General features: G+C 36.0%; 17 protein-coding genes across 34 annotated transcripts; 10 read left to right on the top strand and 7 right to left on the bottom strand.

The window, feature by feature from the left end:
• Positions 1 to 9,578: 9,578 nt before the first annotated feature.
• Positions 9,579 to 15,761, bottom strand: LOC113780892. Its single transcript, XM_027326673.1, has 4 exons — positions 14,707 to 15,761; positions 13,603 to 14,418; positions 9,998 to 10,199; positions 9,579 to 9,695 (listed from the first exon to the last, which is right to left on the bottom strand). Exons 1-4 carry the CDS (start codon positions 15,759 to 15,761, stop codon positions 9,579 to 9,581), a joined length of 2,190 nt encoding a protein of 729 aa, XP_027182474.1.
• A 3,598-nt stretch (positions 15,762 to 19,359) lies between these two features.
• Positions 19,360 to 20,751, top strand: LOC113780891 (LIM domain-containing protein WLIM2b-like). Its single transcript, XM_027326671.1, has 5 exons — positions 19,360 to 19,497; positions 19,663 to 19,768; positions 19,913 to 19,932; positions 20,072 to 20,161; positions 20,482 to 20,751. Exons 1-5 carry the CDS (start codon positions 19,360 to 19,362, stop codon positions 20,749 to 20,751), a joined length of 624 nt encoding a protein of 207 aa, XP_027182472.1.
• Positions 20,752 to 38,808: 18,057 nt separating this feature from the next.
• On the top strand, positions 38,809 to 62,441 carry LOC113781505. Of its 3 annotated transcripts, XM_027327453.1 has the most exons (15): positions 38,882 to 39,103; positions 39,661 to 39,711; positions 58,039 to 58,741; positions 58,859 to 58,985; positions 59,067 to 59,184; positions 59,279 to 59,377; positions 59,469 to 59,768; positions 59,847 to 59,954; positions 60,141 to 60,212; positions 60,411 to 60,497; positions 60,655 to 60,726; positions 60,818 to 60,907; positions 61,319 to 61,426; positions 61,953 to 62,021; positions 62,124 to 62,441. In XM_027327453.1, the coding sequence occupies exons 1-15, from the start codon at positions 38,963 to 38,965 to the stop codon at positions 62,196 to 62,198; spliced, it is 2,220 nt and encodes a 739-aa protein (XP_027183254.1). In that variant the 5' UTR covers positions 38,882 to 38,962; the 3' UTR covers positions 62,199 to 62,441. The 3 variants fall into 3 exon arrangements, with proteins under 3 accessions (XP_027183256.1, XP_027183254.1, XP_027183255.1); XM_027327454.1 differs by lacking the exons at positions 38,882 to 39,103; positions 39,661 to 39,711 and adding an exon at positions 56,984 to 57,430 and having other exon boundaries at positions 57,988 to 58,741; XM_027327455.1 differs by lacking the exons at positions 59,279 to 59,377; positions 59,469 to 59,768 and having other exon boundaries at positions 38,809 to 39,103.
• Positions 46,839 to 51,503, top strand: LOC113781506 (putative F-box protein At5g55150). 4 transcript variants are annotated; one of them, XM_027327458.1, is made up of 4 exons: positions 46,839 to 47,432; positions 47,756 to 47,967; positions 49,801 to 49,972; positions 50,217 to 51,503. In XM_027327458.1, exon 4 carries the CDS (start codon positions 50,246 to 50,248, stop codon positions 51,293 to 51,295), a length of 1,050 nt encoding a protein of 349 aa, XP_027183259.1. In that variant the 5' UTR covers positions 46,839 to 47,432; positions 47,756 to 47,967; positions 49,801 to 49,972; positions 50,217 to 50,245; the 3' UTR covers positions 51,296 to 51,503. The 4 variants fall into 4 exon arrangements, with proteins under 4 accessions (XP_027183259.1, XP_027183260.1, XP_027183258.1 ...); XM_027327459.1 differs by having other exon boundaries at positions 50,212 to 51,503; XM_027327457.1 differs by having other exon boundaries at positions 50,123 to 51,503.
• Positions 62,442 to 63,171: 730 nt separating the features above from the next.
• Positions 63,172 to 67,430, top strand: LOC113779144 (tetraspanin-10). Of its 2 annotated transcripts, none has more exons than XM_027324606.1 (11): positions 63,172 to 63,564; positions 64,049 to 64,161; positions 64,262 to 64,316; positions 64,424 to 64,479; positions 65,680 to 65,727; positions 65,969 to 66,017; positions 66,136 to 66,219; positions 66,300 to 66,367; positions 66,557 to 66,682; positions 66,799 to 66,874; positions 67,083 to 67,430. In XM_027324606.1, exons 1-11 carry the CDS (start codon positions 63,511 to 63,513, stop codon positions 67,146 to 67,148), a joined length of 795 nt encoding a protein of 264 aa, XP_027180407.1. In that variant the 5' UTR covers positions 63,172 to 63,510; the 3' UTR covers positions 67,149 to 67,430. The 2 variants fall into 2 exon arrangements, with proteins under 2 accessions (XP_027180407.1, XP_027180408.1); XM_027324607.1 differs by having other exon boundaries at positions 63,519 to 63,564; positions 64,007 to 64,161.
• Positions 67,431 to 73,597: 6,167 nt separating this feature from the next.
• On the top strand, positions 73,598 to 74,469 carry LOC113779670 (selenoprotein H-like). The gene has a single exon (XM_027325346.1). The coding sequence runs from the start codon at positions 73,677 to 73,679 to the stop codon at positions 74,163 to 74,165; it is 489 nt and encodes a 162-aa protein (XP_027181147.1). The 5' UTR covers positions 73,598 to 73,676; the 3' UTR covers positions 74,166 to 74,469.
• A 2,578-nt stretch (positions 74,470 to 77,047) lies between these two features.
• On the top strand, positions 77,048 to 82,147 carry LOC113779187 (probable DEAD-box ATP-dependent RNA helicase 48). The gene is made up of 10 exons (XM_027324684.1): positions 77,048 to 78,289; positions 78,413 to 78,519; positions 78,886 to 78,941; positions 79,035 to 79,259; positions 79,532 to 79,738; positions 79,949 to 80,032; positions 80,278 to 80,373; positions 80,564 to 80,779; positions 81,486 to 81,668; positions 81,795 to 82,147. Exons 1-10 carry the CDS (start codon positions 77,070 to 77,072, stop codon positions 82,023 to 82,025), a joined length of 2,625 nt encoding a protein of 874 aa, XP_027180485.1. The 5' UTR covers positions 77,048 to 77,069; the 3' UTR covers positions 82,026 to 82,147.
• Positions 82,148 to 84,390: 2,243 nt separating this feature from the next.
• LOC113780890 (F-box/LRR-repeat protein At3g48880-like) lies at positions 84,391 to 85,415 on the top strand. The gene is made up of 2 exons (XM_027326670.1): positions 84,391 to 84,740; positions 84,899 to 85,415. The coding sequence occupies exons 1-2, from the start codon at positions 84,391 to 84,393 to the stop codon at positions 85,413 to 85,415; spliced, it is 867 nt and encodes a 288-aa protein (XP_027182471.1).
• Positions 85,416 to 86,078: 663 nt separating this feature from the next.
• LOC113781463 lies at positions 86,079 to 89,285 on the top strand. Of its 5 annotated transcripts, none has more exons than XR_003469612.1 (6): positions 86,079 to 86,354; positions 87,968 to 88,080; positions 88,292 to 88,505; positions 88,582 to 88,663; positions 88,767 to 88,879; positions 88,971 to 89,285. XR_003469612.1 is itself a non-coding variant. In XM_027327404.1 (5 exons), exons 1-5 carry the CDS (start codon positions 86,334 to 86,336, stop codon positions 88,796 to 88,798), a joined length of 462 nt encoding a protein of 153 aa, XP_027183205.1. In that variant the 5' UTR covers positions 86,079 to 86,333; the 3' UTR covers positions 88,799 to 89,285. The 5 variants fall into 5 exon arrangements, 2 of the variants coding, with proteins under 2 accessions (XP_027183205.1, XP_027183206.1); XR_003469613.1 differs by having other exon boundaries at positions 87,968 to 88,084; XR_003469614.1 differs by lacking the exon at positions 88,582 to 88,663 and having other exon boundaries at positions 87,968 to 88,084.
• A 9,187-nt stretch (positions 89,286 to 98,472) lies between these two features.
• Positions 98,473 to 100,627, top strand: LOC113781333 (F-box/LRR-repeat protein At3g48880-like). Its single transcript, XM_027327249.1, has 3 exons — positions 98,473 to 98,621; positions 99,484 to 99,848; positions 100,000 to 100,627. The coding sequence occupies exons 2-3, from the start codon at positions 99,505 to 99,507 to the stop codon at positions 100,511 to 100,513; spliced, it is 858 nt and encodes a 285-aa protein (XP_027183050.1). The 5' UTR covers positions 98,473 to 98,621; positions 99,484 to 99,504; the 3' UTR covers positions 100,514 to 100,627.
• A 3,887-nt stretch (positions 100,628 to 104,514) lies between these two features.
• LOC113779985 lies at positions 104,515 to 108,845 on the bottom strand. 3 transcript variants are annotated; one of them, XM_027325809.1, is made up of 10 exons: positions 108,646 to 108,845; positions 108,409 to 108,526; positions 107,270 to 107,397; positions 106,605 to 106,744; positions 106,405 to 106,473; positions 105,950 to 106,088; positions 105,594 to 105,656; positions 105,464 to 105,507; positions 104,872 to 104,973; positions 104,515 to 104,776 (listed from the first exon to the last, which is right to left on the bottom strand). In XM_027325809.1, exons 1-9 carry the CDS (start codon positions 108,803 to 108,805, stop codon positions 104,884 to 104,886), a joined length of 951 nt encoding a protein of 316 aa, XP_027181610.1. In that variant the 5' UTR covers positions 108,806 to 108,845; the 3' UTR covers positions 104,515 to 104,776; positions 104,872 to 104,883. The 3 variants fall into 3 exon arrangements, with proteins under 3 accessions (XP_027181610.1, XP_027181611.1, XP_027181612.1); XM_027325810.1 differs by having other exon boundaries at positions 104,872 to 104,970; XM_027325811.1 differs by lacking the exons at positions 104,515 to 104,776; positions 104,872 to 104,973 and adding an exon at positions 104,981 to 105,238.
• A 498-nt stretch (positions 108,846 to 109,343) lies between these two features.
• On the bottom strand, positions 109,344 to 114,415 carry LOC113781126. The gene is made up of 5 exons (XM_027326981.1): positions 114,226 to 114,415; positions 112,956 to 113,201; positions 110,663 to 110,794; positions 110,398 to 110,514; positions 109,344 to 110,091 (listed from the first exon to the last, which is right to left on the bottom strand). The coding sequence occupies exons 2-5, from the start codon at positions 113,199 to 113,201 to the stop codon at positions 109,744 to 109,746; spliced, it is 843 nt and encodes a 280-aa protein (XP_027182782.1). The 5' UTR covers positions 114,226 to 114,415; the 3' UTR covers positions 109,344 to 109,743.
• Positions 114,416 to 115,705: 1,290 nt separating this feature from the next.
• LOC113779044 lies at positions 115,706 to 123,451 on the top strand. Of its 6 annotated transcripts, XM_027324452.1 has the most exons (12): positions 115,707 to 115,867; positions 115,970 to 116,060; positions 117,882 to 118,031; positions 118,112 to 118,219; positions 118,941 to 119,045; positions 119,796 to 119,921; positions 120,042 to 120,170; positions 120,273 to 120,413; positions 120,495 to 120,584; positions 120,842 to 120,988; positions 121,680 to 121,752; positions 121,854 to 123,451. In XM_027324452.1, the coding sequence occupies exons 2-12, from the start codon at positions 115,980 to 115,982 to the stop codon at positions 123,182 to 123,184; spliced, it is 2,481 nt and encodes an 826-aa protein (XP_027180253.1). In that variant the 5' UTR covers positions 115,707 to 115,867; positions 115,970 to 115,979; the 3' UTR covers positions 123,185 to 123,451. The 6 variants fall into 6 exon arrangements, with proteins under 6 accessions (XP_027180255.1, XP_027180253.1, XP_027180257.1 ...); XM_027324454.1 differs by having other exon boundaries at positions 115,706 to 116,060; positions 119,796 to 119,912; XM_027324456.1 differs by having other exon boundaries at positions 115,707 to 116,060; positions 117,948 to 118,031.
• A 371-nt stretch (positions 123,452 to 123,822) lies between these two features.
• On the bottom strand, positions 123,823 to 131,605 carry LOC113779046 (elicitor-responsive protein 3-like). The gene is made up of 5 exons (XM_027324457.1): positions 131,437 to 131,605; positions 131,094 to 131,159; positions 124,784 to 124,910; positions 124,321 to 124,435; positions 123,823 to 124,147 (listed from the first exon to the last, which is right to left on the bottom strand). The coding sequence occupies exons 1-5, from the start codon at positions 131,501 to 131,503 to the stop codon at positions 124,139 to 124,141; spliced, it is 384 nt and encodes a 127-aa protein (XP_027180258.1). The 5' UTR covers positions 131,504 to 131,605; the 3' UTR covers positions 123,823 to 124,138.
• Positions 131,606 to 133,183: 1,578 nt separating this feature from the next.
• On the bottom strand, positions 133,184 to 134,181 carry LOC113779740 (protein P21-like). The gene has a single exon (XM_027325443.1). The coding sequence runs from the start codon at positions 134,052 to 134,054 to the stop codon at positions 133,374 to 133,376; it is 681 nt and encodes a 226-aa protein (XP_027181244.1). The 5' UTR covers positions 134,055 to 134,181; the 3' UTR covers positions 133,184 to 133,373.
• A 617-nt stretch (positions 134,182 to 134,798) lies between these two features.
• On the bottom strand, positions 134,799 to 135,858 carry LOC113779739 (protein P21-like). The gene has a single exon (XM_027325442.1). It carries the CDS (start codon positions 135,645 to 135,647, stop codon positions 134,955 to 134,957), a length of 693 nt encoding a protein of 230 aa, XP_027181243.1. The 5' UTR covers positions 135,648 to 135,858; the 3' UTR covers positions 134,799 to 134,954.
• An 838-nt stretch (positions 135,859 to 136,696) lies between these two features.
• Positions 136,697 to 137,652, bottom strand: LOC113779741 (thaumatin-like protein). The gene has a single exon (XM_027325444.1). It carries the CDS (start codon positions 137,610 to 137,612, stop codon positions 136,935 to 136,937), a length of 678 nt encoding a protein of 225 aa, XP_027181245.1. The 5' UTR covers positions 137,613 to 137,652; the 3' UTR covers positions 136,697 to 136,934.
• Positions 137,653 to 138,671: the final 1,019 nt, after the last annotated feature.

The raw sequence follows: 138,671 nt of genomic DNA, 5'->3' as shown, positions 1-138,671 counted from the left end.
AGTCTGTCCTTCACAATGCTTCTTCTAGTTCTTTAGATTTATAGCTTCGTCAAGAGGAAGAATCAGTTCAAGTTTCTTCATCAAGGTACATAATAAGTTTCCATTTTCATGGCGCTAATTTGTAATACTTTTTTTTTGGGATAATTTTGGAGACCTTCTATGAGGTTTCTAACAGTTGCAGATGCCTCACTTGAGGGTTCTATCAGTTTTTCTTTCACGCTCATTAAAAGCTTAACTCTTATCCTAAAAAACTTCATTTTCATCCTAATTTATACAACTTTTACCATCATTTACTAATTGTAATTTCATGATTTATTTTTCCTTTTGAATGAGTCCCAAATTTTCTACCTTATTCTTGTACCTTGAAAAAGTAGCTTCCTCTACTACTTGATTCATATCCCTACTCTTCCTCTGCCCTTTTTCATTGAACAATAAAAAGATAGAGGCAAAAGTTGCATGACAGCTGTGGAAAAAATAAGAAAAAAATTGATGATACAAATATCAAGCATTTCACCCATATATATTTGATATTGAGACCATTAATCACATAAACAAAATATAAGAAGCACTTTTGGAGCAACATATTTTTTGATATTAATAGCAACATCACATAAACAAAATTAATCACAAACAATATCAATATCACATATTTGATATTGTTTGGCTTGAAACCTATATTTGGCAATTTAAGAAGAACTTTTGGAGCAACATATTTTTTTCCTTTAGATTAAGAGGAGGGTATTATAGAATACTCAAAGGTAAATTTGTCATGCATCAGCATCTTGGGCTTATTTTGTTCCTTAACCATTAAGAGAAGGGAGGTTTGTGTAATTTTTATAATCTCAAGAAAGCTTCTTCTTGACCATCTCCACAACCACTGTCATCTAGTCACGACTCTTCTTTCTTTAGCCTATTTATCCACGTTTCCAAATTCTCCCTTGCTCCTTCCTCTTCCTTTCTCATTTCCTCAAATTGCCCATTTTTATTCTTGAGTCTTTCCCCTGCCATGATCATCAAGCCTTAATTCTTATTAGTATCAAGTCAGTAGTCATTGCTCCTTGTTAAATTCATTAGCCATCTACCACTATCGACATCGTTAGCAGTAGCACCATGGGCTATCACCAAAAAATTTTAGTGAATTAACATTTACTGATCTCATTTTTTACAGAATCAATCCCGTTTGACTATACAAGAATATATGGAGTTCAGCATGTTTGGAAGCATAGGAGAATGTTCTTTTGCTGATATTATTACCATTATTCGATACTGGTTCAATTGTAGCATTACACTACCTTTCCTATTCATTGCTAGTTGGCCATTTGTCGGCACTTGTTTAGTTTATGATGGGTTTGAAAGCCCTCAACCAGGTGAGTATTTCATAGAAAGTTAGTAGGGAATTCCATTGAGTGTGTTTGGATTAAGAATTATTACACCTTATTTACACACATTGACTTACTTGTATCATTAACATATTTTTCAATCACCCTTTTATCTCACATACATCATATCAACAAAGTGTTACAGTACATTTTTCACAAAATTATTTTAAATAATTTACAATTCAAACACACTCATTAATAACTAGTTGTTTTGATCCTTTCTAACAACTTGATGAATTTAGTATATCCTTTTAGGAGGCTTTAATGACTATATATCGAACCTATTCAGTTTTTACGGTACGATGGTTGGCTATTCGCGGCCTAGTTGTGCCTACCATCTTTTTTTTTTGGATCAATTTTAGCTATGCAATTCATCTAATTATAAAACTACATCCGAATTATAGAGTCACGAAACAATCAAAACCTAAATGAACAAAACGTTGATCTGAATCGTACCAGTCTATACTGGGGGTTATTACTCATTTTTGTACTTGCTATTTTATTTTTCAATTATTTCTTCAATTAAGAAAATGAAAGAGAAGAAATAATCATTCTAGGCATTCTCTTAACACATCGGAAGGATCTTATCTTATAATTACCCATGATTGTTTATGTTCTTAGCATGAACACTTTAAAAAAAAAAATAAGTGGGAGGCCTTGAAACATGCACGATGACATGATGAATATTACCGTTAGAATCTGATGGCAATTGATTATGGATGGCAATGGGGGCGGGGGTTGGGGCGGGGGGGAATTTTTTCCCCCCGTTTAGAAACGGGGCCGGGGGCAGGGGTATAATCCCCCACTCCATCCCCCGCCCCGCCACCCGCAAAAAAAAGTATATATAAATAAATATATATAATATGTAATTTAATTAGTTATAAACTTATGATAATGATATTATTAGTTAGATGTATTATATAATGTATATTAATGTATGTAATATAATTGATATTATCAATTATATGAATAATTAGACATGTCTACTAATAGAATTTATTAATTAGTTATATTAAATTTACTAATACATTTATACTAAATTTCAAATTACACTTAATAGAATAACACTTTTTTCTCAAAAAAAAACACAAACACAATAATGAATTAGTGATTATATTTGTACCAAAAGTGAAAACTTGACTATTTTAGTTGTATTTATTTCATAATGTTGGATTGTATTCAAATAACTTTTGTTTGATTGTTTTTATGAGTTTCAATTGTAAAATTACAATGAATAATAACTTCATGATGTGTTGATATTTTAGTACTTGATTATTTATTAAAATTTAACTATAATAAAATTTTATTAATCCTGCGAGTAGGCCTGTCAACGGGTCGGGTCTAGACCCGGATCTGGACAGAATCCGTGAAATTATTGCGGGTATGGGTAGGGATTTAATTCCATTTTTCGGATCCGGATTCGGATCCGTTTTGTCAAACAAAAAAACGGGTCGGATACGGAATATAGTATTCCGACCCGTATTAGATCCGGATCCGGATATAAATGAATTAATAATTTAAAATATATATATTTATCAATATAATTTGATTAGGGTGACGTAATTGAATAAAGTCAATTTATTTTCTTTTCTTATTTGATTTTTTCTTTGCATTAGTTAGAAATTAGTTTACAAATATATTTTTTTCTCATTTTTATTAGAAATTATAAATTTTGCTAAATTTGTTCGGGTAGACTCGACCCGAATCCGGGACCCGCCGGATCCGGATCCGGAACATAGAATAAAAGACCCGTCGGATAAACGGGTCGGATCCGGGCCCGGTATAGTAATTCAGGTCCGGATCCGGAATAATGAATTCCGGCCCGGACCCGACCCGTTGACAGCCCTACCTGCGAGAACAATTTTATTAACCCCGCGGGGGCACCAGCAGAGAAGCTGGGCGGGGCGGGGGGAGTGGGAGGCAGGGGACGGGGCCGGGGTCTGGGGAAATTAATAGGCAACGGGGCGGGAGGTGGGGGAGGGGTCCCCCGCCCCAACTCCGCCCCGTTGCCATCCCTACAATTGATGTGTAATCTTGAAAATAAAATTAAAAAAGAGAAAATAAATGAAATGGAAAAATGAAAATAAAATTTAAAAAGGTCCAGCGGAACTTATGTTTAAGAATTATCTTGACCCTACCTATTTTATCCGGTACAAATACAAGAGAAAAGAAATAGAAAAAAGAAAATAAAATTAAAAAAAGGTTAGGTGCAACTCACGATGATAAAGGACCATGAACTACCATACTTTTTCAAATTTCAATTCCCTACTAGTAATTGGGTAAATGGAGAAATTAGAAACAAGAAAGAAATAATAACATGTTCATGCAAGGTGTACACTTTTAGAGACTTGATACTCAACTAGTTCCAGATCACTTGTGTTTCTTTTCTTTGTTGTGACAGCGGAGCGACCAACGTCTCCAAACACTAGATAGAGCAAAGCATTCTTCTTGGAGCAAAACTCATATCCAATCACAGGATCTATATAGTACTGCAAAAGAACGCAAAGAAAAAAAATAGATTCATAATTCAATACCTTTCCATAATTAGAAAACAATACTCATAATTGCATTGCATGCTGATGCAAGATGAGGAACAATATTAACAACCACTCTAATTTATAGTTATGCAAATGTCTACTTCAGTGACAAATATCATCACAATTGCAAAAAAATAGATGCAAAAACATACGCCCGGAGAGAGAGAGAGAGAGAGAGAGAGAGAGAGAGAAAGAGATAGGAAGCTGTAAAGAGAAGAAATCAAATTACTCGATCCTCAGCTGTGTTTTGTTTTCTGGCCCTAATTCCTTTTATCCATCCTCGTGGAAGCTCATCCAGGACCTCGCTCTCATCCACAACCTAGATATCACACTTCAGATATCATAGCTTCAATTATATTGAAAAACAATAGCATCCATCACAAATACACAGGGTCATTACAGAATAAACAATCTCCTAATAGGTCTTGCCCATTCCAGATATGTAACTTCTGCCTTCTGTGGATTCACAATGTCAAACTGCATCTAGCTTTAGAGAATTGTCCCTGCTACCTTCTTGAAAGTGGAAATCCTTGTAAGACAATAAAGGGTTATCCTACAAATTCAAAAAATTTCTATATAACGGGAAATGAAAGAGCAAATATATCTATTAGAAATACACTAGCACACTACATAATAGACAATCTCCAAAGAAGGCTTGCCTATGCCATTCCCTTGCTTTCTTGATATGTGTCTCCTACCCTTCAAGAATTTGCAATGTTGAGGCGAATCTTACTTGGAAGAGTTTTCCCTACCAACTTCTTGAAGGTGTAAAAATTTGTAAGAGATGGACAATATGAATTTCTAAGAAACTTCGGTAATTCTTTATTTGCCATAATAAGTCATTAAGTAAAATCTATTCAAAATACACCGGTTCATTACACGACACATTTTCCAAAGAGAGCTTGCTCATGCCGTTTTCTTCCTGTCCAAACATTAAACTCTTACTTATGGATTTGCAGTACTGAGGAGCATCTTACTTTGAAGAGTCGTCCCCTCTGACTTCTTGAAAGGTGAAAATACTTCTAAGTAAAGAAATGTGGCAGTTCTAAAAATTTCCAAAAAGTCATCCCAATTATAAGGCCTTAACCATGATCTGGCAGCTACTGAAACTTGCACAATAGAATATCTACATAGAAATCACCATAAAATCAAATGCCTGACGAACAGTGTCAATTTTCACACTGTGGAACACTTATAAAAATAACTGCAGAATATATGAACTTGTATTGCTCTTGAAACTGGAAATAGCATAAACTACCTTCATAGCTGCATAACCTCCTCCTACTCCTCCCTCTCCCTCCCATAAGCCCCTCTTTCAAGGGTTACATTGTTGGAGGAGTAAGCAAGATAGATAAAACACAATATTCAGATAAAGATATTCAAGTAACTAGTATCATAAGCAGATGAAGAAATAATAGACCCCATAAAAAGACTAGAAAGACATTGAGGAATTATCGTTGAATAAACATCGGTATCGAGCAATATTATCAAAAAACTTCTTTCTTCCATCCCTGTAACAGAAGGGAAAGAATCAAGAAGTAAATGAATTGGGGTAGCAGGAAGAGACTAAAGTGAAAAAAGGGTAAGCTCACTTTTTGTTGTTTTTTTTATTGTTGCATTGCAATTTACTTTTTACATATTTTTTATTACCTAGGGTTTTGAATAGAAATTGCATCCAGTTAATGAGCCAATGTCCATCTGTAGTTTCAAAAAGAAGGAATCAGCATATTGAAGGAGATTTGATCCACAGAATCAGTATGCAATAACAGATGTAGATTTTTACTAACAACAAATCAAGTTACAAAAGTTTCTTTAATCCATCAATATAAATTTAGAAACATGACCACATTTCTTAAATCAAATGTAGATAGAACTATGCAAATGGTATTTCCAGTTACAAATAACATAATATCGTGCAAAATACCAGTGATCAACCTATAATAGCAATACTAAAGCATTCCAATATTGTGCGTGTTTGTGGCGCCCCCACTTTTCCTAAGGGCGAACTCGAGGGTATCGGCGGGACGCTTGCCTAACTCGCGCCAGGACTCGAAAACGCAAAACAATAAAAGCTAAATAAGCCAAAAGAGTACTATTCACTATCTATAGATATAAACCAAAAAAAAAATTCTATTTACATCCACAAAAGTAGATATTCAAACTACTACATCACCCTATGATAACAACCAAAAACAAAAAGTAGACCCTAAGGAGGGTTCTTATACAAGTCACCAAAACAATAAGAAACATTTTAATTGCCCAACTATGGTAATCGAAAACTCTCTATACTAGTGATAGTGCCAAAAGGGTTCCTTGCGTCGTCCCCTATTAAGGAAAACAAAGGAAAAAGGGTAAACTATATGCTTATTAAGTAAACAGGAATAAAAGCGTAAATTTCACATTAAAACAAATAATTTCGTCACAAAGCTATCAAATCGTAAGTATAAAAGTAACAACACAAATTAAGGATACAAGTTGGCTCCAAAGCCAAATCATGTGCCACGTGTAACCTCCTGTCGACACTCCGTCGACCACAAATAATGGTCCGTAGAACTCCACTTGTACTCCCACCTAACACCTTATCACCCTCACTGGCCAGTCACCTCACAAAATAGCTCGAGCAAACGAAACGAAATTGAACTTGATTCACAAGCTCAGTTCACAAACTTGGTTCACAAACTTAGTTCACAAACTTGATGACCTCAAGACTAGGTTGGACTGGTTTCGACCAAACCCCGGCCGACTCGAATAGTCCATTTAGGTCTTGAGATTGGGCCCACAAACATCACCCCGAACTACAAGTTCAAGGGGTTCAACATCCAAATAATTCATATATATACATCTCATAGATAAACACAAGTGCAAATTAGGGTTTAGGTCGAGTGTGATCAAGTACACCCTCGCCTAAGTACCCTCTCATTCACATCAAAGCACATAAGCAAGTTATACACAAAACGGCCTGAATACTTACACAAAACACAAAGATAGCACAAGGGCGAAAATCACTTCGCGTGTGATAGCTAGTAGGCCCCACCGGCTCCGTCTAACTCACCACCGTCTGAAATAGAAGATTGTACTATATTATTCCATAAACGGCTACTAGAATGCATAAATCAAGCAAAACGGCAAAATTGGCACATGCATGCGCGGAAATGGCAGACGAAAATGGAAACGGCCGGCAAACGGAAAAGAGCAGATTTGGCACCTAGAACTATTTTGATCAATTTTCAGGCTACGATTATCAGATCGAAGTGCATAAGGTACCGTTGTTAATCTAAGAAGAAAGGCTACAACTTTCCTGAAGATACCTCAAGCCAGATCTCAATAGAACTAGGACAAATATGCACAAGACAATCCCAGCCGTTTCACTTTAGGTTACCAAGCAGGCCCTGTTTGAACGACTATAACTCATGACTCAGAGATCGAAATCGAGAAATTCTAGAGGTGTTCGAAAGCTCATTTATAAGGCTATAAATTTTGTGTTTTGACCAAAAGCTGAATCAGTACAGAGCATAAGGAAAAATGGGTCCAAACTTCCTGTCAGAACTGTCCAACTTCAAAGGCAGTTCTAACACTCGATTTTGTTTTGGGTATAACTAGAGTTACGGAACTCGGATTTGGATATACTTTATACCGTTTTGAAGCTGAAACAAAGATCTACAAGTCTTATGAAGACCTCAATACCCAGTTCCTTTGTTATCAATATGAATTGAGTACGGTCAGAAGCAAAATCAAGAAACGTAGCACACGTCAGAGTTTAGAACAAAAGTGAGAGTTTTGGCCATAACTCAGGTTACACAGATCCGTTTGTCCTGAAATTTTGCAGACACAACAAGCACTTAAGAAGCTACAACTTTCATGTTTTGGGAAAATCTTGAATCAGTACGTAGCACAAAGAAAAACATAGCCAAAATTCAGATTCTGGCTGCCTTGTTTTCCAGTTTAACCGTTTTTACACGTCGCAAACGCATGGTCCGTTGTTATAGTTCTCATGCAAGCTTCCTAACCAATTGCACACATATACTAACTTCTAAATGACCTACAAATGGTCTGAAACTTTCCCTCTAAGTCATCATAAAATTACCAAACACTAACCATAATTCCTAACCTCACTTTATTTGCACCAATGAACTTAATCTAACAACCTATTAACCAAACCCTAACCAACTAAATTCTAGCCAAGCTAAACTAACTTAATGGAGATTAGGGTTTCATGGTCTAAATCAGATTTTGTCAACAACCAACCCATCAAATAAAACCAACCATCCAACATACCGTATGCAAGCTAAATCAACAAGAACAACCTACTAATTAACATTTAAGCATGAAACCATAATTATCCATCACGATGGCCAAATCTCATACTTCCACAATCCACCAAAATAAACCATAAAATTCCTTCACAAGCATCTCATAAGCAACAATACATTAAAACAACTCCATGAAACATCATTTTAATCCATCAAAGATCAACCCTAACTTTACAAAGTTTTCAAGTAAGATTCTTACCTTCTAGTTACAAGTTTCTTAGGTTAATCTTCCAAAACTCAAGCTCCAAGTTATTCCTCCAAGATCCAAACTCAAGATTAATGGAAAACAAATGCAAGAAACAAAACCTTTTCTCTCCCTTTCGGCTCTTTCTCTCTTAGTTTTTGGTTTGCTTATTTCTTATGATTATCTAACAACTCTTATGATATAAACTTAGTCAAAGCGTAAGAAGATATTTTCCCTAACAACTGATCACATAAAAGCTTCAATTTTTCTCTTTAGCCCTTACATTCCAACTTTGCATGTGATTGACTCTTGCCCATAAACATTTATTTCTTTTCAAATTAGTCCATAGATCATTAACTTAATCTAATCCAAAATACATAATTGTACTTAGTTCCTTCACTAATCATCCTCCTATAGTAATTACCTATACTTAGTCATATCTTAACCCACATAAAAGCAACTAAACAACAATATTTTTGTCGTAAGCAAAATTAGGGTTTTAAACCTAACTTAGGGTTTCCAATGGATTATAATACTAGAGGTTTTGCTAGTTTAGGGTTTTCTAACCTTGTAAAACCTACTTATCCTTTATAAAACAATTCAAATCCTATACTTACCTGCTCTAAAACACATACTAGAATAACTAACTTTAACTACAACTCGAACTTATGATTAATACAAAACTAGGGTTTCATAAATAATCCAAATTAGGGTTTTCTCACTAGCCTTAAAACCCAATTTTACCGCGCAATTAAGTCACCTCACCTACTATCAAACTTAAGGACTTACCGGGGTCTCACAGTGTCTATATCCTACTATTCCATAATTCTAAGTATGTTGAAGTTTGATGGCTCAGGGGCATAATTTGCACACCAATAAAGGGTCAAAAGTCATGATCTCTTTGGCCTCTGGAGGCCTTAGTAGAATGCATCAAACCAAAATGTTTGTCCTGTGAAAATAAGAGGGCTAATGAAGCTATTCAATTTTATCTATGATGTCCAAAAGATGACTTAGTATACAAACAACTAATCTTGACAGGTGCTTGCATTCAGTAACAATAGAATCAAACAATAAAAAAAAGTAGTCAATAAACATAAATAAACACGAAGCTCAATTTTTTAATAACCAAACACCTTCCACCTAAAATGCAATAAAGGATTATAGAGTTTCACTGAACAGCCCCTACATCTATATCTCTTTCACACAGCACATATAAATCTTCCAAAAATGCTACTAAAAGAGTTACTATTTCTATTGCTGCTTCCGTAGCCCCTACCTGATTATTCTATCACATGTAAAATTCACAAGTTAAAAAAAATTCCAGAGCCACTAGTTCAAAAGGTCGAGCAAATTCAATATGCCAAATCAATATTTTTTATACAAAAGAATTCCCCTGTTTTGAGATCTTGATCACGAAGTCAAAATACTCAAACCACCAGATTCTGGTGGGGACATTGTTGATCTACAATAATCACATTATAACGTGCCCATGCGTATGTGTGCTTGTGCATATGCGTGTGGGTGTGAGAGATAGAGAACATAAGGCTAAACACAGTTTTACATGTCTAAAGGTAAGAAAGCTTTTACCTCTTCTTCAACATAAATCGTTAGATATCCGAACATTAGAGCAATCTCAAGTCTCACTCTTTTAATTCCGTTATACTCTTCGCTGCCATATTCAGAAATGTGTCTGCTTGACTTCATTATTTTCTTTAGCATACCAAGATCTATAAAATCAAAAAATGCCTTAGTTTCCATTGCATGCTTAGTATCCTGCTCAGTAGGTTCCCTGTAACAGACAAACAATCAGCAATAGGAGAAAAATAGAAATGCAATTCAAGAGTCACATCATGTGAATAATTATATACATGTGAATGTACTATACAATGAAAATCCAAATACACTTACCTCTAACTATTGTTGTCAAATATAAGTTGATCTCTTCTTGTCTATTCTAACATGTGAATGTAAACTATTATGTACATATGAATGTACTATGCCGTATGTTTATCATTGTTGTGGTTTTGAAAAATTTTCTCTTTTTTAAACTCCTTTATCGTACTTGTAACACTTCCATAGCATGATGAATGTTGCTGCTTGAGCATTTTCCATAAATGTAAGAGAAGAATTTGTAAAGAAAAACTCAGAAAATGATACAATGGAAACTCTGATTACAATTACACACACTTTCCTTCTTCTTATTCTTCCGTATCCGTAACTGACTAACTAACTATTGATTCTTGCACTAACTACTTGCCAGCTTAGCCTTCCAACTCAGTAGTTGGTTACAAGAATGGGTAGAATTGGAAAATTGCTGCAAGAATGAAATTTGCATATCAAATGCACCCTCTTGAAAATATCCTTGCCCTCAAGAACTGAAGTGAAAAAATTTTTGCCGGATGCAAACGAATATTCCCACGTAGCATCTTTAGGAAATGAATTGGTCCATTGTATTAACCACTGGGGGACAGCCTTATTACCCTTTTTAACAATCCTGCGATGCAATATTGCTAGAGGTTCGGCGAGTAACTGACATATATACAATTCACCTCATCGGGAAGAGTTGCATAGATCGGCCAATTGCCAACATTCTTCTTCAGAATTGAAATGTGAAAGGTAGGATGAAGTTTTTAGAGTTGTTATTATGACATTGTATTTGAAAATTTTATTTTTGAAAAACACTTAAATCCAAACAAAATTTAGGTTTAAAAAGTGAACATTGAGAAAACTCCCTAAATAGTAAAATTACTTGTATGAGGATAGGAACAAAACCAAGGCCCTATTTGGATTGTAGCATTTAGTTAAAAAATTTATATATTTTATGTGAATGTTCTATTTACACATTATCTAATTACCATTTTTACTTCATATATTTTACATTTTAAAAAAATGTTACAGTAACTTTTTTCTCCCACACATTCTTGAAAAATTACAATCCAAAGAAATTGTAAAATTTTGGTTTCAAGGTGAACATTCAGATATGAATAAAAATAATGGAAAAATAACAACCATTACAAAATTTTAATTCACAAAAAGAGGAAAAAAACAACAGACAAAAAAATGATGCTTCAATAAGTTAAATAATCAATAAGTTAAAATAGAAGAAACAAAGAATAGTTTAAATAATCAATAAGTAATAAGTTAAATAATCAATAGTTTAAATAATCAATAAGTTATAATAGAAGAAACAAAGAAAATGAAAGAAAAAAACTTGCTTGAAACAATTGATTTGGAGAATAGTCAATGCTTGAGACAAGTTCAAAACTGATTCTTGCAGCAATCCATTCAAGGCCTAAGAAAGTATAAGATCATTAAACAAAGATCGAGATCGACCATCTACTACTAGAGAAGAGATGCCCCGAAACAATCTAGAATAGTTACCTTCAACATATTTTGTATGAGTGAATGCTTACGGAAGTACGACTTAATTATAATTTTATCGCTTTATCTTTCTTCACTTTCACCAACTTCAACTATTGGGATTCTTCTTTCTACTACCACCGTCCATCTATGGTAAATAGGAAAATCCTATTTTGAACAGCATATGGTCATATGTAAATTAAATGATAGTCCATCTCTGTAATTTTAGAAATTATTATACTTTGTATCTATTCCTCAAATATGTCATGATTTTTGCAGTAAACATCACTCTTATGGAACCAGTATTTGTTTATTTATACGAGTGTCTCACTAGACCTTAATAGATGATTCGAGGGATTTAATCTTATTGCCATATCCAACTGTTTGGATTAACTATTACCCATACCCATTAACTAATTTTATTGAATTCTTCATCAAACTAAAGTAACTCCATTTAAAATAATTAAAAAATCTCGCAGGTAATTCTTCTAAAATTGAAAATGTAGGATATCAAATTAAAAACGTTCGTTCATAATAAGAACATCAATTACAATCAATGGGTCAACAATTCTCATATTAAAAAAGTTACCTGCAATGTGTAATATAGACAAAGCTACAAATTAGTTGACCACACATATAAATTTTAGTACAATGTCATAATAAAAAAAAGTATACTCAAACCAAATGTCTATGTACTAAATTAATTGGTCTTCTGTATTTTAATCAAAGCAAATGTAGACTTTAAAATTTTGATTTTAGGCATATTTAATATAACTAACAAAAACATTACTATATCTAATGGTTAAAAATAAATTAAAATTAATCAAAAATTTTCATTTGCACTTTTTGATTTGGGTCTTCCAGTGCCCAACCTGTCTTACGAAATTCAAGGAAGCTTTTCAGCTTGAGGAGCACCTCCTGATATGGTTACGGTTGATTTCTTTTGGTTTGGTTCTTGATTTAGCAGTTAAGTTTATGGCTGATCCATTTTTATGATCGATGTTGCAGGGATAATCTGGGAGAAGTTCGTTTTTTTTCTTTTCCTTCTTCTTCTTCTTTTTTTTCTTGCGTTCTTGCTTCTGTCTCTTCGTCGTAGTTTTGTAGGGTTTAAGGACCAGTAGGCTTTCTTGAGGTCCCTGCGAATTTTGCTTCTTCTTTCCGTCTCTTGGAACACCCATTTCTTCTTTCTTTACAATTTCTTTGGAATTTCTATCGCTGCTTAGAACTCAGTGTTTTTGTTTTTTGTGATAGTTGTGATGACAAAACATGCAGCTTCGGATTATTTTTCCTTTTCTTTTGCTATTATTTTGATTTTATTTTTTTAATTTCTAATTTGTCGTTCTTATACGTTTCTTTTTTAGGTTTAAATATGCCAAAAAAAGAATAAGAACCCTGAGCTCCGCCACCCGGAGTTCAATGGTGGTGTTACCATTCCGACTGTGAATGCACATTTCGAGTCGTGATACAGTGTTGAAGCACAATATTTCTGTTCATGGTCACCTGAAGTTCAGTTGCGATATATGTGATAACAAGTTTAAAAGTATAGGGGATCTTGTTGCCCATCAACATTGGGCAAAGGAGAACTAAACCTTTTACATTTTTTTCCAAACAAAGGTATGTCTCGGAATTGAAGATCAAGTTCTTTCCTTAGATTTTTTATTTTTCCATCGTTCCTCTTATCGAATTTATGGGTTAATGAAGGGTGAGGTGAAGAAAACAAGATGCCATGACAACTTAAAGCAATATGAAGGCAGGTTTTGCATAGCAGATGTTCCATTGTTTACTCTTTTTTTTTCCAAACGATAACAGATTTATTGCTATGTAGAAATTACATTGTTGGAGCAACTGCTCCTACATCATTTTTGGCTAAACAATTAAGCCAAATTGGAAAGGAATCCTTCCAACTAATTTCATCATACAAGTTTATGGCAAATTTTGCCAGCTTATGAGCCACACAATTGCCCCATCTTTTAACAAAAGAGAACTGACACGTAACAAAACCTTGGCTTAAAATCAGAACATCATGTAAAATAGTCCCCGTGACTGGATCATCCATATCCCTCCCCCTGAGCTTGTCCACCAGCAATTTACAATCAGATTGTATCTCTACTTTGTTCCAGCCACATAGTTTAGCCTTTATCACAGCTTTTCTGATAGCTAAGGCCTCCTCAACTGCTGGGATACCATTTCTGCTCTCCCCCCCTGCCCAAGCCCCTACAATCTCCCCATCCTCCCTTCTAGCCACTACTCCCCACCCAATCCTCCTATCCTTCAACACCAAGGCTGCATCAGTGTTTAGTTTTATAAAGCCCTGAGGGGGTGGATACCATCTGCTAATCCCTGCCCCCTGTTCTTTCTCCATTACCTCCTTATTATCAGCCCCATTCCTCACCTCATTATATTCAGCCCACTCCTGCACAGCTTTACCTGCTGTTCTCCCTGGGCAGTTGCTCATCTCATTGAACTGTACTTGGTTCCTTGATTTCCATATCTGCCAAAGTATATTCACAGTCAAAGCAATGTGGTTCCTCCTTTCTATTCTGTCTTGTGCATCCATCAAGCTATTCCACCAATGCCAAAAACTATGCCTAAACTCTTTAAGCCCATCCCAATCAATTGGAGCTGCCTTCCATATATTTTCAGCATGCCTACAAAAGAAGAACATATGCTTCAAGGTTTCTGTCCCCTCCCCATAGCACCTGCATTTATCCTCCCCACTACCTATTCTCCTTTTGATCACCTCATTGACTGGTAATACACCATGTAAACATCTCCATATAAAATGTTTTAGTTTATGTTTAATACCTAAACCCCACAGCACCTTCCAGGCTTTAGAATTAGGTTCATTCCTGCTATTACTAGCCTCATATTATTCCTTCCTTCTCCATTCCCCTCTCATTTCTCTGGCCAGTATATATCCTGTTTTGACAGAATACTGCCCAGATTTTGTAAATGGCCACACCAACTTATCCTTCCCTGCACATAAGCTAATTGGAATTTCTTCTATCTTTCTGCAGTCTTTCTCACTAAGTAGAGTTTCCATCATTGCTTTGTTCCACTTTCCGTTCTGAATTAGTTCATGTACCTTTAGGATATTACAGCCTGCAGGCATTGGAGTGGCCACCATACCCGTACCTTCACCTGGAATCCACCTATCTTTCCAGATATCCACAGTTGTGCCATCTCCAACTCTCTTCCTAATACCTCTTTCCATCATCTCCCTTGCACTCATAATGCTCTTCCATATCCAAGAGTCCCCTGCCTTTATCTGTGTCTTCCAAATTGCTTCCCCTTTGAAGTATTTCCCCTTTAACACCTTGCTTAATAACAGATTGGGTTGTGTCAGAATTCTCCATAACATCTTAGCCAGCATGGCATTATTAAAATCCAGCAAGTCCCTAAAGCCTAAGCCTCCTTTCCCTTTTATTTCAGCCAACTTTCCCCACCCCACCCAATGAGTCTTTCTCTTCCCCTCACTCTCCCCCCACCAAAAGCGAGCCATTTCTCCACTTATGTCCTGACATAAGGTCTTAGGCAGCCTGCAACAACTCATAGCATAGGCAGGCATTGCTAGTATCACAGACTTTAGCAGCACTTCCTTCCCAGCTTGGCTCAACAGCTTTTCTTTCCACCCTTTGATCTTCTCCATCACTCTTTCCTTGATATAATTGAAGACTTGTCTTTTAGATCTGCCAATCACCATTGGTAGCCCAAGATACTTACTCTGGTCCACCTGCTTCATTCCCCCCAATATTCTGAGGATCTCTGCCTTATTGCTTTCCTCAGTGTTTTTGCTGAAGAACACAGATGACTTATCTGTGTTAATCTGTTGTCCTGATGCTGCTTCATACAACTCCAAGATCCTCTTCACTTGTTCAGACTCCTTAATGCTGGCTCTACAGAAGATAAGGGTGTCATCTGCAAAAAACAAGTGGAAAATAGCAGGACTGGCTTTGGCAATCTTTAATCCAGTCAGACAATGGTTGCCCATTGTTTACTTAAAAGTGGAAATTCTTCTTTAACTGGGATGACTTCATGGCCTATGCCTAGTGGTTACTGGGAAAAAAAGAGGATCCAAAAAGGCAAAGACAATGTATGGTCCAAAATTATCTTTAAGACAACAGCCGCATTAAAATAGGTTATTTGAACAATCAGAATACAGAAGTTGAGAAAATGAACTCACATGATTCTTCAAAATCCTGATCAAACAATCAGAGCATGCTCTTGTACATCGAATCTCCCTCCATTCTAGGCTTAACGTGCAACAAGTATCGTGTGCCTGCAAGTATCTACAAGTGTTTCTAAATGCTTTGACTAGCCAAGAAGAAAGTTGATGATGATTTCAACTATTTCATAAATAAGTAACCTCTTTTCACAGAATATTTTCAAGAGCAATATTGAGTAACCCACAGTAAAATATCTATGCCATCATGTCTAGACAAAATGTCAAATTTGAGTTGTTACCTTGGCAAGATTTTGTCGAGTTTCATTAAAACGCTTTCACCTAGAGAAGGCTGACACCATTCAAGAAGCTACCTGCAATTCAAGAGGAATTATTTGTATGACATTAAAATGACCAAATTCACAATAGTATTAGATTTGAAGAAAGTTCTTGAATAAACCTGAGGGTTCAATTTGTCAAGCTGCACTACAATTTCTCCCAGGAATTTGTAGCCTGATCCATCTTTTGTATGAAAGTTGACATGCGATCCACAGAATCCTTCAATTAATGAATAAGCCTGCAGAATATATCAAGACTAAGCACTAAAATGATGGGAATCTACCAACTGAAACTAGACATAAAGTGTAATGAACCTTGTTTGGATTGCGTAAATCAAAGGCAGGATGTTTTAGAAGCTTCTTAACATTTGCAACATTCCCAGGAATATCTGATGCAGCTTGAAGTGCAAACCACTTGTTTACAACCTGGAGAAAAATATATAACAACAAACTCTAAAAGAATCTGAAAGGGTTTTTGTCTCCCTATTCTTCTTAGAGAGTAGTAATACTCAAACTCAATTAATCACATAGCAAGTGTCGAGTGATTAAATAACACAGATGCTCAATTATCACTCCCAAAACGAAGTGTCCATTGAAGGATAGGCTTAAAGTAAAAGCAAACCAGAACCCCAGGAATGTGCACCAGTACAGATAGGCAACACCATAAGAAATCAAAATCTAAAATCCAAATTACATGGAACTAACAAGAATCAAGAAGCTGAAATGTGAACTCCACCTTACCTGCTCTAAAGTCAGAAACATGATCATGTTCCCCCATCCCAGCCATCCAAAATTGGGGATGAGGCCTTCAGCAGAAGAGAGGGTTCCCTGCAATCAAGTTCAAAGCTTATTGTGCATCAAGCACAAAGGAATAAACATATCGGAATACGGAGTGAGGTGAAGAAAACAAGATGCCACGACAACTTAAAAAAAATATGAAGACAGGCTTTGCATAGCAGATGTTCCATTGTTTACTTAGAAGTGGAAATTCTTCTTTAACTGGGATGACTTCATGGCCTGTGCCTAGTGGTTAGTGGAGAAAAAGAAGATCCAAAAAGGCAAAGACAATGTATGGTCCAAAATTATCTTTAAGACAACAGCTGCATTAAAATAGGTTCTTTGAACAATCAGAATACAGAAGTCAATAAAATGGACTCACATCATTCTTCAAAATCCTGATCAAATGATCAAAGCATGCTCTTGTACATGTAATCTCCCTTCATTCTCGGCTTAACCTACAACAAGTAACCTGTGCCTGCAAGTATCCACAAGTGTTTCTCAATGCTTTGACTAGCCAAGAAGAAAGCTGATGATGATTTCAACTATTTCATTAAAAAATAACCTCTTTTCACTGAATATTTTCAACAGCAATATTGAGTAACTCACAGTAAAATATATATGCCATCATGTCCAGACAATATGTCAAATTTGAGTTGTACCTTGGCAAGATTTTGTCGAGCTATTCTCGAGCAGCATGAAGGAAAGAAATGTAGAGCAGATATCTTGTACAAATAATAACTTTCTGTACTCAAATAATCATCTGAGAATATTCAATTTGTACACAAAATTCTGCTCTTTCCTCTCTCTACTATCTCTCTCTTGTTTCTGTTCTCTCTTATTGCCCCTCCTATCAACTCAGATCTAGCGTGATAAATAGGCAAATTTATTGTTGTAATGTCTAAATTTTGATTTAGTTTAGACCATTAAAATTTTTGCCAATTTTGAATGAGTTATTTTGTCTGCTTTTCAATAATGTTTATATTTGAATAAGGTTTTTTTTTTTTGTATTTTTGAAGCAAGACCCTACTAAACCAAAGTAAAACTATCTAAATTTTAATTCAGTGATATATATTATCTGAGATAAAGAGGTGGTTAAAAAAATATATTAAAGAATATTCTCATAAGTTTTACACGAAACTCACAGTCCAAAAGGATCCTAAAGATGCCGGCGAGCTTGCTCAATCAACTTCTTGTTATTTGTATTTTGAAGTCTAATATTTGTGCTGGTTTGCACATTTGGACCTAATAGTACGTTTGGCTGGTTTTACGATCCTCCCTTTCGTAGAAGTAAAAAGGCATGCACCGAAATTTCACCCTTTGTGTAAATATTTTAAGTTTCATCACGATTATAAAAATTTTCTCATCAATTTAATCATTACACGTACGTGTTGGATTATCTTGTCTAAGACTCTGGAGACAAATAATTGTTCGAGAAAACTCTAAAAGTTGGATGAAATCTATATGTACGAAAGTACCAAATTCAATTAATTAGTTTTTCTCCCATGCAGAATCCATAGTCTTATTTGAATATTTGGGATTTATCTATTTTCGTATCAAAATTTTTCCTAATCACTTTTTTCCTGTCTTTTCTTACGACTTTTATCTTTCTTAACAAAATTGTATTATTCTTCTATTGTACGTAAAGAGTAACTTTTCTTAGTTTAATTAAAGTTGTTATATAAACAAAATTCGTTATTAGAAACGGAAACTTTGTTCATGCGGAAATGGATTGTTGCACGCATTCTATGGAATTGAATATTTTTTCATTTCTGCTTTAAAACTCGGGCATATAGATGTGAGAAGTATAATGTTCATGAACATGCGTAGATATATATATGCGTTATGCACTCCAAAACTGGTTAGAAAAAAAAAAATTCTCTAAACTCACCAGCTGGAAAGGTGGTGCATCCAAGCCTCATAGGCGGTAAACCTTCTTCATCCATTCAGTTAGATTTTTGCCATTATTAGGACACAACATTTCCAGCTGTTCCGAGCGCAATGAAAATTGGCACTTCCTTCGCTGGTCCAGTGCCCCTCATCCCTCATTTTAAGGGTCGTGATAACTTTCACCACTGATTCTGAACATGTCAACTTCCATTTTGTCCATTAACTTAAACACATTTTCCAATTTTCTCGTTTTTTAATTTCCTTTCACATATTCAAGAATATACAATAAAGAGGTTGTTCCTCTTCTTTTCTTTTCTTCATCATCATCATCTTTCAAGCAGATCATTTTCTTTTACACCAAGAGCCCCAGGTTCCTCATATGTTGCTGAGTGCCGAATTAAAGTGAATTTCAGGTAAACAAAATGTCGTCTTTCAGCGGCACGCAGCAGAAATGTAAGGCCTGTGACAAAACTGTTCATTTTGCGGAGATGATGTCAGCTGATGGAGTTCCTTATCATAATACTTGCTTTAGATGCACCCATTGCAATGGACGACTCACGGTAGCATATTGTTCAATATGAAAATTTTTGGCTTTCAATTTATTTATCAGGGATTTGAAAGATCTCGTATAATGATCAACTATTGCAAATAATTACTATTGCATCATTTGCATGAGAATTGACTAGATTTATTGATCAAGCTAGCTATCATGATCTGATATGCAGATGAGCAACTATTCTAAATCCCCACTGGATGGATCCTTGTATTGCAAGCCTCATTTCGAGCAGCTCCTTCGGGAGAACGGAGGGTTTGCTAACAAACTTGCTACCTGTGGGTTCTTTTCTATTTCTTTTTTCGTCCTTTATTCTTACTTCTATACATCTAATGGTTGGGACTTTCCAGGGGAATTGTCATTTATTTAGTTTTCTAATCTCTCTACTTTTCCTAATTGGTTGTTTTATTATGCATGGTTAGCGGGGAAGCCAAATGGACTGGTAACTAATCCTAGCCATGCTTTTCATTTCCTTCTTATGTTTCTTTCTTTTTGTTTTTGGTTTACTTTTTCCTCCGTGGAAATCGATGGTGCTAGGTATCTTTGTAATCATATCTTATGCCTAATTTTGTGATCTGTAGAGCAGGGCTCCAAGTAAAGTATCAACTTTGTTCTCTGGTACCCAAGAAAAATGCAACGTCTGCAAGAAAACAGTTTATCCTTTGGAAAAGGTACATAGATGTTCACAGACTGAGAAATTGTGAATTGCTTAGGCTACTTCCAAACTGCAATTGCACGACCTTAAGCTCCGTAATACTAATGTTTTATTCCCACTAACAGGTTTAAATGCATGCCAACATCTTGTAGTAAGCTCTAAAAATATATTTATGTAATGCACCTAGCAAAAATCTAAATCAACTTGTATAAAATGAAATTTTATAACTATTCACCTAAAAATTGAAATATAAGCTGATGGGAAAAATTAACAATTAATTGCGACCCTTAATTTAAAATTCTGAATGACCTTAGAAAAGGAAGAAAATTGTTACAGGTGACGGTGGAAGGAGAATTTTACCACAAATCATGCTTCAGGTGCGCTCACGGAGGCTGCTTTCTTAACCCCTCATCTTATGCTGCTCTAGATGGGATTCTCTATTGCAAGCCCCACTTCTCTCAATTGTTTAAGCAGAAGGGTTGCTACAATCATCTCACCAAGACAACTTCGTTGAAGAAAAGTGGTTCAGAAGAAGGAGCTGCGCTAGCAAAGGAACAAGAATCCAGCGCTGAACCAAAAGAAGAAGAAGCAGAAAACGCCCAATAAGAAAAAATATGAAGTGGAATCCGCACCCAGCCGCATGATTTCTAACGCTATGATCATTTCTAGGGCAGGTTTTCTGTGGCATTTTTGGCATGTTATCCGCTTTTGATTGTTTGGTTGCATTCATGAATATGGTTAAGTTGCTCTTTCTTTTTCTCGTTTATGATCAAAATAAAGAAACTTGTCTATCATTTGCTTTTAAGAGGTTTTTAACAGTCAGTCATTACAAGTTGAGATTTTATCAAAGAAACTGCTATCTGCATGTTACGATTAATTGACTTCCATTGCCCGACTTAAGAATCATCATGTGAAATACAGGCCCGGCCCCCCAAAAGAAAGTATCATATGACATTGGAAATACAGTAGTAATTTTACCTCAGAAAAAATTCTGTATACAGGTCAGGATTGGTGAGTCAATATCCGTGTAGGTATAGACAGGCAGTTAATTGGCTATAGAGTGATGTCTTATGGAATCAGCAGCAGGTAAATTATAATGGCGAATGAGATGAGCCTAAGTTTAATAACAATGAGAAAATTTATGGTGCTATTAATTTTCAAGTCGTCCAGTTGAATTTAATAAAAGAGATTAGTGATTTTTTTTTTTGTTAGGTATGCAAATTGTCAATTTATGCCACTAGCTTTTTGAGCATATGTGGTCAAGCCAAGTTCCTTCTAGTCACCGATGCTTCAATATAAGCACAGCTCAGTTAGGATTATCAATGTGCTGGGGCCAGCTCGCTCGAACTTAGTCCGATTGGTCCAAAATAGCTGGCTAGGATCGAGTGTGTATCGATCGAGAGACAGTTTAGAGTTTGGGGGTGGCAGACCTTGAAGAAGAAGAAGAAAGAAATTAATCGTGGAGAACAAAGAATCGTCAAACTTTTCTAAGAGTGCTCGAGACACTTAAATGGAGAAAATTTATTGACTAAACCGCCAACCCTTTGCGTATTCACAACTAAAAATCATAGCACCTGTGTTTCACAAAGGATTTCCAAACAAGATTTACAAATTAAAATATTGATAATGTTATGTAACAAAAGAAAAATTGTTCAATTAATTCCCTAAAATTCCTTTTATGGATTTATTTCTTAGCAGCCTTTCATGACACTTTAATAAGGACCGTGTAAGCAATATCAATAATTGACGAAGTGTCTGGGAAAAAAACACATTATTAACCCAAAAAAGAAAGAAAGAAAGGAATAAAATAAAGGAGAGAGGAAATATTCACCACAAGGGAACAAATTTTGCAAATTTAGTCACGTTTTGGATTCCATATACAAATCTAATTGGGAGCTCCATGGAGATTGTGCTTGTATGCTTTTACGAAATAGAGGAAAGGAAGGCAAGGAAGGTGCTGGACAAATGTTAAGACTCTAACCAACTTAAGCTGAATAGAGAATTGGTTGGCGGATTCTAGCTTTTAAGCAACTTAAGCTGGGCAGAGAATGGTCGAAAAGGGAGGTGCCGGATGAATATAAGCTTCAAAGCAAATTAAGCTGGATAAGGAGTGGTTGTCTTCCTCTTGGATTATAAATTTATAATTAAGATGTGTCGCTTAAATTATAATTAAGTTGCAGTTCCGGCTGCATTCACTCATACAAAACATGTTGAAAGTAACTTTTCTAGATTGTTCCAGTGTGTCTCTAGAAGTAGATGGTCGATCTCGATCTTTGTTTAACGATCCTATACTTCCCTAGGCCTTGAATGGACCGCTGCAAGCATCAGTTTTTAACTGGTCTCCAACATTGATAGCTATTTTATATTAACTGGTCTCCAACACTAACTGGTCTCTAACACACTCACTTCTTAAGTTTCTTGGAAACACATCATAAAATAAAATAATATTTTATATTACTTGTATTGCGAATTTTAGATAATAAATTGTACACTTAAATAAATTAGCTAAAAAAAATTGTTTACTTTATACTTTTTAACACTATTAATTGATTAAAACTTGTTTTTGTCACAACCTATTTAACACTTTTACTATTCAAATATGCTTTATTGTAAGTTGTAACATTCTATGCATCTAAATTATTGATTGCTAGATTGTATTATACATGAAAATGTAATTAAAAGATATATAATTTGTTGCATTATAATATTGATGAGAAATTATTAACAATAAAGTAAAACAAGTTAGAGAGAAGTAAAAGAATGTAATTAGAACAAATTTAAAACTTTATTCTGGGTACGCGAAATATTAACAAACAGAAGCAAGTAACGATCGGAGAACAACAACCAAAAAAAGAAAAGAAAAAAATGGAGGAAAACAATATACTCTTAAAAGGCATAATAAATTATCATTATAGGTGTTGCGCAAGTTTACCTATTGTTGTAAAAGTAAAATAAGTATTAGTTTTTATTTCAAGGTTCTTTTTTCTTTTAAATAAAATTTTCAAAAATTAATTAAAAACATATATATATATATATATATATATATATATATGAAAATTTTGAATACAAATTGGTCAATGAATTATTAACACATGCCCAAATGCAAGTGGTTTGACATATGTGTATTGAATCTTATATTTATTGTTTTGAATTATTTTTAAACAAGTTAGGTATTGGGCGCCCAAATAAAAAATCCAATCCGTCCAATAAATAAGTTGGATTGTTCTTACCCAACCCAACAAAACTCATAATCCAACTGACCCAACCCATCTTTTAAAATTAATGAGCGGATTGTTGGGTTTTGGGCTTTTTTACCAGCTCTAATGACAATGGTTGCAGAGGCAGTTAAAAATTACACAAGCCTCAATTCTTTAATGGTTTAGGAAAAAAATAGGCCCAAAATGCTGATGCATGCCAAATTTATCTTTCAGAATCCTATAATACTCTCCTCTTAATCTAAAGGAAAAAAATATGTTGCTCCAAAAGTTCTTCTTCAATTGCCAATTACAGGTTTCAGGCCAAACAATTTTGTTTATGTGATTAATGGTCTCAATATCAAATTTATATGGGTGAAATGCTTGAAATTTGTATCATCGTTTTTTTCTTATTTTTCCCATAGCTGTCATGCAGCTTTTGCCTCTGCTTTTTTATTCAATGAAAAAGGGAAAAGGAAGAGTAGGGATATGAATCAAATAGTAGAGGAAGCTACTTTTTCAAGGTACAAGAATAAGGTAGAAAATTTGGGATTCATTCAAGAGGAAAGTAAATCATGAAATTACAATTAGTGAATGATGGTAAAAGTTGTATAAATTAGTTTTAAATCATGTACAATTTGTTTTAAGTTATTTACTCCTTTTTTGCTGTCACAATTGCAGCGAACTTATCCATACTGATATTTGTTTTCTGCTCAAGGTTATGTGCCATGTTGTATTAAATTTTTGTTGAGACTGCTTTGATACATTGGAAAATGTTGCAAATGTGTTTTCACCTTGCTGCTCTTTTCAGCAAGTCATTACAGACACATATGGTGCATTTGAATATTATCTTTTACTAATCAAGAATATCATGAAGTTCTAAGTGTATATGTTGATAACGAGCAATTCAAAACCAAATATAGCAGATAAGAAAGGAAAAGTTCGCTCTAGTCTTACTAAGCAGCCTGATAAAATTAACATTTCAATCTGGGCAATGAACCATATAAAGTCCATACAAGCAAGGCCAGGAGCATCTAGCCACCACTTTGAGTTTCAATTTACCATAACGTCCATCACTATTAACTAGACCAAGAAGCCAAATCTTGATTGACATCAGATTTTTAATGTATACTCTAATTTGTGTAATCTTTGACTTTTCTGATCAAAATCAAATTTATTATTCCAAAAGCCCGCCAATGTATCCAAACTAAACTAAAAGTTATCCTACTGAAATTTCCAGATTCCTAAGAGGGAACAACAAGAAAATTTGAAACCACCAAGCGTTTGGTGGTTTCAAGTAATGTCCAGTAGAGAGAGGAGTGAAAGAGTGAGAAAGACAAGGAGCGAGAGAGAGAGAGAGATACCTTCTCATACACCTGCAAAATGAACAGATGAAAAATCAGTCGCAGAAGTTCACACACTGCCAAGAAGAGAAATCAAACGATGCAAATGCTATGCCTTACCGTTACTGCAAGTTGAAAATCAACCATTATATCCCCGTACCAGGAGATGTGATAGCCAAAACATTGTATATTCAAGTCAGAGGCAAGTTTCAACATTCAAATTGCTAAGACATTTATGAAGGTATTATTCACTAATTCAATGAAACAGGAGCTTGGAATTTGGTTAGTTGGAATTTGGTTCTGTGAATTAGGAATTTGACTGGGTTACACTGGAAATTAGACTAGGTGGTCTTCACCAAAATTCTAGCCCTTTACCTTAGCTTTGAAACGGTATAAGTTGCACCTCAATCTGATGAGCATAGCCTCAGTTGTGTCCGTTACGCAAAAACACGTCAAATCTATCTTTTGCTAAACTTCATTTCCGCACATGTCGTTAGCTTGATTTTGTATCTGTATGACCTTGAGCCTATTGAACGGCTATTGAAATGAGATTATTTTGTATGTAACTTTGGGTTTGTTTGAGGAAAAGATTGAAGCCATAAATGGCTGTAAAATGGGTAAACACAAGGGGCATGCCGCCAAATTTTCACGAGAAAGATAAACTAGCCTTTGGAGTTCTAGTTCTATATTTTGCAAATTTAACTTGGATGCACTGAAAAATGGGTTGAGGTATCTTCATGGAAGTTGTAACCTTTTGTCTAAGGTTCGAGACACCATCTAGTATATTTTGATCCGATAACCACAGCTCCAGTTATGGGCAAAATCGTGTAACCCGTTTTGTACCATTTTCATTTTCACGGACGCGCACGTGCATTTCTCAACCGTTTTTGCCGTTTTGGACCGTTTAGGTCTACTTTTGGTATTTTGTTACCATTCCGGCCGTTTCGACCAATTTCAACATTCTTTTGGTCTTAACGTCATTTTTGACCGTTTTCGACCGTATTCGATCGTTTAAGTTATAAACTGCTATTGTGTGGCTGTTTCACTTATGTGTGTATATAATCTGTCAATACAGATTGTGAGACTTTTGACGGTGACGGTCAAGCTCAGTGAATTGTATCATTTTTCGTGCCAAGGTTTATCAAGTGAGTAATTGGGTTGTTATTGATGTGAAATTGTTAAAGTGCTTTGTCCATCTGTCATGGAGGAAAAAAGAAATCTAAGCAAATATAGAAGAAACTATAGATGCAAAAGCCTTGAACAAACTCTATACACGCAAGTGACTATCAGAAGAAAGAGGAGAATCAAGACCTTGATATAAGAGTGAGGTCGAACAGGGTGAGCCATGGGACCAGCATCCTAGATGATTATGACAAAGAATAATTAGTCACAACAAGCTGAACCATGATCTATTTGGAATAACATGATTTTTTCCTATCCAATTAATGGTTCATGATGAACTAAGCCCAAGTTTTAGATAATTAAGATGAACGATGGAAAAGTAAACAATCTAAGGAAAGAACTTGATCTTCAATTCTGAGACATACCTTTGTTTGGGAAGAAGTCCCAAGCAGCAAATGTAAGCAACAGCACCAGAGGAAATATGTTTTAATACATCATGTAGTTTAAGTTGTATTGAAAAATAAAATAATCTTTTTCATATGTGTGGTTTGTAATATAAGTCCTACTTATAAGAAAATACTTTATAAACATGTTAGAATTAAAAAAATAATCAAAAAAATATCTAATGACCAAATATATATCTAGGAATATCCTTTTCTTTTGTTTAAACATCATGCATTATATTAGGTAATAGTTGTTGTCTATCTACAAAATTACTCGTTATTGTATTTATAGCCGCTCATATTTTAATCTTTTTACTTTTTAACCTTACTTTATTTTTTTATTGTTGTTGTAGGATTCATAAATAGGGTAACATACGGGTAGTATTAGAACAAAAGCTTTATCTTTCTTGCATTTCCTCCAAAGGGGTTAAAATGTTACCAAAAATGTAATCTAAGATAAGTAAGTGAGATTTTAAAAAATCTAAGGGACACTGAGTGATATTATGAAAAATATAAGGGGAGGTTTCTGCAATTATCCCAACCAGGAGAATGAAAGAGGACGAGAGTAGCGGTTGTAATAATCAATTCAGTACCGAAAAAAAAAAAAGGGCCAATTCAGCCTCAAGTGCAAATCCAGTGAAAAGCCCGTAGCATCGGTTGAAGGCACCACAAGGCTCAAAACCATTCGGACACTGAGCCGATGAATTACAGCAAGACTGGTCACGTTGGGCTAAAAGCCCGACTTGAAAATCTAAAGACAAAGGCCTTGACCCAAAATACAAGAACCCAAATCACATGGGAAACGGCAACAACAATTGGGTAGAAATGGACACACACGTTATAAGCCCGCAGAAAGGGTAGTACACCGTGCACCGACTGCTGTAACCGTCACGACTGAAATTACATAAATGCCCGACGAGAGGGGCGTAGTCACAACAAGCTGAACCATGATCTATTTGGAATAACATGATTTTTTCCTATCCAATTGATGGTTCATGATGAACTAAGCCCAAGTTTTAGATAATTAAGAGGAACGATGGAAAAGTAAACAATCTAAGGAAAGAACTTGATCTTCAATTCTGAGACATACCTTTGTTTGGGAAGAAGTCCCAAGCAGCAAATGTAAGCAACAGCACCAGAGAAATAGCAAAAAGTCTCATATTCTGTAAATTTCTCGAGGAAAGAAATGATCACTGGTTCAAGAAATTCCAAAGAAATTGTAAAGAAAGAAGAAACGGGTGTTCCAAGAGACGGAAGGAAGAAGCAAAATTCGCAGGGACCCCAGGAAAGCCTACTAGCCCTTAAACCCTACAAAACTACGACGAAGAGACAGAAGCAAGAACGCAAGAAAAAAAAAAGAAGAAGATAAAGAAGGAAAAGAAAAAGAAAAAGAAAAAAACGAACTCCTCCCAGATTATCCTTGCAACATCAATCATAAAAATGGATCAGCCATAAACTTAACTGCTAAATCAAGAACAAAACCAAAAGAAATCAACCGTACCCATATCAGGAGATACTCCTCGAGTTGAAAAACTTCCTTGAATTTCGTAAGACAGGTTAGGCACTGGAAGACCCAAATCAAAAAGTGCAAATGAAAATTTTTGATTAATTTTAATTTGTTTTTAACTATTAGATATAGTAATATTTTTGTTAGTTATATAAAATATGCCTAAAATCAGAAATTTTAAAATCTACATTTGCTTTGATTAAAATACAAAAGACCAATTAATTCAGTACATAGACATTTGCTTTGAGTATACTTTTTTTTTATTATGACATTGTACTAAAATTTATATGTGTGGTCAGCTAATTTGTAGTTTTGTCTATATTACACGTTGCAGGTAACTTTTTTAATATGAGAATTGTTGACCCATTGATTGTAATTGATATTCTTACTCTGAACGAACGTTTTTAATTTGATATCCTACATTTTCAATTTTAGAAGAATTAGCTGCGAGATTTTTTAATTATTTTAAATGGAGTTACTTTAGTTTGATGAAGAATTCAATAAAAATTAGTTAATAGGTATGGGTAATAGTTAATCCAAACAGCTGGATGTGGCAATAAGATTAAATCCCTCAAATCATCTATTAAGGTCTAGTGAGACACTCGTATAAATAAACAAATATCAGTTCCATAAGAGTGATGTTTGCCTGCAAAAATCATGACATATTTGAGGGATAGATACAAAGTATAATAATTTCTAAAATTACAGAGATGGACTATCATTTAATTTACATATGACCATATGCTGTTCAAAATAGGATTTTCCTATTTACCATAGATGGACGGTGGTAGTAGAAAGTGAAGAAAGATGAAGCGATAAAATTATAATTAAGTCGTACTTCCGTATACATTCACTCATACAAAATATGTTGAAGGTAACTATTCTAGATTGTTTCGGGGCATCTCTTCTCTAGTAGTAGATGGTCGATCTTGATCTTTATTTAATGATCCTATACTTCCTTAGGCCTTGAATAGACTGCTGCAAGCATCAGTTTTGAACTTGTCTCAAGCATTGACTATTCTCCAAATCAATTGTTTCAAGCAAGTTTTTTTCTTTTATTTTCTTTGTTTCTTCTATTACAACTTATTGATTATTTAAACTACTAGTGGCTCCGTTTGAATTAGCTGTTTTTGGGGTATTTTTGAAAAAATTTGCTGTAACAGAGTTTTTAAATTATATTTTGGGATATTTAAGAGTAGAAGAGTTTCTACAATATATTTTGAGATATTTTTTAAAATTTTAAAAAAATTTAAACTAATTTTTAGATTACCTTTTAGAGTATTTTTTAAAAATTTTTATTGTATTTGAAAAATTAGTTTTTGAAAAACACTCCCATCCAAACAGAGTAAATATTCAAACATTTGATAGTTAAAATTTTGTAATGGTTGTTATTTGTCCATTATTTTTATTCATATCTGAATGTTCACCTTTAAACCAAAATTTTGCAGTTTCTTTGAATTGTAATTTTTTAAGAATGTGTGGGAGAAAAAAATTACTGCAACATTTTTTTTAAAATGTAAAATATATGAAGCAAAAATGGTAATTAGATAATGTGTAAATAAAATATTCACATAAAATATATAAATTTTTTAACTAAATGCTACAATCCAAATAGGGCCTTGGTTTTGTTCCTATCCTCATACAAGTAATTTGACTATTTAGGGAGTTTTCTCAATGTTCACTTTTTAAACCTAAATTTTGTTTGGATTTGAGTGTTTTTCAAAAATAAAATTTTCAAATACAATGTCATAATAACAACTCTAAAAACTTCATCCTACCTTTCACATTTCAGTCCTCAAGAAAAATGTTGGCAACTAGCCGATCTATGCAACTCTCCCCAATGAGCTGAATTGTATATATGTCAGTTACTCGCCGAACCTCTAGCAATATTGGATCGTAGGATTGTTAAAAAGGGTAATAAGGTTGTCCCCCAATGGTTAATACAATGGACCAATTCATTTCCTAAAGATGCTACCTGGGAATATTCGTTTGCATCCGGCAAAAATTTTCTCACTTCAGTTCTTGAGGGCAAGGACATTTTCATGGGGGTGCATTTGATATGCAAATTTCATTCTTGCAGTAATTTTCCAATTCTACCTATTCTTGTAACCAACTACTGAGTTGGAAAGCTGAGCTAGCAAGTAGTTAGTGCAAGAATCAATAGTTAGTTAGTCAGTTATGGATACGGAAGAATAAGGAGAAGGAAAGTGTGTGTAATTGTAATCAGAGTTTCCATTATATCATTTTCTGAGTTTTTCTTTACAGATTCTTCTTTTACATTCATGGAAAATGCTCAAGCAGCAACATTCATCATGCCATGGAAGTGTTACAAGTGTGATAAGGAGTTTAAAGATGAGAAAAGTTTTCAAAACCACAACAACGATAAACATACGGCATAGTACATTCATATGTACATAATAGTTTACATTCACATGTTAGAATAGACAAGAAGAGATCAACTTGTATTTGACAACAATAGTTAGAGGTAAGTGTATTTGGATTTTCGTTACATAGTATATTCAGATGTATATAATTATTTACATGATGTGACTCTTCAATTGCATTTCTATTTTTCTCCTATTGCTAATTGTTTGTATGTTACAGGGAACCTACTAAGCAGGATACTAAGCATGCCATGGAAACTGAGGCATTTTTTGATTTTATAGATATTGGTATGCTGAAGAAAATAATGAAGTCAAGTAGACACATTTCTGAATATGGCAGCGAAGAGTATAACGGAATTAAAAGAGTGAGACTTGAGATTGCTCTAATGTTCGGATATCTAAGGTTTATGTTAAAGAAGAGGTAAAAGCTTTTCGTGCCTTTAGACATATAAAACTGTGTTTAGCCTTATTTTCTCTATCTCTCACACCCATACACACATGCACAAGCACACATACGCATGGACACGTTATAACGTGATTATTGTAGATCAACAATGTACCCACCAGAATCTGGTGTTTGAGTGTTTTGACTTCGTGGTCAAGATCTCAAAACAGTGGAATTCTTTTGTATAAAAAATATTGATTTGGCATATTGAATTTGCTCAACCTTTTAAACTAGTGGCTCTGGAATTTTTTTTAACTTGTGACTTTTACATGTGATAGAATAATCAGGCAGGGGCTACGGAAGCAGCAATAGAAATAGTAACTCTTTTAGCAGCACTTTTGGAAGATTTGTATGTACTGTGTGAAAGAGATATAGATGTAGGGGCTCTCTGCTGTTCAGTGAAACTCTGTAATCCTTTATTGCATTTCAGGTGGAAGGTGTTTGGTTATTAAAAGATTGAGCTTCGTACTTATTTATGTTTATTGACTTCTTTTTTTATGGTCTGATTCTATTGTTACTGAATGCAAGCACCTGTCAAGATTAGTTGTTTGTATACTAAGTCATCTTTTGGACACCATAGATAAAATTGAATATCTTCATTGGCCCTCTTATTTTCACAGGACAAACATTTTGGTTTGATGCATTCTACCAAGGCCTCTAGAGGCCAAAGAGAGCATGACTGTTGACCCTTTATTGGTGTGTAAATTATGCCCCTGAGCCGTCAAACTTCAACATACTTAGAATTATGGAATAATAGGATATAGACACGCACAATATTGGAATGCTTTAGTATTGCTATTATATCTTGATCAATGGTTTTTTGCACGATGTTATGTTGTTTGTAACTGGAAACACCATTTGCATGGTTCCATCTACATTTGATTTGAGAAATGTGGTCATGTTTCTAAATTTATATTGATGGATTAAAGAAACTTTTGTAACTTGATTTGCTATCAGTAAAAATCTGCATCTGTTATTGCATACTGATTCTGTGGATCAAATCTCCTTTAATGTGCTGATTCCTTCTTTTTGAAACTACAAATGGACATTGGCTCATTAACTGGATGCAATTTCTATTCAAAACCCTAGGTAATAAAAAATATGTAAAAAGTAAATTGCAATGCAACAATAAAAAAAAACAACAGAAAGTGAGCTTACCCTTTTTTTCACTTTAGTCTCTTCCTGCTTCCCCAATTCATTTACTTCTTGATTCTTTCCCTTCTGTTACAGGGATGGAAGAAATAAGTGTTTTGATAATATTTCTCGATACCGATGTTTATTCAACGATAATTCCTCAATGTCTTTCTAGTCTTTTTATGGGATCTATTATTTCTTCATCTGCTTATGATACTAGTTACTTGAATATCTTTATCTGAATATTGTGTTTTATCTATCTTACTTACCCCTCCAACAATGTAACCCTTGAAAGAGGGACTTATGGGAGGGAGAAGGAGGAGTAGGAAGAGGTTATGCAGCTATGAAGGTAGTTTATGCTATTTCCACTTTGAGGAGCAATACAAGTTCATATATTCTGCAGTTATTTTTATAAGTGTTCCACAGTGTGAAAATTGACACTGACCGTCAGGCATTTGATTTTATGGTGATTTCTGTCTAGATATTCTATTGTGCAAGTTTCAGTAGTTGCCAGATCATGGTTAAGGCCTTATAATTGGGATGACTTTTTGGAAATTTTTAGAACTGCCACATTTCTTTACTTAGAAGTATTTTCACCTTTCAAGAAGTCAAAGGGGACAACTCTTCAAAGCAAGATGCTCCGAGAAATTTCTAAAATTATGATGATTTTTAAAAAAATTCTACAAATGGGGCATTTTATGTATGGTTTTCTATCCTTGGGGTCTTCGCATTTAGCAAATGCGAGTTCTTTGAGCTCGCATTTGCTGAATGCGAAGTCTCCCTAAATTTTTCCACCACCGAAATTCAAAAAAAAAAACAAAACAAAAGCAGACCTCGCATTTGTGAAATGCGAGGTATATGAGCTCGCATTTTACAAATGCGAGGTCATATATACAAATGCGAGGTAAGTAACCGCCCAGGCAACAATAAAGAAGGTTCATTGTCCAGTGAGCGTGAGCAAGCTGCAATTTTACATAAAAAGGTTGCTCAAACAATAATCATAAGTTACAAGCCGTGGGTGCTTCATCATGTGAGTGCAATGCCTGGAGCCAATATTCACTATTTACTATCTGAAGGTTCTTTCCAACAACAGGAATCTAGATTTTGCCTAAAAAAATTTTCTTTTTGCTTCAGTTGTAATGCCATTTTTCCTTACTTTATGATTTCACTGCAAATTATAAAATGATTTACAATTTGCAATGCAAATTTCTACAAATTTTACTACTTAAGGCTCTAAATTCATCACAACTGGAAAAAAAAAAAGATCCCATAATATTGCCATCAATACTTGATAATAATTTGGGGTAATAAATCTTAACAGAACTAGTAGGCTTTCGGCTTTACTATGTCTTGCATCCGATAACGGCGAATTCCTAAAAAATTATATTCAAAATTTGGTTTTTTTTTAATTAGGAGCACGCAATCATTTTTGTTTTTGCATTGACATTTAGCATAGAGGAATAAAGCTTTTTATTTTAAAACTCACACGAGTTAGAAGTTAGCAAATGTGAACTCTCAGTATAAAATTTTATGTACTAGTAATTCTTTGTATATAAATAACAAAAAAGTTATATTTCTTATAGATTAAAAGATTTGATAATTATACGGTTGGAAACACCTAATTATATTATTAAAAAATTTTGTAAAGAAATAACCATACATGTATAGTTCTTTATACGGTTGGAAACAAACTCTGGCTGTGTGTTCAGATTGAGTACCTCGCATTTGCGAAATGATTATTATGTGATTATTTATCTTATAGATTATAAGATATACTTTCCTATAAATGCAAAAATTATAATCACATAATAATCATTTTCAAATTAAATGAGAAAAGATGAGAGCAAACCACATATATTTATTTCACCAAGATATTTGACAAAAATTTTATTTGTTTATTGTAATTTATTATGATTAATATTTTTTTTTTCTTTTGAAAAAATTTTGACAGAGTCTCCCTTTAAAAGTGGACTAAACACCTTGCCAGCAAACCCAAAATAGACAACATTTAATCCACCAGCTCTATTGCCAATAACTTGTCGTAATATTAAACATAAAACTACTAAAAGTAGCACACATTTCCTTCCCCACATTTACAATGCACATTGTCCTCAATATGTATTCTAAGAAAGAAAAGAAACAAAAGAAAGAAGGAAGTACTCCCTAGTGCAATGCCGGGATCCAGATCAACCAAAAATCACAAACCACTGCCAAAGGTCAAGTGTTTATGGAATTTAAAGCAAAATAAAGTAAAATAAAGTTAAACCTCCAACATTCAACAGTTTAAAAACAAAATGCAAGAACATCCATGCACAAATAAGATAGTGATCCTAATGGTGTAGCTTCAATCGTCATCTTCATCTGCAGCACCACCTTGAGGTGGACGAATGCCTAAATGATCCTCTATACGTTCCAAGCGAGTGTCCATCCTCTGCAACTGGAACTGAACATCTTCCAAGGTAGTGAAAAGCAGTTGCCAGTTGGGTTGAGGATGATGCACTGGAGGAGGTGGTGGAGGTGCAGCACCACATCTTCCAAGGTCAATCGTCATCTTTATCTGCAGCACCACCTTGATAGAGTACAAGATATACTTTGCTATGAATGCAAAAATAAAGATCCAACATAATAATCATTTCCAAATTTTATTTATTTATTGTAATTTGTTATGATTAATAAATATATATATATTTAATTATTTTTTGAAAACATTTTGACAGAATCTCCCCTTAAAAGTGGACTAAATTCCCTGCCAGCAAATCCAAAATACACAACATTTGATGTAAACAATATTTCCAACAAAATGTGGCTCTAAAAAGCATCGAACACCTAATTTGATTAAAAACAAAATGCAAGCAAATTCATGCACAAATAAGATAGTGATCCTAATGGAGCAGCTTCAATCGCCATCTTCATCTGCACCACCACCTTGAGGTGTAGGAATGCCTAAATGATTCTCTATACGTGCCAAGCGAGTGTCCATCCTCTGCAAATCAAACTGAATATCTTCCAAGGTATTGAGAAGCCGTGGCCAGTCGGGGTGACAATGATGCACCGGGAGAGGTGGTAGAGGTGCAGAGGTGGATGGACCAGCATCATCTCCACCATGCCTTGCTTTAGAACACCGCTCGATAAGTGGATGAAGGAAAGCAGCCACGTCGATGCCCATGTTCCGTAGCAAGGTAAAAGATAACTGGGTACTGCGGCGGGAATCACATTGTGCCCTATCATCTTCATGATGAGGCGATGTCTGGCATACGTTATGCGTGATTAATTTGAACTGCTAATATTCGGCAAAGTAATGAATATAAAAAAAAGTAATGAATATAAAAGTATATAATACAGAGTTATAATATTCATAACACGAGCACACAATTAGAGTTTTGAATATCAATGATGTCCAAGTTTTCCATGAGTGCCACATTTTCTGGGTTTGTGTACTCTTTGTGTTCGACGTGGTCGCGTATTATTATTTGTGTGTGAATTCCCATGTCTACTTGTGTCACCCACTGAATCGCCAAACAAATAATTACATGGTCCAAATTTACCACTTAATTACCCACAAAAATGCAAAAAAATAGCACAACCCACATGATTTTTACATCCAAATTTCAGATCAAATCTAAACTTTACATCACATTCAACTTTTAACTAAATAGAAAATGCATAAGATGTAGACTTTGCGAAAGTAACTCATACCTTTTATGCTGTTTCTGATGGGTTCGGAACAAATAATGGAAGCTCCGAAATCTGCTCGAAACTCTACAATGGCGGCCTCCAATTCCGATGAGGAAACTGCGCCTCTATGGATTTTGGTCTGTCGATCTTTGCAATGAGGGATTTGTTCAGATGAACAACCTCGTTCCCGTAGATCTTGCTTGTTCCGATATACCTTTTTGGATCTGTTCCCCCAATTTCAAAGAAAATATGCGTTGGTAAACTAAATAACATAGGTATAGAAAACATACATATAGAAAATAAAAAAAAGTTCCACAAAGAGGGTTACTTTGGTGTCCTATTCCGACAAGGGAGGTGTTCGCATTCTATAAATGCGATCTGTGCTAAGTTCGCATTTCTCATATGCGAGTCTAACAGTTTATGCTCTTTACCAATTCCTTCACACATATTAACAACTTAAGAGTTTATATTTATCTCATTATTTGTTCATCCTTTGTAAAACTATAATGGTCCTTTCTCTTGATGCCAAGGAGTAAATCGTGATGATTTCCTTTTCTTATTTTTATCTTTTTTCAATAATTCTATAAAATGCAGATGTAAAAACAAAAACAACCAACCATAATGTTTTCACAAAAATAAAATAACAAACAAAAAAAAAAGAAAGGTGAGACCTCACATTCACATTTTTTGTTTTTTAAAAAGAATTGTACATGAGTTGTTCTCTTAACAAAATGGAGTTTGTTTTTAAGAACAATAAAGGTAAAAAAAATAATATCCTCCATGAAGAAAAATTTGAATGCTAAAATTTCTTATATGAAAGCTTGGTATGATAGAAGAAGAGCTATTGAGCTTGTTTATGGCATTTCGGGTACCAATTTTGTTGAATTACTCAAGTATGTGGAAGCATTTGTCCAATTAAGTAATATTAGTCTATACTTAAAACACCCTTGTTGCAGAAATTTTTTTAAATTCGTCATCAAATTGGAAATTTCTCAAACACAACTTTAAATAATTACAAAAATATTAATAGAAGATTCTGAAATTTATAAAATTTATAAGAGGTTCATCCTCATAAAATTTATAATTAATGGTATCTTACAATTGGAAGCAACATAAAATATCTCAGGGTCAATACCAGAATGATTTGAAGGGCCTGATATTTGACAACCAGACCCCGGACATGCCCGTGCAGGATCCATTATGCAAAAATCCACTAACAAATCATATTGCCAACATGGAATTATTTTGGTGGTCAGTTCTGTATAATTTCTCAGGTCAACTTCATAGACTCAAAGGGCTGACTTCATTGATGTTTAATGAATTGAAGACTAAATGCAGATTTACAAGAAGACACCATCATAGAAGACTAAGCATGGCAACCAAATAAGAGACCAACCGAAACAACAACAATGTCCAATAAATTGCCAAATCAGAAAAGCCACTTCAATTCGGAAAACAAAAAATCCCAAAAAAAATTTAAACTCAGAAAAAAAAATTTAATGCATACCTCTTATGCTGTTTCTGAGCAAAGAGCAGATGAAGAAAGCCAGATGCCAAGAGAAAATAAAATGTGCAGTGCAAATGGGACTCAAAAGTGAGGGGGTATCCTGTTGAGGTTGTAAAAATGGCAAATTGGGAGGAGGGAGAGAGGGGCAGCTAGCTAGCAGAGATGGGTTCCCAAAGGGGAAGCTCTGCAATGGGCGAGAGCTTCCGATGCTTCCGATGAGAGCTTCGGACGAGAAAGTGCCGCCGCCAGATTTCGCTTGAGGAGAAATGCTGCAGCTCTACAAAATAGAAGAGCTTCCGACGAGAAGGCCGAGAGATTCCGACGACAAAGCTGTGACCAAGATTTCCGATGAGAAAGCGGCGACCAAGAGGAGAGAGTGAGGAGTGAGCTGGACGGAGAGAGTGAAGGGAGAGTGAGACAGACTTGAATGCCGAAATTGGGAACTTTGTTTGTGTTCAGATTGAGTACCTCGCATTCTCCAAATGCGAGCTTATTTTTCTTTTTTTCTGGAAACACTTACCTCGCATTTCACAAATGCGAGATATCTGAACTCGCATTTCACAAATGCGAAGATCACATTTGTGGAACCAACTTCACAAATTACCCCTCCCTTCTCTTAATGGTTAAGGAAACAAATAAGCCCAAATAAGCCCAAAATGCTGATGCATGACAAATTTACCTTTGAGTATTCTATAATACCCTCCTCTTAATCTAAAGGAAAAAAATATGTTGCTCCAAAAGTTCTTCTTAAATTGCCAAATATAGGTTTCAAGCCAAACAATGTCAAATATGTGATATTGATATTGTTTGTGATTAATTTTGTTTATGTGATATTGATACTAACATCAAAAAATATGTTGCTCCAAAAGTTCTTCTTATATTTTGTTTATGTGATTAATGGTCTCAATATCAAATATACATGGGTGAAATGCTTGATATTTGTATCGTCATTTTTTTCTTATTTTTTCCACAGCTGTCATGCAACTTTTGCCTCTATCTTTTTATTATTCAATGAAAAAGGGCAGAGGAAGAGTAGGGATATGAATCAAGTAGTAGAGGAAGCTACTTTTTCAAGGTACAAGAATAGGGTAGGAAGTTTGGGACTCATTCAAAAGGAAAAATAAATCATGAAATTACAATTAGTAAATGATGGTAAAAGTTGTATAAATTAGGATGAAAATGAAGTTTTTTAGGATAAGAGTTAAGCTTTTAATGAGCGTGAAAGAAAAACTGATAGAACCCTCAAGTGAGGCATCTGCAATCGTTAGAAACCTCATAGAAGGTCTCCAAAATTATCCCAAAAAAAAAAGTATTACAAATTATCGCCATGAAAATGGAAACTTATTATGTACCTTGATGAAGAAACTTGAACCGATTCTTCCTCTTGACGAAGCTATAAATCTAAAGAATTAGAAGAAGCATTGTGAAGGACACACTCAAACTATGTGTAATTTAAAAAAATTTAAAATGAATTAATTTTATATCAATTTTATTTTTTATATAAATCAAATTCATAATTTTTTTATTAAAGGACATTGATTTATAATATTACAGTAATTTGATAGTTAGATTAGGGTGATTTTGACTTATGAGTAATTATAATGGTAAAATGTGATTAGGCGATAATGGTAACAATTAATTTGTTGTAAGGAAAAAGTTAAAAGTTCAAAAAATCACAAAAATTATTTACACCAAATGTCACATCTCTAACTTTATACATTGTAAAGATATAGATATTTATCCTACACGGCTTCCAAACCTTTAAATCCCTGCCAGGCTAATTAGGAACCCAAAAAAAAAAAAGTTTATAGAAAAGGGCAAAAAGAAAAGAAAAGGAAAAAAAAAAAAAAGAAGGAAAAGGCCATAATGATGGGTAGACGGACCGGAGACCCATTAATCTTTAAAGCTTGTGAATCTTATCTCTGATGAGTTTTGCTCTAATTCCACAAGAATGGACTCCATTCCTCTTTAATCCACAACTGCCACTACTTCGGGTGCAACTGTCAACTCTATTACTGCTCAATTCTGCTTGCCTTCCTCTTTGCACCCTAGAAAATCAAGAAATGTTTTCTTTGAGAAAAAACCCAGAAAAGTTTCAGTCTTGGCAGCTAAAGACGAGCCCCCCTAAGCTTGACCCTCTGGACCAAATGGAACTCAAGTTCGGCAGAATGCTTGGTGAAGACCCCAAATTAACATTGGCCAAGGTCTCTTTTACGCTCTTTTACACGGATATCATACACTTATCCTGATTGCATTCTACCCTTTTGCTGTCATCATATCTTAAAATGGAATTTTGCCACTTTTGTTGTGGAATAAGTTCCTAGTACTCATGAACTTGTGCCTGTGCTTTTCTACTTTTTATGCGTTAATTTGGACTGCTCGTTTGGTAGTTGACAAGTATAGTCAACAGGGTATAACAAAAATGTAAAAGTATTGTAGATGTGATTGGAACTTTATCCTCATGATCATGAGTATCTGTGATCCAGGGAAAAGATTAATCCAAGTTTGCCCCTTTAGATAGTATAGTAATTTGTTTTAAGTTATTTACCCCTTTTTTGCTGTCACGATTGCAGCGAACTTATCCATACTGATATTTGTTTTCTGCTCGAGGTTATATGCCATTTAGTATTAAATTTTTTGTTGAGACTGCTTTGATACATTGGAAAGTGCTGTCAATGTGTTTTCAGCTTGCTGCTCTAGTGTCTAGTATCTGTTTCCCAAGTCTTTCTAGAGTGTAATTGAAGTTCTGTACCTTATCCAGATAATGGCTCGGAAGTCTCATCCAGATGCGACTCATCTAGAAATTGAAAAGGCATTCGAGAAGAAGAAGAGAAAATCATCGGAGGTTCCATTTGACGTGGAAGAGGAAAAAAGGTCAGTCAGTTCAGTGGGTGGATTAAATTTGGTTCGTCCTGTAACCAGAAAAGGAGTAAAGGTTGAGGCAGACAAGAAACCACCTGAGAGAGTGAAAAATCATCAAGGTTAACCGTCCATCTGAGAGACAGGATAAGAATCCAGCTCAACCAGTGGCAAGGGTTGTTGAAAATAGTCGTCACAGTGTCCAAATGTGCTATTACGAAAACCGTCCATATATGACGATGTCGAGAGTGAAAAATCATCAAGGTTAACCATTAGGCCAAACTTATCACTTAGGATGGGGAGGAACCACAGAAGGAAAGATTCGGTTGTTTTTCATAGAGCAGTTGATTTAACTTTGTTCTTGTTTTGTTACATAACATGTATCAAACCTATAATCTATTTTTTCCTTTTTCCTTTCGGGTTAAAAACATGCTTTTCCATGTGTTTTAATTTTTTAACAGGCTGTTCTTCATCTACCAAAGGCAATAGAGATGTCTTTCTAATTTCTTCCTGCACTTTTTCTTGGATTTTTCTGGGTCTTGGGTTGAGTTTACTGGCTTGCTTTCTCTTATATCTCATGTCACTTTTCCTATGACTGGAAGCCGGATAATCAGAACCTGAAACCAAGTCTAATTTTTTATTTAAAGTACAAGATAATTTTGGATTACGGAATTGACCTATTTGGCTGATTTTGAAAGTACGGTTGATGTTGTTATGAGTTGCGGGTTCTTCCTATGGACTAAATAAACCGGATGTTTGTTTTTGGTGCCTTAATACAAAATTCTTTTTGATTTAATAATTCATGAGAAGGTGGATGATAGCTTCCAACATTTAAAAAATGGATGCTTTAAACGAATTCCAAGATATACATACATATATATATATATATATATATATAGAGGCCATCAATCTTAAAACTAATAACAGTAGCGATGGCTCCTCATATTTGTGGATGTATAGTTAGTAATGCTTTGTGAATAAGGAAAATTTGATACGAATTAGGTATTTTTGAGGGTGTTGTTAAAAAGGTTTACTATAGTGGCGTATATAAAAAAAACTTCTACGATAGATAGTTAAATATTTTTAGGAGTACTTTTAAAGGTATTTTTAAAGATGTATTTTGGAAATTTCTAGAATTAAAAAATTTTTGAAATATTTTTTAAAAATTAATTATCACTCACCACCACCATCAGTTTCCCTCTCCTCGCATCCTTCCCCTTCCCGCAGCCCCCTCCAATAGTCATGATATAATAATATAGGTCCCAAAACTTCCAAAGAAACTGGCAGATACATAAGCTGGAAAAATGTAAGACAACATCACAAACCCAGAAAAATGAAAAAGAAAAGCCATCGATCATAAATAGCACAATATTCCCTACCTGACCGGATCATTGTAGATTGCATAATGCAATATGGAACAGTAGACGTTACTGCTTGGACTAAGGCAGCCCGAGCTGCCAAAGAAAGGTTTTTAGCTTTGTAATTTTGGGAGTTTACACCATTAGCATTACCCCGTCGAGAATGTAGAATTATTTCCATTTTGGCCCTTCAAAGTGAATCAAAATATCAATTTAGTCTCTAAAACTAAAAACATTTCAATTTGGTCCTACAAAAGTATCAAAAAATCTCAAACCTGAACTCCATCCACGAGGAGGAAGATGTACGACGAGGGCTTGACATTGCACCAACCCACAAATCACACCCAAGACCAAAAAAGAAACCACATTAATTAGTTTGATGGAAAGACCCAAACCCATAAAACTGAATCACTAAACACCATCAAAGTGCTCAAATTTGCCAAGCAATTTTTTCCTTTTTCTTTTCTTTTTTCCATTTCACATTCATCCACGTACGTTGAAATAACTTGGGGTACACAAAACCATTTGTACATTGCACCAAGTGTTTCACTTTTCCAATCCAATCCTTCATTATCTTTTCTTTTCTTTTCCATCCTAATTCCCAAACTGGCCACAAGATTGCATGCTACTTTGGTGAGGACCAAAGTATAAGTTTTTCAGTTTGAGGGACCAAATTGAGATATTTTGCCGTTTTAGAGGACCAAATTGAGGCATTTTTAATTTAAAGGACTAAATTAAGATTTTAAACCACTTTGGAAGACCAAAATGAGCATTAAAGGCCATTAATCCCAATGAACACTATCGAGTCCAAAAACTGAATTCCAATGAACATCCAAATTTAAAGACCATTAATCCCCATGAAAATTGTCAAGTACAGAAAATGAATCCAAAACACCCAATTATTCATGTCGGCATTAATTCGATAAATACCAAATGTGAAGAATCCATCTCCAATAGGGGTAGCAATTATTGACATGACCTGAAAATATAATGCAAACTAAATATACAAAATTAGCAGGTATGAGCCTACTATTTACAAGTTCGAATCAAAATCAGGTCAGACCGAATAACCCCCAAGCAATTGTTTTTCCTTTTTCTTTTCTTCTTATTTATTTATTTAGTGGCTTTATATCAGTGCCGACAATTTCGTCAAGCAAACACATTGTGTGTAGAGAAGGAGCCATAATTATCATTGCAAATTCGAAGCCATAATTTTCATCAAAACTAGGTGGGGATAACTTAAGATACCTCCCCTAAGGTTCCTCATAATATCATTCAGCTCTCCTGAGGATTTTAGAATCTCACTTACCTCCCTTGTCATTTTGATAATACTAAATATTCCTATTAAAGGTCACAAATTGACAATATTACTTTTTCTCTTAATAACTATGTAACCCAAAATCCAAAGCAAAATAAAATTTTTAAACCAAAAAATATAGATTAATGAAACAAATTACTATCTAATAATGGTCCATATTTCTCTATATCGAGGTCAAGGGGGGATAGCAAAGGAAGTGGGTAAATTAAGTCCAGTCAAAGTCAATCACTTAGGAGGATTTTGATGAGTAGTTAACATTTTGAATAATTTCGGAGACAGTAATAAGAACGTCAATAATTTTTTAAGGAAATATGTTTTAATACATCATGTAGTTTAAGTTGTATTGAAAAATAAAATAATCTTTTTCATATGTGTGGTTTGTAATATAAGTCCTACTTATAAGAAAAAACTTTATAAACATGTTAGAATTAAAAAAATAATCAAAAAAAGATCTAATGACCAAATATATATCTAGGAATATCCTTTTCTTTTGTTTAAACATCATGCATTATATTAGGTAATAGTTGTTGTCTATCTACAAAATTACTCGTTATTGTATTTATAGCCGCTCATATTTTAATCTTTTTACTTTTTAACCTTACTTTATTTTTTTATTGTTGTTGTAGGATTCATAAATAGGGTAACATACGGGTAGTATTAGAACAAAAGCTTTATCTTTCTTGCATTTCCTCCAAAGGGGTTAAAATGTTACCAAAAATGTAATCTAAGATAAGTAAGTGAGATTTTAAAAAATCTAAGGGACACTGAGTGATATTATGAAAAATATAAGGGGAGGTTTCTGCAATTATCCCAACCAGGAGAATGAAAGAGGACGAGAGTAGCGGTTGTAATAATCAATTCAGTACCGAAAAAAAAAAAGGGCCAATTCAGCCTCAAGTGCAAATCCAGTGAAAAGCCCGTAGCATCGGTTGAAGGCACCACAAGGCTCAAAACCATTCGGACACTGAGCCGATGAATTACAGCAAGTCTGGTCACGGTGGGCTAAAAGCCCGACTTGAAAATCTAAAGACAAAGGCCTTGACCCAAAATACAAGAACCCAAATCACATGGGAAACGGCAACAACAATTGGATAGAAATGGACACACACGTTTTAAGCCCGCAGAAAGGGTAGTACACCGTGCACCGACTGCTGTAACCGTCACGACTGAAATTACATAAATGCCCGACGAGAGGGGCGTAGTAACGAAGCAGTGTTCATTTGCCAGACAGAAACTCATCGTCTTCAACAAACTATCACCACCCAAACATTTGCCAACAATAGCAAACAAAACCTAACTAGACAAGCCAACAATTGCAAACAAAGCCTAAGATTACGTATATGACAGAAGCTTTTAACTGTCCCTCCTTTTTTATAAAAGCACACAACTCATGCAAGTTCAAGCAACTGACAAATTTAGCATCACAGGTGAAATTCGAGCATTGCTGAATTAAGGGAAGTTCAATGAAAATAATCCAAAAGCTCTACCTATTGCTATCATCTTCAAGTAAGACAATTAATTAGTTCACCACTAGTCATTCTATACAAGCCGATTGCATTTTCCAATAGTAGAATATATACAAATAATAATTAATATCAGCGTTGCCACGTTTGAGTCCACTCGTTTTCAGAAATTACTGAAGAAGAAGAAAAAAGAAAGGTGGAAAAGGAAAAAGAAAAAGTAGAAAAATAAGGGGTTTCTTCAAACTACAGTGTTGCATTTTTATCTTGCATCGAAGTCTATAAATGTTTTGATTATGAAGTTTGACAGAAGTTACTAACGAGGTAAATGTAATTTGATCAAACTACAGGGATCATTTAATAATTCACTCAAACCACAAAGAAGGTAATTCTAACTGTAATGAATTCTCTAATTTAAAGGGAAATAAATCTTAGCCAATATGCCAATGACGGATAATTGAAGTGGAAACTGGATTGTTTGGGGAGGAAGGGGGTTAAATTCAATACTCAAAACAGACAAATGATGCTTATTATGGCAATAGCATAGAAAGTGCAAATAGTGTAAGGCCTGGTTTGGATTGCCTGTTTCCGTCAAAAAAATTACGTCGTTTTCCGTGATCACATTTTTCTATCACCTTTTTTCCTCACATACATCAAATCGCTACAGTAATTTTTCCATTAAAAATCACGGAAAATGCAATCCAAACATAACCTAAGCTAACAACATAAATTTGAATTTGACCAAAAAATGGAAACCAAACCCGATGAATCAACTAATTTTGTTTTTAACATCCTCTTTCCATATGTAATTATTGCCTACAACATTATTTAAATTCTTTCTACACGTAATCATGGTTTACAATCTTGAAAGTTGAACCGAATAAAGCAAATTACTCAGACTTTAATCCCGTTTATCCCTTGTAAAGTACTCCCTCCCTTTTTTTATAACTGACGTTTAAGAAATTTGCTCTAGTGTACTTTTATCTGTCATTTTATTATCCCCATACAGTATTAATTATTTTTTCACAATTTTACCCTTTTATCTCTCTTTTCCAATACAGGGTTCTTAATTACTACTCCTAATTTGGTGGGAGTTAGTTTGCATTGCTTTTGACCTAATAAAATAGCACCATTTAGTACTCTAGTGAAAGAAAACATGGGTGAATTGGATAATTAATGAGGGTACAAAAGGAAAGTAGTGTACAGATTTAAGCAATGCAAAACTTTTCTTAATTGGTGTGCAAAATCTTAAACGTCAGTTATAAAAAAAGGGAGGGAGTAATTAATTTCGACTTTAACCCGGCTTGTGTTGTCTGTCCCCATTCATTTGCCAGCTGACTGACGTGACAAAAAGTCAAAAAACTTTGGAAACCAAAACACGAAGCAGACGTACCAATCATGAATTATGTTCTTTCCCTAAAATTAAACTTTTTGGGGATGCCTGAATTATATTAAGAGATAAATGCAGTTCTGATCCCCAAAATTTAATATGTTTGCCAAATTAGTTCCTCATGTTTCAATCAAAACTTGGTCTCCAAAGTTTCTAATTTGAGTAAATTTATGACAACATGACAAAAATTCCACCGATTTTAATTGTCAAAATAAAATTTCTATCAGCGAACTATTTTGACTTTACATTTTTAGTTTCCAATGTTTAATATTTGAATCATTATAGTTTCAAATAGTGATGTTGAGGATTTTAGAATGACATTAAATATGAATTGGGCTGAAATTGTCTTATACATAATAGGAATTTAGATGTTAACATACATGAAAAAGATAAACTTTTCTTTTTTTTATTTATTTATCTATTCATATAATTAATTTCTAATATGTTTCTTCTCTTTTGCATAGTTGGACTCAAATTTGGCATAACATAATTAATTATAACAATAATTAGTTGATAAAGAGTTTTTATCATTTTTTTCACTTATAATTACATATTTGTTTAAAATATAAACAACTATATTTAATTTAAATTTACTTAATAATTAATTTAATTTGTTTGAAATCAAATAGATATGTTGTATAATTATTTGAATTATTTGGTAGAGTTATCAATGTGTACGAAACTAAATATAATTATATTATTAAAATATTTGATTTAGCATGAAGAAAAGACAATGAAAAAACAACAACAGCACAAAGTTCTTCCAAAAATCCATACGTGTACTTCGTATTGGTAATTAGCTCTTCCTTTTAATGTTGTCATGATTGCTAATTAACAATAACTGATTGAAACCTATCCACAAGTCCTGCAATAATTTATGTAAAGAGTGTTTAAAATGAAGTTATATGCTAAAATAAGGGTTCTCCTCTTTTCACTAATTTTTCTTTTTATACAGTATCCGTTTACTGTTAACCAATTCTAATTAATCTATCAAAAAGATGCTCTTTAGGCTAAATGATAGTATCTTGCCGATATGTAGTACTTTTAGGGATTTTGATAAGATTTTACAACACATTTGTCATGCATTTAATTTAATTCATATTTTATTTCATTTGAAATCCCTAACATAATTATTTAAAACATAAGAGGCCATATTGGTCAAAATTTCAAACATTAAGGTCAAAAAGTGCAAATGAAAATTTTTGATTAATTTTAATTTGTTCTTAACCATTAGATATAGTAATTTTTTTGTTAGTTATATTAAATATGCCTAAAATCAGAAATTTTAAAATCTACGTTTGCTTTGATTAAAATACAGAATACCAATTAATTCAATACATGGATCAAACGTTAGGAACTAAAAAAAAAAAAAAAATCTCTCCTGCTCAAAATCCAATTTGGGAAAGGTTTGGAGAATTAAATTCCAATTCCAACTAATATTTTGAAAATCCGAAATCTTTAGGAAACCGTAAAACTGATGCAAGTGACCGTGACCGACGTACTATATATTTAACCCCTGCTGTTCACCTAGGTGCGTAGATTAACGTAGCGAACCACACGTGCTCATTGAGTTTGTGCCTAAGCTGGAGCACAATCTTCCTCCGTCGAAAGCCACCCCGATATCTCTCATACTGATAGATCCCCATTCCCCACGCTCATCACCTCCTCAGACTCCCGCCCGCCGCCCGGCCGGCCGCAATCTAACCTACTCTCAAGTCTTATCCTCTATATGAATTCAGAAACTAACATCCCTGAGCCTTCATCCGAAAAGGAGAGCCAAATTTGTTAGTACTTTTTGTTTAATTGAAAAGGTGCTCTGATTTCATGACATCTTGAGTTTTTAATCATACCCAGTTTGATTTCTTCCAAAATCCAATTTCGGTTTCAGGGGTTTATTGTTTATCTTTTGTGGAATCCAATATCAATTTGGATTGAGAATTTGGAGTATCCCTCCAAATCGAATTCAGTGTGTTGTTGGGTTTAGATTACTAACACAAATCTTCGTGAATTTTGGTTTTTCCGTTCACTTTACATCTTCTATGTTGAAGTTCATGATAAGGACTGAAGATTGGCATTAGCTGCTACCAGTTTTGTTGGTCTGTCAAGGACGGGAGATTGGTCTGGCTCCTGTTGGTCGTTTGACTTCAGGTAATAATAATAATCTTATCTTAGGGACTGAGCAAGGTTTTCAAACCCGGATCGGACCGGCCAGTTCGATCGGTCGAATCGCGAACCGATCGTGTGTCCGGTCCGGTTCATAATTTGTGTTGACTTGGTTAAAGAACCGGTCAAAATCGTAAAAAATGGTTCAAATCGTTAAATTCGGATGAACCGTGAACCGCGATTTTTTTTTTTTTTTTTCAAAAAATTGACTGAATTTTGAGTCTTTGACCGAAAAGGACTAAACGTCTAAACCGAACGTCATCTAATTTCTAAACCTAATCGGCTAATCTTCAATCTACTCTTCACAGTTCACTGCACTACTCCAGTCTTCGGCTCTTCGCCTCCTCGCCGTCTTCAGTCTTCCTGGAGTTCCTGCTCGGCTGCTGCCGCTGCTTTTGCCGACTGCTCGGCTTCTCATTCAACTACTCCAGTCTTTGGCGTCTTCGGTCTTCCTGCTTGGCTGCTCTTGCGGACTTGCCGATTTGCCGTCGGTGCTCAGCACGAAGTTCTATCTTAACAAGTAAACTTGATCCCTTCGGCCCTCTGTTTATATGTATCATCAATTTCTTTTTCGGCCCTCTGTATATATGTCTCATCAATTTCTTTTTTTTTTAAATTTTGTTAGTATATTTCTGATGTTGCTGTACTTATTTTTTTCGGCCCTCTGTACTTATATTTCTGATGTTGCTGTACTTATTTTTTTAAATAAGTTGCCAGATTATGTTGACGGGAAAATGTTGGAATTTATGGAGGAAAATAGCGGTGGAATTTTTATTAGTTGGGTAGTTTTGTTCTCTGTTTCAGTTTACTAGAATAATCTCGAGACTAGCTATTCAGTTTTGTTCTTTGTTCTCTGGAGCCTGGAGTACAAAGGTTATGTCATTGGATCATAGGATGATTGCACGCATGATTACTTATTTGTTGACCATGATCAGGGTTTATCTTGCTTGATCATGAGGATGTGACAAACTTTATTCAAATAAGAAGTCGATCTTGATGGGGCCTAATAAGGTTGCTGATTTAGTGATCTTGTTGAGCTAAGTTAATCATCTAAAGCAAATGATTAGGTACATAACATTCTACAAAAATAAGACTTGATACCACCAAAGATTAATCTAGCCATAAATTACTTAGGCACTGTATCGTGGATATGATTAATGTGCATAACCCCATTTAATTGGCTGCCATCTACTGCTGATAATATGCTAAGACCTGGGAATTTCCTTCGTATATATATGTCTGTACGAGAGAAATCAGTGGGATATCTTACATCTTGTCATGTAATGGTGGAATCTTAAACTCCAAACTTTGTATAATTTCCCTGAAATTACTGCTCAACTTTCCCCCAAGCCCCATCCCCACCTCCTTCCTCTATCTCCACGACTATTAAGGTGCTGGAAAGCAACATTTTGAGATTCTTGATTCATGCAAGTTATCTTTGTTCTTTTTCTGACTCTTATATTTTGTTTTCCCTCGTTTATCTGATCTTTAATATTGCCTCATGGCAGATGTTTTAGTAGCACAATCTAAGGGGACTCTAAAAAAATGGTGGATTATGTAGTATACGCAATGAATCAAGGGGACTCTTATCAACGAATTAAGGATGTGAATTTGAGCTGAGTAACCTTTTATATAGTCTCGCTCATTTTTTTTTGATATGCAGATGGTTAGTTGATTTTGTAGTATGTTTTACAATTTTTAGTTTCCCTCTAGTGATCATGGACTGGTTTTTGCACTATGAATTGGTTTACGGTATTAATATGAATTTTATACTTTTATCACTTGCCAGTGATTCATATAATGGTCTTGGATGGTGGTGACGACTTGTCAAGGTGGCTTTTTTTAAAGCTTTGTTGTCCTAGAATGACGAAGAAGATTATAGAAGCCTCAGAAATTGAACTTGTTTGGACTTTTTGAGTGTTTTCTAGACTTGTATTTTTTTTGTTAATTCTAATATTTAGACAATTGGACATGTAAGTTGGATAACTATAATATTGCTCTTATATTAATTATGTTATAACATTTATATTTTATTCTGTGCACAGGTATGTATGTATGAGTGTGTGTGTATATATATATATAGTTATTTATTTATTTATTTATTGAACCGCAGTTGAATCGGTCCGACCGATTGAACCTCGACCTTTTCACTTCTCGGTTCAATTAACGGTCCGAGTTTTAAAACATTGGGACTGAGATAAAATCTACGAAATGAATTCGGTTTAGCCTTTCTTTTTACATTTTTTAGATTAGTAACAGAGCTTTTAGATTTCAATATTGCTAACAAAATCTCTTCTTATATTGAATTTTGTACTGTATTTAATTATTGTTTCTTTATTTACTTGGGTTGCAGCGTACAATAAGGACGGGAGGTTGGCGAGTTAAAGTTGGCCTTTTTATTTTTGGAGTAGTAACAGAAGTGGTGTGCAGTGTAACAAGGACGGGGAGGTCGGTTTGTTGGCAGGACGGGACGGGAGACTGGTCTAAGGTCCAACATCCTATCCTATTGGTCGTTTTGACTTCAGGTAATAATAAGTTGGTAATAATCTTAATTATGAGTTTCCAAATTACATTAGGATTCCCTTTAATCCAATCTTGATTTGGATTAAGATCCCAAATTATTTGCAATAAAAGTGCATGAACTTTCTACTTTGATGTTTTTTTTTTCAGTGTAGACAAAAAAGATCTTTTGTGCAAATTAAATTAAAAAAAAAAACATGGGAGATTCAGTTTGGTCGAGTCTTTTACCCGATCTGTTGGTCAGCATAGCGACAAAGATACAACTGGTCGAAGACTTCATGGCTTTCAGAGGGGTTTGCACTTCATGGCGTGCCGCTGCACATGTGGACAAGTTTGTTAAGTCATGGCCCAATGTTCCATTGCTGATGCTTGCAGAGAAGGAGGACAGTGATGATCGAGAATTCTACAGTCTATCCAGAGGTAGGATTTGGAGGACGTTGTCACTACCCGAAGCAAAAGGTAAAAAATGCATTGAATCAAGAGGGTGGTTGATGACGATAGGAAAGTCCGGAGACGTGAACTTGTTGCATCCTTTCTCGGGGGTCCAAATTGAGCTCCCACATCTATTCACGTTCCCCGCCCATGAATTAGAGGTCGATCCTTGTTTTTTTGTAATAAAAGCTGTTTTATCGGCGAGTCCTTCACATACATCGGAGTTTGTTCTGGTGGTGGTTGGTGGTGCTGGCCGATTTCTGGGGTTTTGGAGACCAGGAGACAAGTCTTGGACAAGAATGGAATCTTCACCGAATGGTGCCTTCAACGATGTTAATTTTTATAATGGTGCCTTCAACGATGTTAATTTTTATAATGGAAAAGGCTACGCAATCACTTATGGTGGCGATATTTGGGTTTGGGATATTTCAGATCCTACGGTAGCTCATTATGGTTTTACCATAGATCGGGAGTTGATCAAATGTAGAGAGTCGTATCTTGTAGAATCAGATGGTGAATTACTAATAGTTGCACGGGATGGGGCTGCACTTGAGGATGATGATGAGGAGACCTATGGGGCTACCAATTTTCGAGTCATACAACTGGATTTAATCAAGAGGGGATGGAAGGAGATCACCAATGTGGGGGAGAGGGCCATTTTTGTTGGGCATAATGGTGCATTTTCGATTGATGCCACTAGCTTTCCGAACGTAATCAAGCCAAATTGCATCTATTTCACGGATGATGCAATAGAAGCCTATACTTTTACTCAGCAAGGGGGTGGGAAGGACATGGGTGTCTACAATCTTGAAGATGGTGGACGGATTGAACGTTTTGACGGTGTCCAGTCGTTTAGTTTGATCGGTCCACCAGTTTGGGTAGCACCATCTTTCTAATTTACCAGTCTGATAGAATATTTAGTAACTCTTTTAGCAGCATTTTTTTTGAAGATTTGTATGTACTGTGTGAAAGAGATATAGGATGTAGGGGCTCTCTGCTGTTCAGTAAAACTCTATAATCCTTTATTGCATTTTAGGTGGAAGGTGTTTGGTTATTGAAAGATTGAGCTTCGTGCTTATTTAAGTTTATTGACTTCTTTTTTTATGGTCTAATTCTATTGTTACTGAATGCAAGCACCTGTCAAGATTAGTTGTTTGTATACTAAGTCATCTTTTGGACACCATAGATAAAATTTAATATCTTCATTGGCCCTCTTATTTTCAGAGGACAAACATTTTGGTTTGATGCATTCTACCAAGGCCTCCAGAGGCCAAAGAGAGCATGACTTTTGACCCTTTATTGGTGTGCAAATTATGCCCCTGAGCCGTCAAAATTCAATTTACTTAGAATTATGGAATAGTAGGATGTAGACGCGCGCGATATTGGAATGCTTTGGTATTGCTATTATAGCTTGATCACTGGTATACATCCAGGACCTTTAAACAATGATTTACATGTCAACATTGAGGATCCTACTCTCCTCCCATCATTTCAGCTAAAGGTTCTCTATTTATCTGGATGGAAATTGAATAATCAGACTCAAAGAATCCTTCTTGCTTGGATTGCTTGTTTCCGTCGGAAAATATTATCGTTTTCCGTGATCACATTTTCCTATTACCTTTTTCCCACACATATATCAAATCGCTACAGTAATTTTTCCATGAAAAATGACGGAAAATACAATCCAAACACAATTTCTGCTCTATCAGAAAGAAATACAACTTCTTGATCTTTCTTCCAATAAGTTAGTCGGCCAGATTCCTACTTGGCTTCTGCAAAATAATACAAACTTAGAAGTTCTTGTTCTAAAGGCCAACTCTTTTACGGGTCCGTTTCTTATAGATGATTCTCTGGAAATAAATCTAAGTCGATTAGACATCTCAAATTACCTTCTAACGTTTCCGGAAAAAAAAAAAAGATTAGACATCTCAAACAATGACGTCAGTGGTAAGGTTCCTTAAAATATCTGTTTATCTTTTCCATCTCTGTGGTGGTTGAATTTGTCACGAAATTCATTTGAAGCCAATATTCCCCCGTCATTGGGAAACTTAACAAGGGCAAAATCAATTGATTTGTCCCTGAGCCGTCAAACTTCTGTGTACTTAGAATTATGGAATAGTAGGGGATGTAGACACGCACAAGATGGTTTAGTATTGATATTATAGCTTGATCACTGGTATTTTGCACGATATGATGTTGTTTGTAACAAGAAACACCATTTGCATGGTTCCATCTACATTTAATTTGAGAAATGTGCTCATGTTTCTAAATTTATATTGATGGATTAAAAAAACCTTTGTAACTTGATTTGCTGTCAGTAAAGATCTGCATCTGTTGTTGCATACTGAATGAATCTGTGGATCAAATCTCCTTCAATGTGCTGATTCCTTCTTTTTAAAACTACAGATGGACATTGGCTCGTTAACTGGAGTGCAGCTGGAGGATTAGATGGAGAACATGGGAGAAAAGAATTTTCATTTTTACCTCAAATATTCTTTGTAATTTCGTTATATATATATATCCTGTGCTACAAAAGGCAATTTGGTAATTTCATTAGATTGTTTTGATGATGACATCCTGAACGATTTCTGATGCGATGAGGAAGCAGTTCAAGAGAATTATTAAGGCTTTATGATCATGGCAGGGGAAAGACTCAAGGAGGAGGGCTATTTGAGAAAACGAGAAGGGAAGAGGAAGGAGCAAGGGAGGATTTGGAAACTTGGACAAATGGGCTAAAGAAAGAAGAGTCGTGACTACATGATAGTGGTTGTGGAGGCGGTCAAGAAGAAAATCCCCTGAGATTGTGAAAATTACACAAACCTCCCTTCTTTTAATGGTTTAGGAACAAAAATAAGCCCAAAATGCTGATGCATGACAAATTTACCTTTGAGTATTCTATAATACCCTTCTCTTAATCTAAAGGAAGAAAAAACTATATCGCTCCAAAAGTTCTTCTTAAATTGCCAAATATAGGTTTCAAGCCAAACAATTTTGTTTATGTGATTAACGGTCTCAATATCAAATATATATGGGTGAAATGCTTGATATTTGTATCATCATTTTTTTCTTATTTTTTCCACAGCTGTCATGCAACTTTTGCCTCTATCTTTTTATTATTCAATGAAAAGGGAAAAGGAAGATTAGGAATATGAATCAGGTAGTTATAGACACCAAAATTTTAATATTTTATTTTATTTTATTCATTTTTTTCCATTATTATTATTATTATTATTATTATTATTTTACTTTGTTTAAATTTTGTTGTAATTTATTTTGTACTATTTATTTTCTTAAGAAAATCACCTTCAACTCCTTTTAGAAAATTAGGCAAAAAAAAAAAAATTCCTCTCGTTTAATGTGAGGGGAGAAAAATTCCCTTACTCTAGCCTCTGCACCCGGCTCCCTTCCTCTCGTCTCACAAGCATCCATCCTCATTGTCATCCCCACTTTTAACTCTGCGAAAGCCTTCTCTTTTAACTCATCTTTACATATGGCCTCTAGTTAACAAAATTATTACTAATAATTTAGTTTATAACTGTACTTGGATTTTTTTCCCCCTGTACTCTTGCTACGGAGAAGAATTTTAGTCACGTTTTGGATTCCACATACAAATCTAATTGGGAGCTCCATGGAGATTGTGTTTGTATGCTTTCACGAAATAGAGGAAAGGAAGGCGAGGAAGGTGCTGGACAAATGTTAGACTCTAACCAACTTAAGCTGAATAGAGAATTGGTCGGAGGATTCTAGCTTTTAAGCAACTTAAGCTGGACGGAGAATGGTCGGAAAGGGAGGTGCCGGATGAATATAAGCTTCAAAGCAAATTAAGCTGGATAAGGAGTGGTTGTCTTCCTTTTGGATTATAAATTATAATTAAGATGTGTGGCTTAAATTATAATTAAGTCGTACTTCCGTATGCATTCACTCATACAAAACACGTTGAAAGTAACTTTTCTAGATTGCTCCGGGGTACCTCTAGCAGTGGATGGTCGATCTCGATCTTTGTTTAACGATCCTATACTCCCGTAGGCCTTGAATGGACCGCTGCAAGCATCAGCCTTGAACTCTGTCTCAAGCATTGACTATTCTCCAAATCAATTGTTTCAAGCAAGTTTTTTTCTTTTATTTTCTTTGTTTCTTCAATTATAATTATACCTAACAATTGGCCGGATTGAATGAGTTAATATTGGATTTTCACTTAAATAAATTATATTCAATCCGTTCAATTTTAGATTGGGTTGAGTCATATTGAGTCATCTCAAACCCATGACTCAAATATGATCCAACATATTAATTAATATATTATGATACATAAACTCTCTCTTATACATTTACACACACACAACAAAATTTTTTTCACATATATAAACACATTTTCACATAAATAAATATATTTTCACACACTAATACACTCACTTCTTAAGTTCCTTGGAAACACATCATAAATAGAATAATATTTTATATCACTTGTAGTGCAAATTTTAGATAATAAATGTACACTTAAATAGAGTAGCTAAAAAAATTTATTTACTTTTTACTTTTTAATACTACTAGTTGATTGAAACTTATTTTTGTCACAACTTATTTAACACTTTTACTATTTAAATCTGCTTTATTGTAAGTTGTAACATTCTATGTATTTAAATTATTGAATGCTTGATTATATTATTCTTGAAAATGTAATTAAGGGACATATAATTTATTGTATTATACTATTGATGAGAAATTATTAACAAAAAAAAAAAGTTAGAGAAAAGTAAAAGAATGCAATTAGAGCAAATTTAAAACTCTATTCTAAGTACATGAAATATTAACAAACAGATACAAGTAACGATCGGAGAACAACGACCAAAAAAGAAAAAAGAAAAAAAAAGGGAGGAAAACAATATACTCTTAAAATGCATAATAAATTATTATAGGTGTTGAGCAAGTTTAACTATTATTATAAAAGTAAAATAAGTATGAGTTTTTATTTAAAGGTTCTTTTTATTTTAAATAAAAATTTTAAAAATTGATTGAAAACACATATATATGAGAATTTTGAATACAAATTGGTTAATGAATTGTTAACACATGTCCAAATGCAAGTGGTTGGACATATATGTATTGAATATTGTATTTATTGTTTTGAATTATTTTTGAACAAATTGAATATTGGGTGTCTAAATAAAAATCCAACCTGCCCAATAAATAAGTTAGATTGTTCTTACCAAATTCAACAAAACCAATAATCTAACTGACCCAATCCATCCTTTAAAATTAATGGGCAGATTGGGCTGATTGTTAGGTTTTGGACTTTTTTACCAGCTTAGTGATAGTGGTTGTGGAGGCAGTTAAGAAGAACCTCCCCTGAGATTCTAAAAATTACACAAGCCTCCATTCTTTAATGGTTTAGGAACAAAATAGGCCCAAAATGCTGATGCATGCCAAATTTATCTTTGAATATCCTATAATACTCTCCTCTTAATCTAAAGGCAAAAATATAATTATAGGTTTCATGCCAAACAATTTTGTTTATGTGATTAATGGTCTCAATGTCAAATTTATATGGGCGAAATGCTTGAAATTTGTATCATATTTTTTTCTTATTTTTCCCATAGCTATCATGCAACTTTTGCCTACGTTTTTTTATTCAACGAAAAAGGGAAGAGGAAAAGCAGGGGATATGAATCAAATAGTAGAGGAAGCTACTTTTTCAAGGTACAAGAATAAGGTAGAAAATTTGGGACTCATTCAAGAGGAAAAATAAATCATGAAATTACAATTAGTGAATGATGGTAAAAGTTGTATAAATTAGGAAGAAAATGAAGTTTTTTAAGATAGGAGTTAAGCTTTTAATGAGTGTGAAAGAAAAACTGATGGTTGGAGTTGATGTTCTATTACTATTTGAAACCTCAAGTGAGGCATCTGCAATTGTTAGAAACCTCATAGAAGGTCTCCAAAATTATCCCAAAAAAAAAAGTGTTACAAATTATCGCCATGAAAATGGAAACTTATTATGTACCTTGATGAAGAAACTTTAACCGATTCTTCCTCTTGACAAAGCTATAAATCTAAAGAATTAGAAGAAGTATTGTGAAGGACACACTCAAATTATGTGTAATTTAAAAATAATTAAAATGAATTAATTTTATATCAATTTTATTTTTTATATAAATCAAATTGATAATTTTTTATTAAAGGACTTTGGTTTATAATATTACAGTAATTTGTAGTTAGATTAGGGTGATTATGACTTATGAGTAATTATAATGGTAAAATGTGATTAAGCGATAAAGGTAATAATTAATTTTTTGTAAGGAAAAAGTTAAAAGTTCAAAAAATCACAAAAAATATTTACACCAAATACCACACCTCTAACTTTATATATTGTATAGATATAGATATTTATCCAACACGGTGGCCTTGCAAACCTTTAAATCCCTGCCAGGCTAATTAGGAACCCAAAAAAAAAAAAAAATTTATAGAAAAGGGCAAAAAAAAAAAAAAAAAGAAGGAAAAGAAAAGGCCATAGTGATGGGTAGACGGACCGGACCATTCAATTTCTCAAGGTGACTGAGCACCACAAAGGATAAAACGGCCTTTCCTCCTGCGTTCTACTGCTTTGCGCTAATCTGCCACCATCACTCCAATTTGGCAAAGCTCCGTCTTTTATCCTCCAAAGCATACAAGTTTGCAACTACAACAGATTTAATAATGATTTGCAGAGCCTAAGCGAGACCCATTGATCTTTAAAGCTTGTGAATCTTATCTCTGATGAGTTTTGCTCTAATTCCACAAGAATGGACTCCATTCCTCTTTACTCCACAACTGCCACTACTTCGGGTGCAACTGTCAACTCTATTACTGCTCAATTCTGCTTGCCTTCCTCTTTGCACCCTAGAAAATCCAGAAATGTTTTCTTTGAGAAAAAACCCAGAAAAGTTTCAATCTTGGCAGCTAAAGATGAGCCCCCTAAGCTTGACCCTCTGGACCAAATGGAACTCAAGTTCGGCAGAATGCTTGGTGAAGACCCCAAATTAACATTGGCCAAGGTCTCTTTTACACTCTTTTACACGGATATCATACACTTATCCTGATTGCATTCTGCCCTTTTGCTATAATCATATCTGAAGATGGAATTTTGCCACTTCTGTTGTGGAATAAGTTCCTAGTACTCATGAACTTGTGCCTGTGCTTTTCTACTTTTTATGCGTTAATTTGGACTGCTCGTTTGGTAGTTGGCAAGTATAGTCAACAGGGTATAACAAAAAAGTAAAAGTATTGTAGATGTGATTGGAACTTTATCCTCATGATCATGAGTATCTGTGATCCAGGGAAAAGATTAATCCAAGTTTGCCCCATTAGATAGTATAGTAATTTGTTTTAAGTTATTTACCCCTTTTTTGCTGTCACAATTGCAGCAAACTTATCCATACTGATATTTGTTTTCTGCTCGAGGTTATATGCCATTTAGTATTAAATTTTTTGTTGGGACTGCTTTGATACATTGGAAGGTTCTGTCAATGTGTCTTCAGCTTGCTGCTCTAGTGTTTAGTATCTGTTTCCCAAGTCTTTCTAGAGTGTAATTGAAGTTCTGTACCTTATCCAGATAATGGCTCGGAAGTCTAATCCAGATGCGACTCATCTAGAAATTGAAGAGACATTCGAGAAGAAGAAGAGAAAATCATCAGATAGTAAAATTGAGGAGGTTCCATTTGACGTGGAAGAGGAAAAAAGGTCAGTCAGTTCGGTGGGTGGATTAAATTTGGTTCGTCCTGTAACCAGAAAAGGAGTAAAGGTTGAGGCTGACAAGAAACCATCTGAGGGACAGGATAAGAAACCAACTCAACCAGTGGCAAATGTTGTTGAAAATAGTCATCGCAGCGTTCCCAATGTGCTATTACGAAAACCATCCATATATGACGATGTCGAGAGTGAAAAATCATCAAGGTTAAGCATTAGGCCAAACTTATCACTAAGGATGGGGAAGGAACCACAGAAGGAAAGATTTAGTGATATTACATTGCTGAAGAAGCCTGAACCGCTGAAAATGGTCCCAGATCTTGAGGGAGAAAATGGTCATTCAGGTGGTTCCAAAGCTGAAGATGGTCGTGAAACTGGTAATAGTAATTTGGATCCTGCACTTTTGAGAATGCCAGAGCAGTTGGAAACCAATTTTATCAGTGATCGAGCTGATGAATCTTCAGGAGGTTATGCCAATAGGTCAAATGATGTCAATTCCATAACTGATGGTAATTTAAACAACACCAACTCATATGCTGAAATTGCTGCGAAAGGCAATCTCAATCAAGCTCTAGAATCCAGGGTGACAAATTCTTTTGAAGAGAACGAGTCTGCAACAGGTAATCCAAGCACGTTGGTCAGAGTTCCACAGGTTCTGCATCGCAAATTAAAAGAGTAAAAAATAGTTATTGAATTTGGTGCTTCATCTTTTACTAATTTACTTTATTCTTTTCAAGGATTACAGCCAAGTGACTTATGGTCTTCTGGGAAAAGTTCTGATTCTAGTGAACCTTCTGCAACAAAATTAGCAGAATCTGACCCTGGGTTTTCTCTTGATGCTTCACTTCTTGGTAAACCAAAAAGGTACACTTAGAGAACATTGTTAGTTGCAAATTTGTTCATTGAGTGACGCTTCTGCAATTTTAACAATCTGTTATCCTCTAGAATGGACACCTCTGTAGTGACAACATCTAAAATTAGTAAAGAGGAAGTGATGCCTGTGAATCCTGAAAGCAATGGCAATGCTTTAGATCTCGAGAACTTCCTTTCATCACCCATAAAGGTTGGACAATTTCTTTTCCCTTTTTCTGCTGCATTGGTTCTCTATCACAAACTTGTAGATTTGGATAGTATCTGAGTGTAAGATATACATGTAGGAGCGTGAAGAGAATGACTGGACAAAGGCTGAAGGTCTGGTCAATTTGGGAGGAAGGGTAGAGGTGGAAATCATTAGCTCTAGCACCAGAGGATTTACTGTAAGAACATAATTATGTTGGTCCAACTAGTTAACACATCATTTTGCAAATCTATTTGTATTTATATTTTTAGTTTATCCTGTTTTTGCAGGTATCTTTTGGTACCCTAATAGGATTTCTGCCTTATCGGAATCTTGCTGCCAAGTGGAAGTTCTTGGCTTTTGAGTCTTGGTTGAGAAGGAGAGGTTTAGATCCTTCCAAGTATAAGCAACACTTGGGTGTCATTGGCAGTTTTGAAACTGCTAGTGTGACTCCTTCTTCTGAGTCACAGTTAGACATAGATATAGATGACAAATTGTACAGTGAGATCTCTCCAGATACAAAGCTTGAAGATCTTTTAAGAATTTATGACCAACAAAAATCCAAATTTTTATCGTCCTTTGTTGGTCAGGTATCGATGATAACAAATTTCCAGTGAAGCTTGTTCATTTGGTAATTAGACTAACAACTTGAATTTCTTTCTTTACAGAAGATCAAAGTGACTGTGGTCTTGGCTGACAGAAAATCTAGGCGGCTAATATTTTCTACTAAGCCAAAGGAGAAGGAGGAATTGATCGAGAAAAAGAGGAATCTCATGGTAATGTTTGGTTTAAGTACATAAAATGAATGCTTTTTTCTTAGGTCTTGAATTTCATTTTTGCATGGATTCCAATTTCCTTGGGTTAATTGGAAGCATCATAATCGGTGATTATTCTTTGAGCTTGTTCTTCTTCTAGATATAGTTTCATCATTTTTGAGCTTCTAATTGTATCTTTGTTTGCAGGCTAGATTGAGTGTTGGGGATGTCGTTAAGTGCTGCATTAAGAAGATTACATATTTTGGCATCTTTGTTGAGGTATATATGATGTTTCACTGTGGGTCCTATGTATGCTTTGTGGTATCATGTTTAATTACCAAAGTTTTATATTTCTGATAAACTGACCGTGAATCTAGAAAAACCTTGTGAATAAATAAATTCATTGTTGTATACCTGCAACCAATTGGAACTTTCCAGAACAGGACAGGATTTCACTTATGAATTACCTGAATGTAGGTTGATGAAGTGCCTGCCCTGATTCACCAGACAGAAGTATCATGGGATGCAACTTTGGACCCAGCATCATATTTTAAGATTGGCCAGGTATTTATCTTTGACTGAAGTAAACACTACCACAAGTAATAGATGCCACAGATATTTTTATAGTGCTGTGTGCACTCGGAATTCACACGCTTTGACATTTGGTAATTGTTTACATGAGTAAATTGCTGTCATACTTTTGGGATCATTTTTGGGTCAGATTATGGAAGCAAAAGTTCACCAGTTGGACTTTTCCCTGGAACGCATTTTCCTATCACTGAAGGAAATAACGGTAAATGATGTTAGGTTTGTCTTTGAGTCTAGAAGTCCTTTTTTTTTCGTGAAGCTAATAGTTATTTTGATGTCTTTCGTCTCTCTGGCAGCCTGATCCACTGATAGAAGCCTTGGAGGCTGTTGTTGGTGGTCATGATTCTTTGGATGGCAAACTTGAAGCTGCTCAGGCAGATTCAGAGGTTTTTCCTTTACCATTTTGAGTAGGAGTAGGCTTAGCCTTTTCTTCAATGTTGAACTCACAAATGGTTATATCCTAATAATATATTTTTTTAATTCCAAATGAAGTATGAAATTTGCAAAAACATGTTACAACAACCTTAAGAAGGTAGGAAAGTTAGAGAATTCACTGAGTTTGGGGAGAGTTTGGATATTAGATTCAGATAGTTACTGTAACACTCCGTAATTTTATATGCTTTGACCAAAATCAGTTGACACTTTGTTTGAATGTTGTACATAGGAGAAAATGAATATTTCAGGTTTCTTGGTCCAAAATTTGTAAGAACCTTGGGTTTTTCTTTTCTGATAAATTTATGCATGTCTATGTGGTATCAATACAGTAATTGTTAACGTCCAAAATATCGTTTGGACAGTGGGCAGAGGTGGAGTCTCTTATTAAAGAGTTGCAGCAGGGTGACGGTGTTCAATCTGTGTCCAAGGGGCGTTACTTCTTGAGTCCTGGCTTGGCTCCAACTTTTCAGGTGCATGGAAGTTTTTAGTAATTGTGACCTGGTTTTTATGGAGAAAAAATGTCTTTTTCGGCCGAACTGCTCATTGATTGTAATTTCTGATGAAGTTATTTACGGATGTTTATGCTTCATATATGTCTTGGGGGAAATTTTATGTCATATTTGGAGTTTTATAACATAGTTATGCTAACTCACCATTATACTTATCATAATTGCTTAAGAGGAAAACTTCTATGCCAACACTTGGTGCTCTGGGTGAATTACATTCTCCAGATTCCTTGTGACCATTTTAGTTTACATTGCTTAAGTGACATAAGTTCTTCTCCCTCTTAAGTCGTAATTTCCCAAGATCTTCTAAAGGATAATCAAATCTTATTCTTCTACAGTTCTGAGGTATAATACTGGTTACATTTCTCCTGTTCAGATGCTAACAAGTCATTGTTGCCCTAACCAATGTACTTCTATTCTATTACGTAGCATTAGTTTCCTTTTCCTCGGGATGATATTTGGTTCTTAGCGGTGACATTGAGACTGACAGGTTTACATGGCATCAATGTTTGAGAACCAATATAAGCTACTTGCTCGATCAGGAAACAGAGCACAGGAGGTGAGTATTTGCAAGTACCTTATGCTACTTGTAATCTCTCTCTCTCTTTTTCCTAAACCTGATGGCTGGTTAACCACAAACACAATCCATCCATTTTGGCAGGTGATAGTTGAGACGTCCTTGGGGAAAGAAGAGATGAAATCGATCATTCTGACCTGCACAAACAGAGTCCAGTGACAAATTTTCGGCCCTAAGAGTTCCTTCTATTGAGCTTCTCCTCATAGGCGCAATTTTTCCATGTCTTCGCTGCCTGCTTCGGCAGAAAGGCAGTTTTAGTTCTAACACAAGCTGTAATTAGTATCAGTAACATCATTAGAAAATGCAATTATATCTATTCTTCGGAGCAGCAGTACATCTCCAGTTATGTATTGTTGGATTGCCATTTTTCCTCAGAAAATTTTTACACTTTTCATTAACATATTTTTCAATCATTTTTTTACCTCACATATATTAAATCGTTATAGTATATTTTTCTATAAAAACTTCAAAAAAATAGCAATCTAATCAGACCCTCCAAGTATTTACATAAAAATTGGCCATAGCAGCTGGACTGAAGTTGATTAAGCCGCAATTTTTATTCGTTTGATTTCCCTTGTGGGGTTGATTTTGTCATCACGACAAAAGCAAAGGACCATCCGGGTTTGTCATTTTTAAGATGACCTGCGTCCTACAAGGAAAAGGCTTAGACGTGGCTTCCCTGCAATGGTTTTGCTAATAGTCTGATGGAGAAAAGAGACTGATAACTTCGTGCATTTAATTCCCCATAATTCTGTAGATTAGAAATAGCGTTGCAAATTGCCGCGAATACATTACTCTTGAAACTGAAAGGGAAACATCAAGCGACTGTTGGATCCAATAAATATACAGCCAAGAAATACAAGCCACCCGTACTAGCAGTAGAGGCCCAATTATTAATGGTTATGCAATATCAGCGGTATTTGATTTGATTGCCCCAACGGATGTTTGCATTCAAATGACAAATCGGTAATGCAGTTGTTAGATGGTTTTTTTGGACTCTTGTCGATTTGACCACAGTCAAGGACTCAAGTCATGCACAAATTTGAGCAGTACGTAATCGGAAATTGGAAGGGTCCCAATCCAAGCTCCTAAGCTTGTACACGACTGCTTGCTTTCCGTTATCCTAACAATGTCCGGTCGTGTCAGATGGGACTCCAAATAATGAACAAAAGCCATGTGGGAATTTATCTGTTGACGTCCAAATTACCCTATCATCGGACCTTTACGCCCAAACATGCCGTTCTTTCGTCGACATTATCCCAAGAAAATCCTTGTCCTTTTATCTTGCCTTAGCTTTTTTTCTTGCAGTGCAAGTGCCATTTCTCATAAGTTTCCATCTTCAAATCCCAGCCAGCTGCAACTCTGACATAAAAGTCATAAAACTTTTAAAGATTACTCTCAACAACTCCCCCTCTTGTGGCACATTTGAAGCTTCTCAGGAGACAAGCAAGCTTGGGGTTGTATTGTTAAGATGAATACCGCAACTAGTACCTTTGTCGTTAGATGGATCAACTTTCTCACTATGGTACATACCTTTTTTTTTGCCCACAAACCAAGTTGATATTTTTGTCTATTCTTTCTGTTTTTGATGTTACTCTTCTATACGTGTTTAGACGTTTTGTTTATGGAACATGGGTTTTGTTTCACTTGTCTGATTTGTTGTCTAATTTTGCTCTTATCTATTTGAAAAATTGGGGTTCTTTTGTTTCAATATGTTTGAATAAGCTCCCTTTGAATATTTACATTGGAAACCCTGAAAAAGGTTTGTTCTTGTCCTGACGTCTGAAACAGTAAGATTTTCAGCGGTTAATAATTCTTAGAAGAAAATGCCCTGCGTTGATATTAATCGATGGTTAGTTCATTTTTCCTTTTTTTTTGTTGGTGTATTCGATGTACTGTGAAGGTTAAAAAAAGTTCGAAAATTGAATAGAGTAGTAGATTTTGTATTTATTTTTATGGTTTTTTAGGTGGTAAAAGAGTTATGTTAACCGTATAGCTTCATGGAGCAGCTATTAGCTGTTTCTGTAATAGGATTTGGTGTGTGGATGAGCACTCACCATGACAGCTGCCGAAAGTCCCTTACCCTCCCTGTTATAGGCCTTGGTGCAATAATTCTTGTAATGTAAGCTTATTTACTTTGAACTTCTTTACATAATTTTTGTGCTGTTGCTTTGGGAATTATTTTTCTTATTGATACAAACCTGGGTTTCTAATGTTTTCAGATCAATAATTGGATTTTTGGGGGCGCTGAAGAACAACTCAATCTTATTGTGGATTGTATCCTGTTGAGCAGAAATTCTCATATGCGTTCAATTCTGTTTTTTTGTCCTTTCTACGCTTAAACTTATGCAAGTTATGTGTTTACCTTGACATTTACCTCATAGTATCTGATCTTGCTTTGCCTCATTTTGGTGGGAATATTGGTCTTTACAGTCTTTGCGTAAGTACTAAAACTAAGTTCTGCTCTTTACGCATTTTGAATAGATGCTGCTTTATGTAAAATGAAGTGATTTATGATTTAGAAGATGTTGTGATGCTGCTTGACCTTTATGTCTAGTAAAATCTTCTTTATCTGCTGCCATTTGTTGGTATTTTTGCGGAAGGGGTTCTGCGTTAGGCTGGAAATTTCCCATCTGTAACAGATTCCTTAGTTCGGAAAATATACTTGGCAGTGCTAGTGTGAGCCTCGGAAGTAGTGTAGTGAAGGATAGTAGCAGTGATTTTACAGTTTTGGCATAGCTGAAGAGGTCAAGTTATTGCTGTTTGTATCCTTAATAGGACAGAAATGGTGTTAGCATGAGTGTGCATGGTGCTCGTTTGGATTCCTAGTCTGATCCAATTCATGATGAAGAATGGAATTTGATCCTGCTTAAACTGACCTTTGGCTGAGGCTGTAATTAAGTTCACTCAAACGTCTAATTGGACTATGTTTCCACTTGTTGTCAGATTTTTTTTTTTCCCACACATCATCTATATCTTGATTCGCCTCTCAAATCAAATTTGGATTAGAGAATGATAGATAGTGTGTGGTGGATTCTCGAAAGACTACCTAATATTCAAACTTCAACTTATGGTAACTGGGAAGATAGAGGGAAATTATGTTTTGAGTTGGATCTGTCAGCATGCATTGGTAAAACCTTATTTCATTTTTAGAATGAACGAGGTGTCAATCTTTGCCATTCCTGAGCATGCTTTTTGCTATATGCCCGCTGAAGCAATTAGTACAACCAAAAATGATCATGAGTTTAATTCAGCGTAGGGTGGTTTTGTATCCTGTAAATGGGGAAGGTGAGAAATCATACCATAGACATAAAAGGTATGTGTCAATTATCGACAGTGCGCAATGTGGAGTTGAAGTCAAGAAAGGAGAACAATCTAAACCCATAACTTCTTTTTTTTGGTAATTGATCGAGAGCATGTCTGTTGATTCATTGAACAGAAGCCTGGTAAGTGGTGGTGTCCCTTGTTTTTTCCTTTGTTAGGAAACAAATTTTTTAACCCCTCCTTGTGAATTGTGACAATACGTTCTACACAGTGGACATAGTTTGTTCTTAGTTTGTTAGACTTACATGCTAGTACTGATAAAGATATATGATGCTCAACTTAAATGTGCTATCTTTATTACTGCTGCTTTTGGTAGGTTCATTGTGACAAATAGTGGATCTGGTCATCAAGTGTCTGGTTTGAGGTGAGATTACCTGTCATTCATCTATTTTTGTGCTTATTAGCTTCACGTTTTATTGTCTGATATTATTGTTTCCCCCTCTCTCAACACCCCCCCCCCCCCCCCCCACAAAAAAACACCCGAACACCCATCCATTACTCAAGGGAGGAATGTTTTAGGTGACATTGCAATAACCTCTTGCCACATTCTTAAATTTCTCTTTGTACTTGTATCAACTGAAGCAGTAGTCTTTCCATTTCATCAGGTACAAGGAATATCAACTTCAAGATTGCAGTTCCTGGTTTTTGAAAGAGGCTAGTGCGCTTTTAGTATTTCATAGATTTAAAAGATTGAAATGGAAAGCTTTATCTTGTAATGAGAAGTACAAAGGAGAAGTTTCATCTCTAATCTTTGTTGGATCTGATACTTCAGCTCAATAATACACACAACTGGGAACGCTTGAAGAGTTGTCTTGTGAAATCTGATGACTGCAATAACTTGGCAGGAGAATACAAGGTGTACACTCAGAAGCCACAGTTCTGATTTTTTTTTTTTTTTTCCGGAATCTTACTCATGCTTTAGCTTGTGTGCTTCAGACCCTGAAACAATACAAATCAGCGAGACTCACCCCAATAGAAGCTGGTTGCTGTCGTCCACCATCTGAGTATGTGCTTAACATAGCATTTCTGCATATAATATCTCTTCAGTGTAGTTCCTCTAAATTAGACTAGTCTTACACCTTATGTACAGCTTTGGAGTATCGAACTGCTATTGTTGGCCATGGATTTATTGCAGAATGTGATTTTCTGTGTTCAGCAATTCCATGATGACATTCCGTATTTATTACTTATAGGTGTGGATATCCTGCTGTAAATGCCTCATACTATGACTTGAGCTTTCGACCAATCAGTTCAAACAAGGACTGCAAACTTTACAAAAACTCAAGGGGCGTCAAATGCTACAATTGTGATTCTTGCAAGTAAGGCTGTATTTGTACGTCACATTGCTTATTAACAGTCTTAGTATTTCCTTTCCGACTGTGCTGCATCGCAGTTCATTTAGAAGTCTCAAGTATTTCCTTTCAAAATGTTTCAGAGCCGGAGTTGCACAATACATGAAGATAGAATGGAGGGCAGTTGCTATCTTTAATGTATTTCTTTTCGTTGTCCTGGTAAGACCAAAGCTTTCATCTGAGTTGTTGCAGTTCAGAAATTGAGTTTTAGTCGGTCATTAAACTTTTCTCTTGGGCTCTTCTTATCAATCTTCTAAGATGAAGAACTCGTGACAGAAGAATTCCTCATTCTCCAATACTCCAAATGGAGTTTGATATTTCTGTAACTGTAGCATAATTCTGATTCTTTGGGTTTTGTTGTTGCCAGTCAACAATCTACTTTGTAGGATGCTGTGCAAGACGAAATGCTGCAAAGAGTCCTGAGAAAGTGTGAAAGAAATGCTCCAAACGTCGTGAGCGTGGAACTGCCATTCCCAACCGGAAACTGTCCTCGAGAAGGAAATCCATTCATGCCTTCAATTCACAATCCCTGGCTTGTAAATGAGAGGATCCTAGACGAACAGAGTGAGACAGTAGTAGGAACATGTACAGAATGCTGACTTTGAAGTTTAGGGGTGAAGATAATGGAAGAAACATTCACCAATTTGTAAAGTTGCTTTCTCAGATTACAAGATGGTTTTTTTATGGGACTGACTTTTGATGCTTCGCGTGTCCAGTATCATTCCCTTGACATGTTTTTTAAGTTTGCACTCTGGAATCGCAGTAAATAGGCACAGGCCTTATCTACTGACTTTCCCTAGTCCTGAATAGAAAGTCTACAAAATTCGATGGTAGTTTTACTTGACAGATGCAACAACAGCATATGGTCACCGTTTAAGCGCACACTCTCGCTCAGAAAGCACCCCAAGAACTAGTTAGTGCAAAATTAATAATATGGCTCTCCTATGCAAGATTCAAGAAATTCTGGTCAACAGTCATGCTGGCATCGGCACAGCCTCCTTCAGAATTTTGGTGAAAAAAAGGCCAACTTTGCACCGCGATTAAAACAATTCATTGTCTTGTTAAGGAACAAAAAAAAAAAAAATGTTGTTACAAAATTCTCTGAGCTTCGTCAGGCATTGGCAAATTAAGACGACTGTGAGTTCGTAAATGCTACGCTAGAGCTGAGCCTGAGCCCATTCTTTTTTTTTTTAAAAAAAAAAAAAGAATGAAAAATCAATAGATTTATGAGGGAGAATAATAATCTTTTCCTTTCATCTTTTCTGACCCAACAAGGATTCGATTCATTTACACCATAACTCAAAGCATATTGATCAGAATAGATTATACTCAAAGTAGCTTCATGAATCAAAAAGTCATTCTAATGCCATCTTCAAAATTGATTATTTTTGGATATAAAAGATTAAAAAAAAAAAAAAAAAAGACATATGAATTCTTCATCATCGTCAAATCGAGAAACGGGGAATGAGAATAATCCCCAATCACTTCATCATCTTTCAACACATTTGAATAAATAGGCAAACTATCATTAATGGGTTCCTATAGAAGGCGTGGTTTTTTTTTTGGTGAAACTCAAGAAAGAAGAACAAAAGACTTGAATCAATGGGAGAGCGTGGACAGAGAAACTTTATCTTTTCTTAGGCCGGACAAGGAAAATCCTGGTCTTAAAAGTTGTAGATTTATTTATTTTTACCACATACTAGTGGCGTGGAATTTATCTGGTTTAGAGTAAACATTAAAGAATAAGGATTAAGAGTATAAAATCATTATCTTATCTTATTCTTTACTGCGTATTACTAAGTTTTGATAGCCACTATGTACGCCGCGCCTTCAAGATTTTTCTTTTTTGGGTAAGAAATATAAAAGTTTATCATGCATGATAATTGAAAATCAGCCATTAGAATGGGATCTATATATAAATGAAGAAGCATATGCTCCCAAATAGATTAATGATTGCCAGCAGATTGGGCATATATATATATATCTAACAAAAGAGTGAGTCACATTATTGTTACAAATTACAATAGCTACCCACTCACTTTAAAATGTGAGAGAGTCAATTAAGTGAAACACAAAATGAGTTCAAGATTAATGCTGTTATCTTTTCCCCCCTTAATTAACTAACGATCCAAATATAATTAAAATTTCGAGAGTTTATCTACAAAAAAGCAACTTCAAGAACGTGTTTTAATTTTTATCTGTAGTATGTCGTTTAGCGTAGAATTTTTTGAATTTTAATACATTTTATACGTGGATTAAACAATTGTAATTTTCGTAAATTGACTCAATCAAATGTCATATTAAACATGGAATCCAATAAAGCAGTGGGCTAGTGGCTACACCAAAATAATTTTGCAATACGGAGAATTGAAACTAATTAAAGAAAAATGTTATTGGCTCATTAAAATTTTTGGGACGACCACATAGAAGAAGTGTACTTTTATTCATCCCATTCTATCAAATAATTAACGTAGTGGGAATCCATGTAAAGATCGATCCTTTACTCCTCTATCCAACCAAGAGTACATAGAACCCCTGCAGAAAATAACTACGGTAACATTTACTATATATCAATTATTCATAATCTCAAAGTTGTGAATGCCTTCGTACAAAGCATGCAACGTAGTAGATCATTTACTTGCATGCATGGATAGCACTCTGCAGTCGTGCCTGCAGATGCACAAGACTCTAGCAATTCCGGGGGATTTCTTGCAGACTGCCTGGGGATGAAGGTTACCGAAGTAGCTGGTGCACAATGTGCGACAACACAGAGCATCGCATGTTGAGTTCCAAACACCTGCACCTTCTGTGCATCTTTTAGGCGGGATGATTGGGGTTGATCCTCGACCGATCACCATGTAGTTATTGCCACCTTGCATGCATTAACTAATAACATCATCAGTATTTATCACCACATGAAATTATTATGGTACAAAAAGTGCATGCAAGCCAGCTTTTCAATGATGCATATACTATCAGTATTAGACAAGAAAAAATGGGCATGGAAAAAAAATCTAAAAAATTAAGCTCGAAATATTTAATTATCACTAGGGTCAAAACTATCCTTTCTAAAGAGTACTTCCATTTTTTGCAAAAAAAAAAAAAAAAGGGATAGAATTGTTTTCAAGAAATAGTTGTAATATATTAAGTTCTGTTGATATGGCTCGTGAAATTTTACCTGATGCAAAAAAAAAAAAAGAGAACAAGGATAACGCAGCAGATTGCTCTTGCAATGGCCATCTTTCCCTGGATGAGATGAGGTATAGTTTGGTTGCCAAGTGCCTAGGATATATTTTCAATTGTTCGATCCTGCTATATGTGCTGCAAATCTTGGAGGAACCTATTTATTTTATACTAGCTAGTTGTAAATTTTCCTCGCGAACCAAATAAATAAATAAGCTGATAATTTAGTGAGGCCAATGTATATAGCTGTGGGTCTTAATAATAAGCTGATACGCTCAGCTCATATTTCGGCATCTTTTCAATGAGATATTGAGATGGCGACGCCTTTCAGTGGCAATGAAGCAGTGTTCAGTGCACAAGCATTATCTTAGAAGATTGTGTTATAATTGCTACTATTTTTTCTTACTTAAACATAAAAATGTCGTGGGTAGAGGTGTCAAAATGGGTGATTTGGGCGGGTTTGAGTTGGTTAAAATGGATAATGGGGTATAAGTGAGTCAATCCATTTCTACCCATTTAATTAGATGGATATAAATGGATAAGTAAAAAAATGAATTGAGTAACCCAATTACCCATTTATAACTCGTTTATTTTAACTTCTTGTAAATTTATTTGAATTCATTTTTGCAAACTAAGTTATTAATTTATACCACCGTTTGCACCCATCGTTAGATTTAAATATTTACTTATAATGCTCAATAAGCCTAATTACCAATTTTTTTTCCATCCGCACTCTATGTCGCAAAATTACATACTATTTAATAATTGAACAATAAGAATATAAAAATTTGAACTAAGTACTATAAAAATTAACATAAAAACTTAATCCAAAAAATTTTGAACCCCTAGCATTTTTGTCGTGTGTAAATTTAAATTTTCATTTTGAAAAAGGTAAAAAAAAAAAGAGGTTAAAACTTGTCATAAATTGGTAATGGTGAAAAATGAGCAAGTTAATGAACTAAGATAAAATCAACAAATAAAAATAATTATTAAACAAAAGTAGTTAACATCATGATAAAATAAAAAATATGAAAAGAAATAGGTGGGGGAAGAGAAGAGATTTGGGAGAAGACAATTCTAAATGGATTAATTGGGTTTGATGGGTTATCCAATAATATCCAATTATTAAATGGGTATTATTGGATAACCCATTTTTACCCATGTGCAAAAGTTTAAGATACCTATAAATTTAACTAAATGGATATGTTTGCCACCTATGGTCCTGGGTGCAGGAAATCATTCTGATTTTTTTTGGCCAAAATAATCTTCCGTTCTTATAATACTCCAAAAGTCATGCAATTAACAACTTTATTCCCTTTATTTATTGCAATATACGCGCGCAGAATTGACAAACTAATCCCCAGAAATCTTAATCCCACAATCCTACTCCCTATATTATGTTATTCTTGATATTGTTGAGCCTAACTTCTTATTCTAGTAATTATGGTTTTCAAATGCTAGAGATTTTTCTTCACTTCTTTTCGCTTTTGACATGGAATTATTCCATGTCAAATTCAACTTTGATAATATTTTTTGTCCAGAATTTATGTGCAGGTGTTCTAATATAAAATGGATTAATCTTATATACATTGATAGTGTATACACTTTCACCATTTGATGCATGATACCTAATTCAAATTTGAATTTGAAATCCAAATTTTACATGTGTGTCGTGCATCCAACTATGATAGTGTATACACTATCAGTGCATATAAAATTTACTCATATAAAATACTACAAAATACTAAAATGAATAAAATCGAAACTTTATCATACACATAATTACAAATAACAAGAGAAAAAAAAGGAAAGGAATTGCAATATAATAGTTAAGCAAAATGCTATGGCACGTGTTCTAATTAATATTCACTTAAATTATTTGTTTAGTTAATTTTTCTAAAAAAATTCCTCTATTCAATCGAAATATCAAAATTCAATATAGCTATTATTTCAGTTAAATTATTTTTTAAAATACATTAACATCCTAGATTCAACTAAACAAATGTCATGCCTATTCATTAAATTGTCCACATTCTATGCATTCATTGGACAAACAATAGCCTTACCTTTTAAGTTTTAAATTTATTTGATGCTTTATATAGTTACAAGAAGCATGTTATTTTACAAGAAACACATATTTACAGATAATATCTTCAAGTATTTTACAAGTGCATAAGAATATTAATTTATAATTTAAAATTCAATTTTGTAATAAAAAATTTTCTGTTACTAGTAATGATGTAAATCGCAATATCTACAAATTTTAATTTCATAAAATGAAAATCTAAAGGTTGTGTTTGAATTGCATTTTTCATGATTTTTCATGGAAAAATTACTGTAGCGATTTGATGTATGTGAGGAAAAAAGGTAATTGGGAAATGTGATCACGAAAAACGATGTAATTTTCCGACGAAAACCGAAATCCAAACAAGGCTTTAACTTCATACTCCAATATAGGCCTCTCCCAAAAACAAACAAAGATGCGAGAAATTTTGCGTCAACCAATCAAAAGCTGATTGATTAGAAGAAACAGCACACACCCACGTTGTAATGTGCACCCGGACTTGAACAAACCTGAGGACAGTGGAGTACAGTGCATGTACCCGCCAGTTTCCCGATCTGCGCTCTCTCCTAATCTCCAGGAGCTAAATCCTTCCCACTGTGGCTCTTCCTAGATCAATCCTAGCCGTCCAAAAGCGCGGGATAGACATCTTGCCTATTTGCTCCTCCTATTGTGCTACCTACACGTGGCACAAATGAGCCCACGCCTGGAGCGTACAATATATTATCCAAAAACCCATCCAACCCATCAATATCAAAAGCTGAGCATTCCCACAGAAGACTCAATTGCAACTATATAACCCCAAAAGTCTTATTACCACAAAAGTCTTAACTTGCTTGGTAAAAAAAAAAAAAAAACTATATAACCAAAAGACCTCTAAAATTAAAAACCCCCCAACACCCCAAAAGAAAAAAAAGTTTCTTAAAAGATCAATTTCAGAATTCCAGTCTCTTTCGCTTAAAATGAAATAATTTGGTGCATCACATATCTCAATTTTAGTACTTTGGTCACATATCAATTGACCTTGATGAATGTGTACAACACATTCTTCTTTTTTGGAGAGAATTAGGTTCAATTGGCATTTGATCATTTTTTTGAGCATCAAATCACTTAATTTTGTTAAACAAATCTAAATAGTGGGTTAAAGTAAAATATATTCAGAACTAAAGAAAAACATTTTGAAGTTAATTTTGTCTTTCATAAGTCAAACTTATTATAAGAACTTCTCTAGCTTTTATCCATGAATTATTTACTAATTTGTCAAAAACTTATCGACACAAGCAGATGGAAAGATGCGTCAAATAAGTGCATCGAATTAGGATGTCAGAATGGTATATTATTTGCAAAAATTTCTTCGTTTGTATCATTCATATATTTTTAAATCATATTTTTATTACATATATATCATAGCAAAAGTGTACTACGGTATTTTTTTTTTTTTTTTTGTAAAAAATTATCCAAAATAGTCTAATATCCAAACACGCTCGAAATTTGGAAGGGATTAAGATGGTTCGCTTCATTGTAAAGGATGAGCAAAAGAATTCCCTAAGAACATGAGGGACCATTTTGACAATTTCAGCCCAATTGGATAATCATAAAAATTCTCTTTACGTCTCAAAATTGTAAAGCCGCACTTTTTCAAGAAATTATTCACTTCATCTTCTTCTTCCCTTGGACCTTTTCTGCTTTTCTGCTTGACTTCTTCGGCAAAAATCCATGGCGCCCAGGAAAAAGACAACTGTGGAGCCCTCGACAAGGGTGACTCGCAGTTCAACTAGACAAGCAGAACCCATCCCAGAAACCCCCAAAAAGAGGGCCAAGACAATCCCAGAAAACCCCAAGAAGAAGAAGGCTAAACTTGTCCCATCCAAGCCAAAACAAGAAGCAGAGAAGGCAGAAGAAACCAAGGGCGACGTTGTTGATGGCTCCAAGAAGACGATAATAGTGGAGCATTGCAAGCAGTGTAACTCATTTAAGACAAGGGCTTTGCAGGTGAAAGATGGGCTGGAGAAAGGTCTTGATGGTGGGGTTAATGTGATTCTGAACCCAGAGAAGCCAAGAAGGGGTTGCTTTGAGATCAGGGAGGAAGGTGAAAATGGTGAGAAGTTTATCAGTCTTCTGGAGATGAAGAGGCCCTTTTCCCCCATGAAGGCCCTTGACATGGATAAGGTTGTTTCTGACATTCTTGAGAAGATTAAGGGTTGAATATTCCTTTCGGTTATGGATTGTTTAGGGATTTAGCTAGGGAAAGCTAAGATAGTATTGGTAGTTTTTTTGCTTGTGCAGGAGAAGATGGTTGGAGAATTTTTAGTTATGGTAGTCTTCTTTGTTGGATCTCTTGTGCTAGTTTCATTTCCAAGAAATCCCCCTAAATCCCCTGTTTTTATTTTCGTAGTCTAATTTTAGTATGAATGATGACAAACTTTATGAACTATTGCAATTGTTCTTGCATTGTACTCTTGTTTATCTTTCTCAAGAAATGGGATCTTTGGATATCTGTTTGTGGAAATTGCCTGAGAAAGTAGCTTGTTGCAATTTTATTTGGTGGTCTGAGCCCTTTAATGTGACATGCGGAGTATTTTTTCTCTACTGACTCTGTTCATTCTGAATGGGAATACTGCTGTTTCCGATGAGGTTGTTTATTGATTGCTTGATGATGAAGTGTGACCATCTTGGAGGAAAAAATTGATGGCCTAATGATGAAGGGGCTTGCTCATTGATAGTTCGTACTTTTTGCCTCATGATACTGGTTTATCATACTAATGGTATATTTTGCACGTATGTACAATTATTGAGTGGTGGATTTGATTCTACTGGGATTTCCGTCCATTGCAGGCTTGCGTGCAGAAAAAAGAACAATAGAGGTAATTTTATAGAATTAAACTAGCTCCTTGAGCTTAAATGATCATTTTAGAAGTTACAAATCTCCATTTATAGAACCTTATGTAGGCATTTAGAGTTGCTTTTGAGACTATGTAGGCTGATCCATAACTGGCCAATATTTTGATTCCAAAGATTTATTCTTGAAGTTCTGCGGAAATTGGGGTAGTATTTCATTTGTCCTGTCTCTTTTGAGGGAATTTCCTATTGCTTTCCCTGGGAATTGACTTCAGTAAAAGTGCAATTAGTTGTTGAGGACTCAAGCTAATAGGAGCAAGATTTTGGTTATTTTCTTGTCTGACATAACTCCGTGAATGAGGATGATGCATACCTTTGTGCGTGTAAATAATTTGTATGACTGCCAAGAAGATGGAATAGCTACCTCTGAGGTAATACCAGCAGGGCTCAAATTGAGGCGATCAGATTTTCACACATGATTTCTTCGTACCGGAGAAATTTCTATACAATGTAGGAGAGACTATATTTTAGTGCAATGTGCTTCATTACATGATCTGCTTCTACTATATGTTCTAGGTAAAAATGCAATTGTATACCTTGAATTTTCCTGTGTTTCCAGATAAATCAACAATTTTTCCCGAAACTTTTAATGTAGAAGGTTAAGTAGGGGAGGAGTGCCTCAGTCACCTCCTCTGTTTGCCATTAGTAATGCGTCTTCATTGCCTTTAGCCTGCACAGAAGGGAAAATTCAACGACATTCCCTTTTTATTTGCTTCTAATCTTAGGCAGAGTAGCATCCGATTGAACCTTATTATAGCAGTAATCAAATGCTGTGGAAAGAATATTGAGTGATGTGGTTAGTTCAATATGAGCATTCTCAACTGCTGGCCAAGGGGATCATGAAAGATTTCTGTCAAAGGGATTAAGAAATTGTAGAGGACATTAATTGGGAAGTGTGAGGCTTCCTAGTCCACAATAACTTAGCCCACTTCTTGCCAACATATTTATCAAGTCTTCCACATTGATTCTTTCAATGTCCAGTTGATCTTCTATCCTGTTACAGTGAATGCTGTCTATGTATAGCAAATCGAGCTTATGAGATGCTAAGATTAGAAGAACCAGAGGCGGTTGAAATTTCAACAACTTCATGACCACAGAAAACCCCTTTCAAGCTAATTGCCTGCATATCTCTAGACCAAGTCCTCTTAACAACTGCAACCTGAAAGCATTAATTTGTTTGGAAACTTCCTTTGCTCATCAATCTGGACTGAAATTTATCAAACGAGCAAGGCAATAATCTGTACTTGTACCTCATCCTCGCTGGTATGAACTATGAATTTTGTTGCTCACAAGAAACAAGTTTCCCTCACAAGAATCCTTGCTGGAGTCTATTTCTCAATTCAAGATTATCAGAGATGATCATTCTCATGATAATATGCTTGTTTGAATAGTGAATTATTTATCAAAATTTATTTACTTACATAATCAATATATTTCTTAACCATCCTTTTATCTCACATACATCACATTAAAAAAAAAAAAAACTACAGTATTTTTATTTTTATTTTTTGAAAAAATCATCTCAAATAATCAACTATCCAAACACACTACTAAATGTTTCCATTGTCGTCTTCCAAAAGTCAACTAATATGCAAATTTGTGCACTCGGATTTGATAAGCATTATTAGTATTTTCTCATTCTATGATTCATAAAGCAGCAATGTAAATAAAATCTTCCACAGCGTCCTCCAATAAACAAAGAAGAAGAAATTCGAGTAAATTTTTCCCTAGCATGCAACTGTGGATATTTGAAGTTAAAACTTAATTTTCAGGATTATCATGAATTTCTATAGGTTATTAGCTTTTCTAATGTTGTATTTTGTCTTTTTGGCCGAGGAGCCTATAGGTTGCTATAAAAATTTCTTTACGAAATTGGATGTCCTACATACAAGTTAATTATTGTAAATGTCAAAATGTGTAATTGAGGGAAGGTGTTAACTTAATATTCATCGACTCAAATGCATACTTTGATTTCCAATTTTGGTTAATGGGAATTTAATCCAATCTCAAGCAAGTTTTTCTCGAAGGAGTCGAATTTAAAGAGATTTGTTTTCTTCCACCCCTAACTCTTCCTTGAATTGCCTTAATCGAAAGAAAAGTTGGCACGTATATCTCATCAACCCTTAAAACCCCTCTACGGTGTAAACCCGCCACCAAAATTCATCACATCCTTAAACCCTACCCTGTCACTCACAATATTCAATTCAAGAAATGCATTCCTCTTCCATTTTCCTTCGCAGGCGTCCAAAGCCCCCGCCATCTCTTCACCACAGCCTCGCTTTCCTCCGCTTCATGGGCGGAGGCCCCCGGACATTTCCCGGAGGATTAAACAAATGGCAGTGGAAACGCATGCACGAGAAAAAGGCCAGAGAAAAAGAAAAACGCCTCCTCGATCACGAAAAGCAAATTTACCAGGCCCGTATCCGTTCTGAAATCAGGGCTAAACTCTCTGCTGCTTCCCAGAAGCCCAATTCTGTTTCCGACCCAGATCAGCCCGGACCCAATTATGGCCCGGTATCGCCTCAAGAACATATTAAAGCTCTGGCTGATCGGTTCATGAAAGAAGGTGCTGAGGATTTGTGGAATGAAGCTGATGGCCCGATTAGAGCTCCGGCGCCTCGAGAAATGGCAAATAAGAGAGTTATTGGTGAGCCCATTGATTTACGGAAATTAATTTCGAGAAAATCTGCTTTTGCTGATAATTGTAGTGCTGATGAAAGTAGAAATCCGAAGTCTTTGGGTGATATTTCTTCGACGGCTCGAAAGTTTTCGAGCGGTGCTTTGGGTTCAGTGGGATTGGGATATAATTTAACGGGTTATTGTGGACATGGATTTTTTATGAACTCGAATAATTGGTTAATTAGTAGGCGCATTTCGAGTTACACAGCGGGATTGATGAAGGGGGGATTGGACCTAATGTGTGATCATGGAAGTCAGATTTCGGTGAATATGGATGGTTTGTCGAGAGTGAGGTGTTATTCTGTGGATACAATTAGTAACAAAGGAGCAAGTTTTGCTAGAAACCAGAGGTCAAAAAGCAAGGAAGGCTCAGATTCTAAGCGGAGTTTGGTTAGCTCTAGAGGTAGCGGGAGAGTGAGGTGGCCGAGATTTCACACCAACAGGAATGCGATAAATTCTTCAGATGATGAAAGTGATGATGATGATGATTATGGTAATGATAGTGATGGTGAGGATAAGACTGCTGAAGAAAGGAGAAGTTGGGGTAATGGGAGGAGAAATGCAAGCAGTGCTGCATTAGGGAAGTATGATGTGAAGATAAAGAAGAAGCGAGTGCCCTTGAATGCTTTGGAACAAGAGGATGATTTGTCACAGCAGGTGGAGATGATTCGTAAGGAGGTTATTAAGAGGAGTTTGGAGAAGCAGCGTGGAGAGGGAAAAAGTGAAGAGGAGACAATATATAGTTCCAAAAGGTGTGAAGGTCAAATTTGTGATTGCTAAGCGTGTCACTATTTTAGAGTTTTCTTTGTGAATAGAAATCTCATGTCAACATTTTATTTTTTTTTGTAATGTTGTGGGGGGCTTTTTGTTGTTAGGTTTGATGAGTATGACATCTCTCCTTTGACAGTCAAGGCACTCAATGCAGCGGGTTATGTGCAAATGACCAGGGTTCAGGAGGCTACACTTTCCACTTGCCTTCAAGGTAGGCATGCAAAAACAGTTAAGCATCTATCCTAACCTACTGCCTTTATGAATCAACCTTTTATATTCTATTTTATTAACAATGTAGATTTCTTTGATGACCATAGATGTCATTGTAATTAACGGAAGGAATCGACATAATAGCTAGTTCTCCCCATAAATAGGATGCTGTAGTTGTTACATCGTTCTTTTGTTTGATGGGAATATAAAAGCTGAATTCTTTGAGTCAATTTCCATATTTGGTAGGTTCTTCTAAATCAAGTCACGCAAATGATTGCTATAATGGCAATTTGCTTATGGCTTCTCTCTTCATAAATTCTACAGTGCCCATGTTTCTTCCATAATATTTACACACTGCTGTGAACAGGCAATGATGCTTTGGTTAAAGCTAGAACTGGAACTGGAAAAAGTGCTGCATTTTTGGTATATTACTAGTCCCTTTGATTTTGTTCTCATACCCTTTTTTCTGGCGTTCAATGCTTGTATATTTCTGTTCCTCTTATTAAATAAAAACAGCTTCCTGCTATTGAAACAGTTATAAAGGCGTCAAGCAACAGCACGAACCAACGGACCACTCCAGTATACGTTCTCATTCTCTGTCCAACACGAGAACTTGCAAGCCAAATAGCTGCAGAAGCTACTGTACTGCTGAAGTACCATGATGGCATTGGCGTGCAGACACTAGTTGGAGGAACACGCTTTAAAGTTGACCAGAGACGCCTGGAGTCAGAGCCATGTCAGGTACATGGATCTTTTGCAACATCTGGGGACCTTTGTTGTTCGAAGTGCATGAACTTTTCTATCAGTAGAGCCTCTCATCTCTTCCTCTTCCTCTCTCTCTCTCTCTCTCCCCTCCCTCCCCCTCACCCCCCGGCCCCTTTCTCTCTCTCTCTCTAAAACTGGAGTTTAAAAGACCCCCTGCTTCTTGTTAATGCATACTTTTATGCAGTTTATAGTTCAAAAATGAAGTTCAGAAGCCCAATTGCTTCTTTTTAATGCATGTTGCTATGCAGATTATAGTTGCAACTCCTGGCAGATTGTTGGATCATATAGAGAACAAGTCTGGATTCTCTTTGCGCTTAATGGGATTGAAGATGCTTATCCTTGATGAAGCAGACCATTTATTAGACCTTGGTTTCAGGAAAGACATGGAGAAAATCGTGGATTGTTTACCTCGAAAGAGACAGTCTTTACTGTTTTCAGCCACAATTCCGAGGGAGGTTAGTTTCTACTTGTCCTCGCCGAAGACTTTGTGAAGTATTGATTTTCTGCTTCACAATTTTGCATTGAAGCTACCCTTGCTTACCCTATCCATGCAAGCTTAAGAAAAGTTTCGTACTCCTTATGGATTAGCTGAAGGTTAAGCTTTTGAGAGTAGAAAGTTCTCATATACATGTTTACCCGTGAAATTGACATTCTTCAAATCACAGGTTCGTCGAATATCACTGCTTGTTTTGAAAAGAGAACATGCATACATGGATACAGTTGGCTATAGCTTGGAAACACATCCCAAGGTGACATAGTGCTGAGAATTACCTTAAATTTCAATTTTCATGAAATTTGAAATATTTCAAGTAGAGGTCTAACAACCTCAGGATTCTTTACAAGGTTATAGCCCATCAAAGTTGACAGTTTCAGTGGTGTTGACGTGTGAATTCAAATTTTAGTCGTCATAGCACCTTACTAATTAATGCTATTTCTATTGTATGAGAAAGTCAAAGGACCTTTCTATTAATTCTTTTTTTGTCTTCTCAATTAGGTAAAGCAATCTTATCTTGTTGAACCACATGAACAGCATCTCGAAATTGTATACAATCTTCTGCAGGGACACATCTCCAAAGTGCCTGATTATAAGGTAATAATGGGGATTTGAGGATGTCATGCATTATTGGCCTTTGTTGTCGTCTAGGCACATTCTTTTTTATTTTCTTCTCTATTTTTGGGCCCCGGGGGGGGGGGGGTGTTTCAAAAACCAAGAAAGGAGATTTTTATATTCTGCATTTGGATCTTTGCTTCTGCACTAATGATACTTCAAATGTGCCCAGGTTATTGTTTTCTGTACAACAGCAATGATGACGTCCCTCATGTATGCACTTTTAAGAGAGATGAAGATGGCTGTGAGGGAGATGCACTCGAGAAAACCTCAAATCTACAGGACTCGGATTTCTGATGAATTCAAGGAAGCTAAACGATTGATTCTCATTACATCAGATGTTTCAGCTCGCGGAATGAACTATCCTGATGTCACATTGGTCATTCAGGTGGGTGCTGTTATTCTGTAATTTACAATTAAACTCTACACCAACACCTCCTGTTTTCTTGTGCTTGATCAAATATTCACTATTTGATATAAGTTTAACCATCATCTAACAATTGAATAGTTTAAAAGAAAGAAAATTTTGAGATTTTGTCTTGTTCTAACTTCTTTATTTGAAGTTATGCTGTTCTATCTTAGAAATAGAGGAAACATTTTAAGTCCATTACCCAGTCATATCATCAATGTACATGTAGAAGGATGATTTGCCATTCAAATTGCTTAACCAATTGCTGCTGCAGTCCATTTTGAGTAGCACATGACCAATCTTTAGCTGTTTCCCTTTTAGACAGGCAGTAAGCTCGAATTTAAATTGGGGAAGTGTGTAACTGAAATATCCAATTTTCGCTTTCGCTATAAAGGATGACAAGTTAGCAGGCTTTCCATTATGAGTCAGGACGATGATGAATGTTGCATGTCCTGCGTAACAAGAAGTTCAGAAAATGAGTTTTTTTTTTTAACTTGTATTTCTATTCATTATTTTTTCTTCTTTTCCTGTTTTTGGTCACGTTTAGTGGGAGAGTGGATGTTCATACAGGGCTATGGTGAAAGTTTGATGAGCAACATGTTTCAGTTTCATTTTTTTTTTCTCTGCGTTAAATACTTGAAACGATCTCACTTCTGTGTAATAATCTGTGTGATTGCATATTTAGGTTGGTCTTCCATCAGATAGGGAACAATATATACATCGTCTTGGAAGAACTGGACGGGAAGGCAAAGAAGGAGAAGGCATCCTTTTACTTGCACCTTGGGAGGATTACTTTTTGGATGACGTAAGAGATCTTCCCCTGGAGAAATGCTCTTCACCGCAATTAGATCCTGATGTGAATGTAAAGGTCTGCAATCAACTAGTTACTTTAATGATTTTACTTATGTTGTATTGGTGCACTTTTTCAATTTAGACTGTTCATTCTTATTTATTAGCAAGAGTCCCCTTGATGCCAATTTTCTGGTATTTGTAGATTGAAGCATGTCTGACAAAGATCGACCATGGTGTCAAAGAAGCTGCTTATCATGCTTGGCTGGGCTATTATAACTCCATCAGGGAAATAGGCAGAGACAAGACGACCCTTGTTGAGTTAGCCAACCAATTTTGCAAGTCAATAGGATTACAGAAGCCTCCTGCCCTCTTTAGAAAAACAGCGTTGAAGATGGGCTTAAAAGATATTCCTGGCATTCGAATACAAAAATGAGTTCACTTGTGACTTCATTTTACATCTGTAAAGCATGATATATTTTGCCGTGTTCAATTGAAAGTGGCATCAAGACTGAATGCCTTGATGATTTTCAGCTAATTGCTTGTATGTTCTTCTTCCTTTGCTTTCCTTTTGTCAGTTATTTTCGACCCTTTTCGTCAGCTTCCTTCTCAAGGGCAAGGGTATGGCAGGTGGTGGTGTTTTCAAGGGAAGCCATTGTACTAGATTAGTTACAGGATGAACAATATGTGCTCTATTTATCTACAATTATTCTTCAAGCGATGGCACCTTCGACTCTATAAGAAAAAAATCTAGAGAACGTAAAATAGATTATGGTAGAAAAACAAGAAAAGTATTAGTGTGTAACAAGGAGAAAAAAGGACCGAATATGTCATCTCACAGCTGATATTAACAAAATTATGTGCATGAGAAAAATATTAATGACAAATAAATAGTCTGAAAGGATATCTATTTGAAAACTTTACACCAAGTACATTATATATCTTTAGAATTAAAGTGGTTACAGAATAAGTTAACTTCTAGACCTTTAAAACTCAACCTAGGTAAGGTAACCAAGATTTAAACAAGAAAAATTTAAAACCAGCAACATAATCTATAGTGTACAGGGCAACTTCCTTGTCACTAATGAACTGGATTGCATGCCATTTGTTTGCTAGCTCATTCATCAGAGACAATCGAAGCATCATCTCCCAACTAAATATAAAGAACGCAAATGCTATACACAAATGTCATACAAGAAATTACTCGTACATTTAATGTCCCATGACTGCGAATTCAGGCCGCCTTCCTATATATAACACAGAGCTTTTGGTCACAAGTGACATACATTGTTCTGAATTCACTGCCACTTCTTACATCCTCCGACTAAGTGTTTGAAGGTATGATATGATCTCTGAAAATTTGAAGAACTTTTTGTCATCTGTTGCTATGTTAATATCTTTTCTTCACTTGGTATAATCTATATCTCATCTTTTCCCTTCAATCAAATCTTATCCCTGTTATGACCCCCAAATTTTTACAAACAAAACCAACAAGCAAAATCATACATACCATTACCTGTTCCGGTCAGTGCAGAAAAGCAAATCGAACGTTTTATATGTCTAGTTATTCTTCAAATGATTACCAATGGGCTGCAAAAAAAAGAATTACTTCGTGTCTAGCAAAGACCCTATTTGTTGAAATGTCTAATTTTCAAATTGACAAAAAATTTAGGTTTTGGAACAAAAAATGTTGTGGGTTTCAACTTGAGAAGGATGTCATGTATTTTGCCAATTTCATAAGTTAAAGATTTTCACGAGGCAATGTTTCATCAAGACTGAATTTTCAGCAATTCTTGTGATGTTGTCTTTTCCAGGAATGTTGAGGGTTTCCTTTTACTTTTTTCTCTTTCCTGCCATTGATTGTTTTTTCAAGGTCTTTATTGCAATAATTGTTTGTCAAATAAAAAGAAATAAAAGTGTCACCCTTTCACTTTTAAATCGGTCCTCCCCAAAAGAAAAAAAAAATCTCACAGAATATTTGATACATTTTATGTGCACGAATATTTTTCAAGTGCATGACCAACTTTTTTTTTTATCTTAAGAAATTATAAAGAAGTAAATAAGACAATATGTTAGATGGGAAATTTTCCTGCCATTGATTGAGAATTGGTAAGTTTCCATGTTGTGGAATTGCATGGTGTGTATGTGTACAAGCCTGCATTTAAATCCCTGAAACCTTCCATGAACTTGAAATGGGCTTTTTTTTTTTTTTTTTGGAGTTTTAACATTAATTCTCATTCATATATATATATATATATATATATATATAATGTTGTTTCACCAAGTAGTGGTTGCAGACTTGGATATCTTCCCACAATTAATACTTTAAATTTTGTTTCCGTTGTATAATCTCTTTCCTTATTGGATAGTTGTCATCTTGACAGAGATTATATGTAGGGATCTAAGGTTTAAAATTCTCTCAATAAATTCTCTAAATTAGAGTTTCTTTTTTTTTTTTTTTTTTTTGTGCGTGTGTTTGTTAGCAACAAAATTAGAGTTACAAAACATTTATGAACTCATTTTCATGATTTAGTCTTGTATTAATGGTTTTCATCATATCTTCAGTATATTTGGGGGGATTATTATTATCATTGTGGAATATATCATCCATCCAATGTAGCCATTTCTCTATGAAAATTCGTTTTTACCATTTGAGATTTGAGCTTCATGTCACATCTGAAATGATTTCTCATTCTTCTCTTTTCATGGCAAATATATATATGCTTCATTGCTTCTCGAAATCTGTCTGCTTATTACAGTACCACATTCTCATCAATTTGTTATCCAAAATCTTCAGGAAGATGGAAAACAGTACCACCGAGGAAGCAGGTGAAAACTTTCGTGACTGGTCCAAGCTGCAAACCGACATGCTCTGGAAGATTTTTGCCCTAGTCAGCGTGATGGACAGGATCCTCAACGTCTCTGCCGTCTGTCACTCCTGGCGCTCGGCCTGCTCCGACAAAATTCTTTCGAGTACTCTCGACACTAGTAAAATCAGAAACGAAATGGACACCAAGACTCGTCGTGGAAGAACTCGACTTATGGTCATTCTCATCTGCGGTGTTAATCTGGCAGGTGAAAATTTGACCACGCTGATTATTGATTCCATATTGGAGGTGAACGATAAAATTCTTACTCAGGCAGCCAAAAGGTGGTCTTACTCTTACATGAACAAATGTTCTAGCCATTTTTATATCTTTGCTCGATCTGGATTATTGCGTGCATTTTAATCTAGCTACATAAGGAAGTGTATGATTAGTACACTTGTTTTTCCTGTTTTTGGCAAATGTTCATATTACAATTTTACAGGTGCCCAAACTTGAAGTATCTGGGGCTGCTGTGGCCATACGGGGCAACATCCAGAGGCCTAAGAACTGCATTCGAATCCTGGACAAACCTCCAATCTATGTCCATTTCATTCAATTCCCTCCTCTCCCATGTCAACATCTTCAAGGCGATCGGCCAGAACTGCCCCAACTTCACTGAGCTTAAAGTCCATGCACCTTTTGTCTCCCAAGAAACAGCCCAGATCGCATCACAATTCATACCCCACTTGAAGGTGCTAAGGCTACAATGCAAAATGGTCTCAAAAGATGCGGCAGTTGCAGTATTGGACGGACTGCAAGACCTTGAGGAGCTTTACATATCCATCCAGAAGGTCGAGTATGTAGCTCCTGTTACTGGCGTGTTTCGTCCAGCAATCATGCGTGATCCAAGAGTGCTCAGCAAGGCTTCCAGGCTTCGAGTTTATCACGTTTGTTACACGGGAGAATGCAGCTCTTGTCCGGCCTCCAGCATGGGACCTCCACCATCGAATGTTGTTTGAGATCCATTTATAGTTCTAGCCTTCTCGGCTTCTAAATAAATATATATGTATGCGTTTCTGCAGGAGACCTTGTTAAGGGTCGTATCGTTTTCAGAGATTTCAATCAACAGACTCCCTGCTTTGGGTGTTTGAAAATATCAACTATAACGCAAACTGTCTTGAGTTTAACCTTACTATCTAAATATATGTTTTGTAGAATCCAAAAATTCTAACTAAAATATATGGGAGATATGTTTCATAAAATCAATGTATATGGAGAGACAATTTACACACATAAGAATATGCGTGGAAGAAGAAGAATAATATCAACAATAGGACAGTGCTACAGTGCCTATAGTTATGGTAACGATATTAGGGAAACCTGCTATTATAGGTTTCTATTACCTTTAGTGACAGATCAAATCTTTTAGTGACTTTTTAAATATTATATTAAAATAATTAATATTAACTTTAGTAAGTTTTTAATTAAAACTAGTAAGTATATGCCTGAAAGATAAGATTTAGTCAGAAATAGAAATTTACACTTTGAGTAATTTAATTTACTTATTATTTGACAAAATTTACTTATGTTTAAATTAAACTTACCAATACTAAAAGTAAAAAATGTACATATTTAAGTAAAAAAACGGTTTTGGGTTCCTGAAATCGGTTTTGGGTATCACCTTTCTCTTTAAAGTTATCTACCTTCTTCTTATTCAGTTCCCAGTTCCAATGATACGATTGAATTCCCAGGCAAAGGTTTCCACTTTGATCCACACTTTCTCTTTGTTACAATTGAATAAATCTTCTCACTTCAAAATTTTCATCTTTAGTTCACACTTTGCTTCTATCCTTTCTCATCGTTCGGTTGGGTTTGAGTGCTGCCATATGCAAACACAACAAAAGGGTTAGCGACGGTGGTAGCCAGCCAAAGAGCATATGAAAAATAGCAGTGACGAGGTTAGATCATCATGTTCTCTTGAAATCGTTTGATTATATTGCTGTAATTTATTTATATTTCATTTGTTTTGTTTGTCAAGATTTTCTTGGGAAATCAAGGCTGAGAATTTGAAGATTTTATTGCAATTTTGGGCCCGAAAATGTCCGTTGAAACATCTAGGAAATGGTTGTAGTTTTGATTGTCTACGGGTAAAATATGTTTAATAGCCATGTGAAACATCTAGGAAAGGACTTGAGACCAGGCGTTTAAGTTAAATGTGATTAATTTGTGAATGCATATAAGATGTTTGGTGAAATGTCAAAGAGAAATTTGTATGTTGTGATTGCTACTCTGTGCGGGTGAGAATTAGTAATATATTAGTAACTCAACATGAGCTTTATAACTTGAATTCTTCAGGCAAGAGAGGTTTCTCCCGTTTTGGAATTCTAAGTTGATACGCTTGATGGAGCATATGTTATTGAACTGAACTGATCTAGAATCATTGTTGCGAATCTGTTGTTTCTATGGAAATTTATTATCAGCCTCTTGAATTTTTTACTCCATTGTAACGTCTGCAATGCCACGGAAATTTGGCCATTATTACTCTTGTAAATCTGTGTTGCAGAAGCAATTCTTATTACCATCCTATGATACATGTAGATTTTGTAGAATCACATCTTCCCTCTTCTTCAGTCAGGAAAGGAGAGAAAATTCATAGAACAGTTTCCGACCATCAATCAATTATGGTGTTATACATACTTCATATTTTTGCATTTTTTTGTTTATTTTTCTTTTGAATGGTGTTGCATGGGGCAAACCTGCGGAATCCAGTGGTCTTTGAGGAAAGGATTGTCAAATGCTGGTTGTTGATACATATAGACACAATCAATTATATCACCGTCTTTGCTCTGTCATGAGAAAAAATTTTGAATTTCATTGTAAAGAGCCAAAGGCATTCAACATAATCTAATCTACCTACCCGCAAATTTGTGACTTTCATTGAACTAAGGATTAGATTATGCTGGTTGTTTCGATATTTTGGACATGTGAATAACTCATCTTCCTCCTAAAAAATTACTAATACGTAAACCCTTACCGGGAGAGTCAAAATAGCTTGTTAATGCCATTGCTATATCATAACGATTAGACTGGAACATAAATCTGTTGAATGGGTTGATTGGAACAAAATTCAGATGAATGGTTTATATGAGAATTGAGGTTTTCAATTAGTTTGATGATGGTTTGTAATATAGAGAGAATGGAGTTCTAATCATAAAATACCTAGAAAAGAAACGGGTTGCCAAGTCGAGAAGATAAGTAAGTTTTTAATTCAAACTAGTAAGTATATGCCTGAAAGATAAGTTTTAGTCAGAAATAGAAATTTACACTTTGAGTAATTTAATTTACTTATTATTTGACAAAATTTACTTATGTTTAAACTAAACTTACTAATACTAAAAGTAAAAAATTTACATATTTAAGTGAAAAAATCACCGGGTTTCTAAAAATGATTTTGGGTTGCTGAAAACGGTTTTGGGTTCCTGAAACACTTTCGGGTATCACCTATCTCTTTAAAGTCATCTGTCTTCTTCTTATTTAGTTCTCAATTCCAACGATACGATTGAATTCCCAGGCAAAGGTTTCCACTTTGGTCCATACTTTCTCTTGGTCCAATTGTTGTTGCTACAAAGGGACAAAAGGCAAAACAGTCCACTCACAAGCGAAAGCGAAGACGATGCAAAAATTGCAAGTAATCACCTACTCTTAAAATTGACTTATTCTACGGTTAGAATAGCTTTGCAAAACCAGATATGAATGAGCAATGCTAAATTTCATCCACTCATTGGCTTTATGTTAGAAGGCCAAAAATGTTAGTTATATATGTACACTTCATATACGCCTTTATAAATTCAATCTTATTGTTTATGGATTGTGCTTGGCAATTTTTTTCCCGCAGGTCATTTGGACATGATAGACGAAAATGTACTAAAGTGTGCACAGATGCATATGAAACTCACAATTATGATCATGTTGGGGCACCCAATTATGTTGAGAATGTAAATTTGAATCTGATAGGATCATCCGATGGCCTATTGCAATCAGATTCACAGCATGGATGCAATAAGGAATTAATGGATAGTAATTGGTTTCAGATCATTCCTCCTGGTCAGGTAATGTATAGCTTGCTTTTATTTATTTTTGTGTGAAGGCATGAAATATAATGGTGCTCTATTTGCATTTGTATAGGCATTAATGTGGGCATGCAATCCTTCATTAATCCAAAGTCATGTACAAAACACTAGCTTGTTAGGAGATGAAAAGTATTCAGGTACATTTTTCCTTCTTCACGCCTAAGTTTTATGTTATTTATTTGCTATGATTATGTGTTGTTGTGGCCTTTTTTTAATACAAATCTTGTGATGGTTTTGTAGTGAATGAACCAGATTTCAGCCAAGACCATTAAGGAATTTTATTCTTGAGAGAGTACAAATGTTTTTGCACGTCTTTGCTCAAAGCTTTTAGGATGATTTAAGTTTCTTCGAAGGTAGTTTAATGCGTTTTGATTGTAAATCTGAACATAATCTCCTTAGTTTGCAATTTCTGGTGTTTACTTGTTTTAATGTGAATAATTTCAGCTTGCTTGGAAAAAAGTTTGGTGATCAAATTTCAGATATTGTTAGCATCCAAGTGCTCTTGGGTTTGTAAACCAGAAATGTCAATCCAAACTGAAGCTTTTGATAGTGATATCAGAGCCCTTGATGCTGGTGATCAAATTCTCAAATCAAGTTACTAGCCTTTTGATTGCTTCAGATTTCTGAAGCCAAAGTCTTTGTGCTCTAAATTCAGTTCTTGGCCATGTAATCTTGTCATGCTTAGATAGCTATATCTAGTGTCCTGCCAGCTTAATTTTGATGCGTAAGTATCAATTATTAAAAGTTAGATTCATTCTGATGCTCAAAATGAGCCGTTTTCTCCTATTTTGAAATACCAATTTCATATCAAATGTCTTGTGCATGTAGATTTTGCTGTTTACTTCAAATTGGACTGGCTTACTTGATGAGCAGAACTCGAAAAGCAACTCAAATACTCATGTTATACAATACTCAGCACACGGTTTTTTAGGCTTTAAAACGTCATTAATGAAAGTTACCCATTCGGTTGTTTAGGAATGTTAGGAGATTCGTCAAATTCAAATGACGATGCCTGAAACTTGTACTTATCCCCAAATTTGTGTTGTAGTACAGTATCAAGATCTTGCACCTATTCCATTCACCTATAAAAATTATGATTATCATAAAATGACATTTTATAATAATTTACATACTATTTGCCAATTAAAAGCAAGTTTCATAAAAAATGTGCATGTAAATCCATATTGTGAATGATACGAAATATATTTGAAACTCACGAAACTTAATATATGGGTAAATTTACTATAATTTTAAAAGATTACGCTACATTAGATACGATCACTTTACCTTTTATACTTGTGACCTAGAAAATAAATTTATTAAAACACATAACATTTATAAATGATGCATACATTTATTAAAATGCTTAAAACGCAAAACATTTATGAATGAAACATACAATCATTATTATACATTTATGTTACCAACAACTACTAACTATAATATTAAGTTTCAACCATTAATAAAAAAATCTTAGCACTAGTTTAAATAAACTTCTTAATACTTGTTTCATATAAGTTTCTTTAAGTAATATAGTAAATTTATGCCACAAACTAGTAAGTTTTGATGATTAACCAAATTATTATTCTTTCAACAAGATTTACTATTAATCTATAAAAACTTACTATTACTTGAACTAAACTTACTCCCCACAAAACTAAGTTTCGAATGTAGAGTAGTAATTTAATTTTTAAAAAAAGTAACTTTCATTTTTATTTCGATTTACTTTTTGAAACATAAATAGGATAACACTTATATGACCATTTTCGATTTATTTTTTATTTACTTTTAGCGGCCATTTGATTATTTGATAGGCCTATCCACCTAAATAGGATAACACTTAAAAATAAGAAAGTAAGTTTTCCATCTAAAATAGTAAGTTAACAGTAATAAATTAGTAACTTTTATACTTCAAAATGTAAATTGGAATAAATATTAAACTTACTTTTTAAATAAATAAATTACTACTTTATATCCCAAACTTACTTTTTATAGTGTAAGTTTAATTCATGTAATAGTAAGTTTTAATACATAAATAGTAATTCTTACTGATAACATGGTAAAATTGATTAATAATCAAAATTTACTGATTTATGAGACACATGTACTATTTTACTTTAAAACATATTTCAAACTAGTGTTAGGGAATTTATTTGAAATAACGATAAGATGTTTTATTAATGATTAATTTTTAGTACCTTAGTTAGTAAGTACTCATAATATACCTGTATAATACAAGATTATAGTTAACATTTAAAAAAATTTATTTACATATTTTAAAATACTATGGAAAAAAGTTTGACTTTTCACATAATCTCGTAAAATATGTAATAAAATTTTGTCGTATTATAAGTTTTTAATTATTTTCAATTTTTGAAAAGTTTGAAAGTTTGGATAATAATAACAACAAATCTTCCTAGTTATATATAGAATATTACTTGTTCATATATCAAAATTTTTATAAATTAACACCTATGAATATAATAAGATGATAAAGTTTTAATAAATTTACATCTGAGACACAAGAAATAATAAGAGTAAAAGCCTAAACAAAATGAGAAATAATATAATAACAAAAATTATAAATTTAGTATAACAATTAATATAAGAAAATTAAATTAAATTTAGAAGGTAAATTAAATAACAATGTCAAGGTTAGAGGTCATGGTAAATGTTACAAATTTTAGGAGAAATTATGTACTGTAAAAATGGTTTAATAATTTTCTATTAAGCATAACTATTGCATACAAAAGGAAAAGATATTTGATTTTATTTTGCTTTGATTAGAAGAACTTGTACTAGTAATAAAAGAAATTTCAATTCAACAATCAACGTGTACATGATTACAGTAATTTTTTAGTCATTTAGACTAATATGTGTCATAAAGTAGTCAGATTTAGTCGTTTGTGAATTCATAATTTTAACAGTTTACATAAAATTCATCTATTAAAAATTATGATTATTATAAAATGCCCTTTTATAATAATTTACTTACCATTTGCCAATAAAAAAAGAGTTTGATAGAAAACATATGGATACAAATCCATAATGTAAATGATACAAAGTATGTTTGAAAGTCACAAAACTTAACATATGGGTAATTTTACTATAATTTTCAAAGATTATTCTATGTTAATACAACTTTAATTTTTATACTTGTAACCCAGAAAATAAATTTATTAAGATTTTACCATTTTATTAAATTCATAGGCATTAATATATGAAAATTGCGTACTGATGCGGCTGCCAAAAACAAGATCCGAGCTGAGCTGCGACGGGTTGAGCGAGCTGAGTGGGAGCGAGCTGGCGAGCTGGTTAGGTGAACGAGCCGACCTGGAAATGGGCAGACGGGGCTAGTTCCCCGAGCTGGCCAGCTGATGCCGAGCTGGTCGGGAGCTGCTGAGCTGACAGGGGAAGACCGAGCAGCCTGAGCTGCGAAGGGTTGAGCGAGCTGGCGAGCTAGCCTGTGAGCTGCCAAGGATGCAACCCGAGCTGAGCTGTTATGAACCAAGCTGGCTGAGTGTAGCCGAGTTGAGAAAAGAAACCGAACTGACTATCCTGCGAAGAAAGAACAACGGCGGGACTAGAGTCCCCGGAATAACTCCGATGGTCAAGTCAGTAGAGCTCAAGAGTAGAACAACAGTAGAGAGAACTGTAGATGGTGTCCCTTGTGTCGTCTTATGGTGCTGTATATATAGGCTTAATGGGTAGTAGTTTCCATATAGGAGTCAAAGTCCCTTAGGGTTCGGAGTCCTTCTAGGGTTTCATATGACACCCCTAAAGATCCGGAGGCGGCGGCCCATCAGGCCCACTTCATGGAGAGGCGGCGGCTACGGCCGAACTGACCTCCCTCTACTCCGAGCTGCTCTGCCCGAGCTGCCATATCACAGTATCCGTAGATTGGTTGGCCGAGCTGACAGGTCATCATGTCCGAACTGACACGTGGCTACTGGGAAATTTGCCCCACTACACTAGCCCCCCTTTGAGTCTAGAGTCATCGAAAAGTCGCATGAGTCTGGACCAAGTTCCTTGGCGAAGAGTCAGTTCGGTATGAGACCCATGATTCCACGATTGCGGCCCTTGCTCGAATAACTCGTAAGACCGAACTGAGTAGGACCAGTTCGTTTTTTGTATGAACTCCTCCTTTGTAAGTAGACTCTTGTCGAATGAATAGATCTTTGTTTCTTCTATACTTAGCAAAATTTTTCATTCATGTCTTTCTTATCATGCTATTTAAATACACTTGCGCGAGCAGACCCTGGGTTAGCGCGCGAACTGACTTCCAAATAGTTCATATATTTGCACGAAAAGATAGGACCATGCGCGACCAAACAACTTAGGTCATGTATGGACAGAGTGAGAGTTTTAATGAAAGAGCTTCATACTCGGACTCGTTATTGGAAGCCCTGAAGTCGAACCTCAAGGCGCAAGCCAATTCTTCCTCCGTAGGGCTGATTAGGAGGGGTCTGACTCCACACCCTTGCTTGATGCTCTATCAATATACGATGTCTAGGTTGGGATGGCCTGTCCAGCAACCTACCTGGCTTCTTCGACCTGTACGACCTGTTTGGCCTCGACAGCTTCTCCGACCTGCTCGGCCTCAGCTGTGTCTCTGGCCAGCTCGACCTCGTCGGCTCTTACGGCCAGTATGACCTCGGCAACTTCTCCGGCCTGCACGGCTTCAGCTGCGTCTCTGGCCAGCTCGGCCTCGACAACTCGTGCGACCTGTACGACCTCGGCAGCTTCTCCGACCTGTTCGGTCTCGGCAGCTTCTCCGACCTGCTTGGCCTCAGCTGCGTCTCTGACCAGCTCGACCTCAGCTGCGTCTCAGGTCAGCCCGGCCTCGACAAGTCTTGTGGCCTGTACGACCTCGGCAGCTTCTCCGACCTGTTCGGTCTCGGCAGCTTCTCCGACCTGCTTGGCCTCAGCTGCGTCTCTAACCAACTCGGCCTCAGCTGCGTCTCAGGTCAGCTCGGCCTCGGCGACCCTTGCGGCCCATACGACCTCGGCTCGCGCAGGAGCCTCTCTGGCCTGTTGGGCCTCAGCTCGGCCTCAGCTCGCGCAGAAGCTTCTTTGGCCTATTTGGCCTCAGCTAGCTCAACGCGAGCCTCTCCGACCTCTCTTGTGCGCTTTTCAAGCGATTGGCTTCCTCTGCATTAGCTTTCTCGTAAGCTCGATTCAGCATCTCCCGAACTGACCTGGGAGGTCTCTCTACGAATTCGGTGTATAGTTTCTGCTTGCGCAGTCCGTTGATGAAGGCGGCCATGACGACCTTATCGTCCCGATCCCGGACCTGGAGGGACTCGTTGTTGAATCGGACCATGTACTCGCGCAGCGATTCCTCGGACCTTTGCTGAACTGTCATCAGGTGAGCAGTACTCTTGGAAAAGGCTCGCGACGAAATGAACTGAGCTGAGAACAATCGCGCGAGCTGGCTGAAGGACCGAACTGACCTGGGGGGTAGTCCCTGGAACCACTGGCGTGCCTTTCCCTCCAGGAACATTGGAAAGGTCTTACATCTAACTGCATCGGCGGCCGTTTGTAGGCGCATTTGTGTCAAGAATGTGAACAGATGATCTTCCGGATCCGTAGTCGCGTCGTAGGATTTCATGGTCGGTATTTTGAACTTCGCAGGCAGCGGGTAGTTCTCAATGTCAAGGACAAAGGGAGAGGCGATGTACCTGTCCGCCTCAGAATCCAACAGCAGGTCCAGCTCGTCCCGCACCTGGTGCGGCTCTCTCCGCTGGGAGAGCTCTCCCCTTGAATACATTCGGAAGAGCTCCGAGTGCTCAGGTCGGGAGTGTTTGTGAGAAGGCTCCACGACGTCGACCTGTTCACGCGTGAGCTCCCGGCACACCCGCTTGGGCCGGGGGTTAAGGCTCCCTGTTCGGGATTCTGACAGCCCTACCCCTTCCTCTCCTTGGGACTTGAGCCCCGGATCATGATGACCTCCCATCTGCCCCTTGAGGTAATTCATGATTGCCTCAAAGGTAGGTAGGTTTTTCGCCACCGTCTGAACCAGTTGTTCAGGCGGGATCCGTGAGAGCTCAAGCCTTTCATTCTCCAAGATTGGATCTTGACGGGGGTGCGGTGGATTACTCTGTTCGTTCCCCTTAGATCCGTCCACATTCCTCTGAGATCTAGTTTTCGGCATGTTTTCGCAAAAGAGAATACTTGCTTCCCACAGACGGCGCCAATTGATGCGGCTGCCAAAAACAAGATCCGAGCTGAGCTGCGACGGGTTGAGCGAGCTGAGTGGGAGCGAGCTGGCGAGCTGGTTAGGTGAACGAGCCGACCTGGAAATGGGCAGACGGGGCTAGTTCCCCGAGCTGGCCAGCTGATGCCGAGCTGGTCGGGAGCTGCTGAGCTGACAGGGGAAGACCGAGCAGCCTGAGCTGCGAAGGGTTGAGCGAGCTGGCGAGCTAGCCTGTGAGCTGCCAAGGATGCAACCCGAGCTGAGCTGTTATGAACCAAGCTGGCTGAGTGTAGCCGAGTTGAGAAAAGAAACCGAACTGACTATCCTGCGAAGAAAGAACAACGGCGGGACTAGAGTCCCCGGAATAACTCTGATGGTCAAGTCAGTAGAGCTCAAGAGTAGAACAACAGTAGAGAGAACTGTAGATGGTGTCCCTTGTGTCGTCTTATGGTGCTGTATATATAGGCTTAATGGGTAGTAGTTTCCATATAGGAGTCAAAGTCCCCTTAGGGTTCGGAGTCCTTCTAGGGTTTCATATGACACCCCTAAAGATCCGGAGGCGGCGGCCCATCAGGCCCACTTCATGGAGAGGCGGCGGCTACGGCCGAACTGACCTCCCTCTACTCCGAGCTGCTCTGCCCGAGCTGCCATATCACAGTATCCGTAGATTGGTTGGCCGAGCTGACAGGTCATCATGTCCGAACTGACACGTGGCTACTGGGAAATTTGCCCCACTACACGTACCATTTTATTATATTCATCGGTGTCCATATATGGAAATTGTGATGTATAGATAAGTGCAATTCTATATATAACTCAAAAGATTTTTTTTTACTGTCATCCAAACTTTTTAACCTTTTACAAATTCAAAAATAATTCAAAATTTATAATATGACAAATTATTCTTACATATTTTATAAGGTCATATGCAAAAAAAAAGTTTTCATAGTTTATTTAAAATGCTTAAAACATATAACATTTATAAATGATACGTACAATTGTGTATCATACATTTACATTACGAGTAATTACTAACTATAATACTAAGTTTCAATTATTAATAAAAAATCTTAGCATTATTTCAAATAAACTTCCTAATACTTGTTCCATATAAGTTTCTTTAAGTAAAATAGTAAATTTATGCCATAAACTAGTAAGTTTTGATGATTAACCCAAATTTACTATTCTATCAACAATATTTACTATTAGTCTATAAAAACTTACTATTATTTGAACTAAACTTACTCTCCAAAAAGTAAGTTTTAGATATAGAGTAGTTATCTACTTCAAAAAAAAAGTAAGTTCCATATTTCTTCAAATTTACTTTTTGAGACATAAAAGTTACTAATTTCTTGAGTTAACTTACTATTTTTAATGTAAAACTTACTAACCATATTTTTAGGTACTATTTTATTTAGATGACCAGTATAACAGGTAATCAAATGGTCGCTAAAAGTGTTTTTACCTGTTATATCAGGTAAAAACAGTTTCGTTATCATAACGCTCGTTACTTCAGACTTTTCCATCAACAATAATCTATTAATCATATAATAAGAACAAAACTCTCAATCCTTCACTCTTTTCAACTAAATACAATAATATGACTCCCTATTTTTAGACTAGATGACTTCATAAATAAGTCTTACAACCATAAAATTTTTTTTTAATAAGATACTAATTTCTAAACAATAAAACTACCATAACTTGACTCCAATAAAATTACTAAAACACTACTAAATAATAATATAAAAATTTATAATTTTGAGCCGTGATTTAATATGCCAATATTGTCTCCCTTAAATCAAGCTCTCTATTGAATCAGATTCACCACTATCATGATCAATAATCTCCCTTGATTTTTACTGCTGCAATATTTCATGCACCTGAATAGATTTATCTCGTCGCTCAACTTATTTTTCATTTGCAAAAATAATTTATGTTTTTGGATAGACTGTTTTCATCTCCAATTTGATGTCAACTTATTGACAATTCACTTTGTGATTTTCATAATTACAATTCACTGATAGGATTCTCCTCCGATCTCTATCGTAATATCCACAATCAATGACACTCCATCACCAACCTTGTAGCCTAACTCGATCAACTAATTTTTTCGCAGCAATTGTATGCTCTAACTCTAAGAGCGGAAAACACTCATAATCAACTCTCATAATCAGGTCAATTCTTCAATGTTTAGAGGCACCCTGGGATCAATTTTTTGAATTTAAGGTTCTGATACCAGATGTAGAATCCAAAAATTCAAAAAAAAAAATTATGGGAGATATATTTCATAAAATCAATATATATGGGGAGGCAATTTACACACATAAGAATATGTGTAAGAGAAGAGAAATAATATGAACAATAATCTATTAATCACATAATAAAAACAAAACTCTCAATCCTTCACTCTTTTCAACTAAACACAATAATATGACTCCCTATTTATAAACTTGATGATTTCATAAACAAGTCTTACACTCATAAGAAATTTTCTGATAAGATACTAACTCCTAAACAATAAAACTACCATAATTTGACTTCAATAAAATTACTAAAACCCTAACTTGACTAAAACACTACTAAATAATAATATGAAAATTTCTAATTTTGAGTTTTGATTTAATATGCCAACATGTTTTTAATCCAAAGAGTAAATGTGATTAATCAAATTGAGTAGCTAATGGCCAATGGCCTAATGATGGAAGAAACACATGCCAAAAAAAAAAAAAAAAAGAACAGGTAAATCTTATGGCTAAAAAACTTAATGGTGTTTTCAAATAAATTTCACTTTGGACCCTTAAACTATAGACACTCTTCCACTTTATTCCTCAAATTTCAACTTTGGATACTTTATTCACTAGAGCATGAAATTTATCACACTTTAGTTTTTAACTTTAAAATTTAGATACTTCACTACCATGAAATTGTCGAAAGTTAAAAATCATATGCAAGTGTAGTCAAAGTTTAAGGACCAAAATGGTATGAGTTTCATATTTTGACGGGAAAAGTGTTCAAAATTCAAATTTAAGAATTAAAGTGAGATGAGTTTCGTATTGTAAGAGTGTAAATTGTGTAAAATTATAGTTTAATTAAAACTAAAGGGGATTTGTATCTATAGTTTAATGATCAAAAGTGGAATTTAGCCAATCATAAGAGGGATTTTTACTTTTAAAAATGTTCTAATTCGAGAAAAGGTGCATTTTTTTTCGATTTTCATTTATACTAGTTTTTGGGCCCTGCGCCAAGCGCAGGGTAGCCTGCGTTGGGGGTGATGGATTTTGTTGTGTGATTGGGAGGATTTTGTTGATGGAAAGACCAAGACACCCCACGAAATCATCAGAATTACCATCAAAACCGGCCCATGGCTGCACTGTAGCTATTTCCCCTTCCCCCTTTTATATATTTAAGATATATATACACACACACTTGCTTTTAAATGAACAGAAGTCTTTTAGATGCTTTTAAATGAACAGAAGTCACATTTAAGAAGGAAAAAAAAAAACAACCACGTGTTATGATAGTCACCAGAATGAAACAAAACGGCTACCAAATCCAAGAGTTGCCAACTTTTGGGTTGACTTCTGGGATTAGGTTTAATTAGTCAAATTTCGTTTCTCGAAGAAAGAAGAAGGCTACCAAATCCATAAATATTATGATTTGGTGTGAAAAAAGGAAAGTAAAAAACAAACAATATACGCAGGCAACTCAATCTCCAATTCAGGCAAAAACTGCTGAGAGTACATTCACCTCTTTACTTTAGAGTGCATTCACCTCTTCCATTGCTTCTCTTCTCTTTTCTGAATTGCCAAGACTTTACCACATTTCCAGTGCTCAGGATCGAGGCTTTCTTCAGGGTCTTCAAAACAGGATTAATTCTAGCATTCCGACTTCCCAAGGTAACTGAATCGTTTTCCTTAATTTCACGTTGTCTACTGTATTTGTATCAATTTCTCTTATTTTTTGTTTAGCTTTTTCTGGTTGCTCTTCATCCAAAGTCTCTCGTTCTAATATTACCTTCTCAAAAAAGAGAAACAAGGATATCTCCTTTTAATTTGATCTTCAAAAAGAAAAAAAAAATAGAAGAAAGAAAAACTAGAAGGACACCTGTGGACTCGTACAAAACCACTCATAAATTTTGCGTTCCTGCGGTTTATTTCTTTTCTGAATTGGGTAATTAGCATATTGGCAAAGCATGACGGAGGCAATCCAAGCTGAAATGCTGCTGATGAGATCTCAAATTAAGAATTCTAGAATGAAATTATTTTTTAAAATCCCCTTTCAGTTTTCACTACTTTACTGTAAGTTGTTGATTTAAAGCAACCTGCAGGGAGTAGTTTGTGGGCCCTTCGTTTTGTTTTATTAAACAAAAGGTCAAGTTTCTATCCAGATATTCAACTGCAAATCGATAATTTCTTCCCCTTAAACCATAAAAACACATAAGAGTTAAAAAATTTACAGGCAATTTTGTGGTGCTTCATATCATTAATTTTTTTTCCTTCTTACAAGTAGTAGTACGTAATGATAACCGTAAAGTCATTATCAAGATTCAGTCTTGTTTTCTAACCTCCCAGGTGCAAATAGATTTTTAGATCAGCTCAAGATTGGAAAATATAGTGCAAGTTCCATATAAGCATTCACGGCCAGATCACATATTGATTGGTCTAAATCATGGCATGCATCTCCAAAATGCAAGGTTTCGGCTTGTCAAACACTAATCAATCACATCATTTTACGGTTTGTGTGATCTTATGCATGTAGGCTCTCGGCCGGCATCCTGCTATGGACAGCAAGCGACTTTCCAAGAGCAAGGCAACCGGCTGGTCCGACATGCCACACGACATTCTGTTGCGCATTTTTGCCTTTGTAAGTATAATGGACAGAATGCTGAACGTCTCCAGCGTCTGCAGCTCCTGGAGGAGGGCATGCTCGGATGCTGTTTTCTCCAGTACTTTGGACATCTCTGAATACAGAAAATCCCAAGACTACCAGCAGCAAGGTTGGAGATCTCAACTTGAGCTCATCTTTCGGCGGGGCATTCATTTAGGTGGCCCTAAATTGACCAAATTGGTTTTTGATATCGATTTTGAGGTCGAGGATACACACCTGACTTATGCAGCCGAGAGGTACTTAACCAGTTAACTTAGCTTGTGCAGAATTGTATTTGTTTTTTTTTTTCTTTTCTTTTACATATTGTGCTTGCATTTTGATATGGGTAAATAATATATATATATAAAGCTAGTGAAAGATGAAATTCACCATCGGTCATGACTGCAGGTGCCCAAATTTGCAAGAGCTGTTGCTGCATATTCCAGTCAGGACGACAGAGCAAGGCTTAGCAACCGCCTTCAGATGTTGGACAATGCTTGAACGTCTGTACATTTCATTTTTCGGTCGTCCTCACGTCAATATCTTCAGCATTGTTGGTGAAAGATGTCCACTCTTGACAGAGCTCAAAATTTGCGGATGCTTTTTCAATAATCGAATTGCTGTGCTCATAGGGAGGCATATGCCGGGGTTGAAGAAACTAAGTTTTCGATGTGCTTTTGTCACTAGAGATGGAGTGCAATCACTACTAAACATGATGCAAGATCTCGATGAACTCTACATTTGCGTTCGTAAGATTGAAGTGCCCTTTTATCGCCACACTGGTCCTGGTCCGGCAATAATGTGCGAACCAAGATTCCTGCAGAACACTTCCAGACTTTCAGTTTATCATATTTGCTATACGGGAGAATGCGGCACATGTCCCGCCTCAACCATGGCAACTCCACTGCCAATTAACTTTTGAGCTTCCTTTTGTAGTTCTTGTCCGGCTCTGGTGCATATCGTTGTACATTTTGATTTTTCTAGACTCTTTCTGTTAATTTTTGTGTGTGCTACAACCTTTTGGGATTATGCAGCCCTGGCCTTTATTTGGCTACAAATATATAGTGTTGGTGTGCTTCTTTTTTTTTTTTTTTTGCTAAATTATAATGTCAGGTTGTGCTGCACTAGCTAGAAGTCACTATAATTATACTACTATCTTTGAACCAAGATATAAAGTCTTTCAGTTAGAGATTATTTTAGTTGTACATGCATGATTGGAGTTTCCATGCATGATTGAAATAACTAGTAAAGAATCTGAAAAGAACAAAAGAAAAAGCACTAAAACGAAAGAAATACTCCTAGCTACAAGAGTATGCCAAATTCTTGAAAGTTCACGGTATATAAGATCACTGCAACATGTTTTACTTCACTAATGGGAATTATTAACTAACAAAGCGTGGCAAAAATGGATGCTAGAAATTAAGTGAGTCCTAGCTAGTTTGAGGATGAAGAATAGCAGTATCTCGTAAAAATATGACCAACACCCCTTAAATACTGAATTTTTAATAAGGTCATAATTATAGTTTACTGTATCGTTATGATCTTCTTTTTTTTTTGGTTGCTAATTTAGCATAGTCTTATTACAGTATCCTACAGCTTTTTTAAGCAGACGTATTGGAGATAAACTTCAGGCTTTAGTCAAACAAGCAATCTTCTCAATTATTTCCTTTCAACTCCTAACTTAATTGAACAAAAGTTCTTTTGACTCTGGATATCGAATCAGAAAAAGGCATGGTCACTCCACCCAATGAAGGTGCGCATGTTTTAGTGACTAATAATAGTTCAGAGTATCATTTTGCTCCTTATTCCCTACCCCACCATAGGAAGATGCCATTCGTGCAATCCGAAAAGGAAAATAAATACTAGTGAGATTCCTCTCTGTAATTTGATCCAAGTACTTATGGACTAGTTAGAAAAAAAGAAAAGGTATACACGAATATATACAGCAGAAAGTTCTGATGAAACTTTAGAAAGATCAACTTTCTTGACAGTAGAATTGACAAGAAAATTATTCACTTCATCTTGCGAAAATGGAAAGAAAAATGTTAGAATATTGGTGTAGTTTACTTCCCTTGGCAAGAAATAGTATGTCGTCTCTAAAATTATCAGCCCCAACCAAATTCAATCTATATAACAAAACAAGAAAAAGGCTCTTCCAAAAGATGCTTCTCCGGTTTGTTGTTGACTCATAATTTGTCATTTACCAATCCTCCTCTGATTCATTCTATTATTAAAACTCAGAGAGAAAAGAACAGTAATACCAACAAAATGGGAATTACAAAGAAAAGGATCTTGGCTTTGATAATGCAAGTCATTTACCTCTACAGACCACCACCACCAGCACCACCTCCCCATCCCCCTTCTCAAGAAAAAGAAAAAAGAGAGAAACGAAAAAAAAAAAGAAAAAGACATGTGGATCGCTTGCTGGCGCAAGAACGGTGGCACGTGTAGCTGTGTTCATTTGCACGTCAGGTTTGAAAGAACGATTAATAATGGATCGCTAATCAGTTTATGAAAATCAAATGGGAATGGGGATTGAAAGCTTAGGATTCCTAATGATACAGGTCAACCCACCAAACCATTCCTGCAAGAAATCTTATTCTGCTCGGCACTCCATTATATGCAAAATGACTATTATAGATTGGTTATTTGTACGTATATTTGGCCTTAAACATTCAGAAAAATGTAGTTGGTATAAAGTTAATAATGTATCATTTAACCCTGCATGCACTAACCTTAAGGTTTAAAATGTTTCATTCAGCTGAAGAAATGCCTTTTACATTGATTGGTTTATCCAACATGTATTCTCTATAACCCATACATGGTCATAATAAATAAATGTTCAGACGTCCTGAGTTCAAGCTTAATAAATAGATAAGCCATAATAATACTACTGTGTTTTGAATAGAGTAGTACTTGGGCTTTCCATTTCCATCGTAGGCAGTGCTGATTTGCTAGTTTCGTGATTAACCTTTTACCATAGGGTTCTTGTGTTTTGAGGACGCCTCAAAAATACACAAAAACCGTACAAATAAAAAAAAAAAACACTGTGTATAGTTTGAAGCGTTTTGGTAGCCATAAGTTCGGCCATTTAATAGCCTTTTGAACAGTTTAGGGTGATGCACAAATGTCCAAGATTCACAGTAAAGGGCAATAAAGTCAAGTTAGTGTTGTTCTAGTTTGGAAGTTATATAGACCACAGGTTCCGTTGAAATGATGCCATATTCAGTGTGCCTTCGTCTTTCTGAATTAGTGAACAATTAAACTGCTTCGTTTGCTTCTGCTAAGTCTTCTGCTTCATCTCACACTATAGCACAGTCACAATCATGGCAATCCAATATCCTGCAATCTCATTTGTGTTCATCATGGTGATGCTTACTCTCAGCCAGCTCTCAAGTGGACGCAGCATCCATGAATTCACTTACAAAACCAAAGAAGAAAGATTCACCAGAGAGGTCCAATCACAAATCTCCTGGAATTCCCATGTACCAGCTCCCGGAGAATCAAGAAATGGAGATGATCCAAATTACAGAGTTTCACATAGAACAGTTCCCGGAGGACCAAACCCTCTTCATAATTGATTCATTGGCTTCTCGGTTGCATAGTTTACAAGGTTCCTGGTAAAGTTTTGTAGTTCTTAGTGAAGATTTTTTCTTTTTTCGTCCTTTCCTTTTTCTGTACTTTATTGCAGTGCGTCAAAGATGTGTACAGGATATAGGAACAGTAATTTTTCTATCTCTTGCGAGTTGAGATGTATAGTCTTCTTTCTACCATCTAGTTCTGTCTGTATAATCCGATCAAGATGAACATATACCCGATAAAGTTGATATCGAATGCTCAAATTTCACAGATATGTCCAAGACTCCCACATCACAATGATTGTTATTTCTTTCTTTCTTTTTTCTTTCTTGAGCATAATAATATCCGAGCATCGCCCCACAGGAAACAGTGTGCATATACGTTATATTCTGATGAAATGTATTAACTTCGATTCGGGGAGCAAAAATGTTGTTATGGCAACAAAAGAGAACCCGCAGGAACAGAAGCAAGTTTTGCTGCACTAATTCCAGCAGGGCTTTGGTATGAACAAAATGCCGCGGTTAAGGGGTCCATTCCATGAACAGTTCTAGTAACATGGAGATGACTTGATGTTCATGCTAGAGGTAGTTTGTAGCGTGCTGAAGTACAAAAATCAACTAATCGTATTGGCTTATTTACCAACTCTAATGTCTTGCAAGTTTTGAAAAGTAGGAGATTAGAAAATAGAAGAACTATCAAAACTTCAAGTCAAAGGAAAAAACCAATAACCATCTGATTTTTTAATCCTTGCATGATAGACACCATTAGTTTATTCTTCTTTTTGTCTTAACCTCAAGGGTGGGGCATAAGCTGAGCTTATCTGATCTTTGAAAAACCAACAATGTACATGGAAAAACAGTACCTGGTGATTCATATGCAGCAATATTTTTTTCTCTTCATGGTCAAACAATGCATTCGGGATCGATAATTGGATGTAATTACACGATTGACTATAACAGGCACATTATTTTATCAGTTTCCATGTAGAAGAGATGCAAAGCCAATGGCAAGTCCAGTTAAGGTCTGTCATGTGCAAAGGACAGATCACCAAAATCACTTATTGGCTCTTTGAGGAAGGATTTTCAACTTCCCAACGACTGATTTTAATGCCATATTCTTCATTCCTCACCAAGCCTGATACGGGAGAAAGAACAAAATATTAGTTGGAACATCTGAAGCCATCTAAAGCATGTTGCCTTCACACAAGATCTCCTGCCAAGTTTCTGGCCCCTCCAAAGATATAGAATTACATACACGCCATTGACTTTATACAAGGATTTAAGCTGTCATTCCATATGCGACGAGTCCAAAAAAACCTAACATTTTGCATTCCGTGCATGGATGTCCATACAAGGGATGGGAAACTTGGTAGAGTTGTACAAGTTTCCTCGTGTTTTATTTATGTTGTAAGTAACTATTCTATACAGAGTTGAATATAACAACTATAAATGAGAAATCTGAAGACAGAACCTGAGAGTATGACAATAAAAACAAAATAAAAAAAAAAAATCAACGAAAAAAATGAGTGGACGTTTAACCAGCAACCTGCCCGCTTGCCTCTCGACACAAACAAATCAACAGCATTATCGCATTCCGTCCTTGAAACCTGCATTTAAGTAACAGAGCAACTGAGATGCTCAAATTCTTTGCATGTATGTTCTATCAGCTTTTGGACGGAGGCAGTTATGGAAGGAATAAAACCTTAGTTAGTTGTTACATAAGCTCTGTGCCCACTGGATCCACCGAATAATGAACAGAGATGACCTTTTCAGAGATGGGCTGAATTTTGGATCCCCATACCTGCTTTCTCCAATTTGAAAAGAAGTATTCTATCAATAGTAGCTTTAAAGAAACAACTAATAGATTGTAGATGTGAGGCTCAACAAAGACATGCTCAACCTAATGTGCGTGGGCTGAGGGTGAATTTGGAACCTGAGGATGTTACTATCATTTCATTTGATTTCAATGTTGAGTCTCAGATTACCTTGTCGGTAAACTTCCTAGAAGTTTAGGAGGGACTATCAGCCATATCTTTGTCAAGATTTGTGTTACAGTCAAAATTGGCAAGCTACATGGAAAGACTTGCGTTACAATTATTTATTAATCTAATATAAGAGTCTGCTCTTGCTCTAATTTAATAATTTCTCTCCCAGAAAAACAAAAGTTGAAACCCCCTGAGATATATCCACAACACGTTACTGTAAAAGGATTTGAATGTTGTTCCTTACCATAAAATAGAGAACAACTCACTTAATAAGCAAAAAGGAAGTAGTGAAAAGATTAGTCTGCTTACGTCATTGTACTGTGAACTCTTCAAGAATGTCTCGCAAGCCTCAGCTGATGAATATACCAGTAATTGGCGGTTAGTATACAACACGGGCAACAAGTTTAATTAAAAATGAAGTATATAGAAGAGATCTTACATGATCGAAATCGTATAACTGCTCCATGAGTATATTCCACATTGTTAAGATTAAAGTTAGAACCTGAAATTGGAGCAATTCAAAAGCACCACATGCTTTAATATACAGAAAAAGTTAAAAAAGAGGTAGTCAAACATGATGAGCATGCAAAGAAGGAAATGCTCAGGAAAATGAGAGTTATAATAAACAACTTCGGTCACTCATGAGCAATTAAGTGAAAGAAACATCCACGTAGCGCAGTTCACTTTTCAAATTTGTTAATAATGAACTAATATTACGTGATATTTCAATAAATGCTTCTGAAATGAAAATGAAGTAGAAAACCAGTAAATTGAGACAATTATCTCAAATATGACCTTTAGTAGCTTGAACGATTAGTGACGGAAATGCTGCAGTCAATTCTGCCAAAGCAGCCATTGCATCTTCAGCAGGTCCGCCCAATGAGTTCTTGTCAAATGCTATAAGAAGCACAAACTCCACACCATAGTTGAACTCCTGCACCAGGAAGTAATTTAACTTCCTTCAGACAATTTCCCAAAATCCAATAACGAAAGAAAAATTCCAAATATAAGGTATCATAATTAAGGTGGTACCAGAAGAGTGGCCCAAAGAAGGAAATTATGAAATAGTTAAGGTATAGTTCAACTGATGATCATGAAAGTAATTATTTAATATATCCCATCAATATAGGTTGAATATTCATGTATGGGAGAAAGATTTAGTGGTTGATCTGTTTATAAGCAAAGAAACACAATTATTATGTTTTGATGTTCATGTTAAAAGTTTATGTCGTTGCTTTATTTGTTTCCACCTCTCCTTTTCGGAAAATTGGCATGATGTCATCTTCTACTTCAGATTCATAATCCACATTGACTATGTCCTGCCAATATCAATAAGAAACAGATCTCAGAAATGAATACTGTATTAGTGGCTCAAATGATTACAGGATGAAGTGAAGGGATGTAAATCAAAAGAAACAGAGAGAATTGGTATTTACATGTTAGGGCGTACATGGCAGTAAGGAAATACACGGTCTTTAAGAACTCCGACGTAGAATGGGTTCTCGTAGAACTTACTAAGATCCTCGTTTTTCTGGAAACGTATGTAAACAGCATGGGTGTATTTTCCAAGCTCTTGATCAGAGATGCGTCCTATACAAATATAGAAGACGACTTATGGATATATTCATTAAGTAGGCTTCAATACGATATATGTGCATGACAAAGTGTTTATAGATCTGTTTTCAGAGATTCTGGACTAATGGGTTTAAAAACACGATGTGGAGCAAATCTTCCTTGACAAAAATCAAAGAGCACAGATCTAGGCAATATCTATCGCAAAATCTAGAAAACCACTTTTTGCAGAAGAAAAAGATGAAAGATAAAAGATCTTCTTTTTTTTTTTTAGGGTCAGAATGTTCAGTACGACAGCTTTTGTCTTTTGCTTGAAATCCCTGGTCCAATTTAGCATTTTAATGAATTATTTTTGTTCGTAAAAGTAAAATGCAAAACTTGATTTCAAAGAAAGAACATGTCCATTAGACATCCAAATAGAGCATTGTGAAAGATCTAGTTCTGTCAGTTCAGTGACATCAACTGTGAAGCTAAAAACAAATCAATCTATAGCACTCAAAATTTTCTTCAAATAAAGTCAGGTTAAATAGTAGGAAGCATCACCTAATGATATGGCAACAATACCACGCATTTGATATTGGGTAGTGTAAAGATAATCAAGCATATCCTTCTCCACCTCATCAGACATATCCTCTCTTGCTTTAAGCAGACATACATGTTCCACTACTTTCCTGCAATGATGAAGAAATATACATGTTACAATTGAGGCCAAAAATATATATCCGAGACAGAATATCCAGTTACAGCAATAGTTTTCCAGATATTGGTAGTTATAGCAGTCCCTCCTATGTCATTGGGAATTAAGTTCCCTGTTGCAACTTAATGTCTCTCTTTCCCACCTTAGCCAGTAAGTTTTCACATGATCCTCTGCCACCATTGAGTTTGTTTTGTTAAACAGGAAAGTTGTTCCTATAATTTGCACGAATTATAATTCTTGAAATGGCCACCAGCAAATAAACGTAGTAAAATTACCAATACTCAAAGAGATCAGTGGATGTAATTCAAATGAAAGTAAATGCCAGAGAAACTTAAGCTCATTCTGGATTCAAAGGAAGCAAAAAGACCAGAGATGCGCAGATAAATTACTGAAGCTGATTGCAATTTCTCGGATTAAGCAATGACAAAGTACTCAGACAGAATTAACTTCCCAAAATGTTTGTAACAGAGGGAAAAAGTAACAGTCTCTGTCAACGTTATTAAATGTCTCAATGTATAACTGATATACATGCTATAAATGCAAAAGAAGAGATGACCTGAAAAACATTTCTAATAGTGAACATGAGAAATTCTAAAACATTACAAAAAAAGTAAGAGACAGTAAGAAAGTGATGATTTTACACGCATAGCGTAGACTAAATAGTTGAAAAAATCTACCGAGCAAGCATGTCAGATAAGCCAAAAAAACAGCCAGAAGAGAACAATGACGATAGCAAAGCTACTAAATCGTTACCAAAAACAACCAACATCTTCTTACTTTCTTTTACATTTCTAAACTTCTAGTAATTAACAAGTTTTTAACAGACTAATCAAGAACACTCTAGGAATATGCATACACTTTTTCAAATCCTAAGAGACAGGAACACCCAAATGTAGATAATAGATTACAACATAGATTTAGTCGGTTTTCAAAGCATCTATTAAAAAAATAAGAAGAAAAAAGATGAGGAAATGAGAACAAGAACCTTTTCTTCACAATGTCAGCGTTGCCATTTCCCACCTCAGAAGCTGAAAATACAAAAGTTTGATTCCTCATTTTCCAAGAACCCAGATTCTTCCGTCGAATTCCACGAAATAAGACATCTAATTTCTCCAAATGAAAGGGATTAAAAGAAAGAAAAACACAAGTCATTGCCACTTCAAGAAATAAACAAATTGGAAAAAAAATAAAAAATTCAAAATTTCGCAGAAATTGAAGCTACCATAACGATTCCATCTCCTCTTCGCGGCGAAAAGGAGTTGAGGATTAGAGGGCTTTCTTGAAAAATCAAAAAGGGGTTTTGAGGGGATGTTGATGTAGCAATTCATGAGAGTAGAGGTCAAGGGAGTGAAGGATTGAGTTCGTCGCCCACAAATCTTCATCTATATAAGAGAGGAGTTGCAGCGGGATAAGCTAGAGATTTTATGAAGTTAAAGTGCTTTGAACGGGTGGACCAGGAAAAACGGCCATTTAAATGAGTACGTTGGTTGTGACAAAACAAAAACTGAGGACGTTGGGCTTGGCGGGGATTTCTGGGCCTTCAACATACCAAAATTGCCCTTCAAATTTTGTCCTCCTCCATTGGAATTTGGGATTGAAGAGGGATGGTGGGGGTTACAACTTACAACTACAAGCATAGGTTTTTAACAGTTGAGGGGCGGAAAAAAATACAACCAATAGTTAGAGGCTAAAAGTATAAATTGTTAATATTTGAGGGCAAAATAGGCAATTTATCCCCTTATAAGACTCAATTTGCCAATTCAGACAAGTTCTTTGAATTCACAGCATTGCCAATTCAGACAAGTTTACTTCAAGAATCTTATCAATTTCAAGAAATTCATCATGAATGGAATTCTTGGAAGCACATCCTAATAAAACAAAATAACTAAATAAAGCATGTAAATAGAGGAATCTTTGGCGTCAAGTGAAAACTATAAATTTGGGATGTAATATGCACTTCACGTTTACAAGACAATCAGTGGCTTCTGCACAAGTTTTCTGCACTTGCATTCACAACGCAGGGTGTTTTCAGTCCTCGATCACTTTGGACAACATGCAACCACAAACTGGGGTCTTCGTAATAGAACCCCAACAACCCACCTTAAACCAGAAGGCAGTGTAGTGCTCAAACCCAAGTTCTGATTTGTACCAAAACTAAATATTTATAGTTGGATGGCAAATTAAAATGTTCAGAAACAAAAAAAAAAATTGGAATTACAGGTTTAATACTCTCCACAGATACAGGGATAAGACTATGCTTTAATGCCTATGCCATATGGCCACTACATAATTCAATGATCTGCAGCAGCCTGATCTCTGCTCATGAACCAGAGGCATTAAGGTTCTGGAACAGCTCTGGAAGATGGGCATTTGTAAGCTTAGTCCTCTTGCTGATTTCATGCTTCTTCTTTTTAGGCTTGTTTTTGGGGGCAATTCCATGTACTTGCGCCATTGCCCTCCTCTTTGCAGTATTTGTAGCAGGTTTCATCCCATTCTTCTGAAGATCTTTCTCAATATCAAGCATGTCACGGGGTAATTCAATTCCTCGAAACAACTGTTTCAGATCATCGTCAACCTTGATGGGAACTCTGGGGTCATTAGGATAGGCTATGTCCTCTTGCGAGTCAAAGTTTGACAACAGCCAAATTTGGCCTGCAGCTTTCAGTGACTACAAAAGAATATGTCTGTTAGCAAACTATATGTAAAGAAAAGATGGCAGGAAAAAGAAATCTTAATTAAACAAAGACACTATGCAAATCTGCCACCCACTTGGAAGATGTGCACTAGATGTAATGTTCAAACTCAAGCTAATTCAATATTAGAAGCTACTAGACATGGTGAAAAGGAACAGAAACCAAGTTCCTATTCTTCTTTTGCAGAAATAACATGTAATGCAGAACTAACATGTTTCAGTACGAAGTTGCAACTTATATAAAACTGACCCTACCGAAACCTAATTTCAACCAAAACATACCTGCAAATCCTCCATGACAGTTGTGTATGCATCCTTGAGATCAATAACAGCAATTCCCTCAGGGAACTTCCGAACTAAGACAAGAAGTTGATCCTTATTTCTTAAATCATGCTTCGACTGTAAAAAGAATTACATACCATTTAAATATGTATCAGCCTGAAGAAAACCAAAGAAAGTTCAACATCCCCAAACAAATATAAACACGAAAGATAAAATATTTAAAGCCCCAAAGATTTAGAAGGCTAGAAAATGCAACTGAAACTACCTTGTAGGAAAACCGCTCGCCGTCATAATGCACCTTGGGGTTCTTCTTCAGACTATCAAAGACAGCCTTGTTTGCATTCAAATCAACATAACATTCTTGATTTATTTGCTCAGGTTTCAATGCTTGCCTTTTCTGTAGAAATGAGAATTGGATAAATAAGTGTGTAACTGTCACAGATTCAAAAGGTACCTTTAAAATAAAACAATTTTCATGTCAACGGGTACAATCAAAACATGACCATATTGCAATATCAAATCAGTACTCTTGAAAGAAGATAAAAGCATTAGATCTACAGTATCTATCAAATTTGGCAAGTCACTTTTAACCTAAATATTCATTCTTGGTTATGAAGACACATTATCTGCATCCAGAACATGTCACAAGAAGCTAACAATTAGTCTCATAAGAGTTAAAATCAACGGAAGCCAACTAACAATTTCCTACATGAGAAGCAGTGGGATAATCTAAATTAAGTGTAAAATTAGTAACAATTATGGTCCCTGCTGCTGAATTGCAGTCACAGTGCACCAAAACATGGCAAAAAATGAGACCGCAGTCCTAAACTAGCAGTCTAGAAGAATTTCCCAAAAACTTGTCAGAATCAATATCTGTTCAACATGTTGATCTAAGCAATCATTTAAAGAAGTTCTGGTTTATGAAAACAAAAAGAACACAGAATATGGGGCAGATTCAAAATCCAAAGAAGAAAAATCATTTTATACTCCTATTTTCCCTGCAATGTGAACAAGTTAGAACCAACCTTAAGACAACGAAAGCCAAATAGGAAGCACTTGGAAATAACTAAATTGAGTTTCTTTACTCATAAAATGCAAGAAATTGACGTTAAAGTTCAGACTCAAAAACATCAATGTCCCATTCTTCTTATCCATCAAACGTGGTATTACCCCTTTAAAGAACTTCATAAGGCACGCATTAACCAACCACCACTGTCCCTTCTTTATTATTCAAACCACCCACTATCCCCTCTCCTCCTTTTAATTCCAAATCTCATCCTTATAAGCATAATTATCCAGTACACCTCGATCACCAGTCTGCATAGTTGCCCAACCCATCCCGCCTTTTGGCTGCCAATTAAGTATACTTTTTCTGTTACCAAATGGCTAAGAAATAAAAAATAAATAAACAAGAACCATCCACTGATTAATGAAAATTTATCTATCCTTTCCCCAGTCAAACCAAGAGAAATAGGTATAACCACAACAAAAGAAGAAGATAAGAATCGGAAGAGACAATAAGAATACAAAAATACGTTTTGCAGGCTATTTAAGAAAAATTCTTCATGCGGGAGCTTTGTGATCTCTATAAACAAAACAGAGAAAGTTTTGATATTCATTCACCACGAAGGAAAAACAGAAAGCTCTTTTGGGCCAAATTTTTACAGCTACAACCTCAAATGGCCTACCAGAAAGATGGTTTTAAAAGAGTAAGCACAAAAAATTATCAGAAAAGAACGTGTATCAGGAATACCAAAAACTGCACATGAAAATACAAGGAAGGATGTGTATCAATCTATATTGAAAAGAAAGGCAATAAATAAATAGAAGAAAAGTTCATCTGACTCGGCCATTTGCAGGAAGACACATGATTGTGAAATGGGCAACAGATAATCCAATACAAGAGAGGTTTGGTGTAAGGGGAGGTATACTGCTTCATGGAATGGTCCTCATTATTTCAAAAGAAGGTGTTATACACATAAAATTATGAGATAGTACCTCTGAGGGGCTGTGGCAGAGATTCTAAGACTAGCACTAAATGGACAAGTATAAGAATAAAAATGCATCCCTTATGCCGGAAATGCCAGTGCTTTTGGTAAACTAATCTGAGCAGTTGACAAGACATAGCAAAGACCATGGAAGAATTTACCACAAATGTATGATGTAGCAAATATGACGTGTTAATGCCAGATTCCTTAACATAATTGGATGATGAAAATCAGTGAAAATGCCAACAAGTACGATATGCATGAAGCAACCTGTCATCATTGAATTGGTGATGAATTTGATGATAGCGCTGAAACATGAGCACACTCGTAATGACACTGAGACAGCCTACCAGCAAAAGATATGATGCACCTTCATGATATATTACTAAAAAGTTCCCTCCCAGCAAAGGATATGATGTACCTTCATGATATATTACGAAAAAGTACCCTCTTATGAATATGACCAAACAACCACACAAGATTTAGGGGCAAATCAATGAATAGCACGACCCACATGATACACTATAGAATTCAGACAGCATATCAGCACAAGTATGACAGAAATACTACCTCCAGCAGCAAGTCTATAACACGTTTGATCTGAGCCCCCACGGGAGCTTTCCTTATGCTATTAATGTGTTGAAGCCTCTCTGTATCGTTTGAAAATTTAATTGGTGGGGAAGGAGTTGAAACGCCTGAAAGGAAAGGTTTTGGAGGTGTAGTTTTTGGATTTTGCTTTGCAATGCTCGTGAGTGTGGACTGACACTTCTCTTGTTGTTTCTTGAACTTGTTCAAACTTTCTTGCAATGATGCCATCTAAAGTTAAGAGAAATGTGTTTATTAGAAATAATTGATAACTCTACAACAAAGATTCAACATATACCTCAATGAAAACAAGTCTAACTACATGAACATAAAAACAGCTCAACACTATCTGATAAATGTTTCCTCTTATTAGAACACTAAGTGCTATGCAATGCAAACATGAGATACAAAATAATCAGCCATGCATCGCCATCTGCCAATTGACTGATTTTTAGAAAATCAAGTTGGTACAAGTGCTGCCTTCATTATTAGACGGGATTAAAGCTACATATTGGGAGCAACTGACACTGACATGCTGGAAATTGTTGATGGATAAAGCTACTTAAAGCGACAGATAATGTAATGAATAATTCTTGGATGTCTTCCAATGCAAATTAATCTCTTCTTATAGTTTACAACTAACTCATTCAGTTCAATATACAAGAACTCAATTTTCTTTGCAATTCCATTTGCATTCCACCACATGAGTGATATGATTCCAAAGCTTCAGATTTTCGGTAGTATCCCGTAAACTGACTCATAAACGATCTTATGCTTTCAATGTCGTCATTCAAATTCTATTACAATTCTAAACCAAATCAAATCACCATCTCGAAAGCAATCATTACAGTAAAGAACAAATGGACATCAAATGTTCAAGTATCCAATTAACGAATTCCAAGCAAATTCAGTAGACTATCTCAAGATTTCCATTCTCACTGTCTCCACTGACCCTCCATTCCCCTTTTCCACCCCTCCTCTTCAAACGAAAACTCAAACCGCAACACAGTAATTAAATAACGAATTTCAAGCGAGATTAGTAGACTGTCCAAAACCCAATTTCCTAAATCCAATAAAAAAAAAAAGTCTTGCTGATAACCAGAACAGTATTCAAAAAGGGCTCCGAAAGAACAGAAAATCTTCCCAAAAAAAAATCCCCAAATTCCAATCTTTTTTCAGAAATTCTAAAGTTACATAGCAATTCTGGAGAAGCTAAAAAGCAATAATCGACCAGATGAATCCCAATTTTTGTTACCTTTAGAGAAGGTCAGCCCAGAAATCACGAGAAAAACGATCAAAATTGGTTAATTTTTCCGGGAAAAAAATCGATTTTTTTGCTGCTAGTTAAAGAAACCTCCTATTTTCCCTCCCTTTCGTCTTGTGAGGAAAAAGATCGGAACTTGTGGGTTTAATACAGAGAGAGGAGGTGGAATGAGGGGAGTGGAGAGAGGAATCTGCTGCCGCGTCTGGGCGTCTACTTTTATTTATAGATTGAGAGAGGGGTCTGAACTTAGATTTTGAAAGTTTTGGGGTTGTTATTAATATGGACAGATATTGAGGGGTCTAAGCTCCAGTTTCCTTTCTACGTGATAATCATGTGACCTGCACGTGACAGTTTCCAGGTTAGATTTTCACAAGTTACAATACCAATATTTTACTCAGACAAGCATCAGAGACAATGAAGGAACTAAGGGAGGCTGATGAAGACTATGGTCCCCTCTAAATTTTGAAAATTTTAATTTATAGTGTGTAAATAGATATGTAAAATAAAATAAATTTTTTTTAATTTTTTACAATTTTAATTTTTGTTATGAGAGTTTATATATATATATATATATTTATAATTAAAGTTAATATTTGATTTTTTTAGATGTTATATATTTAAATGGATGAAAATTATTTAGAACATAGCATATTAAGAAAATTTTGACCCCTTAGAAAAAAAATCCTGCCTCCGTCACTGATCAGAGAAATACAAAAATAATACTCAACAAAAATATGTTAGTAGTCATTACATCGAATGCATTCGATTGCATTAGAATTTCTGAATTAAAGCACTTAGGAATCTTGCTGCTGTTGGCAAAAATAGGACTCAATTACCATATTGGTGAACCAAATCTTGGCAAGTGCGTAACCCTTTAAACTAATAAAAAGCGGAATTGATGCTATTGCTGCTACCTAACATACTAATATTACTTTACTGATGCTGCCACTATCTATTGGGGAAAAATAATTAACAAAAAAAAAAAAGAAATGTCTGCAACAAAAAAAAAAAAGGGTGCCACTACGCTCTGTCTAAATGATTTTTACTCCATCTATCTATTGCTATGTTGTTTAGATTGTATTTTCTGGAGAATTTTTGAAAAAAAAATATTGTAACACATTTTTGAATGTGATATATATAAAATAAAAAAATTAATTTATAGATGTGCACAAAAATATATTTACAAAGAACAGAAACATTTTTTTTCCAAACATATCAATCCAAACAAAAGATTGATTGATTTCATTGTTGAGAATTGATGGGAGGTCAGGTCAATGGCCTAATGGGCTCATTTTTCACGAGTCGGTGTGGCTCTTGTAAATCACGTACCTTCAATTCGTCGTATTCCTTGGCAGGAAGTATTTGTAATATGGCATTACAATCGTAGTCTACTATCTGTCTACACCTACAATAAAGCCAAGAAAGACACAGTAGTGCACTAGCAACAACACGTGTACCCCAGAGATCCCCCACATTTCTGCCATTGCAACATCCAGCCACTATTTAACCCCCACCCAAATCCTCCCATTAGCAAGTGCTTCAGTCTTTGAGACTTTGACCCACAGCTTACTGTACTGTTAGAGAAATACTTGGGGAGCCCAAAATCCCAGAAAGATTGAAAGGAGGAAAAAGAGTAAAGGAGGAGTCTTTTTCTTAGAACTATTATATATTTCTTCATCGATTCGATTCTGAGTAAATTTGATCTTTCTATTGATTTCTTGGTGAATTCTTGCAGTTTTTCCAAAATGGTACATGGGAAGTCCCCGGATGAGCTTCCTCCCGGCTGGAAGGAGCATGTCAAGGTATCAAACGGGAGAAAGATCAAGGTAATTAAGTTTCTTTCTTCTTGTGTTTTTTGGGTTTCTTTATTTTTGAAGTGTTTTCAGCTGTGATTGTTGAATTCATGAATTTTAAGTGGTCAACTGACCGAGTTTTAGGGTGTTTTGGTGGTTTTTCACTAGGTAAAGCTTATGCATGTTAAGGTTATATGGATAAGGATGCAATCTTGCTTCGTTTAGTCTAGTATGCTTTTGCATAGAAATAAAAGAAACGCGCAAGGATGTGAAAATGTGTGTTTAGTGTGTAAAAGAGAAATGGAACAGGTAGGATGAAGTGGGAAATTTTTGCTGTTCAGTAAAAGTTTGTAATCCTTAATGTAATTTTGGGTGGTAGGTATTTAGTTGTTGAAAGATTGAACTTCATGCTAACTCAAGTTGTTGTCCCTTTTTCCCCCTGATTCTATTGTTGCTGAATCGAGTTCATGACTGGTAGATTAGTTGTTTGTATATATTAAAGTCATCTTTTGAACTTGCATAGATATAAGTAATATCTCCCTCGGCGCTCTTATTTTCAGTGTGATTGAATTGATTAGTTCAAATGCCAAACAAACCATTCAGTAATGACTTTTGAGTCTTCTTCATTGGAGTGCAAAGTATGCCCTAGAACCGTTAACCTGCTTGGGGATAATTATAACACCACTGCTGTTGATATGATAAGATTTATAACGAACTTAAGATTCTGTAAGGAAGGTAACTCTATAAAGGGAAGGTAACTCTATAAAGGGATGTCAACTATTTTGATTTGGGATCAGGGGCCTTAGTAGTCTCTTGCATGGCATGGAAACTTTTTGGGCAGAAGCAAGTAGTAACATGCTAAACACCAGGGTTCTGTAAAATGGTTTTGATTTGAAGAAGACTCTCATTTATTCTTGACTTCTTGTTAGGCTCTTATGCCTGTGACAGAGATGTGGATAAGATAAGAAGTATTTCTCTAAAGGAGGAAAACAAAAAAGGAAAAAGAGAAGCTAGATTAAGAAAGAAGAATGGAGGATAAGTAGTTGATTATAAGATTGCCCAATGCCTTTTGAAGTTTGACCTTTCTTTGACACCTTGTCTTGTGATTTTGTAGTTGTTTGTTCTGTTAGAGTGAAGCTTATCAAATGATTAACTGTATAGGTTCTGCTTCCTGTCGGATGAGTTTTTATTTAATTGGCGGAGCTCCAATGAAAATGTGGAAAATAAGCAATCGTTTGGAATATTAATTCAGTTTAATTAGATTATGGATTAAAAGTTAAGGATGGTTGCATTTTATCCTCCATTACTGAATATGATGGCAGCCTGACATTGTGAGTTTGTGACTCATCTTTTGTGTAGATACAGCAGAATCTGAGCAAGGACAGTTATGTTGATAACTGTAGTTGAGTTGATCATGTAATTTTGTCTCTTGGGTATCTCTTTGCTTCACACTCACATTCCACAGCATGGTAGTGCAGCACCTGTTCTTTATGATATTCCAATTCCGATCTTCAAGGTCATTTCTGTGGTATTTGAGAAGAAATTGAAGTTTATTGCATGCATATGTGTATCTTCATAACCATTAGCTGAGAATAACGGTTATCTTCATAACCGTTAGTTGATGCAGAGATGCTGATTTTGGAGAAAGAACTTGAAACCCTTCTTTTCCTCTCTTATGGAGTTGAGCTCTGGAAATTGAATGGAAAATTTACTTGTTCAATTTGACTTAGTCCGTGTAATTGTTTCCATTTTTAGCAATAGTTAATTCTTGTATACGTTAAGTGGTAAATGACATGCGGCAAAAAATGGCATAAACTTATCTCTGGATTTGCCAAAACTGAATTTCTTTTGCAGTATTACACTGATGATGTAACTGGGCTTAAGTTTTACTCCAAAAAACGTGTCATTAACTTTGTTCAGACAAAGGATGCTTGTCAAGGCACACCTCACTCAGTGAGTGACCATGACCTGAAAAGCAGTTGTTCCAAAACTGAAGCTAGTCCAGTGAGTATGAAGTCCATTTACCTTTGTATTTATTCTTTTATACATGTACTTATCCTTTACCATGGCTTGTTATCCACTAGTCCCAGGTTGTAGTGGAGAAAAACTCTAGCCTAGAATGGTTGCCCCAAGGATGGATCATTGAGTCCAGATATCGAAAAAGTGGTGCAACTGCTGGATCAGTTTACAAGGTACGGAAAACATCCTAATGGCCTTTCTGGACATTCAGCAACCTGACCTTTGCTTGATTCTTGATCACCTTTTTCTGTATGCTGCTATGGAGGAGACTTGTGTGTGGTTTCTTTTTGAGTGTTACAATTGCCTTTGGGCTCAACTGCCATCATGCGTATGAGACTAACAGTTTTTGCAGTTTGGCTAACATTGCTCGGTTGTTTCGTGTGGTGTTTATGTGATTGTTGGGATTATGAATTATGACCACTTTATCTGCTGCAATTGCGTGTTCATCTCAGCTTTAGTTTCTCTGGTTGGTGCCTACTGTCAGCTGATCTTTAGCTTATAGATTAGTTTTCTTCATATTCAAACTAAACTGGTTTATTCCCTTGATGTGCATACCCATTCCTCCAACTATGTTGCTTTTACATACTCAGAATTATGAAAGAGTAGGAAAAAGTGGGATATAGACATGCACAAGATGTTTTGCTATTGATTTTACAGCTGGATCACTGGCATTTTGCTTGGTAGTGTATTGTTGGTGACTGGAAACACCATTTTGATGCTCCATCTACATTGGGTATTGAGAATATTACACTTGTGCTTCTAAATTATTTAATTGATGAAAGAAACTTTTGTAACCTGATTTGCTGTTCGGAAAGGATGTGCATCTGTTGTTTCAGGCTGGTTTTGTAGACCAAATAGCTATCAGTGTGCTGATGCGTTTCTTTCATATTACAGACTTATGTTGACCCATTGACTGGATCCAAATTCTATTCGAAGCCCCAGGTAATGCAATATCTGGAAAGCGTAAATTTCAATGCCTCACCAGAAAAACAACAGAAAGTGAGTTTTTCACTTTAGTCTTTCCTCCTTCTCCAATTCACAGGCTTCTGGTTTCTTTCCCTTTTTATAAGGGGATGGCAGAAAGTAGTAGTGATTTTGATAATATATCGTGGTCTCAGTGTTTATTCAGCTAATATTCCTCCACGTGTCTCAAGTGCTTTCTGGAATCTATTATCTCTTCATCTGCTTGTGATACTTTTTACTTGATTATTGTCATAAGTGGTCGATGCTAATTAGTTGAGGAGCTATAGTGACTCACTTTATGGGTTCACAGTTGTAATCCTTCAGATGAGCAGCTTGACAATGCAAAGCCAAGGCTCATTTAGCTGGCATTTTAGGGGTGCTCATCAGATTCAGTTTTCACTATTGTGCTTTATTTATCTTCCTTACCCCTCAAACTATGTAACACTTGAAAGAGAGGGGATTATTTTTTTTCCCCTCTTGGTTGGGGGTTGGGGGCGGTGGGGGGTTTATGCGGGAGTTTATGCAACTATGAAGGCAATTTTTGCTTTTTCCATATGAGGATTAATGCACTTTAATATATTCTGCCATTATTTCTGTAGGATACTGCAGCATGACCATGGATATTGTCCTTTAGGCTTTTGAATTTATGGCGATTTTTCTCTAGATATTTTGTTATACAAGTTTCAGTAGCTGCTAAAGCATGATTAATGCCATATAATTGTGAAAACTTTCTGGAAGTTTTTAAAAACTGATATTTTATCTCTTACAAGTATTTTCATCTTTCAGGAAGTTAGAGGGGACAACTCATCAAAGCAAGATGCTCCTCAACATTGTGAATCCATGAGCAAGAGCTTTATCTCTGGAAAGGACGACAATGGCATGGGCAAGCCCTTTGTTGAGAATGTTTGTTGTGTAATGTACCCATTGTACTTCAAAAAGATTTTACTCTTTAATGCCCTACAATGATGAAAAAGTTTATACCAAGTTTTAAGAAGTCATATAGTCCGTCTCTCACGAGTATATGCCTTTCAGGAAATCATCGGGGACAACTCTTCGAAGCAGGATTCACCTAAACAAAGTAAATTCACGACAGGCAAGGATCACATATCTGGAAAGGAAGGGAATGGCATTGGCAAGCCCTCTTTGGAGATTGTTTATGATGTAATTTGCCTGTGTACTTCTAATCAATCTAGTTGCTCTTTATGCCCTGTAATACAAAAATTATTGAAAATTTGTGGGAAATCACTTTATTCTCTTATGAAGATTTGTTTTCAGGAAGTTAGCGGGGACAACTCTTTCAAGCAAGATGCACCTCAACATTGTGAATCCACAAAGGGCAAAAGTCACATATCTGAAAAGGAAGAGAACAGAATGGACAAGCCCTTTTTGGAAATTGTACATTCAGTAATGACCCTGTCTACCTCTAATAGATGCTATTGCTTTTAAATGTAATTAAAGTTTTGACGTCTGAAAGGTGATACCTAGGCTGTGGATGAGAGCAAGGTCCTGGATGAGCTTCCGCCTGGATGGATAAAAGAAATTAGAGCCAGAAAACAAGGCACGAGAAAGGACCCGGTAATTTGATTTCTTCTCTTCAATGGTTGTGGTTTTGTACAACTCTCTCTCTCTCACACGCGCGCACCTGTGCTGGGTGTATATTTTTGCATCTATTTGTTTGCACTTGTGAGAATAACTGTCTGATGAATGAGAGTGGCTGTTACAATATTTTATTTATTCTCCTCTATATTCAACACACAATGCAGTAATGAGGATTGGCTTTGGATTCTGGATAGAGCTTGAATTATGGATTTCTTTTTCGCATTCTTTTGCAGTACTATATAGACCCCGTGAGTGGATACGAGTTTCGCTCAAAAAAGGATGCTTTGCGCTATCTGGAGTTTGGAGACATTAGTCGCTGTGCAATCACACCAAAGAAAAGGGACAGAAATGATCTGAAACTGGTTGAGCACGAAGTCTTTGTAAGTGTACACCATGCCTGAATGCCATGATTAATAATGTGTTTTTGTTTCCTTTTGTTTCTATTTTTCTCCATTTACCCAATAACCAGAGGTGGATTGGAGTTGGAAAACCTTGAGTGTCCTTGGCACTTTTTATGAACAACCATTCCAAAGTGCTATTCACTTGATTAGGAGACAATTGACATTGATGTATTCTAATCACATGATTTGCACTGTCTGCCACATTTCTGCCCTAAAAGTGAGAAAAGTAAGCTTGATCTTTCTTCTCTATCTTTCATTTATATTGAGGAGAGTGAAACTATCGACAAGAAGCACACTGTTGTAAGGAAAATTCTGTTGAAGTAGGGAGTGTTTTTTCAGCAGGCAAACTGTCAGAAAAACATAAAAAAAAAATTTTGATGAAGACTAGAAAAACAATATCTAGTGTGAGGAAACTCTGCAAAACTTAGGTGGAAATTACAAGAAGCAAATTGAAACTGTAGGCAAACTTCTAGAACTAGTTTACAAGCACATTTTTGTTGTGGTTGTTCTCTTTTGATTTTCACTAAAGCACTTGGTATCCTTATTGTTTGTCATGTTTTTCTTTTATATGCCCTTTAACAGAGCATGTGTTGCGTTTCTATATTATGAAAGCAGCATATGATAAATTGGAGGTCCTAATAGCTGTACATTACCTGTTGACTCTTGTTAGGCTCAACCTGATGGGAAGAAACTGGGACAAGCACTAGGTGGAGGACAACTTTTTGGTGGTCAGAAGGCAGAGAGTAAGAAAATTCTGTTGTTTAAAATTGAATCATCTTAAATGGCTTGTCAAGTGTCCAGTATAATACCTCCTGCTTCAAATAAAGGACTTACCATGGTGCAGATGATGGAAGCTTTCTTAGAAGCATTGCAGCAGCTCCAGAAGCTGAGAGATCACAGGAAACTAATGCTGATAATAAATCTACTGATGCCAAGATCTCAACTTCAAAAGTTGATGCAGTTCAAGAAATGCAGTTATGCTCTAAAGAAATTAAGTGTGATAGAGCATGGGAAAACCCTCAGCCAAAATCTGAATGCTCTAAACTAGAAATGAAGGCTGTTCATGACATTGGAGCTGTTTCCAGCATTACAACGGCTGTCTCACATGAACAGAAGAAGCCAGAGATTGAGAGTTCAAGGGAAACTCCAAGTAATGATAGATATGCTGATACTAACATCACTACGTCGACAGTTGATGCAGTTGTCCTTCAAATATGCTCAGAGCTAAATAATTGCGATAGATCAGCAGGTAGGTCTCATCCAATAGTTGAAGGTTCTAACCTAGATCTGGAGGTTGATGTTAATGGAGCTGTATCCAGTATTGCAACTGCTCTCTTGCATGAGCAGAAACATCCACAGGAGTATTTAGACACAGGGACACAGATTCAACCCAAAAAATCTAAGAAAAGAAAAGCTCTGAGCATGCCTCCTCGGTCCTCAAAAAGGCTATCAGGACAAGAACCTGAGATACTGCCCAACATGGGTTTAAGTGAGCGAGCTCTTCGAGCTGCTGTTAGAAAGCCTGGTCAAACAGAAACAAACAACAGCAGCTCTGTTCAAACAGTAACATATGTATCGTCAAGCTTGACTCAGAATTCTGAAGCTAATGGAGGGCAACAGCATATTGATACCCAACTACAGAGAGAGATCATTGCAGATCTCACATCTTGTAAAGTAGCTTTGCTAGAAACAGAGATGCAAAACAACATTGAAAAGCCCTTGCAGGAACAGGCTGTACAAGAGCAAGTAGTGGGCCAGGTAAACGAGGCACAAGAGGAAGAAAACCAAAGATCACAAGATTCGCAGTTCTGGTACCCTTTTGGAGACTCTTTTTCTGATCCATGCTATGAATTTGCTTTCAAGACCCTAACAGGTGAAATACCATTGGAGGATACTCTAGCATTTCCGGGCTGCTTCCAACAACAAATTGAGACATCTTTTACTGAGGGGAATGCTAATTTTGGACTGTCTGAGATTGATAAACCCGCCTTGTTCCAGAATGATGTGCCTTCTCATTTTGACTCTGTCCAGCAAAATGCAGCCGTGGAGCAGGTGCAACCCAAATTAATTACCCCACCTGGAAACATAAATTTACCAAGTTGCAGCAGTTTTGGTTCTCAACAACCCAGCTTGGAGGCCAGGAGTAAGGACTATGAGACAAAGGTTAATTCTTGAATTCTGCTGCTTTCTTTTGGGTAACGATACTCTGCCTTACGTAGGCATAAACGCAAATGACTGTGAAAAAACAAATTTTTGAGTTATTACTTTGTGTCTTCAAGTTTTCAATCTTTTGTACCGTATTATTAATCCTCAGTGCTCTCATAGGCAGTTAGCTTAGATGTATCAGGCATTGTAATAGTTGATACAGCTGTTTACCTTTTAAGGTAAAAGGGTGTGAAAATTCAAAATTGAATCCACATTTCTTCTGATTCTTTTCTGGTTGATACTAGTACATTGTGTATGTGCTGCCTGTTGCGGACATATCAATATACGAAAGAGTGGCTGGTGATCATGATTTGCCACCTTAATAAAACGGGGTAGCAATCATGGGTTTCAATTGTCTGAGCGCTATAAGCTCATCTCTGCAAGGTACTGATGGCTGTTCTTAGTCAGTTCACGGACACCTCATATATGCCGTGGTACCTTCGCGCAAATATTTTTGCTCAGGGACTTTTTTTTTTTTTTTAAGAAAGATTCTTGGAAAACAATTCTGTAGTCTGACAATCAGGAGCTGAGTGTATAAATCTTACTATTTGAAACTGTCCCCATAGTATTGTGTTCCTAGAACTTGTGTATGTTTGACAGGTTGCATGGTTTTAAATAGGTCAATGTCTTCCTGGGTTCTTCCTATGGATGTACACCGTACATACAAAGTGCATGCTTAACTTGGAAAATACCATATCATCCAAAACCACCAATAAATTACATTTTTGCTGATGAAAATAATGAGCCCTCCATGATCACTCATTGACAAACGATACAAACACAATCAGCCAATACAAAGGTTTATCTTCATGCAACTTCACGAAACTGTTGTGTAATGAACTCCAACCACAGCCCCGCTCAGCCTCAATACGAGGATTCTTTCCATCCACCATAGCTCTCCTCTTGTGCAGAAGAATCACGCTCCTACCCTTCCTGTGGAAAAATAACACCAGAAAATCAAGTAGATGCGTGCATTACCCATCCAATATGTGTCCTTTGTCTAGCTTGTTTTCTTCTGTTTCCATTGGAAGGTTATCGAAACATTTCTAAAAGCATTTCTTTGTTCAGCAAGTCTAAACGGCAATATGTTGAACGTGTTAACTTACCTCAGGAGTGAAGGTGAGGCCAACTCGAATTTCTCCTTTAAATTCCTCATCTTTAACCACATTGTATGTTGTTGTTGGGATGGCTCCTTCAATAAATGCTGGCTCAAGAGGAATTCTGATAGGCAATTATATAAGATCAACACATGCAAAATCTGAGCCATTCTTCAGTTGACTAAAAATAAGAACTTTATAGTTGGCATTACTGCTCAAACCCCATATCATTGCTTATCGCATCCTAAGGATCAAAAGCACTAAACCTTCGCAAACAAGGAACACTTACCATCTTGAGTGAAATTCAGAAGAGAACTTCTGATTCTTAAATTACCATGCTCAGTGTTTTGTGATTCGGTAAAAGCTAATCAGGACCAAGTAAGACCAACCGCAAACGCCAAAAAACATATCATCTTGTTTAGATCTGAGGGATTGATAAAATTGACAAAAGGAAAAGGAAGCTACTACATACTTTGCCTCTCCCACAAAATCATCCCCCGAACCAGCATCACTATCCAGTATCTTGATTACCAATTCCGGGACACTGTCAGAAATGGTAAATTGGAAAGTCTCGTTCCATTCTGGTTGAGATCCCTGTCCTGTAAAGTTTACTAATTTGTTAGGACAAACTTTTATGGGAGAACTGCACAAATAGTCCCTCACATATTACAAATGTGAAAATTTCGTCCCTCAGATCGAAAATGATCAATTTTAGTCCTTATCAAATAAAAAAGGATCAATTTGAGTCCCTTTTCACTTTTCCGACTGATTTTTGCCCGGAATATCTCACGTGCACACCACGTGGCCAACTTTTCAAGGGTAAAAATGCCAAACCACTTATCTGTTGACTAAAACCAAAATGTAAAGGACGAATACTGCCCAAAAAAAATCTCCATTTTGGTACTAACTCACCGTTCCATCTCCGATTCCTCTCAACCCAAACAAAAAAACTTAATTATCACTACCCACTACCCAGCAGTGGACTGATGTTGATGGAAAGGAGTGTTAGTGACTAAAGCGAAGAAGAAACAGGCATACCAGAGTGATGGACGAAGAAGACATTCAATGGATCCCAAATTACGGTATGTTTTTCTAAACCCTAAACTGTAAAATTTATGGAATGATGTCAGATACTATGTGAATAGTTTAAATACAGTTGAAATAAGCATGATTTGTGCAGTTAAGAAGCATTATTATATTGATTAGGGTTGCTGGTGGTCAATTTTATGTATTAAATTGTTGTAAGTACATGTGGTCCCTTGTATTGTGCTGTGTTGTCGCTTTACATAGATGGGCTGTCGGTCCCAAAACAATTTTTTTGTTGTTAACTGTCTCCTAAATGGTTGGCAGATGGTATGAATCGATTTTTCATTAGGGTCCACTATGGAGGTGAATTCACTGAGTTGCCGAACAAAGAATACCGCGGGGGTAGTGTAAAAATTGTTAACTGTTGCAATCCTGACAGATGGTCTATATGTACACTTGATAGGGTTGCAGAAAAACTGGGTTATCCTGAGTTTACTGTAATATACTATTACTTAATACCCGGGAAGAACATGGAGGATGGGTTAGTGTATGTGTTATGTGAAGATGTTGCTCAGGATTTGGCTAGAGACGGAGTGAAATATGGTTTGGTTGATGTATACTTTGTGCACTTAAAAACCTACTCCATAAGTGAATGTGAAGCTGGACCATGTAAACCAAAAGAGGGGACTGATCCTAAGGAAAATCAACAGGGTAGTAAGGTGCATGAAGAACCTTCTGATGTAGAAGAAATAATGTTGACTAATATTCCTGTAACTCAATCAGAAAATGAGGGTGAAAATGATAGCATAGGTGCTGGTGTGTCAGGAGTTAATAAACACATAGAGGAAGCAGCCATAGGAGAGAACTTAGGTGAAATGCTTTCAGAAGTTGACATTAGAGTTGCTGATAAAGGGGATAGTGCAGCAAATATAGGAGGGCCTGATCAGAATTTTAGAAAAGAACAAGATTGGACAAACTCAGAAGTACAGAATACAGGAAAAAATGCACCTTCTACTAACAAATCACCAAAAGAGAAATCATTAAAGAAAAAATCCTCAACAAATAAAGAGCAGGCTGAAAAAGTTGAGAAAAAGAAGAAGAGTAAGAAGGAGACACATGCTGAGGAAGATGAGGAATGTGCTGATGGTGACAAGTTCATTGGTAGTGACTATGAGTTCAGTGATGAAGAAGACATAGTAAAATCTGTTAAAGACAGAAAAGCTGAATGGGAGAAAATTGCCAAAAATTGCAAATCAAATAAGAGTACAAAGGAAAGAACATGTCAAGTGGAGAATGCTGAGATGGAAGAAGATGCTACTGACTCAGATGAATTTGATAGTTGGTGTGACTCAGAAGTAGAAGAAGATCAGCCAAGAAAAAGAGCTAAGTTTCCAAAATTTAACCTTGAAACTGATATGATTGATCCCAAATTTGAGGTTGGGCAGATTTTTACTTGTAAGCAGTTGTTCATGAAGGCATGCAAGAGCCATGGAGTGGTTCACGAAAGGAAGATAAAATTCAGTAAAAATGATGGCAGAAGAGCTATGGCTTATTGCAAGGACTGTAGCTGGAAAGTTTCTACAGCTGTTATGCTAGACAAAAAGACTTTTCAAATCAAGAGCATGCAAGGTAAACACAGTTGTGGGAGGACATTTGACCACGGACTAGCAAATTCAACTTTTTTGGTTGATAGATACAAAAAGGAGCTGGCTGCCATGGCCGACATGAAGGTGAGTACGCTCACAGATAAAGTGAAGACTGATGTTAATGTCAACATCTCTAGGTGGCAAGCTTATAGAACTAAGAAAAAGGCAGAGAGTTTAGTTAATGGTGAACATGAAGCCCAATACAACAAACTAAGAAACTATTGTAGGGAAGTAAAGAGGGCTAATCCTGGCTCAAATGTTTTCATGACCACTGTTGAAGATGATGAGGGAGAAGATAGGTTTGAGAGGTTGTATATTTGTCTCAATGCATGCAAGACAGGCTTTTTAAGTGGTTGTAGGCCTGTTGTCGGGTTAGATGGCTGCCATCTTAGAGGGCCCCACAAGGGTGTGTTGCTTACAGCTGTAGGAATTGACCCCAATGATCAGTTGTACCCCATTGCCTATGCTGTGGTGGAAATAGAAAACAAGCTGACTTGGAAATGGTTCGTAGGTGAATTGCTGAATGACCTCCAAATCAGAGATGAAAATCATTGGACAATTATTACTGATAAACAAAAGGTATGTTAGTGTATTTTTCTGGGATTTTTTTAAACTGAGTTTGCTAGTTTTAATTTGATGATCTGGTTTCACCTTTTTATTTGTTGAAGGGACTGATTCAAGCTATTCAAGAGTTGCTTCCAGATGTGGAGCATAGGATGTGTGTGAGACACATGTACAATAACTTTAAAAAGCTGCATGGTGGTTTGGCGTTAAAGGAGAGAATTTGGGCACTTGCAAGAGCTCCTTACAAAAATCTGTTCAAGGCTTTGATGGAAGCTTTGAAAGCAGTTGATGAGGGTGCATTTCAATGGTTGGTTGACAACACAACACCACAGCAATGGTCCAGAGCTTACTTCAGAACCTCCCCTAAATGTGACATTTTATTGAACAATCTTTGTGAGAGTTTCAACTCCAGCATTTTAGAAGCAAGGGAGAGGCCTATACTAGGTATGTTGGAAACAATACGACTTTATTTAATGGTTAGAATGGAGAATAAGAGGGAGTGGATGCAGAAGTATACAGGAAAGGTATGTCCCAAAATTTTAAAAAAGTTGGAAAAGGTAAAAACTGCTTCTAGTGCATGTATAGCTACACCTTCAGGGGACTGGAATTATGAGGTGAGATGTATGTATGGGGATAGGTACACTGTGAATTTGGCTAGCAGAACTTGTAGTTGTAGAAGGTGGGAACTAAATGGCATTCCTTGTGCTCATGCAATAAGTGCCATTGCTTTGACAAAGGAGTCTCCCGAGAACTTTGTTCATGAATGCTACTCAAAAGAGGCCTATATGAAGGCATATGGGCCTATAATATATCCTCTCAATGGTGAGCATTTGTGGAAGGATTTGAAACAGGGGCCTGTCCTACCACCTGAAACCATCAAGCTTCCTGGCCGGCCAAAGAAGGTAAGAAGAAAAGAGCCAGATGAGCCACCAGCTACAACAACTTCTCGAGGACAAACAAAAAGACTGTCTAGAGTTGGTCTAATGGATTATAAGTGCAGAAAGTGTAAACAGAAGGGCCACAATAGTAGGAAGTGTCCAAACAGTCATGATCAAGAGAATGTCCAGCAACAAGCTGCTGCGGTTACAAGTAGCTCTCAATCACAACAGCAGACTCCCAACACTATGAATCCTGGTGCAAACAAGCAGTCCCAACCTCAGCAGTCCAATTTCACACCTGAAGCAGTTTTTGGTGCAAGTGGCTCTCAATCACAACAGCAGACTCCCAACACTATGAATCCTGGTGCAAACAAGCAGTCCCAACCTCAGCAGTCCAATTTCACACCTGAAGCAGTTTTTGGTGCAAGTGGCTTGGAGACTGATACAAATGACCAAGTCTTGTTTGATCTCATCAGTCAAATCCCAGATCAACCTACAACCAGCCAACCACCTACTTCAACATTGACAACAAAGAATGCAACATCTCCAGTTCATGTTTCTCTATTTGTTCATACTAATAATAGCATGTTGACTTCTTTCTATACTATTATTTATTTACTTGAATTTCTGGTTGCCAATTGTCAGGGTAAGAAAGTCAAGTACAGATATGGTGTATGTCGGAGATTTGGACACACTCGAAGTAGTTGTGATTCAACATTGGCCTCTCTCTATAAGAGACACCCATGGGAACCACCTGGATTGGCTGTAAGTATCGTCTACTACGTGCATAGTCTAAAGAGACTGCAAAGATATCTACTTTTAAGACTGCAAAAATTGCTATTGACTGTAAGTAATGACTTCTTCATTGTTTTTTTTTTTGTATCAGAGGCCCAAGAATACTGCAAATATATCTACTTTTAAAAGTGCTGCAAAGAGGGCTAAAAAGGCCTAGATGACTGGCCTGTTATTGCAAAGAGGGATGACTGCAAAGATATCTACAAAAGAGTGCTGCAAATGGTGGATATAATAAAGAATCCACAAAAGAGTGTTGCAAATGGATTATTTTTCGCCTTTTTGTCTTGTATTTGACTTCAGCAGACCTTTTTTTGGAGCAATGGAATTGACTTCTTAGTTCATTGCATTTTTTTTTATAACAGGCGTATTGTAATGAATGTACTTGGCTCGGTTATGTACTGTTTTTTTTCATTGCAATGGAATGCATGCTCTTCTTATTTTTGAAGGGACTGATTATTGGTTAGTTGAACCCTCAGCAGATGACATTGGCAGGACTAAAGAATGAATATACAATTATGTTGTCTCCAATTTTGTTTACTGACACAAATATTGAGTAGTTAGTTAATGTTGTTGAAACCTTGCCAAGTTCTGATATGGCTTAATCCTTAAAAAGTTTTTGGCAGGACAGGTTTTAATGTTGTTGGTCTCATATTTGGCTGACTAGACATGGTGGACTGCAATATGAAATCTTGTGTTAATGCCTTCTTCCCCTTTCGGCTTTCTTCCCTCTCCTGCTGTTGCTGCTTCGGTATAGCAGCAGTTTTGACAGATTCTTTTACCTACCAACTCTGCAATATCGCCATTATCATCTGCATTATCTTTCAAGTTAGACTTTTATTCCATCTTATGCTGTAAGCTCATATTCAAGAAAAAATCACAATATACCAGAAAGAACTTAAGCTTCATAATTGCATTCCAACTCCCATTTGTACAATCAACAGGGCCACTAAACGTAACCCAACCTAAGTACAACAAATAAAAGCCACCCAGTTCCCAGTTCACCACCCAGTTCCCAGTTCACCACCTGCACCAACAAATGCCAGTTACAACTCAATCTTTGCTCAATAAATTCTGCACTATGAATACAACAAAGGCCGCAAACAGGAACAATTTCATCATTTTCTCCTTGCGTCTTGTTTCTTCCACCTTTGCCTCCAACTCTCTTAATCTCTTCGCCAATCTTCTTGTGTGTCTCACTAATTTATCGCACCTCTCGCAACTGTTTGTATCATACCACTTGAAATAGCCATAGCCGCCACCACCATTATGCTATTCAAAATTACCTCTTCAAATTTCACATTTTCTAAAAGAAACAGAAATCAGGCACACTTACTTCGTAGTAAGCGCAACCGTAGAACCTCTTTCCTGGATTTTCAGCTGTCCACGACGTCTTCACCCTAGCTGGTACACCGCAATTACAAGTTGGTGGTTCTGCCATGGAGATGAGGTTCAGCTTTTGGGTTTGGTTGAAATGAAGAAGAAGAAGAATTTTGGGCAGTATTCGTCCTTTACATTTTGGTTTTGGTCAACAGATAAGTGGTTTGGCATTTTTACCCTTGAAAAGTTGGCCACGTGGTGTGCACGTGAGATATTCCGGGCAAAAATCAGTCGGAAAAGTGAAAAGGGACTCAAATTGATCCTTTTTTATTTGATAAGGACTAAAATTGATCATTTTCGATCTGAGGGACGAAATTTTCACATTTGCAATATGTGAGGGACTATTTGTGCAATTCTCCCAACTTTTATTTAAAGAAGACAAAGTTACTGATGATCAAACAATGCCCAAAATGCAGGAAATCCCATATAAATATTTCTGATCAAGTTCCCAAAAGCTTAAAAAAAAAAAAAAAAAGAATTGACAAGTTGACTTCACCTGATGCAACACTGCTTTTCTGCTCCTGACTGCGACAGGTGATGATCACATAGGGATCCATATTATCTGCTCAATGCCCAAGAAGAATTACTCAAAGACAACATTAACTAGTCAAAAAAAAAAAAAAAAAAGTGATCCATTTCTTAGGCAAAGTGCTTCTTTTATCCTTTTTCTCCGAAATTTCAGCCATTAGAAAAAACCCCCACATCATTTTTTTCAGATAAAAGGAGTATATTCATCCCAAACAAAACCAAAAAGATCCAAAAGAAGAAAAGGAAAAAAGTGACTGGGATACCAATGACGGCCTGATCAGCAATTTTGATCACACGACTAATTTACTTACTGAGAAAATCAGTGTCCTCGAGGCCCTTAGCATTAACAAGGAGGACTTCAAGAGTTCCTCGTGGCATTTTTCACCCAAATCAAATAAAACAAATTTGGAGAAAAATGGAAAAGACTCAGAAAAGATCAGCAGATTTTCTTGCGGAGGTTTTTTGGACAAAGACGCCAGGACCGGAGACATTCTTTCTTTCGGCTATTTATACGTTGGAATGGTAAAGACCGGTTTTGAACAGTATTGAACCGGGTTGAGTTTGATTAGATGCGGGAATAAACCGAAAACGTGGTTAAGTAGTAGGCATCCAGCGCGACACCAGTGGCGCAAATCCAGGTAGCGATTACTTTGAAAATGGAAGGGGAGACTTTCACGTTTCCATACGATAGGATAGTCGGTCGAACAAATATTTAATTGAGAGATTTGAACTGTTATAGTATCGTATGAACGATACGTTTCACTGGGCACAGAGAGGAAATGCAGAGAAGAGGGAATGGGTGACCAGAATTTATGTTCAAGTTGATGGAAATGATTAAATGGTCATTGCAGCTGGTTTCCCCTACAGTTTCTTGTTTCCTTTGGTGCACTCTTCTGTTTATTTATATTAAACAAAAAATATATAAATATATATATATGTTAACGAGTGTTCAATTCTATTAAATAAATGCATAATAAAATTATGGATGGAATTGGATCTGATTATAACCCAAAAAAGGGGGAAAAAAAAAGAGATCTGAGCCATTAACCTTTAGCAGATTAAACAGAGGACATGGCAAACTTTTGGAGAGTCTTGCAGTTCTTGAAAGTTTTGCACAAAACATAAGGATGCATATATTATGTGTATAAAACAAAACATGAGCTTGGGCCTTGGTGGATTCTTTACCATTCATTGGAGGTCGGTTTGTTTGTCATATTTCCTTTATATCACATCAATATTTCTGTTTTTTATTTTCTTTTTCAGGAGAAGAGATAGGAGGAAAATATAGTTCTTTTTTTTTCATATATTAGTTAATTGTGTCACCATCTCAAGGTGTTGCCATGATTATGTTCACATAGCGTGCAATGTGCTAATGATTAAATCAACGCATTGTTCAACTTTCTTAAGTCTTCATAAACTGACAAACATAAAGGAATGATGCATTGCCTAAAAAAAAAAAAAGGGGGGAGTGATGATGCATACACACCCCTACAAACAACCCCCCCCCAAAAAAAAAAAAAAACTATAATGATGTTGTCTTGTGGAATTCCAAGGTTGGCGAAATCAGGGAAAAAGATAAGGGTTTAGTCGTATTAAAAGATATTGTTTTAGTGCAAATCCCATTGAAGTGCCTGCACGAATGGACCCAAAGACGAGGATTTTTGAATTGTTGCTAACGGTGAAAGGTACATACTCCCAAGGAGTAGGAAAATTAGGAAATTGTTAGTATTGATGGAAGGCGGCCTAGTAAGAAGAATGGAGAAGTCAATTTCTGATGCCGAAATTAGACTGGTGGAATCAAGAACTTAGATGAGGGAGAAGACCAATTCAGAAGTATTAAACCAAGAAAAGGAAAAAATGAATTGACCATTTTAACAGTTTTGCCAAGTCGTCTGCGATTTTCTCAATTCGGAGTAAAAGTTAAGTGGTATACACAAAAACGTGTGTGGACTTGACTTGGGGTCAAGCAACAAGTCCTCTACCAACTAATTAATGCCGGCAAGAATATATATATATATATGGCTAGCATTTCACTAAAGATTAATGACCACGAGTATCAAAGAGAAAAAAAATGAAAAGATGATTAATGACCATGATTTGCTCCTTAACAAAAATTGAAGCCTGTGCTACTCCTAAAACGCTCTGGATCATAACAAACACTATACTTTTTAGTTGACATATGATTACATAGAAGTGTGTTGGAACTTGACAAGGCAAGAAGTGCCTCTAAATGAATAATTGGGCTCTACTAAGGGCAGAAGACTACCCTATAGCTGCCGCCTGCCGGGCAGGTAAATGTACTAGTCTGGTCATCTTTTGGGTAGCTGTATGCATCTGGGCACCTTTCCTTAAAAAATCTGGAATAGTTGGTCGGGCCACAATTGCCGCCTGAGTTGCAACAGTACTGATCAGTCTTGAAAACGGTGCATGGATTGTTGCAACCTCCTGGAGCTTTAAGCACACTTGGGCACTGCCCATTTATGTCGGCGGCGCACCTGATGCCGCCGGTGCATCCAGTGGATGGACGACTAAACTCCATTGGCACATTGAAGCCATCAGTGAGGGAGATGTCGAGGAAGTCCAGGTTATTGAACTGGTTCAGTGCGTATTCTGCTAGAGTATTTGGTGGTGCACCGTAGGCAGTGCACTGAAGAAGTCCACCACAGTCACCGGTCTGACAGCTGCCGCGACCTCTTCCATCGAAGCTGCAATTTGTTCTAGCCCAGATACGACTTCCGGCTGTTCCGGCTGGCACGCTGAGGATCCATGTATGGCCATTATCTAGCCTCTGCCCACCGCCGGGGACCGCTGCAGCCCAAACCGTGTAGTTACAATTGTTTTGGATTTCGAAAGTGGCCGCCTCAGTGGAGGTTGAGAGGAGGGTGATTATTAGAACCGTAGAGGTAAGGAGAAATTTGAGGAATCTCATGGCAGCACAGCAATCAACTATGGAGCCAGTTTTCTTGATTTATTGCTATTACTAATATTAAATACTAGTCAATCTTTTCCTGGTCGGCGTAGGACTAGGGAGATAGATGTACACGGTCACAGACTGGAATGATTGACCTAGAAAAGTCATCATACGAAGTTACATCAAAAAAAATATATATATATAATGAGAGAAGTATCAATAATGAATCTTCTAACTTGCCCAGGATGTTTTTTTCTTTTGGAACAATATCATATCAAGGATGCTAGAATTTCTTCTTTTTTTTTTTTGCCTAGGGATGCCAAGAAAATTGAAATCTAAACGAATTAACCAATTATGTGTTCACTCGTATTAAGGGATTGCAGAATTTATTTATGAACGCGCATTGATAAGTACCATTCCTTAAACTCAAAAGTCAATCCAACTGTCTATTTGATCTTAGAGATGTATTTGTACATCACTACATGATGTGCTGCTTGCAACATAGACGGGAGTGTTTAGATAGCAAACTATCTCAAATAATATTTAGTTTATATCATAAATACATTTTCAATCTATTTTTTTATCTCATATATATCACATTAAAAAAGTGTTACAGTAATTATTCCAAATAATACTTCAAATAATACTCTGTTCAAACAAACCCATGCGATACCATATTTGACTGTGTAGCAAGAATTTTTACTAGGATCTTTGGTATTGGTCTAAGGGCAAGAGACAACCGTAGAGTTGGTTCCTTCAGGGGAAGTGAAAGTGCTATATCATTTAATTTGAGCACACCATATTCGTATGAAGGGGCAGTAAAATCTCCTGATGATGATAAACACTTGATTGAACTATTACAGAGTGTTGGTACTTAACGACTTACAAGTGCCTCTAACTCTAAGTAGTTCGGCTCTACTAAGGGCAAAAGACTACCCTATAGGTGCCGCCTGCTGGGCAAGTATATATACTACTCTGGTCATCTGTTGGGTAACTCAATGCATTCGGGCACATATCCTTAAAAAATCTGGCGAGGTAGGTCCGTTCACATGTGAGGCTAGAGGTGCAACAGTATCCACCAGTATTGAAAACGGTACAAGGATTGTTGCAACCGCCGGGAGCTCTAAGCCTAGGCGGGCACTGTCCTTCTATGTCGGCGGCGCACCTGATGCCGCCGGTGCAGCCAATGGACGGACGACTGAACTCCATTGGCACATTGAAGCCATAAAGAAGGGAGATGTCGAGGAAGTCTTGGTTATTAAACCCGTTCAACGAGTATTCAGCTAGAGTAACTGGGGGTGCATGAACACCGTCGACTGTGCACCTAAGAAGTCCCCCGCAGTCACCCGTTTGACAGCTGCCGGTGCCGTTTGAGTTGAAGGTACAGTTGGTTCTAGCCCATATACGACCAGTTTGACCTGCGGTGGTTGCTGCCACGTTGACAGTCCATGTTTGGCCGGTAGTAAGCCTCCGGCCGCCGCCGGGAGTGGCCGCAGCCCAAACCGTGTAGGCACAGTTGTTTTGGATCTCAAAAGTGGCCGCCTGAGTGGAGGTTGTGAGGAGGGTGATTGTTAGAACCGTAGAAATAAGGAGAAAGTTGAGGAATCTCATGGCAATAATCAACCATGGAGAGGGAGGGGAGGATGCAGTTTTCTTGACTTTTGTGTTATTACTACTACGTAGTAATTACTACTATAGTATTTTCCTGGTAGAATTTAGGAAGATTAGATGTCCCCCATTCAGCTGCTTCCATGGAGCTGCAGACTAGAATGATTGACTGAGAAAAGTCCTCATGTGACGTAACATCAAAAAACCATAGGAAGAAAAGTCTAATGTTTCTGAAATAATTGTTAGGCACCTGCCAAGCGTATTGTGGATCTAAACAAACAAACCCAATACAGGAATTTAGTCCAAAAATTACCACACGAGTTGGTCGTCAGCGTCACTGATGGCAGAAAGTCATTAATAGAGACTTGGTGGACATTTAGGCCCAGTAGCCAACCGGTCCTCGCATTAACTGGATTAAACGGTCTTGGACCGGATTTGTGTGTGTCAATAGCATAAAACGGGCTTAAGCATTCTTTCTTTCTTTCTTTTTTTTCGGAAAAAAAAATATATATTTTGGTCGAGATCTTAGGAGCAGCAAAAGAAAATACTTTAAAGAAATGTCCCAAGACCCAACACGGACATTAACAAATTAATTAATGTAGGCACAAATTAATGCGCCTTGCTAACTCCAATCTTCCCCTTTCTTGTTTTCTTCATTTCCCATTGAAGAAGATTTGAAGTCTCTTTTAAAATTTTTTAAAAAAAATTAAAAGAGAAGGATAGCCAACGAATTTGATTAGCTTTAGACGATATCCTTGTTTACGCAAAAAAGGTATCAAATGGACTTCTAAATGCCAAAGGCTGCCCCCCCCTTTTTTTTTTTTGGGTAACAAAGATATAAGGGATGGTAGAATTTCTTGGGATGCAAAGGATTTTTTTTTTTTTAGGATTCCCAAAAGAAAAAAAAAACCAATTACGTACAATATTACATGCGGACTTAGCCTTCCCATGCAACTTCTCGGAGGTGAAAGAAAAGAAAAAGGAAGAAGGAAGAGGAGTGAATAACATCGTTGCACCGTCATGCTTGTAGAAATCCAAGGGTTTGGCCCAAATTACGTAGAAAGAGATCATGCATTCAGCTGTGTTACTATAAGGGATGCTTAAGTTTTATTCATCAACGTGCATTATTAGCTACTTACACCCAATCTCAATCCAACTGTATATTTGGACTTAAAAGAAAGATGCAGTTGCACATCACTACATGTGCTGTTGCAACATATTATTTAGCGTCGGGTACTATATTTGACCATGTAGGAAGTAACGAGAATTTTTAGGATCCTTGGTATTGGCCTAAGGGCAAAAGACAACCCTATAGTTGGTTCCTGCAGGGCAAGTGAAAGTGCTAGTCTGGTCATCTTTCGGGTAGCTGTATGCATCTGGGCACCTATCCTTGAAGAACTTGGAATAGTCAGTCGCACTGCAGCTGCCTGAGTTGCAGCAATACTGATCAGTCTTGAAAACAGTGCATGGATTGTTGCAACCTCCTGGAGCTTGAAGCACACTTGGGCACTGCCCATTTATGTCGGCTGTGCAGCTGATGCCCCGGGTGCAGCCATTGGATGTAGGGCTGAAATCCATCGGCACATTGAAGCCATCAACAAGGGAAATGTCGAAGAAGTCCAGGTTACTGAACTGGTTCAATGCAAATTCTGCTAGAGTATTTGGTGGTGCACCGTAGGCAGTGCACTGAAGAAGTCCACCGCAGTCACCGGTCTGACAGCTGCCGTGGCCACTGCCATCAAAGTTGCAGTTTGTCCTACCCCAAACGCGACCTCCGGTTGTGCCGGCTGCCACGTTGAGGGTCCATGTTTGGCTATTATCTAGCCTCTGGCCACCGCCGGGGACCGCTGCAGCCCAGACTGTGTAGGGACAATTGTTTTGGATGTCGAAAGTGGCTGCATGGGCGGAGGCTGAGAGGAGGGCAGCAATGAGAAGAGTGGAAAAGGCGAAAGAATTGAAGGTTTTCATGGTTAAGGAATGGAGAATGTTGTGCTTGTATGAATGAGGCTTAAGAGAATGGGTGGGTATTTATAGGATTTGTGGGCATACGGGACTAGTGGGAAAGTCAGGCCAAAGTTTCTATCCTAATGTCATTGGACAATTTGAAATGTTATTTCCAGTATACTGAATGGGTGGATAGATTGACTAATCACTGGCAGTCTTGGAGAAGAAAATTCTTAGTTCTTACTTGGGGACGGGCAGAAAAGCTAGCATTGAAAGACTTGGGGCCCATTTTACGACCACGTTTCCAGAAGATGGCCCAGAAAAAAAGATTTATTTTTTTTAATTTTCTTTCTGTTGAGCAAGAGGGAATTATTATGCATTTTAGAATACAATTTGGCGCTTTACTGACATTCCACTTACCCAAAAAAAAAAGTGCTTTACTGAGTTTCAAGTGGCAAGCTGAATATTTTTGTGAAGTACTCCAGAATCAATCCTCTAGAATTTTATTTTCTTGAGCTACTTTTTTTTCTAATATTTAGGAGGATCAATAATAGTTTCCCACTTACTTTTTAATGACTCGGATTCAATGTTGATTACAAATAAAACATTTTATTAGTTAGACTATGCTTCGTTGTCTTATGAACCCCCGCTTACAGCGCCCATGCAATGAGAGAGAAGATAACAATCCATCTTCACTGTTTACATCTATTTTCATCTTTTATTTTAGAGTAATTCTATTTTCTACGATTGGAATAAGCGGTACGTACTTATTGCAACGACGCGTACTTACCTTTCATGCCGCCCATTGTGAATTACGTAGTAGAATTTTTCAACAAAGAATGCCAGCCATGGTAAAACGCACTATATATTTGTTTCTTTAGTAGTATGGTTCCCATGGGAACGGGCCCGTGATGCAGGAAACTGTTAAAATCAACTCCGTTTATGTTTATTTGCAATTTTTTTTAAAAAAAAAAAAAAAAAAAAAAAAACTTTAGATTGCATTTACCACTTCTCTTTCTACAAATCTCGCTTTCTTGATTAGGATTTGCTATTAAAGATTCAAATAAAAACTAATCTTTCTAA

This window comes from Coffea eugenioides, chromosome 8, assembly GCF_003713205.1.
Source record: "Coffea eugenioides isolate CCC68of chromosome 8, Ceug_1.0, whole genome shotgun sequence".
Classification (NCBI taxonomy): Eukaryota; Viridiplantae; Streptophyta; class Magnoliopsida; order Gentianales; family Rubiaceae; genus Coffea; species Coffea eugenioides.
Note: the sequence above shows the minus strand (reverse complement) of the source record. Positions and strands in the feature narration are given on the sequence as shown.

Excerpts from the sequence above, each read along its gene's own strand:
- LOC113780892 (XM_027326673.1), bottom strand. The coding sequence starts at position 15,761 with ATGGGCAACCATTGTCTGACTGGATTAAAGATTGCCAAAGCCAGTCCT. Across the intron at positions 10,200-13,602 it reads GGAGCAGTTGCTCCAACAAT|GGAACCTACTGAGCAGGATA; the intron begins GTAATTTCTACA and ends TGTCTGTTACAG. Across the intron at positions 9,696-9,997 it reads CGATTTATGTTGAAGAAGAG|AATAATCAGGTAGGGGCTAC; the intron begins GTAAAAGCTTTC and ends TACATGTGATAG.
- LOC113779741 (XM_027325444.1), bottom strand. The coding sequence starts at position 137,612 with ATGAAAACCTTCAATTCTTTCGCCTTTTCCACTCTTCTCATTGCTGCC.
- LOC113780890 (XM_027326670.1), top strand. The coding sequence starts at position 84,391 with ATGGAAAACAGTACCACCGAGGAAGCAGGTGAAAACTTTCGTGACTGG. Across the intron at positions 84,741-84,898 it reads CTTACTCAGGCAGCCAAAAG|GTGCCCAAACTTGAAGTATC; the intron begins GTGGTCTTACTC and ends ACAATTTTACAG.
- LOC113781506 (XM_027327457.1), top strand. The coding sequence starts at position 50,165 with ATGGGAGATTCAGTTTGGTCGAGTCTTTTACCCGATCTGTTGGTCAGC.
- LOC113779739 (XM_027325442.1), bottom strand. The coding sequence starts at position 135,647 with ATGAGATTCCTCAACTTTCTCCTTATTTCTACGGTTCTAACAATCACC.
- LOC113781333 (XM_027327249.1), top strand. The coding sequence starts at position 99,505 with ATGGACAGCAAGCGACTTTCCAAGAGCAAGGCAACCGGCTGGTCCGAC. Across the intron at positions 99,849-99,999 it reads CTGACTTATGCAGCCGAGAG|GTGCCCAAATTTGCAAGAGC; the intron begins GTACTTAACCAG and ends TCATGACTGCAG.
- LOC113779046 (XM_027324457.1), bottom strand. The coding sequence starts at position 131,503 with ATGCCACGAGGAACTCTTGAAGTCCTCCTTGTTAATGCTAAGGGCCTC. Across the intron at positions 124,911-131,093 it reads GAAAAGCAGTGTTGCATCAG|GACAGGGATCTCAACCAGAA; the intron begins GTGAAGTCAACT and ends TAAACTTTACAG. Across the intron at positions 124,436-124,783 it reads GATTTTGTGGGAGAGGCAAA|AATTCCTCTTGAGCCAGCAT; the intron begins GTATGTAGTAGC and ends ATTGCCTATCAG.
- LOC113781126 (XM_027326981.1), bottom strand. The coding sequence starts at position 113,201 with ATGGCATCATTGCAAGAAAGTTTGAACAAGTTCAAGAAACAACAAGAG. Across the intron at positions 110,795-112,955 it reads TTATAGACTTGCTGCTGGAG|AAAAGGCAAGCATTGAAACC; the intron begins GTAGTATTTCTG and ends TCATTTCTACAG. Across the intron at positions 110,092-110,397 it reads CTGTCATGGAGGATTTGCAG|TCACTGAAAGCTGCAGGCCA; the intron begins GTATGTTTTGGT and ends ATTCTTTTGTAG.
- LOC113779144 (XM_027324606.1), top strand. The coding sequence starts at position 63,511 with ATGAATACCGCAACTAGTACCTTTGTCGTTAGATGGATCAACTTTCTC. Across the intron at positions 65,728-65,968 it reads CATCAAGTGTCTGGTTTGAG|GTACAAGGAATATCAACTTC; the intron begins GTGAGATTACCT and ends CCATTTCATCAG. Across the intron at positions 66,220-66,299 it reads ACTTGGCAGGAGAATACAAG|ACCCTGAAACAATACAAATC; the intron begins GTGTACACTCAG and ends TGTGTGCTTCAG.
- LOC113781505 (XM_027327454.1), top strand. The coding sequence starts at position 57,179 with ATGGACTCCATTCCTCTTTACTCCACAACTGCCACTACTTCGGGTGCA. Across the intron at positions 58,742-58,858 it reads AGAGAACGAGTCTGCAACAG|GATTACAGCCAAGTGACTTA; the intron begins GTAATCCAAGCA and ends ATTCTTTTCAAG. Across the intron at positions 59,378-59,468 it reads CTAGCACCAGAGGATTTACT|GTATCTTTTGGTACCCTAAT; the intron begins GTAAGAACATAA and ends CTGTTTTTGCAG.
- LOC113779670 (XM_027325346.1), top strand. The coding sequence starts at position 73,677 with ATGGCGCCCAGGAAAAAGACAACTGTGGAGCCCTCGACAAGGGTGACT.
- LOC113779187 (XM_027324684.1), top strand. The coding sequence starts at position 77,070 with ATGCATTCCTCTTCCATTTTCCTTCGCAGGCGTCCAAAGCCCCCGCCA. Across the intron at positions 78,942-79,034 it reads GAAAAAGTGCTGCATTTTTG|CTTCCTGCTATTGAAACAGT; the intron begins GTATATTACTAG and ends AAATAAAAACAG. Across the intron at positions 80,374-80,563 it reads CCAAAGTGCCTGATTATAAG|GTTATTGTTTTCTGTACAAC; the intron begins GTAATAATGGGG and ends AAATGTGCCCAG.
- LOC113779985 (XM_027325809.1), bottom strand. The coding sequence starts at position 108,805 with ATGAAGATTTGTGGGCGACGAACTCAATCCTTCACTCCCTTGACCTCT. Across the intron at positions 108,527-108,645 it reads GAGGAGATGGAATCGTTATG|ATGTCTTATTTCGTGGAATT; the intron begins GTAGCTTCAATT and ends TGGAGAAATTAG. Across the intron at positions 106,089-106,404 it reads CAATTTTCCGAAAAGGAGAG|GAGTTCAACTATGGTGTGGA; the intron begins GTGGAAACAAAT and ends TTCCTGGTGCAG.
- LOC113779740 (XM_027325443.1), bottom strand. The coding sequence starts at position 134,054 with ATGAGATTCCTCAAATTTCTCCTTACCTCTACGGTTCTAATAATCACC.
- LOC113779044 (XM_027324452.1), top strand. The coding sequence starts at position 115,980 with ATGGTACATGGGAAGTCCCCGGATGAGCTTCCTCCCGGCTGGAAGGAG. Across the intron at positions 118,032-118,111 it reads CCAAAACTGAAGCTAGTCCA|TCCCAGGTTGTAGTGGAGAA; the intron begins GTGAGTATGAAG and ends GTTATCCACTAG. Across the intron at positions 119,046-119,795 it reads CACCAGAAAAACAACAGAAA|GAAGTTAGAGGGGACAACTC; the intron begins GTGAGTTTTTCA and ends TTCATCTTTCAG.
- LOC113780891 (XM_027326671.1), top strand. The coding sequence starts at position 19,360 with ATGTCGTCTTTCAGCGGCACGCAGCAGAAATGTAAGGCCTGTGACAAA. Across the intron at positions 19,769-19,912 it reads TGCTAACAAACTTGCTACCT|CGGGGAAGCCAAATGGACTG; the intron begins GTGGGTTCTTTT and ends ATGCATGGTTAG. Across the intron at positions 19,933-20,071 it reads CGGGGAAGCCAAATGGACTG|AGCAGGGCTCCAAGTAAAGT; the intron begins GTAACTAATCCT and ends TGTGATCTGTAG.
- LOC113781463 (XM_027327404.1), top strand. The coding sequence starts at position 86,334 with ATGAAAAATAGCAGTGACGAG. Across the intron at positions 86,355-87,967 it reads TGAAAAATAGCAGTGACGAG|GCAAAGGTTTCCACTTTGGT; the intron begins GTTAGATCATCA and ends TTGAATTCCCAG. Across the intron at positions 88,081-88,291 it reads GCGAAGACGATGCAAAAATT|GTCATTTGGACATGATAGAC; the intron begins GCAAGTAATCAC and ends TTTTTCCCGCAG.